Genomic DNA, 120,971 nt, shown 5'->3' with positions numbered 1-120,971 from the left:
GAGAGAAGGGAGAGAGTGAAGGGAGAGAGAGTGAAGGGAGAGAGTGAAGGGACAGAGTGAAGGGACAGAGTGAAGGGACAGAGTGAAGGGAGAGAGTGAAGGGAGAGAGTGAATGGAGAGAGTGAAGGGAGAGAGAGAAGGGAGAGAGTGAAGGGAGAGAGAGAAGGGAGAGAGAGAGAAGGGAGAGAGTGAAGGGAGAGAGTGAAGGGAGAGAGAGAAGGGAGAGAGTGAAGGGACAGAGTGAAGGGACAGAGTGAAGGGAGAGAGTGAAGGGAGAGAGTGAAGGGAGAGAGTGAATGGAGAGAGTGAAGGGAGAGAGAGAGAAGGGAGAGAGTGAAGGGAGAGAGAGAAGGGAGAGAGAGAGAAGGGAGAGAGAGAGAGAGAGTGAAGGGAGAGACAGAAGGGAGAGAGAGAAGGGAGAGAGTGAAGGGACAGAGTGAAGGGAGAGAGTGAAGGGAGAGAGTGAAGGGAGAGAGTGAAGGGAGAGAGTGAATGGAGAGAGTGAAGGGAGAGAGAGAGAAGGGAGAGAGAGAGAAGGGAGAGAGAGAAGGGAGAGAGAGAAGGGAGAGAGTGAAGGGAGAGAGTGAAGGGAGAGAGTGAAGGGAGAGAGAGAGAAGGGAGAGAGTGAAGGGAGAGAGAGAAGGGAGAGAGTGAAGGGACAGAGTGAAGGGACAGAGTGAAGGGACAGAGTGAAGGGACAGAGTGAAGGGAGAGAGTGAAGGGAGAGAGTGAAGGGAGAGAGTGAATGGAGAGAGTGAAGGGAGAGAGAGAGAAGGGAGAGAGTCAAGGGAGAGAGAGAAGGGAGAGAGAGAGAAGGGAGAGAGTGAAGGGAGAGAGTGAAGGGAGAGAGAGAGAGAGAGTGAAGGGAGAGACAGAAGGGAGAGAGAGAGAGGGAGAGAGAGAAGGGAGAGAGTGAAGGGACAGAGTGAAGGGAGAGAGTGAAGGGAGAGAGTGAATGGAGAGAGTGAAGGGAGAGAGAGAGAAGGGAGAGAGAGAGAAGGGAGAGAGTGAAGGGAGAGAGAGAAGGGAGAGAGAGAGAAGGGAGAGAGTGATGGGAGAGAGTGAAGGGAGAGAGAGAGAAGGGAGAGAGTGAAGGGAGAGAGAGTGAAGGGAGAGAGTGAAGGGACAGAGTGAAGGGACAGAGTGAAGGGACAGAGTGAAGGGAGAGAGTGAATGGAGAGAGTGAAGGGAGAGAGAGAAGGGAGAGAGTGAAGGGAGAGAGAGAAGGGAGAGAGAGAGAAGGGAGAGAGTGAAGGGAGAGAGTGAAGGGAGAGAGAGAGAAGGGAGAGAGTGAAGGGAGAGAGAGTGAAGGGAGAGAGTGAAGGGAGAGAGTGAAGGGAGAGAGTGAAGGGAGGAGAGAGTGAAGGGAGAGAGTGAAGGGAGAGAGAGAAGGGAGAGAGTGAAGGGAGAGAGTGAAGGGAGAGAGAGAAGGGAGAGAGAGAAGGGAGAGAGTGAAGGGACAGAGTGAAGGGAGAGAGAGAAGGGAGAGAGTGAAGGGAGAGAGAGAAGGGAGAGAGAGAAGGGAGAGAGTGAAGGGACAGAGTGAAGGGAAAGAGTGAAGGGAGAGAGAGAAGGGAGAGAGAGAAGGGAGAGAGTGAAGGGAGAGAGTGAAGGGAGAGAGAGAAGGGAGAGAGAGAAGGGAGAGAGTGAAGGGAAAGAGTGAAGGGAGAGAGTGAAGGGAGAGAGAGAAGGGAGAGAGAGAAGGGAGAGAGTGAAGGGAGAGAGTGAAGGGAGAGAGTGAAGGGAGAGAGTGAAGGGAGAGAGAGAGTGAAGGGAAATAGTGAAGGGAGAGAGTGAAGGAGAGAGAGAAGGGAGAGAGAGTGAAGGGAGAGAGAGAATGGAGAGAGTGAAGGGAGAGAGTGAAGGGAGAGAGTGAAGGGAGAGAGAGAGAGGGAGAGAGAGAAGGGAAAGAGTGAAGGGAGAGAGAGAAGGGAGAGAGAGAAGGGAGAGAGTGAAGGGAGAGAGTGAAGGGAGAGAGTGAAGGGAGAGAGAGAGTGAAGGGAAATAGTGAAGGGAGAGAGTGAAGGGAGAGAGAGAAGGGAGAGAGAGTGAAGGGAAAGAGTGAAGGGAGAGAGTGAAGGGAGAGAGAGAAGGGAGAGAGAGTGAAGGGAAAGAGAGAGTGAAGGGAAAGAGTGAAGAGACAGAGTGAAGGGACAGAGTGAAGGGAGAGAGTGAAGGGAGAGAGTGAAGGGAGAGAGTGAAGGGAGAGAGTGAAGGGAGAGAGTGAAGGGAAAGAGTGAAGGGAGAGAGTGAAGGGAGAGAGTGAAGGGAGAGAGTGAAGGGAGAGAGTGAAGGGAGAGAGTGAAGGGAGAGAGTGAAGGGAGAGAGAGAGGGAGAGAGAGTGAAGGGAGAGAGTGAAGGGAGAGAGAGAAGGGAGAGAGTGAAGGGAGAGAGTGAAGGGAGAGAGAGAAGGGAGAGAGTGAAGGGAGAGAGAGAAGGGAGAGTGAAGGGAGAGAGAGAAGGGAGAGAGTGAAGGGAGAGAGTGAAGGGAGAAGTGAAAGGAGAGAGTGAAGGGAGAGAGTGAAGGGAGAGAGTGAAGGGAGAGAGAGTGAAGGGAGAGAGAGTGAAGGGAGAGAGTGAAGGGAGAGAGTGAAGGGAGAGAGAGAAGGGAGAGAGAGAAGGGAGAGAGTGAAGGGACAGAGTGAAGGGAGAGAGAGAAGGGAGAGAGTGAAGGGAGAGAGAGAAGGGAGAGAGTGAAGGACAGAGTGAAGGGAAAGAGTGAAGGGAGAGAGAGAAGGGAGAGAGAGAGAAGAGGAGGAGAGTGAAGGGAGAGAGTGAAGGGAGAGAGAGAAGGGAGAGAGTGAAGGGAGAGAGTGAAGGGAAAGAGTGAAGGGAGAGAGTGAAGGGAGAGAGAGAAGGGAGAGAGAGAAGGGAGAGAGTGAAGGGAGAGAGTGAAGGGAGAGAGTGAAGGAGAGAGAGAGTGAAGGGAGAGAGTGAAGGGAGAGAGAGAAGGGAGAGAGAGAGAGGAGAGAGAGAGTGAAGGGAGAGAGAGAAGGGAGAGAGAGAAGGGAGAGAGTGAAGGGAGAGAGTGAAGGGAAATAGTGAAGGAGAGAGTGAAGGGAAAGAGTGAAGGGAGAGAGAGAAGGGAGAGAGAGAAGGGAGAGAGAGAAGGGAGAGAGTTAAGGGAGAGAGTTAAGGGAGAGAGTGAAGGGAGAGAGTGAAGGGAGAGAGTGAAGGGAGAGAGAGAGTGAAGGGAAATAGTGAAGGGAGAGAGTGAAGGGAGAGAGAGAAGGGAGAGAGAGTGAAGGGAGAGGAGAGAGAAGGGAGAGAGAGAAGGGAGAGAGAGAAGGGAGAGAGTGAAGGGAGAGAGTGAAGGGAGAGAGTGAAGGAGAGAGAGAGAGGGAGAGAGAGAAGGGAAAGAGTGAAGGGAGAGAGAGAAGGGAGAGAGAGAGGGAGAAAGTGAAGGGAGAGAGTGAAGGGAGAGAGTGAAGGGAGAGAGAGAGTGAAGGGAAATAGTGAAGGGAGAGAGTGAAGGGAGAGAGAGAAGGGAGAGAGAGTGAAGGGAAAGAGTGAAGGGAGAGAGTGAAGGGAGAGAGAGAAGGGAGAGAGAAAGAGAGAGTGAAGGGGAGAGTGAAGGGACAGAGTGAGGGACAGAGTGAAGGGAGAGAGTGAAGGGAGAGAGAGAAGGGAGAGAGTGGAAGGGAAAGAGTGAAGGGAAGAGTGAAGGGAAGAGAGTGAAGGGAGAGAGTGAAGGGAGAGAGAGAAGGAGAGAGAGGAAGGAAGGAAAGAGAGAGATTGGACGGCAAGTGATTGGGACTGGAGAGTGAATGGAAGAGAGAGTGAATGCCAAGGGGGCCTTCTCAGCGGCACAGCGGGGAGAACGCCCCCCTCGGCGTTGGGGATGACGAGGCCCCTCTCGGTCCCCCTCCACCGGAGCTCTCAGTCGTGCCACTGCATCGCCAATGCCGACAAACGAAGGCGGATCACAACCTATGCCGGCTGGAAGACCTGCCGGAGGTGGCCTTCGCAAATGTAAAGAGGAAGGTGCTCTACTCCTACATGGTCCGGTTCCACCAACAGGACACCCTGAGGAGCCACAAGGACCATGCCTGGAGGACAGCCCTGCCATGCATCTCTCCGGAAGGGCTTCGCTGGAGGCAACTCTACTCCAGCCCGACGTACAACCGCATCGGCGACCTCAGCTGGAGCATCGCCCACGGCACCGTCACCACCAACGCCTCCCTGGCGCGCTTCACCGACACGTCCCCGGGAGTGCCGGTTCTGCGGTAAAGTGGAGACGGTGGCGCACCAATACGTGGAGTGCAAGAGCCTGGACTCGCTGTTCAAGGTCCTGGGAAACATCTTGCTAAGGTTCAGCCTCCACTTCTCCCCGACGGTCCTCATCTTTGGACACCCGAAGGGCGACGGACCTCAACATCTTCAGGGGCCGGTCAACGTGCTCGTCGGCCACGCCAAGCTCGCCGTACACAGGGCGAGGAAGGTGGCCCTGGAGGGGCAACGTCCGGCCGGCAGCCTGGGCATCTTCCGCGCTCTGGTCGGAGCCAGGGTGTGGCTGAAGTTCTGCCATGCGCGGCTGACCCACGCCGTGCCGGCCTTCAAGGTGCAGTGGGCGCTGGAGGAGGCCGTGTGCTCGGTGGCAGATGACGGAGAGCTCTGCATGCAGATATAAGCTACCCGTCGGAGGCCGTTTGACTGTGGGAAGGGCTGCGTGCAGATGCAGCACTTGTCGTAATTTAAAAAAATATATTTTGTTGGGTCTTTCATTTAAAGGGGGGGGGGGGGGGGGTTACATAAAGCAAAGCATTAAAAAACAAAAAAAACTAAATGATGAACGAAGATGATGAACGAAGCAAAAGTGCCAACTACACCGAGCATCTTCTTGTTTCCTCTGATCGGAAAAAAAAGAGAGTGAATGGAGAGAGAGTGAATGGAGAGAGAGTGAATGGAGAGAGAGTGAATGGGAGAGAGAGTGAATGGAGAGAGAGAGTGAATGGAGAGAGAGTGGATGGAGAGAGAGTGAATGGAGAGAGAGAGTGAATGAAGAAGAGAGTGAATGGAGAGAGTGAATGGAGAGAGAGTGAATGGAGAGAGAGTGAATGGAGAGAGAGTGAATGGAGAGGAGAGTGAATGGAGTGAGAATGAATGGAGAGAGTGAATGGAGAGAGAGTGAATGGAGAGAGAGTGAATGGAGAGAGAGTGAATGGAGAGAGAGAGTGAATGGAGAGAGAGTGAATGGAGAGAGAGTGAATGGAGAGAGAGAGAGTGAATGGAGAGAGTGAATGGAGAGAGTGAATGGAGAGAGTGAATGGAGAGAGAGTGAATGGAGAGAGAGTGAATGGAGAGAGAGTGAAAGGAGAGAGAGTGAATGTAGAGAGTGAATGTAGAGAGTGAATGGAGAGAAAGTGAATGGAGAAAGAGTGAATGGAGAGAGAGTGAAGGGAGAGAGAGAGAGTGAATGGAGAGAGAGTGAATGGAGAGAGAGTGAATGGAGAGAGAGTGAAGGGAGAGAGAGATATTGACGGCGAGTGATTGGGACTGGAGAGAGAGGAGCAATGGAGAGAGTGGGCAGGGAGAGATGGAGAGAGATAAGAGAGTGGAGGAGAAAGGGTGATAGAAGTACGGGGGGTAGACTACAGAGAGAGGGGTGATGAAGAGAAGGTAAGAAAGGATATACATTACATGAACGGAGAGATAAGAGAGAGTGGAGGTGAGATGAATTGATGAAATCCTACAGCGAGCTTTTATCTAGGTAATGGTGTTAGAGTAGAGAGGGCCGGGGGCCATAGGACTGCGAGAAGGGCCGGGTGCAGATGCAGCACTTGTCGTAGTTAAAAAATTACAAATATTACATAGAAAACAGGGGGAACATAGACATAGAGTAAACTAAAATAAGAAAATAAAATATAACAAAAAAGAAGAGAAAAAAATAAAAAGAGGGGGGTAGAGAGAGGGGAGAGAGGGGGGTCACACAAAGCAAAGCATTGAAAAAAACGTAATGATGAACGAAGCAAAGTGCCGACTACACCGAGCATCTTCTTGTTTCCTCTGATCGTAAAAAAGAGAGGGAAGGAGAGACAGAGGGAGGGGAAAAAAGCAGAGAGAGGGGGGGGGGGCGTAGTAGAGAGAGGGAGGTGGAATGAGCGATGAAGAGAAGGGAGAGAGGTTGAAGGAGTGAGAGCGAAATTAAAGTAGAACGATAGAGATGGAGGGAGAAGGGTGGAGGGAGGCGCAAGAGGCATAGGGGAGAGAGGGAAGAGAGAGGAATGGCTAGAGACTGGAGGGGACTAAAAGGGATGAAAGGAGAGTTGAGGGAGAGGGGCGATGCGAGGAGAAGAGAGAGAGAGATCGGTACGGATCAATTTGACCTTCACTTTGTCGGTCTCTAAACTCTTTCCCTACTCTGTCGCCATCTCTCCTCATCTCTCCAACTTCCACTCCACTTCTACCTTCCTCGAACGATCGCTTTCTCTTCCACAACTCTCCCAGTCACTCTCCAATGTCTGCTTCCCCCCCCCCCCCGCCTACTCACTCTTAACTCTCTCTCTCTGTCACTCTGCAATTCTCTCCATCATATATTCTCACTCACTCTCTCTCTCTCCTCTCACCCTTGCCCCTCGCAACCCTCTCCAACTCTCCCTCGCTCTCTCGCACTCCCTTGTCTCTCCCCCACCTCGGCTCCGCACTAATTTCATGCTGGATTAGCGACGAAAACGATCCCCGCTTCTCCAGAAGCGATCGGTGCCACCTCCTCGTGAGCAACAAAGACAAAGATCTCCCGGATAGCCTTTCGACAGACCCCTCGTTGGGGGGGGGGGGGGGGGTCAAGTGCTGCTCGCGACGACGACTGAAGGCCGCGACGACACACCAGGAGCTCAAGCCATCAATCGAACTCCGGAGACATCAACGCAGCAGCGGCGGCGGCTTTTGGCTGGCCACAGATACCGCATCGCGCGCTTTCAGGTGCGCTTCTGCGGCCGTCTGGAACGCTCTTCTGATATTCAGGAAGCCCACTGGAGCGTATGCGCTTTTAAATCGTCAATCTAAATTGACGAAGTCATTTCTTTCGTTTGTTTTGTCCTTGCCCCGCACCTCCGATCGGCACGGTTGGCTACGTACGGTGCAAAAGAAGTTGAATGTACATCCACGAGGGTAGGGGGTGGTTGTGACCAAGTAGCTCCACGCTCGGCCTGGCTGCCTTTGTCTCCCCCCAGTGCCGACCTGTTACGCACCCCGCACCATTTCACTCAAGTTCAACAACCCTTCAGCCAGCGGCGGAACTAGCGAAGGGGCTGTGGGTGCCTTGCCCCACACCCTGGTGGCCAAAGCTACGAGTCGGGGGGCCTCTTGACAACCACCACGTGCTTTCAAGTGTCGAAGGACAACATTTTATTTAAAACGGAGCACCCCTACAGCGTCAAATGTTCGAGACCTCGAGCGTGGCGATGTGATGAGGCAAGAGGAGCCGCGATATATAATAGCCGAGGTGCGGCAGTGCGAGGGACATCAAATGTTGTGGCCCCAACCTGGCCAATTGTCGCACCTCCTGAGCTGATAATGGAGCTACTAACGCCATCGCCCACAGCACCTGGGTCTGTCCGGTGACCTCCTCCTTCCTGCCCGCAGCCAGAACCTTTCACAACTGCGCGCGATAGCCTCACAGTAACAAATGCCCATTTAAGGCTGAGTCGATCTAGACGAGGCCCTGATACCCGTGCAGACATTCGTCGCGTGTGTTGGAGCGAGAACCGAAATCGAGTCGCCTGGTTCGTTGCGGAGCGCGCTAACCACTGTGCCACCGCTCCCCCGCATAGATGCATAGACAAATATCTCCCAGTATGGTCACGACAAATTGATGGGGCAAGTGCTGTGAGCGACCAGCACCTATGAAGGCCGGCACGGCACACGAGGGTGTGGGTGGCCAGCACCACGCCCGACCGCCTTTGTCTCCCCAGTGGCGATGTTCACACATCGCACCAGGCACTCATTTGAGGCCGAGTCGACCTACAGGGAAGGCTCCAGGACCGGTTCAGATAATTAATCGGCACCGGTGTTAGTGGCCGTGAGCGGGAATCGAACTCGGGACGCCGCGTTCGCAGCTGGATTGCGCTAACCTCGCGTCGATGCACAAAAACAGCAACACCCCGGTTAACGTCGGCGGATGCGCTCCTGAAAAGGTGCGGCGGCGACGTATATCGAAACGCCGCAGTGGTAGGTGGAGGCGAAGGCTGAGAAGCGACGGATAACGAGGAAGGACGGACGACGCTCTCAGCGACGCACGCGTGGGCTCGAGGCGACGCAAATCGGGTGGCGGTGTAAATGAGGTGACGACGTGCTTGCGAAACGACGTGAAATAGGAATGGGACGTAAATCGATGCACGTCCGTTGAACTTCTTTCGCACCGTACCTAGCCAACCGTGCTAATCGCAGGTGGGGTATTACCGCACGTACAAAGATCCCCCGTATAGCCTTAACGGACTGTAGGGGCAAGTGCTGTTAGCGAGCACCTATGAAGGCCGGTAACGGTACACGAGGGGGTGGGTGGCCAGCACCACGCCCGACCGCCTTTGTCTCCCCAGTGGCGATGGTTAAACACCGCGCACCAGGTACTCATTTGATGCTGAGTCGTCCTAGGGGAGGCCCAGGACCGGTTCAGATAATAATCGTCACTGTTGTTGGTGGCTGATGAGCGGGAATCGAACCCGGGCAACCAGGTTCTTAGCGCAGCGCGCTAACCGCTACACAACCGCGACACTACACACACCTCTCCCCCCCCACTAACATCTCCCCCCCCCCACTAACACCTCCCCCCCCACTAACACCTCCCCCTGCCCCTTAAAATCACCCCCCCCTCCCCTACACGCTCTCCGTGCTCTTATCGCAGCCGCGAGTAACGCCCGCACGCTGCACGTTATTGCTAATGCGGCCAGACAGGCTTCTTTATAAAGACTGGGGGGGGGGGGGGGCTTTGTTGTGCCGGCACGGGGCGGCGGGGGGGGGTGAAGATGGGGGGGGGGCAAGGGGTGGGGGTGGGGGGCTACCCGGAGGGGATGCGGGGTGAGGGGGGGTCAAGGGGAGATGGAGGGTGGAGGAGGTCCTAAGGGAAGGTGGGACGAGATCGGATCAGATCCCCGTCGGTGCACGCCGGGGTTGAGGCGACTCGCCCGCCGCCGCGTGCATACAGATGCAATGTAGATACACACACACTCACACACACGTACACGGTCTCTGTACACACGTAGGTAGTGTACACACACACACACGTCCCGTGGTGACGCATACTCATTGTATAGACACGTGCACATGTACACAATGCACACGCATACACAATGTATAGACACGTGTACATGTACACAATGCACACGCATACACAATGTATAGACACGTGTACATGTACACAATGCACACGCATACACAATGTATAGACACGTGTACATGTACACAATGCACACGCATACAGAATGTATAAACACGTGTACATGTACACAATGCACACGCATACACAATGTATAGACACGTGCACATGTACACAATGCACACGCATACACAATGTATAGACACGTGTACATGTACACAATGCACACGCATACACAATGTATAGACACGTGTACATGTACACAATGCACACGCATACACAATGTATAGACATGTACACAATGCACACGCATACACAATGTATAGACACGTGTACATGTACACAATGCACACGCATACACAATGTATAGACACGTGTACATGTACACAATGCACACGCATACACAATGTATAGACACGTGTACATGTACACAATGCACACGCATACACAATGTATAGACACGTGTACATGTACACAATGCACACGCATACAGAATGTATAAACACGTGTACATGTACACAATGCACACGCATACACAATGTATAGACACGTGCACATGTACACAATGCACACGCATACACAATGTATAGACACGTGTACATGTACACAATGCACACGCATACACAATGTATAGACACGTGTACATGTACACAATGCACACGCATACACAATGTATAGACACGTGTACATGTATACAATGCACACGCATACACAATGTATAGACACGTGTACATGTACACAATGCACACGCATACACAATGTATAGACATGTACACAATGCACACGCATACACAATGTATAGACACGTGTACATGTACACAATGCACACGCATACACAATGTATAGACACGTGTACATGTACACAATGCACACGCATACACAATGTATAGACACGTGTACATATACACAATGCACACGCATACTCATTGTATAGACACGTGTACATGTACACAATGCACACGCATACACAATGTATAGACACGTGTACATATGCACAATGTACACGCATACTCATTGTATAGACACGTGTACATGTACACAATGCACACGCATACTCATTGTATAGACACGTGTACATGTACACAATGCACACGCATACTCATTGTATAGACACGTGTACATGTACACAATGCACACGCATACACAATGTATAGACACGTGTACATGTACACAATGCACACGCATACACAATGTGTAGACACATGCATTGCATGCACACAATGTAGACACACATATACACGGTTGGCTACGTACGGTGCGAAAGAAGTTCAACATACATACAAACCTGCACGTATACAATATATACACATATACAATGTATACACACATCCATGTAGACACATAAAATGTGTTCACACATACACTTCTAACGTATATAGGCACACATACACACAAAGCCAAAGATCTTCCGTATAGCCTTAACAGACTGTAGGGGCAAGTGCTGTTAGCGAGCACCTATGAAGGCCGGCACGCCACACGAGGGGGTGGGTGGCCAGCACCACGCCCGGCCGCCTTTGTCTCCCCAGTGGCGATGTTTACACATCGCACCAGGTACTCATTTGAGGCCGAGTCGACCTAGGGGTGACCCAAAACCGGTTCAGATAATCGGCACCGGTGTTCGTGGCCGTGAGCGGGAATCGAACTAGGTTGGCCAGTTTTCGTTGCTGGAGAGCGCTAACCGCTACACGACCGCTCCCCATACACATACACGAGGCATATACCCCCCCGACACACACACACACACGTAACTATACTTACACAGGAAATCCATATACTATGCTATATATACACACTGATTGAAATAGCACATCCTATAGAAAACTAAAAAAAAAATTCTATTTTAACAATATTAATCGATGCAAAATGAGACGAAAACTGCTATTTCACCCGCAGTCAGCAGAGCTGCATATCAACTTCTGGAATGCATTCACGGCATATTCAAGCCGCTCAATGTTTTTGCCCGAACCGCAGCGAAATCGATCAACTGAACGTCACAGAGCCCCCACCTGGTGAATGATTTCACGACGCCGCCGCCGCTGCTGCTGCGTTGTCAGTGGCGGCACAAGAGGAAATTCACAGCGACGACAACAAAATCACAACCGTGACAGCATTCGTCAATGGTGGCGTATGCACGGTGGACTTCTTTCGCACCGTACGCAGCCGACCGTGCTAATCGGCGGTGCAATAAGGACAATATATATAGATAAGAGGCGACTTTTTGAGGCAATGGCCCTTATTACACATCCTAAAAGCCACCGTAATCGCAACTCCTTTCTGTATCTGTAAATAAATATTAGTTATTCGGCCGAGTTATTGGCATTGTAGGCTGATACTCTTCGCCAGCAAGGTTTAAATCAGTGTCCTTTACTAATTTTCAGAGGGGGGGGGGGTGGAGGGCCCACTTTGGCCGATAAGACATCATCAGTGCGAGGGGTCGCCACACATTTGAACCCATTGTGGGCTTGACAGCAGCATGATGATGATGATGGGGGCGGTGTTTTCACATTCGTTGCGTATTGTCAGGGGCCGCACTAAAGGCCACCAGGAGCCGCCGATGAAGAACACCGGTTTATATCAAGCGGTTTCGACGCTTCTGGGCCTCATCAGGAGAGTCATGACGCTTTTTTATTGGGCAGACACGAGGATATATATAATTGTACTGGACACTCACAATGACAAAGATCACCCGTATAGCCTGAACAGACTCGGGGCAAGTGCTGTTGGCGAGTAGTACCGATGACCGTGGTCACGGCACACGAGGGTGTGCGGGTGGCCAGCACCACGCCCGACCGCCTTTGTCTCCCCTTTGCCGATGCTTACACATCATATCACCAGGACCTATACTCATTTGAGAGGGAGACGCCCAAAGGGGGAGTTCCAGGACTAGTGCAGATAATCGTCATCGGTGTTGGTGGCCGTGAGCGGTAATCTGAATATTAATTTATACTGAAGGAATTCCGATGAGCTATAAAGCTCTTTGTCCCGGATGTCCAGGAGGGGCAGGTCAGAACGTTACAACGAACACAAACGGACGAAAGGAATGCAAATCATAGACGCAAGGTAAACAAAACACTTTAAAATATATACAAATAAAATGTTTTTCAAAATCTCACTCGGTCAGACCCACCGAGCCATTTGCTTATTTTCAGAATGGAACTGGGGGGGGGGTCGCCAGGTTCGTAGCGCAGTACGCTCACCCCCCCTCCCCCCCCCCACTAACATATATACTCACGCACCGTGGGGGGCAGGAGTGTCCCGTGTGGGGGTCGAGCCGGAGGGGGGTCCAGGGGGAGTGGCTGTGTGAATGCGCTCATAATTGCTTTGGCCCCTGGTCACGCGCGATCAATCAGCGCGCGGCGCGTGCGCTACGAGATTAGCGCCGTTATCGCGGGCAGCCTTTATCGACACGTGACAGCCCGTCCACACAGACACATCATATAACCGCCCTTCCACACACATACACACCAAAGACAAAGCTCCCCCCGTATAGCCTGTAAGAATATTAGGGCAAGTTATGTTACCGAGTAGCATCGCGGCCGACCGTTTTTGTCTTCCCATTGTGGATTATTACATACACCGGATCAGGATACTCATTTGAGGCCGAGTTGATCTAGGGGAGGCTCGGGATCGGTTCAGATGATCGTCACTGGTGTTGGCAGCCGTGAGCAGGAATCGAACTCGAGTCGCCTGGTTCCCTACAAACACAATTACAATATATTCAAAACTCAACTGCCCGGATTTTAATGGGACCAGAATCGTGTGACCATACGACTCTTGTTCTTTCCTCCCTGAACTCAGTGCCGGATTAAGATAGTGCGGGGACCTCTAGCATCTGTTATAAAAGGGCCTTAAATAAGCAAAACGCATAAATATTAAAACACAAATTTTGTACTTGCATAGTAATTGCATTTTGTCATTTGCTATACAGCCAGATAATACGACAAACCGCTAACCTTAAACACCCAGTCGTTCATAAAAGTTGAAGGCGGTATAGTACTATAGTAATAGAGCAAGTGCGGAATCACTGAAACGGAATTGATAGCTCGAAAGCATTTAGCGCGGGGCCCTTTTAAGTGCGAGGCCCGTAGCATCATGCAGCTACTTTTGCTAATAGGATAATCCGGTACTGCCTGCACCGACTCCCTTGCAAAAGTACAGAATCGACTTTAAGATTCTTCAACTTATCACGTTTAATGCCTTGAATGAGTTGGCTCCGAAAACAATCACCGATCTCATTAAGTTCTATAGATCTGCCGATTCTGGTCTCTAAAGTCACTCGGATTGCAAAAGACCACACTTTGTTCAATGGCAGAAGACGGGATGCGTTCTTTTTTGCAGCCAGGCTCCACGATTGTGGAGTCTCTCCCCTTCCTTCCCCGGTCCGTTCGTGGATCTTGAGTCCGTGCTACTTTTTAAATCGCGTCTTCAAACTCACCTGCTTCCTCCGTTCCTTAGGCTTCATGTAAAGCGCTTTGATGGCCTTGGGCGAATTACGCTACATTTAGAAATGTATTAACCATTATTATCCCAACTTTTCAACAATTGCTTTCAGATGTGCTTCTGCGGTCGTCTGGAAACCCTCTTACCTCCGATATTAAGACGCCACTGGAGCTATCGCACTTTTAAATCATCTAGATTGATAACGGACCTCCGAGTAGTATTATGGTTAGCTACGTACGGTGCAAAAAGAAGTTCAACATACATACTACATACATGAGCCAGCCGGTCACCTTCGCTACACATTCGTCTATCTCTTAATCGTCTTCTTGTTCTGATACGAGGGCTTGGAATGGTCCCACCACGTGGCCGCATATTCTTGTACCGACCAGGTGTGAGTGTGACAGGGAGCACGTGACCTAATTATCACTCTAATTGGTTGGGGGGCGGGGCGGGGTGATTGTTGGGCGTGGCACTAATTAGAGGAAGGGGGAGGAGGCGGTGGGAGCAGGTTGAGAATTTGAATGAAGGAGAGGTTGGTGGGGAAGGGGGGAGCTGTGATTATATTGACCAAAGCGGTGAAGTATGGTCAAATAATTCTCATGACCGACGCGGCGTGGTTGAGGCCTTCATCCAGCAGTAGAATGACCGTGGCTCATGATGATGATGTCGTCGAGGGGAGGCCTTAAGTCAGCAGTGGATAAACCACGGCTGATAATGAACGTGCTGACCATGGCTGATAATAATGACGATGATGGGAGGGGGTCAGGGGGGGTGTTACGGGGGGGGGGGGGGGGGTGTTACGGGGGGGGGGGTGTTACGGGGAGGGGGGGGCGGGGGATGTGTTGTTTTGGGGGGAGGGGTAGAGGAGGTGGATGGGTGGTGAGGGGAGGGGTAGAGGAGGTGGATGGGTGGCGAGGGGAGGGGTAGAGGAGGTGGATGGGTGGTGAGGGGAGGGGTAGAGGAGGTGGATGGGTGGCGAGGGGAGGGGCAGAGGAGGTGGATGGGTGGTGAGGGGAGGGGCAGAGGAGGTGGATGGGTGGTGAGGGGAGGGGTAGAGGAGGTGGATGGGTGGCGAGGGGTAGAGGAGGTGGATGGGTGGTGAGGGGAGGGGTAGAGGAGGTGGATGGGTGGCGAGGGGAGGGGTAGAGGAAGTGGATGGGTGGCGAGGGGAGGGGTAGAGGAGGTGGATGGGTGGTGAGGGGAGGGGTAGAGGAGGTGGATGGGTGGTGAGGGGAGGGGTAGAGGAGGTGGATGGGTGGTGAGGGGAGGGGTAGAGGAGGTAGATGGGTGGCGAGGGGAGGGGTAGAGGAGGTGGATGAGGGGGCTATTACGGGGGGGGGGGGGTGTAATTAGGGGGTTGGCGTACGGGCCCCGTAGCCTTGGTGACGCGGCGCAGTTCCCGCAATCAGGGCATCGTGGCTGCTGCCTCAAGGAAAAAAAAAATTGGCGGAAAATTGAGCAATTTGGTAAAAGTGGATTCACACAGAGAAAGGGGATAGAGGGTGGGAGGGAGACAAAGAGGGGAGACAGAGGGAGAGACATATTGTAGAGGTCGTAGGCAGAGAGGGGCTGCATGATGGGGGAGGGAGTTGGGTGGTCGATTTGGGGGGGGGGGTCAGAATTGTCCCCCAATTCCACGAAATATTTAAGACGGTCGTTGTATGTTTTAATAACAAAAAACGACTCAACACATTCGCGAATAACACTGTGTGTGGCCTTAAACTGTCAAATATACAACAGGCGACCTTTCGGGCAAATGGCCCTTCTTTATAACGCATTAATTGGACCATATCAAAAGGGCCATCTCCCGAAACGTCGCCTATAATATATTGCTTTTGAGGCCACACAGACACACGTCTTGTTATTGACATGGAACGAGTTGAGTATTTGTTGTTAACTGTGCTTGTGCACAACAGCAGTATAATCACAGATATATATCTCCTTATTTTTAATGTTCACAGGTTAGAAAATGTAAAATCTATGAGTTAACTATTATTATTATTGATGTGAAACGTTTGTGTCATTCCGGACACGGTCTATCCACTGCTGGAAGAACTCCCTTCTCCCTCCGCAAGGCTCCACCATCTCTCACTGCAATGGGATGTAATGATGATAATAATACACTCATAATGATCATCGTCATCATCATCATCCTCATCAGTCATCCACCTGGCCAGGGGAGAGACGAGGAGGTGCGTGGAGCGGTGGTGGCCACTGTGACAGGAGAAATACCGGCGAAGGGCGATGGCCTATGGAAGCGTTGTTCATTGCAAGAGCCCCTGGTGGCTTTTAGTGGCGCATTCGGACAACGCCCAAATAGTGAAAACACCGAACCCTCAAACCATCGTGCTGTCAAACCCCAACGGTCTCAAATGTGTCGCGGCCACTCACACGCTGATGTAATTATCAACGAATATGGGCCCTCTCTGAATATTAGTGAAGAACACTGGCCTATGGCCTGGCGTTGTGACACAGTTCAGGGCCGGATTCACGTTACAAGGGCGGGGGACCTAAGGCTAATAGGAGAGCAGGGTCAGTTTAACAAGTAGGAGGCTTTCACGACCAATATCATCCATAATATCGGTTAAATATAACTGTGTCGTTAAACCCGCCGCCACCCGACACAGCCAATTAGTAAGGTTTGTCACGTAAACAGAACGTGGCCAATTCGTTAATAGTACAGCGCAAAACCGGTGAGTTGGAGGGCAAATTCACAACATTTACACTCTGAGTTCGACGTTCCGCCTGTAATTACTGTGCTGTACTTGTAACGAATTGCCATGTTCTGATTACGTGACAAACCTCACTAATTGGCCGTGTCGGGTGGTGGCGAGTTCTACGACGCATTTATATTTATGCGATCTAACCCAAGAAAAAACCCCTGTATTGTGGAGGAGGGAAGGGCCGAAGTTTTCCCAGTATTACACATGGCAAGAAAAAGGTTATCAAATAGTTATTTATTTAGCTATGTAAAATGTACTAAAAATGTTCGACTCAGGGGTGAATTCATAAAACACGACACTCATTTCCCCAGTCAACTATTTTGTTCCTCCTAGCTTTAGCTGTGTAGCATGAATGGTGCCATCATAATAAAAACTATGGTTCCGATGGCCGCACTACCGTCGCTCAGCTGTTATTTGAACGTGGAATGGATGACCTAAAGGAGGACCTACAACAACATTTAAAATATATGTGTGAGAGCCGAAGCACTTATTCGCCTGTGGGTGAATCCGACCCAGGTCACACGTGTCACTTTTATATTCACCCCCAAAGTCATACGAAGGAGACCAGTGGAGCGGCGTCATTGATGATGATGATCCACTTCTCACGAAGAGCGTAACAGCAGTCAGTCGTCTCGCCGGCCGTCGATCGCCTCCATCCATATCGCTACTACAATGGCGACTGCTTTCCATGAACGAACTCGTCGATCCCCGATCCACCCGTGTTGAGGACTGCGTCTGCCAGACTGACGGTGTCGTCTCATCCATCACACTGTGTTCAACCACCACCACCACCACTAAGACCAACCACGCTGCAGGTCTCAACAACACACTCACACATCCACCCACTCACCACACTGCAGGTCTCAACAACACACTCACACATCCACCCACCCACTCACCACACTGCAGGTCTCAACAACACACTCACACACCCACCCACTCACCACACTGCAGGTCTCAACAACACACTCACACATCCACCCACCCACTCACCACACTGCAGGTCTCAACAACACACTCACACATCCACCCACCCAGTCACCACACTGCAGGTCTCAACAACACACTCACACATCCACCCACCCACTCACCACACTGCAGGTCTCACCAACACACTCACACATCCACCCACCCACTCACCACACTGCAGGTCTCAACAACACACTCACACATCCACCCACCCACTCACCACACAGCAGGTCTCAACAGCACACTCACACATCCACCCACTCACCACACTGCAGGTCTCACCAACACACTCACACATCCACCCACTCACCACACTGCAGGTCTCACCAACACACTCACACATCCACCCACCCACTCACCACACTGCAGGTCTCACCAACACACTCACACATCCACCCACCCACTCACCACACTGCAGGTCTCAACAACACACTCACACATCCACCCACCCACTCACCACACAGCAGGTCTCAACAACACACTCACACATCCACCCACCCACTCACCACACAGCAGGTCTCAACAACACACTCACACATCCACCCACCCAGTCACCACACTGCAGGTCTCACCAACACACTCACACATCCACCCACCCAGTCACCACACTGCAGGTCTCACCAACACACTCACACATCCACCCACTCACCACACTACAGGTCTCACCAACACACTCACACATCCACCCACTCACTCACCACACTGCAGGTCTCACCAACACACTCACACATCCACCCACTCACCACACTGCAGGTCTCAACAACACACTCACACATCCACCCACCCACTCACCACACAGCAGGTCTCAACAACACACTCACACATCCACCCACCCAGTCACCACACTGCAGGTCTCACCAACACACTCACACATCCACCCACTCACCACACTGCAGGTCTCACCAACACACTCACACATCCATCCACCCACTCACCACACTGCAGGTCTCACCAACACACTCACACATCCACCCACTCACCACACTGCAGGTCTCACCAACACACTCACACATCCACCCACCCACTCACCACACTGCAGGTCTCAACAACACACTCACACATCCACCCACTCACCACACTGCAGGTCTCAACAACACACTCACACATCCACCCACTCACTCACCACACTGCAGGTCTCACCAACACACTCACACATCCACCCACTCACCACACTGCAGGTCTCAACAACACACTCACACATCCACCCACCCACTCACCACACAGCAGGTCTCAACAACACACTCACACATCCATCCACCCAGTCACCACACTGCAGGTCTCACCAACACACTCACACATCCACCCACTCACCACACTGCAGGTCTCACCAACACACTCACACATCCATCCACCCACTCACCACACTGCAGGTCTCACCAACACACTCACACATCCACCCACTCACCACACTGCAGGTCTCACCAACACACTCACACATCCACCCACCCACTCACCACACTGCAGGTCTCAACAACACACTCACACATCCACCCACTCACCACACTGCAGGTCTCAACAACACACTCACACATCCACCCACTCACTCACCACACTGCAGGTCTCACCAACACACTCACACATCCACCCACTCACTCACCACACTGCAGGTCTCAACAACACACTCACACATCCACCCACTCACTCACCACACTACAGGTCTCACCAACACACTCACACATCCACCCACTCACTCACCACACTGCAGGTCTCAACAACACACTCACACATCCACCCACTCACCACACTGCAGGTCTCAACAACACACTCACACATCCACCCACCCACTCACCACACTGCAGGTCTCACCAACACACTCACACATCCACCCACCCACTCAACACACTGCAGGTCTCAACAACACACTCACACATCCACCCACCCACTCACCACACTGCAGGTCTCAACAACACACTCACACATCCACCCAGTCACCACACTGCAGGTCTCACCAACACACTCACACACCCACCCACTCACCACACTGCAGGTCTCACCAACACACTCACACACCCACCCACTCACCACACTGCAGGTCTCAACAACACACTCACACATCCACCCACTCACCACACTGTAGGTCTCACCAACACACTCACACATCCACCCACCCACTCACCGCACTGCAGGTCTCAACAACACACTCACACATCCACCCACCCACTCACCACACTGCAGGTCTCAACAACACACTCACACATCCACCCACTCACCACACTGCAGGTCTCACCAACACACTCACACATCCACCCACTCACCACACTGCAGGTCTCAACAACACACTCACACATCCACCCACTCACTCACCACACTGCAGGTCTCAACAACACACTCACACATCCACCCACTCACCACACTGCAGGTCTCACCAACACACTCACACATCCACCCACTCACCACACTGCAGGTCTCAACAACACACTCACACATCCACCCACCCACTCACCACACTGCAGGTCTCACCAACACACTCACACATCTACCCACCCACTCACCACACTGCAGGTCTCACCAACACACTCACACATCCACCCACCCACTCACCACACTGCAGGTCTCACCAACACACTCACACATCCACCCACTCACCACACTGCAGGTCTCACCAACACACTCACACATCCACCCACCCACTCACCACACTGTAGGTCTCAACAACACACTCACACATCCACCCACCCACTCACCACACTGAAGGTCTCACCAACACACTCACACATCCACCCACTCACTCACCACACTGCAGGTCTCAACAACACACTCACACATCCACCCACTCACCACACTGCAGGTCTCACCAACACACTCACACATCCACTCACCCACTCACCACACTGCAGGTCTCACCAACACACTCACACATCCACCCACTCACTCACCACACTGCAGGTCTCAACAACACACTCACACATCCACCCACTCACCACACTGCAAGTCTCAACAACACACTCACACATCCACCCACTCACTCACCACACTGCAGGTCTCACCAACACACTCATACATCCACCCACTCACCACACTGCAGGTCTCACCAACACACTCACACATCCACCCACCCACTCACCACACACCAGGTCTCACCAACACACTCACACATCCACCCACCCAGTCACCACACTGCAGGTCTCACCAACACACTCACACATCCACCCACTCACCACACAGCAGGTCTCACCAACACACTCACACATCCACCCACCCAGTCACCACACTGCAGGTCTCAACAACACACTCACACATCCACCCACTCACCACACTGCAGGTCTCAACAACACACTCACACATCCACCCACTCACCACACTGCAGGTCTCACCAACACACTCACACATCCACCCACTCACCACACTGCAGGTCTCACCAACACACTCACACATCCAACCATCCAGTCACCACACTGCAGGTCTCACCAACACACTCACACATCCACCCACCCACTCACCACACTGCAGGTCTCACCAACACACTCACACATCCACCCACTCACTCACCACACTGCAGGTCTCAACAACACACTCACACATCCACCCACTCACCACACTGCAGGTCTCAACAACACACTCACACATCCACCCACTCACCACACTGCAGGTCTCACCAACACACTCACACATCCACCCACCCACTCACCACACTGCAGGTCTCACCAACACACTCACACATCCACCCACTCACTCACCACACTGCAGGTCTCAACAACACACTCACACATCCACCCACTCACCACACTGCAGGTCTCAACAACACACTCACACATCCACCCACTCACTCACCACACTGCAGGTCTCACCAACACACTCATACATCCACCCACTCACCACACTGCAGGTCTCACCAACACACTCACACATCCACCCACCCACTCACCACACACCAGGTCTCACCAACACACTCACACATCCACCCACCCAGTCACCACACTGCAGGTCTCACCAACACACTCACACATCCACCCACTCACCACACAGCAGGCCTCACCAACACACTCACACATCCACCCACCCAGTCACCACACTGCAGGTCTCAACAACACACTCACACATCCACCCACTCACCACACTGCAGGTCTCAACAACACACTCACACATCCACCCACTCACCACACTGCAGGTCTCACCAACACACTCACACATCCACCCACTCACCACACTGCAGGTCTCACCAACACACTCACACATCCAACCATCCAGTCACCACACTGCAGGTCTCACCAACACACTCACACATCCACCCACCCACTCACCACACTGCAGGTCTCACCAACACACTCACACATCCACCCACTCACTCACCACACTGCAGGTCTCAACAACACACTCACACATCCACCCACTCACCACACTGCAGGTCTCAACAACACACTCACACATCCACCCACTCACCACACTGCAGGTCTCACCAACACACTCACACATCCACCCACCCACTCACCACACTGCAGGTCTCACCAACACACTCACACATCCACCCACCCACTCACCACACTGCAGGTCTCACCAACACACTCACACATCCACCCACTCACCACACTGCAGGTCTCACCAACACACTCACACATCCACCCACCCACTCACCACACTGCAGGTCTCACCAACACACTCACACATCCACCCACCCACTCACCACACTGCAGGTCACATCACTTCTGTCTCTGCTTCTTCCCTCGCACATCTCTCATTTGGAATTCACTCCTCTCATCACCACCATCCCTTTCCCCAAGCTCTTACAACAATAACCTTGCTCAGCTCAATGGATGAACCGTGTTACACTTTTGTCTCATCTAATTTCATATTTATTGAGCCCCTTTCACTATACTGTATTACAACTTTGATCGTTCGGTTTGTTGCTGGCCGCTTGACGTTTTGGGTATTTGGACCTGTGCTCAGCAACTGTTCATAATGTTGATTTTTTTTTTTAATGTAGAAGTGGGAGACGCAGACACACTGACACGGCGAGACACACGGACACAAAGACAATGACGATCGGAGACAGAGTCATGGACACACGGACACAAAGACACCCAGAGACGAAACAATGGAGACACAGAGACACGCAGCGTCTATTTAAGAGACACAGAGACTCACCCAGAGACAAAAGATGTCATGATACATAAGAGACGCAACACGACACTCGTGGGCAGGTCAGAGTGAGATCAAAGAGAGCCCTTGCTCCCCAGCGTCTCGACCAGGGCTCGTCAGCCTGCGGCTCCGGAGCCGCGTGCGGCTCTTTAAGGGACTGCTGCTTCGTGACAAGTCATTCACGAAGCAGCAATCTCTTTAAGGGACTGCTTCGTGAAGGTTGTTTATGAAGGACCGCCGTCTCGAATTCACCGCAGTGCATTGCGGCTCTTTAAGGGACTGCTGCTTCGTGACAAGTCATTCACGAAGCAGCAATCTCTTTAAGGGACTGCTTCGTGAAGGTTATTTATGAAGGACCGCCGTCTCGAATTCACCGCAGTGCATTGCGGCTCCTGACATATGGCGGGGTTTTTTTTTCTGAATTCGAACAAAAATGCCTCTTCTTGTTATTTTGGTTGCCGACCCCTGGTCTAGACAATGCCCCGTGGCTGTCTCCCTCCGTCTCCGCCTCCCCCTGTCTCTCCCCCTGTCTCTCCCCCGTCTCGCCTCCCCGTGCCGGCTATAATCCCCGGCCTGGCAAACTCCGATAAGAACCCTAATCCGGGCTGGGGATAAAACACGAACTGGATTTAAAGCCGAGTTGATCGCCGAGGCAGCACGAGCGGGTGGGTGAGTGTGTGGTTGGGTGAGTGAGTAGGTGAGTGGATGGGTGAGTGTGTGGTTGGGTGAGTGTGTGGATGGATGGGTGAGTGAGTAGGTCGGTGAGCGAGTAGGTGAGTGGATGGGTGAGTGTGTGGTTGGGTGAGTGTGTGGATGGATGGGTGAGTGAGTAGGTCGGTGAGCGAGTAGGTGAGTGGATGAGTGAGTGCGTGGATGGGTGAGTGAGTAGGTGAGTGGATGGGTGAGTGTGTGGTTGGGTGAGTGTGTGGATAGATGGGTGAGTGAGTAGGTCGGTGAGCGAGTAGGTGAGTGGATGGGTGAGTGAGTAGGTGAGTGGATGGGTGAGTGTGTGGTTGGGTGAGTGTGTGGATGGATGGGTGAGTGAGTAGGTCGGTGAGCGAGTAGGTGAGTGGATGGGTGAGTGTGTGGTTGGGTGAGTGTGTGGATGGATGGGTGAGTGAGTAGGTCGGTGAGCGAGTAGGTGAGTGGATGAGTGAGTGCGTGGATGGGTGAGTGAGTAGGTGAGTGGATGGGTGAGTGTGTGGTTGGGTGAGTGTGTGGATAGATGGGTGAGTGAGTAGGTCGGTGAGCGAGTAGGTGAGTGGATGGGTGAGTGAGTAGGTGAGTGGATGGGTGAGTGTGTGGTTGGGTGAGTGTGTGGATGGATGGGTGAGTGAGTCGGTGAGCGAGTAGGTGAGTGGATGGGTGAGTGTGTGGATGGGAGAGTGAGTAGGTGAGTGGATGGGTGAATGGATGGGTATGTGATTGTATGGGTGAATGTGCTTTGGTAAGTGGGTAGGTGAGTGGATGGTTGAGTGGGTGAATGGGTGAGTGGATGGGTGAGTGTGCGCATGGGCATGTGAATGGGTGAGTGGATGGGTGAGTGGGTATGTGATTGGATGTGTGTGTGAATGGGTAGGTGAATGGGTTGATGAGAAGGTAGGTGAGTGGATGGGTGAGTGGACAAGCGGATGGATAAGAGGGTGGGTTACCGTGTGATTAGGTGAGCGGTAAGTGTGTGGATCTGTGAATGGATGGGTGAGTGGGTGGGTGTGTGGTCGGGTGAGTGTGTGGATCGATGAGTGTGTGAATGGGTGAGCTACGGTGTAGATTCTGAGCCAGAGTTAGCACATTCTGGATGGTGAACATATCACTCGTGAATTAAGTTAGCCGCGGTCAAGATTCGAACTCGGGAACCAACTTACACTGATCATCGTAGTGAAGTAAGGTAATATATCTCTATATGAGGCTATGAGCGACGTGGTTTGGGGAGACCTTCATCCAGCAGTGGATTGATCATATGGGGGGTGCAAACGAGCTAACACAAAATCATTATCAGCAACGAAATAATATATTTCCTTATAAATGTTTGATCTTATATTTGCATATCACAATGTTAAATGTTCTATAATTATTTGTTTACAGATCCCATCAGCCGCATGGCATTTTGCTAGTGTGCAAAATGTATTTTAGTTTTTTAGTTTTTGCACAAGCAACACTCTAGATCGGTTTTAGACAGTTTCGACATGCAGTGTCTCATCATCAGCGTCAGTCAACGCTGGTGAACTGCGGGATGGTCATAGGTAGGTGACGCCTGCTGTCTATTTGGCATTTCCGTGCAGGTGTGGATTTTCATCCGGGTCCTTCGAATTCCCCCTCCACATTAATTATAATCAACGTGCGTTTAGAGCATTTGGCTGTAATCAATTTCCACGCGATGATGAGCTACTTCGTTGAGCTATCATTTGTGGCCAGGTCGCTTCTGGAAAAGAGCTATGTAGCTCAGTGGGCCTTACCTGGGAAAATAAAAATATTAATTTAGTTTTTGAGTTACCTTCTGATTCTTCAGGTCGAGGTAGCGGTGCCCCCTAGAGACGAGAACCCGCCAGCCCCGCTGTGCGTGAGCGACACGCGGGGAAGACAGCGCTCCCCCTGCCGACGGAAAGAGGCAAAAGCCGGCAACAAAAGCCTACAACACCTGGTATTCCCAGGCGGTCTCCCATCCAAGTACTAACCAGGCTCGACCCTGCTTAGCTTCCGAGATCGGACGAGATCGGGCGTATTCAGGGTGATATGGTCGTAGGCGAGAACTTTGTGATGATTTAGTAAATTCATTTCTAACGTTCTCAGCTTCCGCTGATGTTTTCACAGCGAATGAGCGTTTCCCGTGAAACTCGTGTTCACCGCCAGCTACAGATCGCGAGCCCAGAGCTCACTTCTGCCACTGTCAAGACCACAGCCCTTAGGGTGCCGTGGCTCTAAGCGTCACGGTGCAGTGAAGCTGCTGAGCTGAGTTAGAATCCCGGGCACGGCTAACATCATCGGTGGTGTCGAGTGATATCCGAACCAGGTCAGCCTCTCTCCACCACTTCACCACCAACCCGCACCGTCGACCAGCGTGGTGAAGTATGCTCAATCAACCCCCAGGACAGGACAGAAATGGCGTGTTGTAGGGCTTCATCCATCAGTGGATAAAAAAAGTGTGTACGTCATGGTTTAAATACACACAAATACTGTACATAAATATGATCACAACTCTTCTTCTGAGATAGATGCTCAACTTGGAGGCTGCTGTTGCTGCTCCAGAGATGAGACCACTTGGCTTTGCACCGAGACGTCTCGAGCTGAACTCCACCGTGAATGCGAGGATGACTGCAGGCGGTGTCTTCACACGATGGGAAAGTTAAATAAGTTCAGGCAAAGGTGAAAGGCAAATACATTAGAGATGAATTTACTAAATCTTCACTGAGCTCTCGCCTACGACCATATCACCCTGAATACGCCCGATCTCGTCCGATCTCGGAAGCTAAGCAGGATCGAGCCTGGTTAGTACTTGGATGGGAGACCGCCTGGGAATACCAGGTGTTGTAGGCTTTTGTTGCCGGCTTTTGCCTCTTTCCGTCGGCAGGGGAAGCGCTGTCTTCCCCGCGTGTCGCTCACGCACAGCGGGGCTGGCGGATTCTCGTCTCTAGGGGGCACCGCTACCTCGACTGAAGAAGCAAAAGGTTAATGCAAAACTACATTGATACTTTTTACCAGGTAAGGTCCACTGAGCTACATTGCTCTTTTTCAGAAGCGACCTGGCCAGAAATTGTAGCTCAACGAAGTGGCTTATTATCATGTGGACATTTCTATCAGCCAAATATTCTAAAGAAGCTCATATCCCATCAAGCCCTTTGACCTACAGTGAGGAAAAAAAAAGTATTTGATCCCCTGCTGATTTTGTACGTTTGCCCACTGACAAAGAAATGATCAGTCTATAATTTTAATGGTAGGTTTATTTGAACAGTGAGAGATAATAACAAGAAAATCCAGAAAAACGCATGTAAAAATGTTATAAATTGATTTGCATTTTAATGAGGGAAATAAGTATTTGAACCCCTCTCAATCAGAAAGATTTCTGGCTCCCAGGTGTCTTTTAAACAGGTAACCAGCTGAGATTAGGAGCACACTCTGAAAGGGAGTGCCCCTAATCTCAGCTTGTTACCTGTATGAAAGACACCTGTCCACAGAAGCAATGAATCAATCAGATTCCAAACTCTCCACCATGGCCAAGACCAAAGAGCTATCCAAGGATAGGGGACAGGACAACTTCACCGCATCAAAGGGACGATGGACGGGGCCATGTACCGTCAAATCTTGGGTGAGAACCTCCTTCCCTCAGCCAGGGCATTGAAAATGGGTCGTGGATGGGTATTCCAGCATGACAATGACCCAAAACACACGGCCAAGACAACAAAGGAGTGGCTCAAGAATAAGCACATTAAGGTCCTCGAGTGGCCTAGCCAGTCTCCAGACCTTAATCCCATAGAAAATCTATGGAGGGAGCTGAAGGTTCTAGTCGCCAAACGTCAGCCTCGAAACCTTAATGACTTGGAGAAGATCTGCAAAGAGGAGTGGGACAAAATCCCTCCTGAGATGTGTGCAAACCTGGTGGCCAACTACAAGAAACGTCTGACCTCTGTGATTGCCAACAAGCGTTTTGCCACCAAGTACTAAGTCATGTTTTGCAGGGGAGTCAAAAACTTATTTGCCTCATTAAAATGCAAATCAATTTATAACATTTTTGACATGCGTTTTTCTGGATTTTTTTGTTGTTATTCTTTCTCTCACTGTTCAAATAAATCTATCATTTAAATTATAGACTGATCATTTCTTTGTCAGTGGGCAAACGTACAAAATCAGCAGGGGATCAAATACTTTTTTCCCTCACTGTAAGTTGCTCTTTTTCAAGGGCGACTAGGCCGGTAGACATCGCAGCAATCCAGAATTAAAAAAATGCAGCAGAAATTACGTAAAATGACATTCACACTTAAACTTTAGTTATTTTATTCGCAGAGTCACTTTTGATGATGACAAAGGTGGCAACATGGAGATATTTTTCTACCTACGCGACTTTACCGAAAGAACCAAAGAGTTTGAAGAAACTCGGTGGTTCCAAACACTTTGCGGCAGCTACCTTAAATGCGTTGATCCAAATTGACACTGACACTGTACGGCAAAAAGGGGGCAAACAAAAAAGATTTAATTCCTAGACTTGGAAATAATTAAGCCACGCCTAAAATATTAAAAGTGTGTGTTTAACTTGTTTTTGGGTATTTGGCTGCTAGAAACTTCCACAACCACTTTGTTGAGCTGTCGTTTGTGGCCAGGACGTTTCTGAAGACGCGCTACATAGCTCAGTGGGCCTTACTTGGTAAAATAGAAATAGTAACGTTCTGCGCAGATTTCACTCTATCTTGACGAGAGAGAATGACTCAGGTTCAGGGTAGATTGTGTGATGGCACCTGAAATGGTGATGTTTAGGGAGGCTTCATCCAGCAGTGGATTGACCATGGCTGATGATAATGACGATTTTTTTTTTATGATGGCTCGTTTTGTGCATTCTTTGGGAGAGAAAGCTGGGACCATCAACCCACTTGCACTGGAGAACACTTTACATTTCTGGGGGATTGAAACCCGCATTCCAACCGTGGGTCTCCGACCGCCATTATGAACCCTCACCCCCTCCCAAGAAATAAACCAGTTCACCAGAGATAAAAAAAAAATGAAGAAACCTCTATTACTAAATTTTACAGCTCCCATTGTTTCCTATTTCATTTGATTAAAACAATGATCAGTAATGAGAAGAATCGGAACCCCAATACCAATGATGAGGTCCTAGTGCCGGATTTAGGAATCCGGGTATTCTACCACAACTAAAGATGAATCTACTAAATCTTCACTAAGCATTCGCCTACGACCATATCACCCTGAATACGCCCGATCTCGTCCGATCTCGGAAGCTAAGCAGGGTCGAGCCTGGTTAGTACTTGGATGGGAGACCGCCTGGGAATACCAGGTGTTGTAGGCTTTTGTTGCCGGCTTTTGCCTCTTTCCGTCGGCAGGGGGAGCGCTGTCTTCCCCGCGTGTCGCTCACGCACAGCGGGGCTGGTGGGTTCTCGTCTCTAGGGGGCACCGCTACCTCGACTGAAAAAGCAAAAGATTAATGCAAAACTACATTGATACTTTTTACCAGGTAAGGTCCACTGAGCTACATTGCTCTTTTTCAGAAGCGACCTGGCCAGAAATTGTAGCTCAACGAAGTGGCTTATTATCATGTGGACATTTCTAGCAGCCAAATATTCTAAAGAAGCTAATTTCCCATCAAGCCCTTTGACCTACAGTGAGGAAAAAAAAAGTATTTGATCCCCTGCTGATTTTGTACGTTTGCCCACTGACAAAGAAATGATCAGTCTATAATTTTAATGGTAGGTTTATTTGAACAGTGAGAGATAATAACAAGAAAATCCAGAAAAACGCATGTAAAAATGTTATAAATTGATTTGCATTTTAATGAGGGAAATAAGTATTTGAACCCCTCTCAATCAGAAAGATTTCTGGCTCCCAGGTGTCTTTTAAACAGGTAACCAGCTGAGATTAGGAGCACACTCTGAAAGGGAGTGCCCCTAATCTCAGCTTGTTACCTGTATGAAAGACACCTGTCCACAGAAGCAATGAATCAATCAGATTCCAAACTCTCCACCGTGGCCAAGACCAAAGAGCTATCCAAGGATAGGGGACAGGACAACTTCACCGCATCAAAGGGACGATGGACGGGGCCATGTACTGTCAAATCTTGGGTGAGAACCTCCTTCCCTCAGCCAGGGCATTGAAAATGGGTCGTGGATGGGTATTCCAGCATGAGAATGACCCAAAACACACGGCCAAGACAACAAAGGAGTGGCTCAAGAATAAGCACATTAAGGTCCTCGAGTGGCCTAGCCAGTCTCCAGACCTTAATCCCATAGAAAATCTATGGAGGGAGCTGAAGGTTCTAGTCGCCAAACGTCAGCCTCGAAACCTTAATGACTTGGAGAAGATCTGCAAAGAGGAGTGGGACAAAATCCCTCCTGAGATGTGTGCAAACCTGGTGGCCAACTACAAGAAACGTCTGACCTCTGTGATTGCCAACAAGCGTTTTGCCACCAAGTACTAAGTCATGTTTTGCAGGGGAGTCAAAAACTTATTTGCCTCATTAAAATGCAAATCAATTTATAACATTTTTGACATGCGTTTTTCTGGATTTTTTTGTTGTTATTCTTTCTCTCACTGTTCAAATAAATCTATCATTTAAATTATAGACTGATCATTTCTTTGTCAGTGGGCAAACGTACAAAATCAGCAGGGGATCAAATACTTTTTTCCCTCACTGTAAGTTGCTCTTTTTCAAGGGCGACTAGGCCGGTAGACATCGCAGCAATCCAGAATTAAAAAAATGCAGCAGAAATTACGTAAAATGACATTCACACTTAAACTTTAGTTATTTTATTCACAGAGTCACTTTTGATGATGACAAAGGTGGCAACATGGAGATATTTTTCTACCTACGCGACTTTACCGAAAGAACCAAAGAGTTTGAAGAAACTCGGTGGTTCCAAACACTTTGCGGCAGCTACCTTAAATGCGTTGATCCAAATTGACACTGACACTGTACGGCAAAAAGGGGGCAAACAAAAAATATTTAATTCCTAGACTTGGAAATAATTAAGCCACGACTAAAATATTAAAAGTGTGTGTTTAACTTGTTTTGGGGTATTTGGCTGCTAGAAACTTCCACAACCACTTTGTTGAGCTGTCGTTTGTGGCCAGGACGTTTCTGAAGACGCGCTACATAGCTCAGTGGGCCTTACTTGGCAAAATAGAAATAGTAACGTTCTGCGCAGATTTCACTCTATCTTGAAGAGAGAGAATGACTCAGGTTCAGGGTAGATTGTGTGATGGCACCTGAAATGGTGATGTTTAGGGAGGCTTCATCCAGCAGTGGATTGACCATGGCTGATGATGATAATGACGATTTTTTTTTACGATGGCTTGTTTTGTGCATTCTTTGGGAAAGAAAGCTGGGACCATCAACCCACTTGCACTGGAGAACACTTTTAATTTCTGGGGGATTGAAACCCGCAATTCAACCGTGGGTCTCCGACCGCCATTATGAACCCTCACCCCCTCCCAAGAAATAAAGCAGTTCACCAGAGATAAAAAAAAGAATTCAAGAAACCTCTATTACTAAATTTTACAGGTCCCATTGTTTCCTATTTCATTTGCTTAAAACAATGATCAGTAATGAGAAGAATCGGAACCCCAATACCAATGATGAGGTCCTAGTGCCGGATTTAGGAATCTGGGTATTCTACCACAACTAAAGATGAATCTACTAAATCTTCACAAAGTTTTCGCCTACGACCATATCACCCTGAATACGCCCGATCTCGTCCGATCTCGGAAGCTAAGCAGGGTCGAGCCTGGTTAGTACTTGGATGGGAGACCGCCTGGGAATACCAGGTGTTGTAGGCTTTTGTTGCCGGCTTTTGCCTCTTTCCGTCGGCAGGGGGAGCGCTGTCTTCCCCGCGTGTCGCTCACGCACAGCGGGGCTAGCGGGTTCTCGTCTATAGGGGGCACCGCTAACTCGGCCTGAACAATCAGAAGGTAACTCAAAAACTAAATTTATATTTTTACCATGTGAGGCCCACTGAGCTATATCGCTCTTTTTCAGAAATAACCTGGCCAGAAATTGTAGCTCAACGAAGTGGCTTATTATCATGTGGACATTTCTAGCAGAAAGAAGTTCATTTCCCATCAAGCCCTTTGAGCCAAGTTGCTCTTTTGCAAGGGCGACTCGTCCGGAAGACATCGCAGTAATCCAGAATAAAAAAAAAATTAAGTTAAAATGATGTAAAATGACATTCACACTTAAACTTTAGTTATTTTATTCACAGAGTCCCTTTTGATGATGACAAAGGTGGCAACATGGAGATATTTTTCTACCTACGTGACTTTACCGAAGGAACCAAAGAGTATGAAGAAACTCGGTGGTTCCAAACACTTTGCGGCAGCTACCTTAAATGCGTTGATCCAAATTGACACTGACACTGTACGGGAAAAAGGGGGCAAAAAAACATATTTAATTCCTAGAATTGGAAATAATTAAAATTAAGCCACGACTAAAATATTAAAAGTGTGTGTTTAACTTGTTTTTGGGTATTTGGCTGCTAGAAACTTCCACAACCACTTTGTTGAGCTGTCGTTTGTGGCCAGGACGTTTCTGAAGACGCGCTACATAGCTCAGTGGGCCTTACTTGGTAAAATAGAAATAGTAACGTTCTGCGCAGATTTCACTCTATCTTGAAGAGAGAGAATGACTCAGGTTCAGGGTAGATTGTGTGATGGCACCTGAAATGGTGATGTTTAGGGAGGCTTCATCCAGCAGTGGATTGACCATGGCTGATGATGATAATGACGATTTTTTTTTACGATGGCTTGTTTTGTGCATTCTTTGGGAGAGAAAGCTGGGACCATCAACCCACTTGCACTGGAGAACACTTTTAATTTCTGGGGGATTGAAACCCGGATTCCAACCGTGGGTCTCCGACCGCCATTATGCACCCTCACCCCCTCCCAAGAAATAAACCATTTCACCAGAGATTAAAAAAAATAATTCAAGAAACCTCTATTACTAAATTTTACAGCTCCCATTGTTTCCTATTTCATTTGATTAAAACAATGATCAGTAATGAGAAGAATCGGAACCCCAATACCAATGATGAGGTCCTAGTGCCGGATTTAGGAATCTGGGTATTCTACCACAACGAAAGATGAATGCACTAAATCTTCCCTAAGCTTTCGCCTACGACCATATCACCCTGAATACGCCCGATCTCGTCCGATCTTGGAAGCTAAGCAGGGTCGAGCCTGGTTAGTACTTGGATGGGAGACCGCCTGGGAAGACCAGGTGTTGTAGACTTTTGTTGCCGGCTTTTGCCTCTTTCCGTCGGCAGGGGGAGCGCTCTCTTCCCCGCGTGTTGCTCACGCACAGCGGGGTTGGCGGGTTCTCGTCTCTAGGGGGCACCGCTAACTCAGCCTGAACAATCAGAGGGTAACTCAAAAACTAAATTTATATTTTTACCATGTAAGGCCCACTGAGCTATATTGCTCTTTTTCCGAAATAACCTGGCCAGAAATTGTAGCTCAAAGAAGTGGCTTATTATCATGTGGACGTTTCTAGCAGAAAGAAGCTCATTTCCCATCAAGCCCTTTGAGCTAAGTTGCTCTTTTGCAAGGGCGACTCGTCCGGAAGACATCGCAGTAATCCAGAATAAAAAAAAAAGATTAAGTAAAAATGATGTGAAATGACATTCACACTTAAACTTTTGTTATTTTATTCACAGAGTCACTTTTGATGATGACAAAGGTGGCAACATGGAGATATTTTTCTACCTACGCGACTTTACCGAAAGAACCAAAGAGTTTGAAGAAACTCGGTGGTTCCAAACACTTTGCGGCAGCTACCTTAAATGCGTTGATCCAAATTGACACTGACACTGTACGGCAAAAAGGGGGCAAACAAAAAATATTTAATTCCTAGACTTGGAAATAATTAGAATTAAGCCACGACTAAAATATTAAAAGTTTGTGTGTTAACTTGTTTTTGGGTATTTGGCTGCTAGAAACTTCCACAACCACTTTGTTGAGCTGTCGTTTGTGGCCAGGACGTTTCTGAAGACGCGCTACATAGCTCAGTGGGCCTTACTTGGCAAAATAGAAATAGTAACGTTCTGCGCAGATTTCACTCTATCTTGAAGAGAGAGAATGACTCAGGTTCAGGGTAGATTGTGTGATGGCACCTGAAATGGTGATGTTTATGGAGGCTTCATCCAGCATTGGATTGACCATGGCTGATGATGATAATGACGATTTTTTTTTTACGATGGCTTGTTTTGTGCATTCTATGGGAAAGAAAGCTGAGACCATCAACCCACTTGCACTGGAGAACACTTTTAATTTCTGGGGGATTGAAACCCGCATTCCAACCGTGGGTCTCCGACCGCCATTATGCACCCTCACCCCCTCCCAAGAAATAAACCAGTTCACCAGAGATTAAAAAAAGAATTCAAGAAACCTCTATTACTAAATTTTACAGGTCCCATCGTTTCCTATTTCATTTGCTTAAAACAATGATCAGTAATGAGAAGAATCGGAACCCCAATACCAATGATGAGGTCCTAGTGCCGGATTTAGGAATCTGGATATTCTACCACAACTAAAGATGAATCTACTAAATCTTCACTGAGCTTACGCCTACGACCATATCACCCTGAATACGCCCGATCTCGTCCGATCTCGGAAGCTAAGCAGGATCGAGCCTGGTTAGTACTTGGATGGGAGACCGCCTGGGAATACCAGGTGTTGTAGGCTTTTGTTGCCGGCTTTTGCCTCTTTCCGTCGGCAGGGGGAGCGCTGTCTTCCCCGCGTGTCGCTCACGCACAGCGGGGCTGGCGGGTTCTCGTCTCTAGGGGGCACCACTAACTCGGCCTGAACAATCAGAAGGTAACTCAAAAACTAAATTTATATTTTTACCATGTGAGGCCCACTGAGCTATATTGCTCTTTTCAGAAAAAACCTGGCCAGAAATTGTAGCTCAAAGAAGTGGCTTATTATCATGTGGACATTTCTAGCAGAAAGAAGCTCATTTCCCATCAAGCCCTTTGAGCTAAGTTGCTCTTTTGCAAGGGCGACTCGTCCGGAAGACATCGCAGTAATCCAGAATAAAAAAAAAGATTAAGTAAAAATGATGTGAAATGACATTCACACTTAAACTTTTGTTATTTTATTCACAGAGTCACTTTTGATGATGACAAAGGTGGCAACATGGAGATATTTTTCTACCTACGCGACTTTACCGAAAGAACCAAAGAGTTTGAAGAAACTCGGTGGTTCCAAACACTTTGCGGCAGCTACCTTAAATGCGTTGATCCAAATTGACACTGACACTGTACGGCAAAAAGGGGGCAAACAAAAAATATTTAATTCCTAGACTTGGAAATAATTAGAATTAAGCCACGACTAAAATATTAAAAGTGTGTGTGTTAACTTGTTTTTGGGTATTTGGCTGCTAGAAACTTCCACAACCACTTTGTTGAGCTGTCGTTTGTGGCCAGGACGTTTCTGAAGACGCGCTACATAGCTCAGTGGGCCTTACTTGGCAAAATAGAAATAGTAACGTTCTGCGCAGATTTCACTCTATCTTGAAGAGAGAGAATGACTCAGGTTCAGGGTAGATTGTGTGATGGCACCTGAAATGGTGATGTTTATGGAGGCTTCATCCAGCATTGGATTGACCATGGCTGATGATGATAATGACGATTTTTTTTTTACGATGGCTTGTTTTGTGCATTCTATGGGAAAGAAAGCTGGGACCATCAACCCACTTGCACTGGAGAACACTTTTAATTTCTGGGGGATTGAAACCCGCATTCCAACCGTGGGTCTCCGACCGCCATTATGCACCCTCACCCCCTCCCAAGAAATAAACCAGTTCACCAGAGATTAAAAAAAGAATTCAAGAAACCTCTATTACTAAATTTTACAGGTCCCATCGTTTCCTATTTCATTTGCTTAAAACAATGATCAGTAATGAGAAGAATCGGAACCCCAATACCAATGATGAGGTCCTAGTGCCGGATTTAGGAATCTGGATATTCTACCACAACTAAAGATGAATCTACTAAATCTTCACTGAGCTTACGCCTACGACCATATCACCCTGAATACGCCCGATCTCGTCCGATCTCGGAAGCTAAGCAGGGTCGAGCCTGGTTAGTACTTGGATGGGAGACCGCCTGGGAATACCAGGTGTTGTAGGCTTTTGTTGCCGGCTTTTGCCTCTTTCCGTCGGCAGGGGGAGCGCTGTCTTCCCCGCGTGTCGCTCACGCACAGCGGGGCTGGCGGGTTCTCGTCTCTAGGGGGCACCGCTAACTCGGCCTGAACAATCAGAAGGTAACTCAAAAACTAAATTTATATTTTTACCATGTGAGGCCCACTGAGCTATATTGCTCTTTTTCAGAAAAAACCTGGCCAGAAATTGTAGCTCAAAGAAGTGGCTTATTATCATGTGGACATTTCTAGCAGAAAGAAGCTCATTTCCCATCAAGCCCTTTGAGCTAAGTTGCTCTTTTGCAAGGGCGACTCGTCCGGAAGACATCGCAGTAATCCAGAATAAAAAAAAAGATTAAGTAAAAATGATGTGAAATGACATTCACACTTAAACTTTTGTTATTTTATTCACAGAGTCACTTTTGATGATGACAAAGGTGGCAACATGGAGATATTTTTCTACCTACGCGACTTTACCGAAAGAACCAAAGAGTTTGAAGAAACTCGGTGGTTCCAAACACTTTGCGGCAGCTACCTTAAATGCGTTGATCCAAATTGACACTGACACTGTACGGCAAAAAGGGGGCAAACAAAAAATATTTAATTCCTAGACTTGGAAATAATTAGAATTAAGCCACAACTAAAATATTAAAAGTGTGTGTGTTAACTTGTTTTTGGGTATTTGGCTGCTAGAAACTTCCACAACCACTTTGTTGAGCTGTCGTTTGTGGCCAGGACGTTTCTGAAGACGCGCTACATAGCTCAGTGGGCCTTACTTGGCAAAATAGAAATAGTAACGTTCTGCGCAGATTTCACTCTATCTTGAAGAGAGAGAATGACTCAGGTTCAGGGTAGATTGTGTGATGGCACCTGAAATGGTGATGTTTATGGAGGCTTCATCCAGCATTGGATTGACCATGGCTGATGATGATAATGACGATTTTTTTTTTACGATGGCTTGTTTTGTGCATTCTATGGGAAAGAAAGCTGGGACCATCAACCCACTTGCACTGGAGAACACTTTTAATTTCTGGGGGATTGAAACCCGCATTCCAACCGTGGGTCTCCGACCGCCATTATGCACCCTCACCCCCTCCCAAGAAATAAACCAGTTCACCAGAGATTAAAAAAAGAATTCAAGAAACCTCTATTACTAAATTTTACAGGTCCCATCGTTTCCTATTTCATTTGCTTAAAACAATGATCAGTAATGAGAAGAATCGGAACCCCAATACCAATGATGAGGTCCTAGTGCCGGATTTAGGAATCTGGATATTCTACCACAACTAAAGATGAATCTACTAAATCTTCACTGAGCTTACGCCTACGACCATATCACCCTGAATACGCCCGATCTCGTCCGATCTCGGAAGCTAAGCAGGGTCGAGCCTGGTTAGTACTTGGATGGGAGACCGCCTGGGAATACCAGGTGTTGTAGGCTTTTGTTGCCGGCTTTTGCCTCTTTCCGTCGGCAGGGGGAGCGCTGTCTTCCCCGCGTGTCGCTCACGCACAGCGGGGCTGGCGGGTTCTCGTCTCTAGGGGGCACCGCTAACTCGGCCTGAACAATCAGAAGGTAACTCAAAAACTAAATTTATATTTTTACCATGTGAGGCCCACTGAGCTATATTGCTCTTTTTCAGAAAAAACCTGGCCAGAAATTGTAGCTCAAAGAAGTGGCTTATTATCATGTGGACATTTCTAGCAGAAAGAAGCTCATTTCCCATCAAGCCCTTTGAGCTAAGTTGCTCTTTTGCAAGGGCGACTCGTCCGGAAGACATCGCAGTAATCCAGAATAAAAAAAAAGATTAAGTAAAAATGATGTGAAATGACATTCACACTTAAACTTTTGTTATTTTATTCACAGAGTCACTTTTGATGATGACAAAGGTGGCAACATGGAGATATTTTTCTACCTACGCGACTTTACCGAAAGAACCAAAGAGTTTGAAGAAACTCGGTGGTTCCAAACACTTTGCGGCAGCTACCTTAAATGCGTTGATCCAAATTGACACTGACACTGTACGGCAAAAAGGGGGCAAACAAAAAATATTTAATTCCTAGACTTGGAAATAATTAGAATTAAGCCACGACTAAAATATTAAAAGTGTGTGTGTTAACTTGTTTTTGGGTATTTGGCTGCTAGAAACTTCCACAACCACTTTGTTGAGCTGTCGTTTGTGGCCAGGACGTTTCTGAAGACGCGCTACATAGCTCAGTGGGCCTTACTTGGCAAAATAGAAATAGTAACGTTCTGCGCAGATTTCACTCTATCTTGAAGAGAGAGAATGACTCAGGTTCAGGGTAGATTGTGTGATGGCACCTGAAATGGTGATGTTTATGGAGGCTTCATCCAGCATTGGATTGACCATGGCTGATGATGATAATGACGATTTTTTTTTTACGATGGCTTGTTTTGTGCATTCTATGGGAAAGAAAGCTGGGACCATCAACCCACTTGCACTGGAGAACACTTTTAATTTCTGGGGGATTGAAACCCGCATTCCAACCGTGGGTCTCCGACCGCCATTATGCACCCTCACCCCCTCCCAAGAAATAAACCAGTTCACCAGAGATTAAAAAAAGAATTCAAGAAACCTCTATTACTAAATTTTACAGGTCCCATCGTTTCCTATTTCATTTGCTTAAAACAATGATCAGTAATGAGAAGAATCGGAACCCCAATACCAATGATGAGGTCCTAGTGCCGGATTTAGGAATCTGGATATTCTACCACAACTAAAGATGAATCTACTAAATCTTCACTGAGCTTACGCCTACGACCATATCACCCTGAATACGCCCGATCTCGTCCGATCTCGGAAGCTAAGCAGGGTCGAGCCTGGTTAGTACTTGGATGGGAGACCGCCTGGGAATACCAGGTGTTGTAGGCTTTTGTTGCCGGCTTTTGCCTCTTTCCGTCGGCAGGGGGAGCGCTGTCTTCCCCGCGTGTCGCTCACGCACAGCGGGGCTGGCGGGTTCTCGTCTCTAGGGGGCACCGCTAACTCGGCCTGAACAATCAGAAGGTAACTCAAAAACTAAATTTATATTTTTACCATGTGAGGCCCACTGAGCTATATTGCTCTTTTTCAGAAAAAACCTGGCCAGAAATTGTAGCTCAAAGAAGTGGCTTATTATCATGTGGACATTTCTAGCAGAAAGAAGCTCATTTCCCATCAAGCCCTTTGAGCTAAGTTGCTCTTTTGCAAGGGCGACTCGTCCGGAAGACATCGCAGTAATCCAGAATAAAAAAAAAGATTAAGTAAAAATGATGTGAAATGACATTCACACTTAAACTTTTGTTATTTTATTCACAGAGTCACTTTTGATGATGACAAAGGTGGCAACATGGAGATATTTTTCTACCTACGCGACTTTACCGAAAGAACCAAAGAGTTTGAAGAAACTCGGTGGTTCCAAACACTTTGCGGCAGCTACCTTAAATGCGTTGATCCAAATTGACACTGACACTGTACGGCAAAAAGGGGGCAAACAAAAAATATTTAATTCCTAGACTTGGAAATAATTAGAATTAAGCCACAACTAAAATATTAAAAGTGTGTGTGTTAACTTGTTTTTGGGTATTTGGCTGCTAGAAACTTCCACAACCACTTTGTTGAGCTGTCGTTTGTGGCCAGGACGTTTCTGAAGACGCGCTACATAGCTCAGTGGGCCTTACTTGGCAAAATAGAAATAGTAACGTTCTGCGCAGATTTCACTCTATCTTGAAGAGAGAGAATGACTCAGGTTCAGGGTAGATTGTGTGATGGCACCTGAAATGGTGATGTTTATGGAGGCTTCATCCAGCATTGGATTGACCATGGCTGATGATGATAATGACGATTTTTTTTTTACGATGGCTTGTTTTGTGCATTCTATGGGAAAGAAAGCTGGGACCATCAACCCACTTGCACTGGAGAACACTTTTAATTTCTGGGGGATTGAAACCCGCATTCCAACCGTGGGTCTCCGACCGCCATTATGCACCCTCACCCCCTCCCAAGAAATAAACCAGTTCACCAGAGATTAAAAAAAGAATTCAAGAAACCTCTATTACTAAATTTTACAGGTCCCATCGTTTCCTATTTCATTTGCTTAAAACAATGATCAGTAATGAGAAGAATCGGAACCCCAATACCAATGATGAGGTCCTAGTGCCGGATTTAGGAATCTGGATATTCTACCACAACTAAAGATGAATCTACTAAATCTTCACTGAGCTTACGCCTACGACCATATCACCCTGAATACGCCCGATCTCGTCCGATCTCGGAAGCTAAGCAGGGTCGAGCCTGGTTAGTACTTGGATGGGAGACCGCCTGGGAATACCAGGTGTTGTAGGCTTTTGTTGCCGGCTTTTGCCTCTTTCCGTCGGCAGGGGGAGCGCTGTCTTCCCCGCGTGTCGCTCACGCACAGCGGGGCTGGCGGGTTCTCGTCTCTAGGGGGCACCGCTAACTCGGCCTGAACAATCAGAAGGTAACTCAAAAACTAAATTTATATTTTTACCATGTGAGGCCCACTGAGCTATATTGCTCTTTTTCAGAAAAAACCTGGCCAGAAATTGTAGCTCAAAGAAGTGGCTTATTATCATGTGGACATTTCTAGCAGAAAGAAGCTCATTTCCCATCAAGCCCTTTGAGCTAAGTTGCTCTTTTGCAAGGGCGACTCGTCCGGAAGACATCGCAGTAATCCAGAATAAAAAAAAAGATTAAGTAAAAATGATGTGAAATGACATTCACACTTAAACTTTTGTTATTTTATTCACAGAGTCACTTTTGATGATGACAAAGGTGGCAACATGGAGATATTTTTCTACCTACGCGACTTTACCGAAAGAACCAAAGAGTTTGAAGAAACTCGGTGGTTCCAAACACTTTGCGGCAGCTACCTTAAATGCGTTGATCCAAATTGACACTGACACTGTACGGCAAAAAGGGGGCAAACAAAAAATATTTAATTCCTAGACTTGGAAATAATTAGAATTAAGCCACGACTAAAATATTAAAAGTGTGTGTGTTAACTTGTTTTTGGGTATTTGGCTGCTAGAAACTTCCACAACCACTTTGTTGAGCTGTCGTTTGTGGCCAGGACGTTTCTGAAGACGCGCTACATAGCTCAGTGGGCCTTACTTGGCAAAATAGAAATAGTAACGTTCTGCGCAGATTTCACTCTATCTTGAAGAGAGAGAATGACTCAGGTTCAGGGTAGATTGTGTGATGGCACCTGAAATGGTGATGTTTATGGAGGCTTCATCCAGCATTGGATTGACCATGGCTGATGATGATAATGACGATTTTTTTTTTACGATGGCTTGTTTTGTGCATTCTATGGGAAAGAAAGCTGGGACCATCAACCCACTTGCACTGGAGAACACTTTTAATTTCTGGGGGATTGAAACCCGCATTCCAACCGTGGGTCTCCGACCGCCATTATGCACCCTCACCCCCTCCCAAGAAATAAACCAGTTCACCAGAGATTAAAAAAAGAATTCAAGAAACCTCTATTACTAAATTTTACAGGTCCCATCGTTTCCTATTTCATTTGCTTAAAACAATGATCAGTAATGAGAAGAATCGGAACCCCAATACCAATGATGAGGTCCTAGTGCCGGATTTAGGAATCTGGATATTCTACCACAACTAAAGATGAATCTACTAAATCTTCACTGAGCTTACACCTATGACCATATCACCCTGAATACGCCCGATCTCGTCCGATCTCGGAAGCTAAGCAGGGTCGAGCCTGGTTAGTACTTGGATGGGAGACCGCCTGGGAATACCAGGTGTTGTAGGCTTTTGTTGCCGGCTTTTGCCTCTTTCCGTCGGCAGGGGGAGCGCTGTCTTCCCCGCGTGTCGCTCACGCACAGCGGGGCTGGCGGGTTCTCGTCTCTAGGGGGCACCGCTAACTCGGCCTGAACAATCAGAAGGTAACTCAAAAACTAAATTTATATTTTTACCATGTGAGGCCCACTGAGCTATATTGCTCTTTTTCAGAAAAAACCTGGCCAGAAATTGTAGCTCAAAGAAGTGGCTTATTATCATGTGGACATTTCTAGCAGAAAGAAGCTCATTTCCCATCAAGCCCTTTGAGCTAAGTTGCTCTTTTGCAAGGGCGACTCGTCCGGAAGACATCGCAGTAATCCAGAATAAAAAAAAAGATTAAGTAAAAATGATGTGAAATGACATTCACACTTAAAATTTTGTTATTTTATTCACAGAGTCACTTTTGATGATGACAAAGGTGGCAACATGGAGATATTTTTCTACCTACGCGACTTTACCGAAAGAACCAAAGAGTTTGAAGAAACTCGGTGGTTCCAAACACTTTGCGGCAGCTACCTTAAATGCGTTGATCCAAATTGACACTGACACTGTATGGCAAAAAGGGGGCAAACAAAAAATATTTAATTCCTAGACTTGGAAATAATTAGAATTAAGCCACGACTAAAATATTAAAAGTGTGTGTGTTAACTTGTTTTTGGGTATTTGGCTGCTAGAAACTTCCACAACCACTTTGTTGAGCTGTCATTTGTGGCCAGGACGTTTCTGAAGACGCGCTACATAGCTCAGTGGGCCTTACTTGGCAAAATAGAAATAGTAACGTTCTGCGCAGATTTCACTCTATCTTGAAGAGAGAGAATGACTCAGGTTCAGGGTAGATTGTGTGATGGCACCTGAAATGGTGATGTTTATGGAGGCTTCATCCAGCATTGGATTGACCATGGCTGATGATGATAATGACGATTTTTTTTTACGATGGCTTGTTTTGTGCATTCTATGGGAAAGAAAGCTGGGACCATCAACCCACTTGCACTGGAGAACACTTTTAATTTCTGGGGGATTGAAACCCGCATTCCAACCGTGGGTCTCCGACCGCCATTATGCACCCTCACCCCCTCCCAAGAAATAAACCAGTTCACCAGAGATTAAAAAAAGAATTCAAGAAACCTCTATTACTAAATTTTACAGGTCCCATCGTTTCCTATTTCATTTGCTTAAAACAATGATCAGTAATGAGAAGAATCGGAACCCCAATACCAATGATGAGGTCCTAGTGCCGGATTTAGGAATCTGGATATTCTACCACAACTAAAGATGAATCTACTAAATCTTCACTGAGCTTACGCCTACGACCATATCACCCTGAATACGCCTGATCTCGTCCGATCTCGGAAGCTAAGCAGGGTCGAGCCTGGTTAGTACTTGGATGGGAGACCGCCTGGGAATACCAGGTGTTGTAGGCTTTTGTTGCCGGCTTTTGCCTCTTTCCGTCGGCAGGGGGAGCGCTGTCTTCCCCGCGTGTCCCTCACGCACAGCGGGGCTGGCGGGTTCTCGTCTCTAGGGGGCACCGCTAACTCGGCCTGAACAATCAGAAGGTAACTCAAAAACTAAATTTATATTTTTACCATGTGAGGCCCACTGAGCTATATTGCTCTTTTTCAGAAAAAACCTGGCCAGAAATTGTAGCTCAAAGAAGTGGCTTATTATCATGTGGACATTTCTAGCAGAAAGAAGCTCATTTCCCATCAAGCCCTTTGAGCTAAGTTGCTCTTTTGCAAGGGCGACTCGTCCGGAAGACATCGCAGTAATCCAGAATAAAAAAAAAGATTAAGTAAAAATGATGTGAAATGACATTCACACTTAAACTTTTGTTATTTTATTCACAGAGTCACTTTTGATGATGACAAAGGTGGCAACATGGAGATATTTTTCTACCTACGCGACTTTACCGAAAGAACCAAAGAGTTTGAAGAAACTCGGTGGTTCCAAACACTTTGCGGCAGCTACCTTAAATGCGTTGATCCAAATTGACACTGACACTGTACGGCAAAAAGGGGGCAAACAAAAAATATTTAATTCCTAGACTTGGAAATAATTAGAATTAAGCCACGACTAAAATATTAAAAGTGTGTGTGTTAACTTGTTTTTGGGTATTTGGCTGCTAGAAACTTCCACAACCACTTTGTTGAGCTGTCGTTTGTGGCCAGGACGTTTCTGAAGACGCGCTACATAGCTCAGTGGGCCTTACTTGGCAAAATAGAAATAGTAACGTTCTGCGCAGATTTCACTCTATCTTGAAGAGAGAGAATGACTCAGGTTCAGGGTAGATTGTGTGATGGCACCTGAAATGGTGATGTTTATGGAGGCTTCATCCAGCATTGGATTGACCATGGCTGATGATGATAATGACGATTTTTTTTTTACGATGGCTTGTTTTGTGCATTCTATGGGAAAGAAAGCTGGGACCATCAACCCACTTGCACTGGAGAACACTTTTAATTTCTGGGGGATTGAAACCCGCATTCCAACCGTGGGTCTCCGACCGCCATTATGCACCCTCACCCCCTCCCAAGAAATAAACCAGTTCACCAGAGATTAAAAAAAGAATTCAAGAAACCTCTATTACTAAATTTTACAGGTCCCATCGTTTCCTATTTCATTTGCTTAAAACAATGATCAGTAATGAGAAGAATCGGAACCCCAATACCAATGATGAGGTCCTAGTGCCGGATTTAGGAATCTGGATATTCTACCACAACTAAAGATGAATCTACTAAATCTTCACTGAGCTTACGCCTACGACCATATCACCCTGAATACGCCCGATCTCGTCCGATCTCGGAAGCTAAGCAGGGTCGAGCCTGGTTAGTACTTGGATGGGAGACCGCCTGGGAATACCAGGTGTTGTAGGCTTTTGTTGCCGGCTTTTGCCTCTTTCCGTCGGCAGGGGGAGCGCTGTCTTCCCCGCGTGTCGCTCACGCACAGCGGGGCTGGCGGGTTCTCGTCTCTAGGGGGCACCGCTAACTCGGCCTGAACAATCAGAAGGTAACTCAAAAACTAAATTTATATTTTTACCATGTGAGGCCCACTGAGCTATATTGCTCTTTTTCAGAAAAAACCTGGCCAGAAATTGTAGCTCAAAGAAGTGGCTTATTATCATGTGGACATTTCTAGCAGAAAGAAGCTCATTTCCCATCAAGCCCTTTGAGCTAAGTTGCTCTTTTGCAAGGGCGACTCGTCCGGAAGACATCGCAGTAATCCAGAATAAAAAAAAAGATTAAGTAAAAATGATGTGAAATGACATTCACACTTAAACTTTTGTTATTTTATTCACAGAGTCACTTTTGATGATGACAAAGGTGGCAACATGGAGATATTTTTCTACCTACGCGACTTTACCGAAAGAACCAAAGAGTTTGAAGAAACTCGGTGGTTCCAAACACTTTGCGGCAGCTACCTTAAATGCGTTGATCCAAATTGACACTGACACTGTACGGCAAAAAGGGGGCAAACAAAAAATATTTAATTCCTAGACTTGGAAATAATTAGAATTAAGCCACGACTAAAATATTAAAAGTGTGTGTGTTAACTTGTTTTTGGGTATTTGGCTGCTAGAAACTTCCACAACCACTTTGTTGAGCTGTCGTTTGTGGCCAGGACGTTTCTGAAGACGCGCTACATAGCTCAGTGGGCCTTACTTGGCAAAATAGAAATAGTAACGTTCTGCGCAGATTTCACTCTATCTTGAAGAGAGAGAATGACTCAGGTTCAGGGTAGATTGTGTGATGGCACCTGAAATGGTGATGTTTATGGAGGCTTCATCCAGCATTGGATTGACCATGGCTGATGATGATAATGACGATTTTTTTTTTACGATGGCTTGTTTTGTGCATTCTATGGGAAAGAAAGCTGGGACCATCAACCCACTTGCACTGGAGAACACTTTTAATTTCTGGGGGATTGAAACCCGCATTCCAACCGTGGGTCTCCGACCGCCATTATGCACCCTCACCCCCTCCCAAGAAATAAACCAGTTCACCAGAGATTAAAAAAAGAATTCAAGAAACCTCTATTACTAAATTTTACAGGTCCCATCGTTTCCTATTTCATTTGCTTAAAACAATGATCAGTAATGAGAAGAATCGGAACCCCAATACCAATGATGAGGTCCTAGTGCCGGATTTAGGAATCTGGATATTCTACCACAACTAAAGATGAATCTACTAAATCTTCACTGAGCTTACGCCTACGACCATATCACCCTGAATACGCCCGATCTCGTCCGATCTCGGAAGCTAAGCAGGGTCGAGCCTGGTTAGTACTTGGATGGGAGACCGCCTGGGAATACCAGGTGTTGTAGGCTTTTGTTGCCGGCTTTTGCCTCTTTCCGTCGGCAGGGGGAGCGCTGTCTTCCCCGCGTGTCGCTCACGCACAGCGGGGCTGGCGGGTTCTCGTCTCTAGGGGGCACCGCTAACTCGGCCTGAACAATCAGAAGGTAACTCAAAAACTAAATTTATATTTTTACCATGTGAGGCCCACTGAGCTATATTGCTCTTTTTCAGAAAAAACCTGGCCAGAAATTGTAGCTCAAAGAAGTGGCTTATTATCATGTGGACATTTCTAGCAGAAAGAAGCTCATTTCCCATCAAGCCCTTTGAGCTAAGTTGCTCTTTTGCAAGGGCGACTCGTCCGGAAGACATCGCAGTAATCCAGAATAAAAAAAAAAGATTAAGTAAAAATGATGTGAAATGACATTCACACTTAAACTTTTGTTATTTTATTCACAGAGTCACTTTTGATGATGACAAAGGTGGCAACATGGAGATATTTTTCTACCTACGCGACTTTACCGAAAGAACCAAAGAGTTTGAAGAAACTCGGTGGTTCCAAACACTTTGCGGCAGCTACCTTAAATGCGTTGATCCAAATTGACACTGACACTGTACGGCAAAAAGGGGGCAAACAAAAAATATTTAATTCCTAGACTTGGAAATAATTAGAATTAAGCCACGACTAAAATATTAAAAGTGTGTGTGTTAACTTGTTTTTGGGTATTTGGCTGCTAGAAACTTCCACAACCACTTTGTTGAGCTGTCGTTTGTGGCCAGGACGTTTCTGAAGACGCGCTACATAGCTCAGTGGGCCTTACTTGGCAAAATAGAAATAGTAACGTTCTGCGCAGATTTCACTCTATCTTGAAGAGAGAGAATGACTCAGGTTCAGGGTAGATTGTGTGATGGCACCTGAAATGGTGATGTTTATGGAGGCTTCATCCAGCATTGGATTGACCATGGCTGATGATGATAATGACGATTTTTTTTTTACGATGGCTTGTTTTGTGCATTCTATGGGAAAGAAAGCTGGGACCATCAACCCACTTGCACTGGAGAACACTTTTAATTTCTGGGGGATTGAAACCCGCATTCCAACCGTGGGTCTCCGACCGCCATTATGCACCCTCACCCCCTCCCAAGAAATAAACCAGTTCACCAGAGATTAAAAAAAGAATTCAAGAAACCTCTATTACTAAATTTTACAGGTCCCATCGTTTCCTATTTCATTTGCTTAAAACAATGATCAGTAATGAGAAGAATCGGAACCCCAATACCAATGATGAGGTCCTAGTGCCGGATTTAGGAATCTGGATATTCTACCACAACTAAAGATGAATCTACTAAATCTTCACTGAGCTTACGCCTACGACCATATCACCCTGAATACGCCCGATCTCGTCCGATCTCGGAAGCTAAGCAGGGTCGAGCCTGGTTAGTACTTGGATGGGAGACCGCCTGGGAATACCAGGTGTTGTAGGCTTTTGTTGCCGGCTTTTGCCTCTTTCCGTCGGCAGGGGGAGCGCTGTCTTCCCCGCGTGTCGCTCACGCACAGCGGGGCTGGCGGGTTCTCGTCTCTAGGGGGCACCGCTAACTCGGCCTGAACAATCAGAAGGTAACTCAAAAACTAAATTTATATTTTTACCATGTGAGGCCCACTGAGCTATATTGCTCTTTTTCAGAAAAAACCTGGCCAGAAATTGTAGCTCAACGAAGTGGCTCATTATCATGTGGACATTTCTAGCAGAAAGAAGCTCATTTCCCATCAAGCCCTTTGAGCCAAGTTGCTCTTTTGCAAGGGCGACTCGTCCGGAAGACATCGCAGTAATCCAGAATAAAAAAAGATTAAGTAAAAATTATGTAAAATGACATTCACACTTAAACTTTAGTTATTTTATTCACAGGGTCACTTTTGATGATGACAAAGGTGCCAACATGGAGATATTTTTCTACCTACGCGACTTTACCGAAGGAACCAAAGAGTATGAAGAAACTCGGTGGTTCCAAACACTTTGCGGCAGCTACCTTAAATGCGTTGATCCAAATTGACACTGACACTGTACGGCAAAAAGGGGGCAAACAAAACATATTTAATTCCTAGAATTGGAAATAATTAAAATTAATCCACGACTAAAATATTAAAAGTGTGTGTTTAACTTGTTTTTGGGTATTTGGCTGCTAGAAACTTCCACAACCACTTTGTTGAGCTGTCGTTTGTGGCCAGGACGTTTCTGAAGACGCGCTACATAGCTCAGTGGTCCTTACTTGGTAAAATAGAAATAGTAACGTTCTGCGCAGATTTCACTCTATCTTGAAGAGAGAGAATGACTCAGGTTCAAGGTAGATTGTGTGATGGCACCTGAAATGGTGATGTTTAGGGAGGCTTCATCCAGCAGTGGATTGACCATGGCTGATGATGATAATGACGATTTTTTTTTTTTACGATGGCTTGTTTTGTGCATTCTTTGGGAAAGAAAGCTGAGACCATCAACCCACTTGCACTGGAGAACACTTTTAATTTCTGGGGGATTGAAACCCGCATTCCAACCGTGGGTCTCCGACCGCCATTATGAACCCTCACCCCCTCCCAAGAAATAAAGCAGTTCACCAGAGATAAAAAAAAAGAATTCAAGAAACCTCTATTACTAAATTTTACAAGTCCCATTGTTTGCTATTTCATTTGCTTAAAACAATGATCAGTAATGAGAAGAATCGGAACCCCAATACCAATGATGAGGTCCTAGTGCCGGATTTAGGAATCTGGGTATTCTACCACAACTAAAGATGAATCTACTAAATCTCCACCAAGCTTTCGCCTACGACCATATCACCCTGAATACGCCCGATCTCGTCCGATCTCGGAAGCTAAGCAGGGTCGAGCCTGGTTAGTACTTGGATGGGAGACCGCCTGGGAATACCAGGTGTTGTAGGCTTTTGTTGCCGGCTTTTGCCTCTTTCCGTCGGCAGGGGGAGCGCTGTCTTCCCCGCGTGTTGCTCACGCACAGCGGGGTTGGCGGGTTCTCGTCTCTAGGGGGCACCGCTAACTCGGCCTGAACAATCAGAGGGTAACTCAAAAACTAAACTTATATTTTTACCATGTAAGGCCCGCTGAGCTATATTGCTCTTTTTCAGAAATAACCTGGCCAGAAATTGTAGCTCAACGAAGTGGCTTATTATCATGTGGACATTTATAGCAGAAAGAAGTTCATTTCCCATCAAGCCCTTTGAGCCAAGTTGCTCTTTTGCAAGGGCGACTCGTCCGGAAGACATCGCAGTAATCCAGAATAAAAAAAAAGATTGAGTGAAAATGATGTAACATGACATTCACACTTAAACTTTAGTTATTTTATTCACAGAGTCACTTTTGATGATGACAAAGGTGGCAACATGGAGATATTTTTCTACCTACGCGACTTTACCGAAAGAACCAAAGAGTATGAAGAAACTCGGTGGTTCCAAACACTTTGCGGCAGCTACCTTAAATGCGTTGATCCAAATTGACACTGACACTGTACGGCAAAAAGGGGGCAAAGAAAAAATATTTAATTCCTAGACTTGGAAATAATTAGAATTAAGCCACGACTAAAACATTAAAAGTGTGTGTTTAACTTGTTTTTGGGTATTTGGCTGCTAGAAACTTCCACAACCACTTTGCTGATCTGTCGTTTGTGGCCAGGACGTTTCTGAAGACGCGCTACATAGCTCAGTGGGCCTTACTTGGTAAAATAGAAATAGTAACGTTCTGCGCAGATTTCACTCTATCTTGAAGAGAGAGAATGACTCAGGTTCAGGGTAGATTGTGTGATGGCACCTGAAATGGTGATGTTTAGGGAGGCTTCATCCAGCAGTGGATTGACCATGGCTGATGATGATAATGACGATTTTTTTTATGATGGCTCGTTTTGTGCATTCTTTGGGAGAGAAAGCTGGGACCATCAACCCACTTGCACTGGAGAACACTTTTAATTTCTGGGGGATTGAAACCCGCATTCCAACCGTGGGTCTCCGACCGCCATTATGAACCCTCACCCCCTCCCAAGAAATAAACCAGTTCACCAGAGATAAAAAAAAAATTCAAGAAACCTCCATTACTAAATTTTAAAGGTCCCATTGTTTCCTATTTCATTTGCTTAAAACAATGATCAGTAATGAGAAGAATCGGAACCCCAATACCAATGATGAGGTCCTAGTGCCGATTTAGGAATCTGGGTATTCTACCACAACTAAAGATGAATCTACTAAATCTTCACTGAGCTTTCGCCTACGACCATATCACCCTGAATACGCCCGATCTCGTCCGATCTCGGAAGCTAAGCAGGGTCGAGCCTGGTTAGTACTTGGATGGGAGACCGCCTGGGAATACCAGGTGTTGTAGGCTTTTGTTGCCGGCTTTTGCCTCTTTCCGTCGGCAGGGGGAGCGCTGTCTTCCCCGCGTGTCGCTCACGCACAGCGGGCTGGCGGGTTCTCGTCTCTAGGGGGCACCGCTAACTCGGCCTGAACAATCAGAAGGTAACTCAAAAACTAAATTTATATTTTTACCATGTAAGGCCCACTGAGCTATATTGCTCTTTTTCCGAAATAACCTGGCCAGAAATTGTAGCTCTACGAAGTGGCTTATTATCACGTGGACATTTCTAGCAGAAAGAAGCTCATTTCCCATCAAGCCCTTTGAGCTAAGTTTCTCTTTTGCAAGGGCGACTCGTCCAGAAGACATCGCAGTAATCCAGAATAAAAAAAAAGATTAAGTAAAAATGATGTGAAATGACATTCACACTTAAACTTTAGTTATTTTATTCACAGAGTCACTTTTGATGATGACAAAGGTGGCAACATGGAGATATTTTTCTACCTACGCGACTTTAACGAAGGAACCAAAGAGTATGAAGAAACTCGGTGGTTCCAAACACTTTGCGGCAGCTACCTTAAATGCGTTGATCCAAATTGACACTGACACTGTACGGCAAAAAGGGGGCAAACAAAAAATATTTAATTCCTAGACTTGGAAATAATTAGAATTAAGCCACGACTAAAATATTAAAAGTGTGTGTTTAACTTGTTTTTGGGTATTTGGCTGCTAGAAACTTCCACAACCACTTTGTTGAGCTGTCGTTTGTGGCCAGGACGTTTCTGAAGACGCGCTACATAGCTCAGTGGGCCTTACTTGGTAAAATAGAAATAGTAACGTTCTGCGCAGATTTCACTCTATCTTGAAGAGAGAGAATGACTCAGGTTCAGGGTAGATTGTGTGATGGCACCTGAAATGGTGATGTTTAGGGGGGCTTCATCCAGCAGTGGATTGACCATGGCTGATGATGATGATGACGATTTTTTTTATGATGGCTCGTTTTGTGCATTCTTTGGGAGAGAAAGCTGGGACCATCAACCCACTTGCACTGGAGAACACTTTTAATTTCTGGGGGATTGAAACCCGGATTCCAACCGTGGGTCTCCGACCGCCATTATGAACCCTCACCCCCTCCCAAGAAATAAACCAGTTCACCAGAGATTTAAAAAAATTAAAGAAACCTCTATTACTAAATTTTACAGCTCCCATTGGTTCCTATTTCATTTGCTTAAAACAATGATCAGTAATGAGAAGAATCGGAACCCCAATACCAATGATGAGGTCCTAGTGCCGGATTTAGGAATCTAGGTATTCTACAACAACTAAAGATGAATGTACTAAATCTTCACTAAGCATTCGCCTACGACCATATCACCCTGAATACGCCCGATCTCGTCCGATCTCGGAAGCTAAGCATGGTCGAGCCTGGTTAATACTTGGATGGGAGACTGCCTGGGAATACCAGGTGTTGTAGGCTTTTGTTGCCGGCTTTTGCCTCTTTCCGTCGGCAGGGGGAGCGCTGTCTTCCCCGCGTGTCGCTCACGCACAGCGGGGCTGGTGGGTTCTCGTCTCTAGGGGGCACCGCTACCTCGACTGAAAAAGCAAAAGATTAATGCAAAACTACATTGATACTTTTTACCAGGTAAGGTCCACTGAGCTACATTGCTCTTTTTCAGAAGCGACCTGGCCAGAAATTGTAGCTCAACGAAGTGGCTCATTATCACGTGGACATTTCCAGCAGAAAGAAGCTCATTTCCCATCAAGCCCTTTGAGCCAAGTTGCTCTTTTGCAAGGGCGACTCGTCCGGAAGACATCGCAGTAATCCAGAATAAAAAAAAAGATTAAGTAAAAATGATGTGAAATGACATTCACACTTAAACTTTAGTTATTTTATTCACAGAGTCACTTTTGATGATGACAAAGGTGGCAACATGGAGATATTTTTCTACCTACGCGACTTTACCGAAGGAACCAAAGAGTTTGAAGAAACTCGGTGGTTCCAAACACTTTCCGGCAGCTACCTTAAATGCGTTGATCCAAATTGACACTGACACTGTACGGCAAAAAGGGGGCAAACAAAAAATATTTAATTCCTAGACTTGGAAATAATTAGAATTAAGCCACGACTAAAATATTAAAAGTGTGTGTTTAACTTGTTTTTGGGTATTTGGCTGCTAGAAACTTCCACAACCACTTTGTTGAGCGGTCGTTTGTGGCCAGGACGTTTCTGAAGACGCGCTACATAGCTCAGTGGGCCTTACTTGGTAAAATAGAAATAGTAACGTTCTGCAGAGATTTCACTCTATCTTGAAGAGAGAGAATGACTCAGGTTCAGGGTAGATTGTGTGATGGCACCTGAAATGGTGATGTTTAGGGAGGCTTCATCCAGCAGTGAATTGACCATGGCTGATGATGATGATAATGACGATTTTTTTTATGATGGCTCGTTTTGTGCATTCTTTGGGAGAGAAAGCTGGGACCATCAACCCACTTGCACTGGAGAACACTTTTAATTTCTGGGGGATTGAAACCCGGATTCCAACCGTGGGTCTCCGACCGCCATTATGAACCCTCACCCCCTCCCAAGAAATAAACCAGTTCACCAGAGATAAAAAAAAATTGAAGAAACCTCTATTACTAAATTTTACAGCTCCCATTGTTTCCTATTTCATTTGATTAAAACAATGATCAGTAATGAGAAGAATCGGAACCCCAATACCAATGATGAGGTCCTAGTGCCGGATTTAGGAATCCGGGTATTCTACCACAACTAAAGATGAATCTACTAAATCTTCACAAAGCATTTGCCTACGACCATATCACCCTGAATACGCCCGATCTCGTCCGATCTCGGAAGCTAAGCAGGGTCGAGCCTGGTTAGTACTTGGATGGGAGACCGCCTGGGAATACCAGGTGTTGTAGGCTTTTGTTGCAGGCTTTTGCCTCTTTCCGTCGGCAGGGGGAGCGCTGTCTTCCCCGCGTGTCGCTCACGCACAGCGGGGCTGGCGGGTTCTCGTCTCTAGGGGGCACCGCTAACTCGGCCTGAACAATCAGAAGGTAACTCAAAAACTAAATTTATATTTTTACCATGTGAGGCCCACTGAGCTATATTGCTCTTTTTCAGAAATAACCTGGCCAGAAATTGTAGCTCAACGAAGTGGCTTATTATCATGTGGACATTTCTAGCAGAAAGAAGCTCATTTCCCATCAAGCCCTTTGAGCTAAGTTGCTCTTTTGCAAGGGCGACTCGTCCGGAAGACATCGCAGTAATCCAGAATAAAAAAAAAGATTAAGTAAAAATGATGTGAAATGACATTCACACTTAAACTTTAGTTATTTTATTCACAGAGTCACTTTTGATGATGACAAAGGTGGCAACATGGAGATATTTTTCTACCTACGCGACTTTACCGAAAGAACCAAAGAGTATGAAGAAACTCGGTGGTTCCAAACGCTTTGCGGCAGCTACCTTAAATGCGTTGATCCAAATTGACACTGACACTGTACGGCAAAAAGGGGGCAAACAAAAAATATTTAATTCCTAGAATTGGAAATAATTAAGCCACGACTAAAATATTAATATTGTGTGTTTGACTTGTTTTGGGGTATTTGGCTGCTAGAAACTTCCACAACCACTTTGTTGAGCTGTCGTTTGTGGCCAGGACGTTTCTGAAGACGCGCTACATAGCTCAGTGGGCCTTACTTGGTAAAATAGAAATAGTAACGTTCTGCACAGATTTCACTTTATCTTGAAGAGAGAGAATGACTCAGGTTCAGGGTAGATTGTGTGATGGCAGGATCACCTGAAATGTGATGTTTACGGGGGCTTCATCCAGCAGTGGATTGACCATGGCTGATGATGATATTGACGATTTTTTTTATGATGGCTTGTTTTGTGCATTCTTTGGGAGTGAAAGCTGGGACCATCAACCCACTTGCACTGGAGAACACTTTACATTTCTAGGGGATTGAAACCCGGATTCCAACCATGGGTCTCCGACCGCCATTATGAACCCTCACCCCCTCCAAGAAATAAACCAGTTCACCAGAGATTAAAAACAAATTCAAGAAACCTCTATTACTAAATTTACAGGTCCCATTGTTTCCTATTTCATTTGATTAAAATAATGATCAGTAATGAGAAGAATCGGAACCCCAATACCAATGATGAGGTCCTAGTGCCGGATTTAGGAATCTGGGTATTCTACAACAACTAAAGATGAATCTACTAAATCTTCACTAAGCATTCGCCTACGACCATATCACCCTGAATACGCCTGATCTCGGAAGCTAAGCAGGTTCGAGCCTGGTTAGTACTTGGATGGGAGACCGCATGGGAATACCAGGTGTTGTAGGCTTTTGTTGCCGGCTTTTGCCTCTTTCCGTCGGCAGGGGGAGCGCTGTCTTCCCCGCGTGTCGCTCACGCACAGCGGGGCTGGCGGGTTCTCGTCTCTAGGGGGCACCGCTAACTCGGCCTGAACAATCAGAAGGTAACTCAAAAACTAAATTGATATTTTTACTATGTGAGGCCCATTGAGCTATATTGCTCTTTTTCAGAAATAACCTGGCCAGAAATTGTAGCTCAACGAAGTGGCTTATTATCATGTGGACATTTCTAGCAGAAAGAAGCTCATTTCCCATCAAGCCCTTTGAGCCAAGTTGCTCTTTTGCAAGGGCGACTCGTCCGGAAGACATCGCAGTAATCCAGAATAAAAAAAAAAGATTACGTAAAAATGATGTGAAATGACATTCACACTTAAACTTTAGTTATTTTATTCACAGAGTCACTTTTGATGATGACAAAGGTGGCAACATGGAGATATTTTTCTACCTACGCGACTTTACCGAAGGAACCAAAGAGTATGAAGAAACTCGGTGGTTCCAAACACTTTGCGGCAGCTACCTTAAATGCGTTGATCCAAATTGACACTGACACTGTACGGCAAAAAGGGGGCAAACAAAAAATATTTAATTCCTAGACTTGGAAATAATTAGAACTAAGCCACGACTAAAATATTAAAAGTGTGTGTTTAACTTGTTTTTGGGTATTTGGCTGCTAGAAACTTCCACAACCACTTTGTTGAGCGGTCGTTTGTGGCCAGGACGTTTCTGAAGACGCGCTACATAGCTCAGTCGGCCTTACTTGGTAAAATAGAAATAGTAATGTACTGCGCAGATTTCACTCTATCTTGAAGAGAGAGAATGACTCAGGTTCAGGGTAGATTGTGTGATGGCAGGATCACCTGAAATGGTGATGTTTAGGGGGGCTTCATCCAGCAGTGGATTGACCATGGCTGATGATGATAATGACGATTTTTTTTACGATGGCTTGTTTTGTGCATTCTTTGGGAGAGAAAGCTGGGACCATCAACCCACTTGCACTGGAGAACACTTTTAATTTCTGGTGGATTGAAGCCCGGATTCCAACCGTGGGTCTCCGACCGCCATTATGAACCCTCACCCCCTCCCAAGAAATAAACCAGTTCACCAGAGATTAAAAAAAAAAATTGAAGAAACCTCTATTACTAAATTTTACATCTCCCATTGTTTCCTATTTCATTTGCTTAAAACAATGATCAGTAATGAGAAGAATCAGAACCCCAATACCAATGATGAGGTCCTAGTGCCGGATTAAGGAATCTGGGTATTCTACCACAACTAAAGATGAATCTACTAAATCGTCACTAAGCTTTCGCCTACGACCATATCACCCTGAATACGCCCGATCTCGTCCGATCTCGGAAGCTAAGCAGGGTCGAGCCTGGTTAGTACTTGGATGGGAGACCGCCTGGGAATACCAGGTGTTGTAGGCTTTTGTTGCCGGCTTTTGCCTCTTTCCGTCGGCAGGGGGAGCGCTGTCTTCCCCGCGTGTCGCTCACGCACAGCGGGGCTGGCGGGTTCTCGTCTCTAGGGGGCACCGCTACCTCGGCCTGAACAATCAGAAGGTAACTCAAAAACTACATTTATATTTTTACCAGGTGAGGCCCACTGAGCTATATTGCTCTTTTTCAGAAATAACCTGGCCAGAAATTGTAGCTCAACGAAGTGGCTTATTATCATGTGGACATTTCTAGCAGAAAGAAGCTCATTTCCCATCAAGCACTTTGAGCTAAGTTGCTCTTTTGCAAGGGCGACTCGTCCGGAAGACATCGCGGTAATCCAGAATAAAAAAAAAAGATTAAGTAAAAATGATGTGAAATGACATTCACACTTAAACTTTAGTTATTTTATTCACAGAGTCACTTTTGATGATGACAAAGGTGGCAACATGGAGATATTTTTCTACCTACGCGACTTTACCGAAAGAACCAAAGAGTATGAAGAAACTCGGTGGTACCAAACACTTTGCGGCAGCTACCTTAAATGCGTTGATCCAAATTGCCACTGACACTGTACGGCAAAAAGGGGGCAAACAAAAAATATTTAATTCCTAGACTTGGAAATAATTAGAATTAAGCCACGACTAAAATATTAAAAGTGTGTGTTTAACTTGTTTTTGGGTATTTGGCTGCTAGAAACTTCCACAACCACTTTGTTGAGCTGTCGTTTGTGGCCAGGACGTTTCTGAAGACGCGCTACATAGCTCAGTGGGCCTTACTTGGTAAAATAGAAATAGTAACGTTCTGCGCAGATTTCACTCTATCTTGAAGAGAGAGAATGACTCAGGTTCAGGGTAGATTGTGTGATGGCACCTGAAATGGTGATGTTTAGGGAGGCTTCATCCAGCAGTGGATTGACCATGGCTGATGATGATAATGACGATTTTTTTTACGATGGCTTGTTTTGTGCATTCTTTGGGAGAGAAAGCTGGGACCATCAACCCACTTGCACTGGAGAACACTTTTAATTTCTGGGGGATTGAAACCCGGATTCCAACCGTGGGTCTCTGACCGCCATTATGAACCCTCACCCCCTCCCAAGAAATAAAGCAGTTCACCAGAGATAAAAAAAAAGAATTCAAGAATCCTCTATTACTAAATTTTACAGCTCCCATTGGTTCCTATTTCATTTGCTTAAAACAATGATCAGTAATGAGAAGAATCGGAACCCCAATACCAATGATGAGGTCCTAGTGCCGGATTTAGGAATCTGGGTATTCTACAACAACTAAAGATTAATCTACTAAATCTTCACTAAGCTTTCGCCTACGACCATATCACCCTGAATACGCCCGATCTCGTCCGATCTCGGAAGCTAAGCAGGGTCGAGCCTGGTTAGTACTTGGATGGGAGACCGCCTGGGAATACCAGGTGTTGTAGGCTTTTGTTGCCGGCTTTTGCCTCTTTCCGTCGGCAGGGGGAGCGCTGTCTTCCCCGCGTGTCGCTCACGCACAGCGGGGCTGGCGGGTTCTCGTCTCTAGGGGGCACCGCTAACTCGGCCTGAACAATCAGAAGGTAACTCAAAAACTAAATTCATATATTTTTACCATAAGAGGCCCACTGAGCTATATTGCTCTTTTTCAGAAATAGCCTGGCCAGAAATTGTAGCTCAACGAAGTGGCTTATTATCACGTGGACATTTCTAGCAGAAAGAAGCTCATTTCCCATCAAGCACTTTGAGCTAAGTTGCTCTTTTGCAAGGGCGACTCGTCCGGAAGACATCGCGGTAATCCAGAATAAAAAAAAAAGATTAAGTAAAAATGATGTGAAATGACATTCACACTTAAACTTTAGTTATTTTATTCACAGAGTCACTTTTGATGATGACAAAGGTGGCAACATGGAGATATTTTTCTACCTACGCGACTTTACCGAAAGAACCAAAGAGTATGAAGAAACTCGGTGGTACCAAACACTTTGCGGCAGCTACCTTAAATGCGTTGATCCAAATTGCCACTGACACTGTACGGCAAAAAGGGGGCAAACAAAAAATATTTAATTCCTAGACTTGGAAATAATTAGAATTAAGCCACGACTAAAATATTAAAAGTGTGTGTTTAACTTGTTTTTGGGTATTTGGCTGCTAGAAACTTCCACAACCACTTTGTTGAGCTGTCGTTTGTGGCCAGGACGTTTCTGAAGACGCGCTACATAGCTCAGTGGGCCTTACTTGGTAAAATAGAAATAGTAACGTTCTGCGCAGATTTCACTCTATCTTGAAGAGAGAGAATGACTCAGGTTCAGGGTAGATTGTGTGATGGCACCTGAAATGGTGATGTTTAGGGAGGCTTCATCCAGCAGTGGATTGACCATGGCTGATGATGATAATGACGATTTTTTTTACGATGGCTTGTTTTGTGCATTCTTTGGGAGAGAAAGCTGGGACCATCAACCCACTTGCACTGGAGAACACTTTTAATTTCTGGGGGATTGAAACCCGGATTCCAACCGTGGGTCTCTGACCGCCATTATGAACCCTCACCCCCTCCCAAGAAATAAAGCAGTTCACCAGAGATAAAAAAAAAGAATTCAAGAATCCTCTATTACTAAATTTTACAGCTCCCATTGGTTCCTATTTCATTTGCTTAAAACAATGATCAGTAATGAGAAGAATCGGAACCCCAATACCAATGATGAGGTCCTAGTGCCGGATTTAGGAATCTGGGTATTCTACAACAACTAAAGATTAATCTACTAAATCTTCACTAAGCTTTCGCCTACGACCATATCACCCTGAATACGCCCGATCTCGTCCGATCTCGGAAGCTAAGCAGGGTCGAGCCTGGTTAGTACTTGGATGGGAGACCGCCTGGGAATACCAGGTGTTGTAGGCTTTTGTTGCCGGCTTTTGCCTCTTTCCGTCGGCAGGGGGAGCGCTGTCTTCCCCGCGTGTCGCTCACGCACAGCGGGGCTGGCGGGTTCTCGTCTCTAGGGGGCACCGCTAACTCGGCCTGAACAATCAGAAGGTAACTCAAAAACTAAATTCATATATTTTTACCATAAGAGGCCCACTGAGCTATATTGCTCTTTTTCAGAAATAGCCTGGCCAGAAATTGTAGCTCAACGAAGTGGCTTATTATCACGTGGACATTTCTAGCAGAAAGAAGCTCATTTCCCATCAAGCCCTTTGAGCCAAGTTGCTCTTTTGCAAGGGCGACTCGTCCGGAAGACATCGCAGTAATCCAGAATAAAAAAAAAGATTAAGTAAAAATGATGTAAAATGACATTCACACTTAAACTTTAGTTATTTTATTCACAGAGTCACTTTTGATGATGGCAAAGGTGGCAACATAGAGATATTTTTCTACCTACGCGACTTTACCGAAAGAACCAAAGAGTATGAAGAAACTCGGTGGTTCCAAACACTTTGCAGCAGCTACCTTAAATGCGTTGATCCAAATTGACACTGACACTGTACGGCAAAAAGGGGGCAAACAAAAAATATTTAATTCCTAGACTTGGAAATAATTAGAATTAAGCCACGACTAAAATATTAAAAGTGTGTGTTTAACTTGTTTTTGGGTATTTGGCTGCTAGAAACTTCCACAACCACATTGTTGAGCTGTCGTTTGTGGCCAGGACGTTTCTGAAGACGCGCTACATAGCTCAGTGGGCCTTACATGCTATAATAGAAATAGTAACGTTCTGCGCAGATTTCACTCTATCTTGAAGAGAGAGAATGACTCAGGATCAGGGTAGATTGTGTGATGGCACCTGAAATGGTGATGTTTAGGGAGGCATCATCCAGCAGTGGATTGACCATGGCTGATGATGATAATGACGATTTTTTTTTACGATGGCTCGTTTTGTGCATTCTTTGGGAGAGAAAGCTGCGACCATCAACCCACTTGCACTGGAGAACACTTTACATTTCTGGGGGATTGAAACCCGGATTCCAACCGTGGGTCTCCGACCGCCATTATGAACCCTTACCCCCTCCCAAGAAATAAACCAGTTCACCAGAGATAAAAAAAACAATTTCAAGAAACCTCTATTACTACATTTTACAGGTCCCATTGTTTCCTATTTCATTTGATTAAAACAATGATCAGTAATGAGAAGAATCGGAACCCCAATACCAATGATGAGGTCCTAGTGCCGGATTTAGGAATCTGGGTATTCTACCACAACGAAAGATGAATGTACTAAATCTTCACTAAGCTTTCGCCTACGACCATATCACCCTGAATACGCCCGATCTCGTCCGATCTCGGACGCTAAGCAGGGTCGAGCCTGGTTAGTACTTGGATGGGAGACCCCCTGGGAATACCAGGTGTTGTAGGCTTTTGTTGCCGGCATTTTGCCTCTTTCCGTCGGCAGGGCGAGCGCTGTCTTCCCCGCGTGTCGCTCACGCACGGCGGGGCTGACGGGTTCTCGTCTCTAGGGGGCACCGCTAACTCGGCCTGAACAATCAGAAGGTAACTCAAAAACTAAATTTATATTTTTACCATGTGAGGTCCACTGAGCTATATTGCTCTTTTTCAGAAATAACCTGGTCAGAAATTGTAGCTCAACGAAGTGGCTTATTATCATGTGGACATTTCTAGCAGAAAGAAGCTCATTTCCCATCAAGCCCTTTGAGCTAAGTTGCTCTTTTGCAAGGGCGACTCGTCCGGAAGACATCGCAGTAATCCAGAATAAAAAAAAAGATTAAGTAAAAATGATGTAAAATGACATTCACACTTAAACTTTAGTTATTTTATTCACAGAGTAACTTTTGATGATGACAAAGGTGGCAACATGGAGATACTTTTCTACCTACGCGACTTTACCGAAGGAACCAAAGAGTATGAAGAAACTCGGTGGTTCCAAACACTTTGCGGCAGCTACCTTAAATGCGTTGATCCAAATTGACACTGACACTGTACGGCAAAAAGGGGGCAAACAAAAAATATTTAATTCCTAGACTTGGAAATAATTAGAATTAAGCCACGACTAAAATATTAAAAGTGTGTGTTTAACTTGTTTTTGGGTATTTGGCTGCTAGAAACTTCCACAACCACTTTGTTGAGCTGTCGTTTGTGGCCAGGACGTTTCTGAAGACGCGCTACATAGCTCAGTGGGCCTTACATGCTATAATAGAAATAGTAACGTTCTGCGCAGATTTCACTCTATCTTGAAGAGAGAGAATGACTCAGGATCAGGGTAGATTGTGTGATGGCACCTGAAATGGTGATGTTTAGGGAGGCATCATCCAGCAGTGGATTGACCATGGCTGATGATGATAATGACGATTTTTTTTTACGATGGCTCGTTTTGTGCATTCTTTGGGAGAGAAAGCTGCGACCATCAACCCACTTGCACTGGAGAACACTTTACATTTCTGGGGGATTGAAACCCGGATTCCAACCGTGGGTCTCCGACCGCCATTATGAACCCTTACCCCCTCCCAAGAAATAAACCAGTTCACCAGAGATAAAAAAAACAATTTCAAGAAACCTCTATTACTACATTTTACAGGTCCCATTGTTTCCTATTTCATTTGATTAAAACAATGATCAGTAATGAGAAGAATCGGAACCCCAATACCAATGATGAGGTCCTAGTGCCGGATTTAGGAATCTGGGTATTCTACCACAACGAAAGATGAATGTACTAAATCTTCACTAAGCTTTCGCCTACGACCATATCACCCTGAATACGTCCGATCTCGTCCGATCTCGGACGCTAAGCAGGGTCGAGCCTGGTTAGTACTTGGATGGGAGACCCCCTGGGAATACCAGGTGTTGTAGGCTTTTGTTGCCGGCATTTTGCCTCTTTCCGTCGGCAGGGGGAGCGCTGTCTTCCCCGCGTGTCGCTCACGCACAGCGGGGCTGACGGGTTCTCGTCTCTAGGGGGCACCGCTAACTCGGCCTGAACAATCAGAAGGTAACTCAAAAACTAAATTTATATTTTTACCATGTGAGGTCCACTGAGCTATATTGCTCTTTTTCAGAAATAACCTGGTCAGAAATTGTAGCTCAACGAAGTGGCTTATTATCATGTGGACATTTCTAGCAGAAAGAAGCTCATTTCCCATCAAGCCCTTTGAGCTAAGTTGCTCTTTTGCAAGGGCGACTCGTCCGGAAGACATCGCAGTAATCCAGAATAAAAAAAAAGATTAAGTAAAAATGATGTAAAATGACATTCACACTTAAACTTTAGTTATTTTATTCACAGAGTCACTTTTGATGATGACAAAGGTGGCAACATGGAGATACTTTTCTACCTACGCGACTTTACCGAAGGAACCAAAGAGTATGAAGAAACTCGGTGGTTCCAAACACTTTGCGGCAGCTACCTTAAATGCGTTGATCCAAATTGACACTGACACTGTACGGCAAAAAGGGGGCAAACAAAAAATATTTAATTCCTAGACTTGGAAATAATTAAGCCACGACTAAAATATTAAAAGTGTGTGTTTAACTTGTTTTTGGGTATTTGGCTGCTAGAAACTTCCACAACCACTTTGTTGAGCTGTCGTTTGTGGCCAGGACGTTTCTGAAGATGCGCTACATAGCTCAGTGGGCCTTACTTGGTAAAATAGAAATAGTAACGTTCTGCAGAGATTTCACTCTATCTTGAAGAGAGAGAATGACTCAGGTTCAGGGTAGATTGTGTGATGGCACCTGAAATGGTGATGTTTAGGGAGGCTTCATCCAGCAGTGAATTGATCATGGCTGATGATGATAATGACGATTTTTTTTTATGATGGCTCGTTTTGTGCATTCTTTGGGAGAGAAAGCTGGGACCATCAACCCACTTGCACTGGAGAACACTTTTAATTTCTGGGGGATTGAAACCCGCATTCCAACCGTGGGTCTCCGACCGCCATTATGAACCCTCACCCCCTCCCAAAAAATAAAGCAGTTCACCAGAGATAAAAAAAAAAGAATTCAAGAAACCTCTATTACCAAATTTTACAGGTCCCATTGTTTCCTATTTCATTTGCTTAAAACAATGATCAGTAATGAGAAGAATCGGAACCCCAATACCAATGATGAGGTCCTAGTGCCGGATTTAGGAATCTGGGTATTCTACCACAACTAAAGATGAATCTACTAAATCTTCCCTAAGCTTTCGCCTACGACCATATCACCCTGAATACGCCCGATCTCGTCCGATCTCGGAAGCTAAGCAGGGTCGAGCCTGGTACTTGGATGGGAGACCGCCTGGGAATACCAGGTGTTGTAGGCTTTTGTTGCCGGCTTTTGCCTCTTTCCGTCGGCAGGGGGAGCGCTGTCTTCCCCGCGTGTCGCTCATGCACAGCGGGGCTGGCGGGTTCTCGTCTCTAGGGGGCACCGCTAACTCGGCCTGAACAATCAGAACGTAACTCAAAAACTAAATTTATATTTTTACCATGTGAGGCCCACTGAGCTATATCGCTCTTTTTCAGAAATAACCTGGCCAGAAATTGTAGCTCAACGAAGTGGCTTATTATCACGTGGACATTTCTAGCAGAAAGAAGCTCTTTTCCCATCAGGCCCTTTGAGCTAAGTTGCTCTTTTGCAAGGGCGACTCGTCCGGAAGACATCGCAGTAATCCAGAATAAAAAAAAAGATTAAGTAAAAATGATGTAAAATGACATTCACACTTAAACTTTAGTTATTTTATTCACAGAGTCACTTTTGATGATGACAAAGGTGGCAACATGGAGATATTTTTCTACCTACGCAACTTTACCGAAAGAACCAAAGAGTATGCAGAAACTGGGTGGTTCCAAACACTTTGCGGCAGCTACCTTAAATGCGTTGATCCAAATTGACACTGACACTGTACGGCAAAAAGGGGGCAAACAAAAAATATTTAATTCCTAGACTTGGAAATAATTAGAATTAAGCCACGACTAAAATATTAAAAGTGTGTGTTTAACTTGTTTTTGGGTATTTGGCTGCTAGAAACTTCCACAACCACTTTGTTGAGCGGTCGTTTGTGGCCAGGACGTTTCTGAAGACGCGCTACATAGCTCAGTGGGCCTTACTTGGTAAAATAGAAATAGTAACGTTCTGCACAGATTTCACTCTATCATGAAGAGAGAGAATGACGCAGGTTCAGGGTAGATTGTGTGATGGCAGGATCACCTGAAATGGTGATGTTTAGGGGGGCTTCATCCAGCAGTGGATTGACCATGGCTGATGATGATGATAATGACGATTTTTTTTATGATGGCTCGTTTTGTGCATTCTTTGGGAGAGAAAGCTGGGACCATCAACCCACTTGCACTGGAGAACACTTTTAATTTCTGGGGGATTGAAACCCGGATTCCAACCGTGGGTCTCCGACCGCCATTATGAACCCTCACCCCCTCCCAAGAAATAAACCAGTTCACCAGAGATAAAAAAAAATTGAAGAAACCTCTATTACTAAATTTTACAGCTCCCATTGTTTCCTATTTCATTTGATTAAAACAATGATCAGTAATGAGAAGAATCGGAACCCCAATACCAATGATGAGGTCCTAGTGCCGGATTTAGGAATCTGGGTATTCTACCACAACGAAAGATGAATGTACTAAATCTTCACTAAGCTTTCGCCTACGACCATATCACCCTGAATACGTCCGATCTCGTCCGATCTCGGACGCTAAGCAGGGTCGAGCCTGGTTAGTACTTGGATGGGAGACCCCCTGGGAATACCAGGTGTTGTAGGCTTTTGTTGCCGGCATTTTGCCTCTTTCCGTCGGCAGGGGGAGCGCTGTCTTCCCCGCGTGTCGCTCACGCACAGCGGGGCTGACGGGTTCTCGTCTCTAGGGGGCACCGCTAACTCGGCCTGAACAATCAGAAGGTAACTCAAAAACTAAATTTATATTTTTACCATGTGAGGTCCACTGAGCTATATTGCTCTTTTTCAGAAATAACCTGGTCAGAAATTGTAGCTCAACGAAGTGGCTTATTATCATGTGGACATTTCTAGCAGAAAGAAGCTCATTTCCCATCAAGCCCTTTGAGCTAAGTTGCTCTTTTGCAAGGGCGACTCGTCCGGAAGACATCGCAGTAATCCAGAATAAAAAAAAAGATTAAGTAAAAATGATGTAAAATGACATTCACACTTAAACTTTAGTTATTTTATTCACAGAGTCACTTTTGATGATGACAAAGGTGGCAACATGGAGATACTTTTCTACCTACGCGACTTTACCGAAGGAACCAAAGAGTATGAAGAAACTCGGTGGTTCCAAACACTTTGCGGCAGCTACCTTAAATGCGTTGATCCAAATTGACACTGACACTGTACGGCAAAAAGGGGGCAAACAAAAAATATTTAATTCCTAGACTTGGAAATAATTAAGCCACGACTAAAATATTAAAAGTGTGTGTTTAACTTGTTTTTGGGTATTTGGCTGCTAGAAACTTCCACAACCACTTTGTTGAGCTGTCGTTTGTGGCCAGGACGTTTCTGAAGATGCGCTACATAGCTCAGTGGGCCTTACTTGGTAAAATAGAAATAGTAACGTTCTGCAGAGATTTCACTCTATCTTGAAGAGAGAGAATGACTCAGGTTCAGGGTAGATTGTGTGATGGCACCTGAAATGGTGATGTTTAGGGAGGCTTCATCCAGCAGTGAATTGATCATGGCTGATGATGATAATGACGATTTTTTTTTATGATGGCTCGTTTTGTGCATTCTTTGGGAGAGAAAGCTGGGACCATCAACCCACTTGCACTGGAGAACACTTTTAATTTCTGGGGGATTGAAACCCGCATTCCAACCGTGGGTCTCCGACCGCCATTATGAACCCTCACCCCCTCCCAAAAAATAAAGCAGTTCACCAGAGATAAAAAAAAAGAATTCAAGAAACCTCTATTACCAAATTTTACAGGTCCCATTGTTTCCTATTTCATTTGCTTAAAACAATGATCAGTAATGAGAAGAATCGGAACCCCAATACCAATGATGAGGTCCTAGTGCCGGATTTAGGAATCTGGGTATTCTACCACAACTAAAGATGAATCTACTAAATCTTCCCTAAGCTTTCGCCTACGACCATATCACCCTGAATACGCCCGATCTCGTCCGATCTCGGAAGCTAAGCAGGGTCGAGCCTGGTACTTGGATGGGAGACCGCCTGGGAATACCAGGTGTTGTAGGCTTTTGTTGCCGGCTTTTGCCTCTTTCCGTCGGCAGGGGGAGCGCTGTCTTCCCCGCGTGTCGCTCATGCACAGCGGGGCTGGCGGGTTCTCGTCTCTAGGGGGCACCGCTAACTCGGCCTGAACAATCAGAACGTAACTCAAAAACTAAATTTATATTTTTACCATGTGAGGCCCACTGAGCTATATCGCTCTTTTTCAGAAATAACCTGGCCAGAAATTGTAGCTCAACGAAGTGGCTTATTATCACGTGGACATTTCTAGCAGAAAGAAGCTCTTTTCCCATCAGGCCCTTTGAGCTAAGTTGCTCTTTTGCAAGGGCGACTCGTCCGGAAGACATCGCAGTAATCCAGAATAAAAAAAAAGATTAAGTAAAAATGATGTAAAATGACATTCACACTTAAACTTTAGTTATTTTATTCACAGAGTCACTTTTGATGATGACAAAGGTGGCAACATGGAGATATTTTTCTACCTACGCAACTTTACCGAAAGAACCAAAGAGTATGCAGAAACTGGGTGGTTCCAAACACTTTGCGGCAGCTACCTTAAATGCGTTGATCCAAATTGACACTGACACTGTACGGCAAAAAGGGGGCAAACAAAAAATATTTAATTCCTAGACTTGGAAATAATTAGAATTAAGCCACGACTAAAATATTAAAAGTGTGTGTTTAACTTGTTTTTGGGTATTTGGCTGCTAGAAACTTCCACAACCACTTTGTTGAGCGGTCGTTTGTGGCCAGGACGTTTCTGAAGACGCGCTACATAGCTCAGTGGGCCTTACTTGGTAAAATAGAAATAGTAACGTTCTGCACAGATTTCACTCTATCATGAAGAGAGAGAATGACGCAGGTTCAGGGTAGATTGTGTGATGGCAGGATCACCTGAAATGGTGATGTTTAGGGGGGCTTCATCCAGCAGTGGATTGACCATGGCTGATGATGATGATAATGACGATTTTTTTTATGATGGCTCGTTTTGTGCATTCTTTGGGAGAGAAAGCTGGGACCATCAACCCACTTGCACTGGAGAACACTTTTAATTTCTGGGGGATTGAAACCCGGATTCCAACCGTGGGTCTCCGACCGCCATTATGAACCCTCACCCCCTCCCAAGAAATAAACCAGTTCACCAGAGATAAAAAAAAATTGAAGAAACCTCTATTACTAAATTTTACAGCTCCCATTGTTTCCTATTTCATTTGATTAAAACAATGATCAGTAATGAGAAGAATCGGAACCCCAATACCAATGATGAGGTCCTAGTGCCGGATTTAGGAATCCGGGTATTCTACCACAACTAAAGATGAATTTACTAAATCTTCACTAAGCATTCGCCTACGACCATATCACCCTGAATACGCCCGATCTCGTCCGATCTCGGAAGCTAAGCAGGGTCGAGCCTGGTTAGTACTTGGATGGGAGACCGCCTGGGAATACCAGGTGTTGTAGGCTTTTGTTGCAGGCTTTTGCCTCTTTCCGTCGGCAGGGGGAGCGCTGTCTTCCCCGCGTGTCGCTCACGCACAGCGGGGCTGGCGGGTTCTCGTCTCTAGGGGGCACCGCTAACTCGGCCTGAACAATCAGAAGGTAACTCAAAAACTAAATTTATATTTTTACCATGTGAGGCCCACTGAGCTATATTGCTCTTTTTCAGAAATAACCTGGCCAGAAATTGTAGCTCAACGAAGTGGCTTATTATCATGTGGACATTTCTAGCAGAAAGAAGCTCATTTCCCATCAAGCCCTTTGAGCTAAGTTGCTCTTTTGCAAGGGCGACTCGTCCGGAAGACATCGCAGTAATCCAGAATAAAAAAAAAGATTAAGTAAAAATGATGTGAAATGACATTCACACTTAAACTTTAGTTATTTTATTCACAGAGTCACTTTTGATGATGACAAAGGTGGCAACATGGAGATATTTTTCTACCTACGCGACTTTACCGAAAGAACCAAAGAGTATGAAGAAACTCGGTGGTTCCAAACACTTTGCGGCAGCTACCTTAAATGCGTTGATCCAAATTGACACTGACACTGTACGGCAAAAAGGGGGCAAACAAAAAATATTTAATTCCTAGAATTGGAAATAATTAAGCCACGACTAAAATATTAATATTGTGTGTTTGACTTGTTTTGGGGTATTTGGCTGCTAGAAACTTCCACAACCACTTTGTTGAGCTGTCGTTTGTGGCCAGGACGTTTCTGAAGACGCGCTACATAGCTCAGTGGGCCTTACTTGGTAAAATAGAAATAGTAACGTTCTGCACAGATTTCACTTTATCTTGAAGAGAGAGAATGACTCAGGTTCAGGGTAGATTGTGTGATGGCAGGATCACCTGAAATGTGATGTTTACGGGGGCTTCATCCAGCAGTGGATTGACCATGGCTGATGATGATATTGACGATTTTTTTTTATGATGGCTTGTTTTGTGCATTCTTTGGGAGTGAAAGCTGGGACCATCAACCCACTTGCACTGGAGAACACTTTACATTTCTAGGGGATTGAAACCCGGATTCCAACCATGGGTCTCCGACCGCCATTATGAACCCTCACCCCCTCCAAGAAATAAACCAGTTCACCAGAGATTAAAAACAAATTCAAGAAACCTCTATTACTAAATTTACAGGTCCCATTGTTTCCTATTTCATTTGATTAAAATAATGATCAGTAATGAGAAGAATCGGAACCCCAATACCAATGATGAGGTCCTAGTGCCGGATTTAGGAATCTGGGTATTCTACAACAACTAAAGATGAATCTACTAAATCTTCACTAAGCATTCGCCTACGACCATATCACCCTGAATACGCCCGATCTCGGAAGCTAAGCAGGTTCGAGCCTGGTTAGTACTTGGATGGGAGACCGCCTGGGAATACCAGGTGTTGTAGGCTTTTGTTGCCGGCTTTTGCCTCTTTCCGTCGGCAGGGGGAGCGCTGTCTTCCCCGCGTGTCGCTCACGCACAGCGGGGCTGGCGGGTTCTCGTCTCTAGGGGGCACCGCTAACTCGGCCTGAACAATCAGAAGGTAACTCAAAAACTAAATTGATATTTTTACCATGTGAGGCCCATTGAGCTATATTGCTCTTTTTCAGAAATAACCTGGCCAGAAATTGTAGCTCAACGAAGTGGCTTATTATCATGTGGACATTTCTAGCAGAAAGAAGCTCATTTCCCATCAAGCCCTTTGAGCCAAGTTGCTCTTTTGCAAGGGCGACTCGTCCGGAAGACATCGCAGTAATCCAGAATAAAAAAAAAAAGATTACGTAAAAATGATGTGAAATGACATTCACACTTAAACTTTAGTTATTTTATTCACAGAGTCACTTTTGATGATGACAAAGGTGGCAACATGGAGATATTTTTCTAACTACGCGACTTTACCGAAGGAACCAAAGAGTATGAAGAAACTCGGTGGTTCCAAACACTTTGCGGCAGCTACCTTAAATGCGTTGATCCAAATTGACACTGACACTGTACGGCAAAAAGGGGGCAAACAAAAAATATTTAATTCCTAGACTTGGAAATAATTAGAACTAAGCCACGACTAAAATATTAAAAGTGTGTGTTTAACTTGTTTTTGGGTATTTGGCTGCTAGAAACTTCCACAACCACTTTGTTGAGCGGTCGTTTGTGGCCAGGACGTTTCTGAAGACGCGCTACATAGCTCAGTCGGCCTTACTTGGTAAAATAGAAATAGTAATGTACTGCGCAGATTTCACTCTATCTTGAAGAGAGAGAATGACTCAGGTTCAGGGTAGATTGTGTGATGGCAGGATCACCTGAAATGGTGATGTTTAGGGGGGCTTCATCCAGCAGTGGATTGACCATGGCTGATGATGATAATGACGATTTTTTTTACGATGGCTTGTTTTGTGCATTCTTTGGGAGAGAAAGCTGGGACCATCAACCCACTTGCACTGGAGCACACTTTTAATTTCTGGTGGATTGAAGTCCGGATTCCAACCGTGGGTCTCCGACCGCCATTATGAACCCTCACCCCCTCCCAAGAAATAAACCAGTTCACCAGAGATTAAAAAAAAAAATTGAAGAAACCTCTATTACTAAATTTTACATCTCCCATTGTTTCCTATTTCATTTGCTTAAAACAATGATCAGTAATGAGAAGAATCGGAACCCCAATACCAATGATGAGGTCCTAGTGCCGGATTAAGGAATCTGGGTATTCTACCACAACTAAAGATGAATCTACTAAATCGTCACTAAGCTTTCGCCTACGACCATATCACCCTGAATACGCCCGATCTCGTCCGATCTCGGAAGCTAAGCAGGGTCGAGCCTGGTTAGTACTTGGATGGGAGACCGCCTGGGAATACCAGGTGTTGTAGGCTTTTGTTGCCGGCTTTTGCCTCTTTCCGTCGGCAGGGGGAGCGCTGTCTTCCCCGCGTGTCGCTCACGCACAGCGGGGCTGGCGGGTTCTCGTCTCTAGGGGGCACCGCTACCTCGGCCTGAACAATCAGAAGGTAACTCAAAAACTACATTTATATTTTTACCAGGTGAGGCCCACTGAGCTATATTGCTCTTTTTCAGAAATAACCTGGCCAGAAATTGTAGCTCAACGAAGTGGCTTATTATCATGTGGACATTTCTAGCAGAAAGAAGCTCATTTCCCATCAAGCACTTTGAGCTAAGTTGCTCTTTTGCAAGGGCGACTCGTCCGGAAGACATCGCGGTAATCCAGAATAAAAAAAAAAGATTAAGTAAAAATGATGTGAAATGACATTCACACTTAAACTTTAGTTATTTTATTCACAGAGTCACTTTTGATGATGACAAAGGTGGCAACATGGAGATATTTTTCTACCTACGCGACTTTACCGAAAGAACCAAAGAGTATGAAGAAACTCGGTGGTTCCAAACACTTTGCGGCAGCTACCTTAAATGCGTTGATCCAAATTGCCACTGACACTGTACGGCAAAAAGGGGGCAAACAAAAAATATTTAATTCCTAGACTTGGAAATAATTAGAATTAAGCCACGACTAAAATATTAAAAGTGTGTGTTTAACTTGTTTTTGGGTATTTGGCTGCTAGAAACTTCCACAACCACTTTGTTGAGCTGTCGTTTGTGGCCAGGACGTTTCTGAAGACGCGCTACATAGCTCAGTGGGCCTTACTTGGTAAAATAGAAATAGTAACGTTCTGCGCAGATTTCACTCTATCTTGAAGAGAGAGAATGACTCAGGTTCAGGGTAGATTGTGTGATGGCACCTGAAATGGTGATGTTTAGGGAGGCTTCATCCAGCAGTGGATTGACCATGGCTGATGATGATAATGACGATTTTTTTTACGATGGCTTGTTTTGTGCATTCTTTGGGAGAGAAAGCTGGGACCATCAACCCACTTGCACTGGAGAACACTTTTAATTTCTGGGGGATTGAAACCCGGATTCCAACCGTGGGTCTCTGACCGCCATTATGAACCCTCACCCCCTCCCAAGAAATAAAGCAGTTCACCAGAGATAAAAAAAAAGAATTCAAGAATCCTCTATTACTAAATTTTACAGCTCCCATTGGTTCCTATTTCATTTGCTTAAAACAATGATCAGTAATGAGAAGAATCGGAACCCCAATACCAATGATGAGGTCCTAGTGCCGGATTTAGGAATCTGGGTATTCTACAACAACTAAAGATTAATCTACTAAATCTTCACTAAGCTTTCGCCTACGACCATATCACCCTGAATACGCCCGATCTCGTCCGATCTCGGAAGCTAAGCAGGGTCGAGCCTGGTTAGTACTTGGATGGGAGACCGCCTGGGAATACCAGGTGTTGTAGGCTTTTGTTGCCGGCTTTTGCCTCTTTCCGTCGGCAGGGGGAGCGCTGTCTTCCCCGCGTGTCGCTCACGCACAGCGGGGCTGGCGGGTTCTCGTCTCTAGGGGGCACCGCTACCTCGGCCTGAACAATCAGAAGGTAACTCAAAAACTACATTTATATTTTTACCAGGTGAGGCCCACTGAGCTATATTGCTCTTTTTCAGAAATAACCTGGCCAGAAATTGTAGCTCAACGAAGTGGCTTATTATCATGTGGACATTTCTAGCAGAAAGAAGCTCATTTCCCATCAAGCACTTTGAGCTAAGTTGCTCTTTTGCAAGGGCGACTCGTCCGGAAGACATCGCGGTAATCCAGAATAAAAAAAAAAGATTAAGTAAAAATGATGTGAAATGACATTCACACTTAAACTTTAGTTATTTTATTCACAGAGTCACTTTTGATGATGACAAAGGTGGCAACATGGAGATATTTTTCTACCTACGCGACTTTACCGAAAGAACCAAAGAGTATGAAGAAACTCGGTGGTTCCAAACACTTTGCGGCAGCTACCTTAAATGCGTTGATCCAAATTGCCACTGACACTGTACGGCAAAAAGGGGGCAAACAAAAAATATTTAATTCCTAGACTTGGAAATAATTAGAATTAAGCCACGACTAAAATATTAAAAGTGTGTGTTTAACTTGTTTTTGGGTATTTGGCTGCTAGAAACTTCCACAACCACTTTGTTGAGCTGTCGTTTGTGGCCAGGACGTTTCTGAAGACGCGCTACATAGCTCAGTGGGCCTTACTTGGTAAAATAGAAATAGTAACGTTCTGCGCAGATTTCACTCTATCTTGAAGAGAGAGAATGACTCAGGTTCAGGGTAGATTGTGTGATGGCACCTGAAATGGTGATGTTTAGGGAGGCTTCATCCAGCAGTGGATTGACCATGGCTGATGATGATAATGACGATTTTTTTTACGATGGCTTGTTTTGTGCATTCTTTGGGAGAGAAAGCTGGGACCATCAACCCACTTGCACTGGAGAACACTTTTAATTTCTGGGGGATTGAAACCCGGATTCCAACCGTGGGTCTCTGACCGCCATTATGAACCCTCACCCCCTCCCAAGAAATAAAGCAGTTCACCAGAGATAAAAAAAAAGAATTCAAGAATCCTCTATTACTAAATTTTACAGCTCCCATTGGTTCCTATTTCATTTGCTTAAAACAATGATCAGTAATGAGAAGAATCGGAACCCCAATACCAATGATGAGGTCCTAGTGCCGGATTTAGGAATCTGGGTATTCTACAACAACTAAAGATTAATCTACTAAATCTTCACTAAGCTTTCGCCTACGACCATATCACCCTGAATACGCCCGATCTCGTCCGATCTCGGAAGCTAAGCAGGGTCGAGCCTGGTTAGTACTTGGATGGGAGACCGCCTGGGAATACCAGGTGTTGTAGGCTTTTGTTGCTTGCTTTTGCCTCTTTCCGTCGGCAGGGGGAGCGCTGTCTTCCCCGCGTGTCGCTCACGCACAGCGGGGCTGGCGGGTTCTCGTCTCTAGGGGGCACCGCTAACTCGGCCTGAACAATCAGAAGGTAACTCAAAAACTAAATTCATATATTTTTACCATAAGAGGCCCACTGAGCTATATTGCTCTTTTTCAGAAATAGCCTGGCCAGAAATTGTAGCTCAACGAAGTGGCTTATTATCACGTGGACATTTCTAGCAGAAAGAAGCTCATTTCCCATCAAGCCCTTTGAGCCAAGTTGCTCTTTTGCAAGGGCGACTCGTCCGGAAGACATCGCAGTAATCCAGAATAAAAAAAAAGATTAAGTAAAAATGATGTAAAATGACATTCACACTTAAACTTTAGTTATTTTATTCACAGAGTCACTTTTGATGATGGCAAAGGTGGCAACATGGAGATATTTTTCTACCTACGCGACTTTACCGAAAGAACCAAAGAGTATGAAGAAACTCGGTGGTTCCAAACACTTTGCGGCAGCTACCTTAAATGCGTTGATCCAAATTGACACTGACACTGTACGGCAAAAAGGGGGCAAACAAAAAATATTTAATTCCTAGACTTGGAAATAATTAGAATTAAGCCACGACTAAAATATTAAAAGTGTGTGTTTAACTTGTTTTTGGGTATTTGGCTGCTAGAAACTTCCACAACCACATTGTTGAGCTGTCGTTTGTGGCCAGGACGTTTCTGAAGACGCGCTACATAGCTCAGTGGGCCTTACATGCTATAATAGAAATAGTAACGTTCTGTGCAGATTTCACTCTATCTTGAAGAGAGAGAATGACTCAGGATCAGGGTAGATTGTGTGATGGCACCTGAAATGGTGATGTTTAGGGAGGCATCATCCAGCAGTGGATTGACCATGGCTGATGATGATAATGACGATTTTTTTTTACGATGGCTCGTTTTGTGCATTCTTTGGGAGAGAAAGCTGCGACCATCAACCCACTTGCACTGGAGAACACTTTACATTTCTGGGGGATTGAAACCCGGATTCCAACCGTGGGTCTCCGACCGCCATTATGAACCCTTACCCCCTCCCAAGAAATAAACCAGTTCACCAGAGATAAAAAAACAATTTCAAGAAACCTCTATTACTACATTTTACAGGTCCCATTGTTTCCTATTTCATTTGATTAAAACAATGATCAGTAATGAGAAGAATCGGAACCCCAATACCAATGATGAGGTCCTAGTGCCGGATTTAGGAATCTGGGTATTCTACCACAACGAAAGATGAATGTACTAAATCTTCACTAAGCTTTCGCCTACGACCATATCACCCTGAATACGCCCGATCTCGTCTGATCTCGGACGCTAAGCAGGGTCGAGCCTGGTTAGTACTTGGATGGGAGACCCCCTGGGAATACCAGGTGTTGTAGGCTTTTGTTGCCGGCATTTTGCCTCTTTCCGTCGGCAGGGGGAGCGCTGTCTTCCCCGCGTGTCGCTCACGCACAGCGGGGCTGACGGGTTCTCGTCTCTAGGGGGCACCGCTAACTCGGCCTGAACAATCAGAAGGTAACTCAAAAACTAAATTTATATTTTTACCATGTGAGGTCCACTGAGCTATATTGCTCTTTTTCAGAAATAACCTGGTCAGAAATTGTAGCTCAACGAAGTGGCTTATTATCATGTGGACATTTCTAGCAGAAAGAAGCTCATTTCCCATCAAGCCCTTTGAGCTAAGTTGCTCTTTTGCAAGGGCGACTCGTCCGGAAGACATCGCAGTAATCCAGAATAAAAAAAAAGATTAAGTAAAAATGATGTAAAATGACATTCACACTTAAACTTTAGTTATTTTATTCACAGAGTCACTTTTGATGATGACAAAGGTGGCAACATGGAGATACTTTTCTACCTACGCGACTTTACCGAAGGAACCAAAGAGTATGAAGAAACTCGGTGGTTCCAAACACTTTGCGGCAGCTACCTTAAATGCGTTGATCCAAATTGACACTGACACTGTACGGCAAAAAGGGGGCAAACAAAAAATATTTAATTCCTAGACTTGGAAATAATTAGAATTAAGCCACGACTAAAATATTAAAAGTGTGTGTTTAACTTGTTTTTGGGTATTTGGCTGCTAGAAACTTCCACAACCACTTTGTTGAGCTGTCGTTTGTGGCCAGGACGTTTCTGAAGATGCGCTACATAGCTCAGTGGGCCTTACTTGGTAAAATAGAAATAGTAACGTTCTGCGCAGATTTCACTCTATCTTGAAGAGAGAGAATGACTCAGGTTCAGGGTAGATTGTGTGATGGCACCTGAAATGGTGATGTTTAGGGAGGCTTCATCCAGCAGTGAATTGACCATGGCTGATGATGATAATGACGATTTTTTTTTATGATGGCTCGTTTTGTGCATTCTTTGGGAGAGAAAGCTGGGACCATCAACCCACTTGCACTGGAGAACACTTTTAATTTCTGGGGGATTGAAACCCGCATTCCAACCGTGGGTCTCCGACCGCCATTATGAACCCTCACCCCCTCCCAAAAAATAAAGCAGTTCACCAGAGATAAAAAAAAAGAATTCAAGAAACCTCTATTACCAAATTTTACAGGTCCCATTGTTTCCTATTTCATTTGCTTAAAACAATGATCAGTAATGAGAAGAATCGGAACCCCAATACCAATGATGAGGTCCTAGTGCCGGATTTAGGAATCTGGGTATTCTACCACAACTAAAGATGAATCTACTAAATCTTCCCTAAGCTTTCGCCTACGACCATATCACCCTGAATACGCCCGATCTCGTCCGATCTCGGAAGCTAAGCAGGGTCGAGCCTGGTTAGTACTTGGATGGGAGACCGCCTGGGAATACCAGGTGTTGTAGGCTTTTGTTGCCGGCTTTTGCCTCTTTCCGTCGGCAGGGGGAGCGCTGTCTTCCCCGCGTGTCGCTCATGCACAGCGGGGCTGGCGGGTTCTCGTCTCTAGGGGGCACCGCTAACTCGGCCTGAACAATCAGAACGTAACTCAAAAACTAAATTTATATTTTTACCATGTGAGGCCCACTGAGCTATATCGCTCTTTTTCAGAAATAACCTGGCCAGAAATTGTAGCTCAACGAAGTGGCTTATTATCACGTGGACATTTCTAGCAGAAAGAAGCTCTTTTCCCATCAGGCCCTTTGAGCTAAGTTGCTCTTTTGCAAGGGCGACTCGTCCGGAAGACATCGCAGTAATCCAGAATAAAAAAAAAGATTAAGTAAAAATGATGTAAAATGACATTCACACTTAAACTTTAGTTATTTTATTCACAGAGTCACTTTTGATGATGACAAAGGTGGCAACATGGAGATATTTTTCTACCTACGCAACTTTACCGAAAGAACCAAAGAGTATGCAGAAACTGGGTGGTTCCAAACACTTTGCGGCAGCTACCTTAAATGCGTTGATCCAAATTGACACTGACACTGTACGGCAAAAAGGGGGCAAACAAAAAATATTTAATTCCTAGACTTGGAAATAATTAGAATTAAGCCACGACTAAAATATTAAAAGTGTGTGTTTAACTTGTTTTTGGGTATTTGGCTGCTAGAAACTTCCACAACCACTTTGTTGAGCTGTCGTTTGTGGCCAGGACGTTTCTGAAGACGCGCTACATAGCTCAGTGGACCTTACTTGGCAAAATAGAAATAGTAACGTTCTGCGCAGATTTCACTCTATCTTGAAGAGACAGAATGACTCAGGTTCAGGGTAGATTGTGTGATGGCACCTGAAATGGTGATGTTTAGGGAGGCTTCATCCAGCAGTGGATTGACCATGGCTGATGATGATAATGACGATTTTTTTTATGATGGCTCGTTTTGTGCATTCTTTGGGAAAGAAAGCTGGGACCATCAACCCACTTGCACTGGAGAACACTTTTAATTTCTGGGGGATTGAAACCCGGATTCCAACCGTGGGTCTCCGACCGCCATTATGACCCTCACCCCCTCCCAAGAAATAAACCAGTTCACCAGAGATAAAAAAAATATCAAGAAACCTCTATTACTACATTTTACAGGTCCCATTGTTTCCTATTTCATTTGATTAAAACAATGATCAGTAATGAGAAGAATCGGAAGCCCAATACCAATGATGAGGTCCTAGTGCCGGATTAAGGAATCTGGGTATTCTACCACAACTAAAGATGAATCTACTAAATCTTCACTAAGCTTTCGCCTACGACCATATCACCCTGAATACGCCCGATCTCGTCCGATCTCGGAAGCTAAGCAGGGTCGAGCCTGGTTAGTACTTGGATGGGAGACCGCCTGGGAATACCAGGTGTTGTAGGCTTTTGTTGCCGGCTCTTGCTGCTTTCCGTCGGCAGGGGGAGCGCTGTCTTCCCCTCGTGTCGCTCACGCACAGCGGGGCTGGCGGGTTCTCGTCTCTAGGGGGCACCGCTAACTCGGCCTGAACGATCAGAAGGTAACTCAAAAACTAAATTTATATTTTTACCATGTGAGGCCCACTGACCTATATTGCTCTTTTTCAGAAATAACCTGGCCAGAAATTGTAGCTCAACGAAGTGGCTTATTATCACGTGGACATTTCTAGCAGAAAGAAGCTCATTTCCCATCAAGCCCTTTGAGCTAAGTTGCTCTTTTGCAAGGGCGACTCGTCCGGAAGACATCGCAGTAATCCAGAATAAAAAAAAAAGATTAAGTAAAAATGATGTAAAATGACATTCACACTTAAACTTTAGTTATTTTATTCACAGAGTCACTTTTGATGATGACAAAGGTGGCAACATGGAGATATTTTTCTACCTACGCAACTTTACCGAAAGAACCAAAGAGTATGCAGAAACTGGGTGGTTCCAAACACTTTGCGGCAGCTACCTTAAATGCGTTGATCCAAATTGACACTGACACTGTACGGCAAAAAGGGGGCAAACAAAAAATATTTAATTCCTAGACTTGGAAATAATTAGAATTAAGCCACGACTAAAATATTAAAAGTGTGTGTTTAACTTGTTTTTGGGTATTTGGCTGCTAGAAACTTCCACAACCACTTTGTTGAGCTGTCGTTTGTGGCCAGGACGTTTCTGAAGACGCGCTACATAGCTCAGTGGACCTTACTTGGCAAAATAGAAATAGTAACGTTCTGCGCAGATTTCACTCTATCTTGAAGAGACAGAATGACTCAGGTTCAGGGTAGATTGTGTGATGGCACCTGAAATGGTGATGTTTAGGGAGGCTTCATCCAGCAGTGGATTGACCATGGCTGATGATGATAATGACGATTTTTTTTATGATGGCTCGTTTTGTGCATTCTTTGGGAGAGAAAGCTGGGACCATCAACCCACTTGCACTGGAGAACACTTTTAATTTCTGGGGGATTGAAACCCGGATTCCAACCGTGGGTCTCCGACCGCCATTATGACCCTCACCCCCTCCCAAGAAATAAACCAGTTCACCAGAGATAAAAAAAATATCAAGAAACCTCTATTACTACATTTTACAGGTCCCATTGTTTCCTATTTCATTTGATTAAAACAATGATCAGTAATGAGAAGAATCGGAAGCCCAATACCAATGATGAGGTCCTAGTGCCGGATTAAGGAATCTGGGTATTCTACCACAACTAAAGATGAATCTACTAAATCTTCACTAAGCTTTCGCCTACGACCATATCACCCTGAATACGCCCGATCTCGTCCGATCTCGGAAGCTAAGCAGGGTCGAGCCTGGTTAGTACTTGGATGGGAGACCGCCTGGGAATACCAGGTGTTGTAGGCTTTTGTTGCCGGCTCTTGCTGCTTTCCGTCGGCAGGGGGAGCGCTGTCTTCCCCTCGTGTCGCTCACGCACAGCGGGGCTGGCGGGTTCTCGTCTCTAGGGGGCACCGCTAACTCGGCCTGAACGATCAGAAGGTAACTCAAAAACTAAATTTATATTTTTACCATGTGAGGCCCACTGACCTATATTGCTCTTTTTCAGAAATAACCTGGCCAGAAATTGTAGCTCAACGAAGTGGCTTATTATCACGTGGACATTTCTAGCAGAAAGAAGCTCATTTCCCATCAAGCCCTTTGAGCTAAGTTGCTCTTTTGCAAGGGCGACTCGTCCGGAAGACATCGCAGTAATCCAGAATAAAAAAAAAAGATTAAGTAAAAATGATGTAAAATGACATTCACACTTAAACTTTAGTTATTTTATTCACAGAGTCACTTTTGATGATGACAAAGGTGGCAACATGGAGATATTTTTTCTACCTACGCGACTTTACCGAAAGAACCAAAGAGTATGAAGAAACTCGGTGGTTCCAAACACTTTGCGGCAGCTACCTTAAATGCGTTGATCCAAATTGACACTGACACTGTACGGCAAAAAGGGGGCAAACAAAACATATTTAATTCCTAGAATTGGAAATAATTAGAATTAAGCCACGACTAAAATATTAAAAGTGTGTGTTTAACTTGTTTTTGGGTATTTGGCTGCTAGAAACTTCCACAACCACTTTGTTGAGCTGTCGTTTGTGGCCAGGACGTTTCTGAAGACGCGCTACATAGCTCAGTGGACCTTACTTGGCAAAATAGAAATAGTAACGTTCTGCGCAGATTTCACTCTATCTTGAAGAGACAGAATGACTCAGGTTCAGGGTAGATTGTGTGATGGCACCTGAAATGGTGATGTTTAGGGAGGCTTCATCCAGCAGTGGATTGACCATGGCTGATGATGATAATGACGATTTTTTTTATGATGGCTCGTTTTGTGCATTCTTTGGGAGAGAAAGCTGGGACCATCAACCCACTTGCACTGGAGAACACTTTTAATTTCTGGGGGATTGAAACCCGGATTCCAACCGTGGGTCTCCGACCGCCATTATGACCCTCACCCCCTCCCAAGAAATAAACCAGTTCACCAGAGATAAAAAAAATATCAAGAAACCTCTATTACTACATTTTACAGGTCCCATTGTTTCCTATTTCATTTGATTAAAACAATGATCAGTAATGAGAAGAATCGGAAGCCCAATACCAATGATGAGGTCCTAGTGCCGGATTAAGGAATCTGGGTATTCTACCACAACTAAAGATGAATCTACTAAATCTTCACTAAGCTTTCGCCTACGACCATATCACCCTGAATACGCCCGATCTCGTCCGATCTCGGAAGCTAAGCAGGGTCGAGCCTGGTTAGTACTTGGATGGGAGACCGCCTGGGAATACCAGGTGTTGTAGGCTTTTGTTGCCGGCTCTTGCTTCTTTCCGTCGGCAGGGGGAGCGCTGTCTTCCCCTCGTGTCGCTCACGCACAGCGGGGCTGGCGGGTTCTCGTCTCTAGGGGGCACCGCTAACTCGGCCTGAACGATCAGAAGGTAACTCAAAAACTAAATTTATATTTTTACCATGTGAGGCCCACTGACCTATATTGCTCTTTTTCAGAAATAACCTGGCCAGAAATTGTAGCTCAACGAAGTGGCTTATTATCACGTGGACATTTCTAGCAGAAAGAAGCTCATTTCCCATCAAGCCCTTTGAGCTAAGTTGCTCTTTTGCAAGGACGACTCGTCCGGAAGACATCGCAGTAATCCAGAATAAAAAAAAAAGATTAAGTAAAAATGATGTAAAATGACATTCACACTTAAACTTTAGTTATTTTATTCACAGAGTCACTTTTGATGATGACAAAGGTGGCAACATGGAGATATTTTTTCTACCTACGCGACTTTACCGAAAGAACCAAAGAGTATGAAGAAACTCGGTGGTTCCAAACACTTTGCGGCAGCTACCTTAAATGCGTTGATCCAAATTGACACTGACACTGTACGGCAAAAAGGGGGCAAACAAAACATATTTAATTCCTAGAATTGGAAATAATTAGAATTAAGCCACGACTAAAATATTAAAAGTGTGTGTTTAACTTGTTTTTGGGTATTTGGCTGCTAGAAACTTCCACAACCACTTTGTTGAGCTGTCGTTTGTGGCCAGGACGTTTCTGAAGACGCGCTACATAGCTCAGTGGGCCATACTTGGTAAAATAGAAATAGTAACGTTCTGCGCAGATTTCACTCTATCTTGAAGAGAGAGAATGACTCAGGTTCAGGGTAGATTGTGTGATGGCAGGATCACCTGAAATGGTGATGTTTAGGGAGGCTTCATCCAGCAGTGGATTGACCATGGCTGATGATGATAATGACGATTTTTTTATGATGGCTTGTTTTGTGCATTCTTTGGGAGAGAAAGCTGGGACCATCAACCCACTTGCACTGGAGAACACTTTTAATTTCTGGGGGACTGAAACCCGGATTCCAACCGTGGGTCTCCAACCGCCATTATGAACCCTCACCCCCTCCCAAGAAATAAACCAGTTCACCAGAGATTAAAAACAAATTCAAGAAACCTCTATTACTAAATTTTACAGGTCCGATTGTTTCCTATTTCATTTGCTTAAAACAATGATCAGTAATGAGAAGAATCGGAACCCCAATACCAATGATGAGGTCCTAGTGCCGGATTTAGGAATCTGGGTATTCTACCACAACTAAAGATGAATCTACTAAATCTCCACCAAGCTTCCGCCTACGACCATATCACCCTGAATACGCCCGATCTCGTCCGATCTTGGACGCTAAGCAGGGTCGAGCCTGGTTAGTACTTGGATGGGAGACCCCCTGGGAATACCAGGTGTTGTAGGCTTTTGTTGCCGGCATTTTGCCTCTTTCCGTCGGCAGGGGGAGCGCTGTCTTCCCCGCGTGTCGCTCACGCACAGCGGGGCTGACGGGTTCTCGTCTCTAGGGGGCACCGCTAACTCGGCCTGAACAATCAGAAGGTAACTCAAAAACTAAATTTATATTTTTACCATGTAAGGTCCACTGAGCTATATTGCTCTTTTTCAGAAATAACCTGGTCAGAAATTGTAGCTCAACGAAGTGGCTTATTATCATGTGGACATTTCTAGCAGAAAGAAGCTCATTTCCCATCAAGCCCTTTGAGCTAAGTTGCTCTTTTGCAAGGGCGACTCGTCCGGAAGACATCGCAGTAATCCAGAATAAAAAAAAAGATTAAGTAAAAATGATGTAAAATGACATTCACACTTAAACTTTAGTTATTTTATTCACAGAGTCACTTTTGATGATGACAAAGGTGGCAACATGGAGATATTTTTCTACCTACGCGACTTTACCGAAGGAACCAAAGAGTATGAAGAAACTCGGTGGTTCCAAACACTTTGCGGCAGCTACCTTAAATGCGTTGATCCAAATTGACACTGACACTGTACGGCAAAAAGGGGGCAAACAAAAAATATTTAATTCCTAGACTTGGAAATAATTAGAATTAAGCCACGACTAAAATATTAAAAGTGTGTGTTTAACTTGTTTTTGGGTATTTGGCTGCTAGAAACTTCCACAACCACTTTGTTGAGCTGTCGTTTGTGGCCAGGACGTTTCTGAAGACGCGCTACATAGCTCAGTAGGCCTTACTTGGTAAAATAGAAATAGTAACGTTCTGCGCAGATTTCACTCTATCTTGAAGAGAGAGAATGACTCAGGTTCAGGGTAGATTGTGTGATGGCACCTGAAATGGTGATGTTTAGGGAGGCTTCATCCAGCAGTGAATTGACCATGGCTGATGATGATAATGACGATTTTTTTTTATGATGGCTCGTTTTGTGCATTCTTTGGGAGAGAAAGCTGGGACCATCAACCCACTTGCACTGGAGAACACTTTTAATTTCTGGGGGATTGAAACCCGCATTCCAACCGTGGGTCTCCGACCGCCATTATGAACCCTCACCCCCTCCCAAGAAATAAAGCAGTTCACCAGAGATAAAAAAAAAGAATTCAAGAAACCTCTATTACTAAATTTTACAGGTCCCATTGTTTCCTATTTCATTTGCTTAAAACAATGATCAGTAATGAGAAGAATCGGAACCCCAATACCAATGATGAGGTCCTAGTGCCGGATTTAGGAATCTGGGTATTCTACAACAACTAAAGATGAATCCACTAAATCTTCACTAAGCTTTCGCCTACGACCATATCACCCTGAATACGCCCGATCTCGTCCGATCTCGGAAGCTAAGCAGGGTCGAGCCTGGTTAGTACTTGGATGGGAGACCGCCTGGGAATACCAGGTGTTGTAGGCTTTTGTTGCCGGCTTTTGCCTCTTTCCGTCGGCAGGGGGAGCGCTGTCTTCCCCGCGTGTCGCTCACGCACAGCGGGGCTGGCGGGTTCTCGTCTCTAGGGGGCACCGCTAACTCGGCCTGCACAATCAGAAGGTAACTCAAAAACTAAATTTATATTTTTACCATGTGAGGCCCACTGAGCTATATTGCTCTTTTTCAGAAATAACCTGGCCAGAAATTGTAGCTCAACGAAGTGGCTTATTATCATGGGGACATTTCTAGCAGAAAGAAGCTCATTTCCCATCAAGCCCTTTGAGCCCAGTTGCTCTTTTGCAAGGGCGACTCGTCCGGAAGACATCGCAGTAATCCAGAATAAAAAAAAAGATTAAGTAAAAATGATGTAAAATGACATTCACACTTAAACTTTAGTCATTTTATTCACAGAGTCACTTTTGATGATGACAAAGGTGGCAACATGGAGATATTTTTCTACCTACGCGACTTTACCGAAATAACCAAAGAGTATGAAGAAACTCGGTGGTTCCAAACACTTTGCGGCAGCTACCTTAAATGCGTTGATCCAAATTGACACTGACACTGTGCGGCAAAAAGGGGGCAAACAAAAAATATTTAATTCCTAGACTTGGAAATAATTAGAATTAAGCCACGACTAAAATATTAAAAGTGTGTGTTTAACTTGTTTTTGGGTATTTGGCTGCTAGAAACTTCCACAACCACTTTGTTGAGCTGTCGTTTGTGGCCAGGACGTTTCTGAAGACGCGCTACATAGCTCAGTGGGACTTACTTGGTAAAATAGAAATAGTAACGTTCTACGCAGATTTCACTCTATCATGAAGAGAGAGAATGACGCAGGTTCAGGGTAGATTGTGTCATGGCAGGATCACCTGAAATGGTGATGTTTAGGGGGGCTTCATCCAGCAGTGGATTGACCATGGCTGATGATGATAATGACGATTTTTTTTATGATGGCTCGTTTTGTGCATTCTTTGGGATAGAAAGCTGGGACAATCAACCCACTTGCACTGGAGAACACTTTACATTTCTGGGGGATTGAAACCCGGATTCCAACCATGGGTCTCCGACCGCCATTATGAACCCTCACCCCCTCCCAAGAAATAAACCAGTTCACCAGAGATTAAAAAAATAATTCAAGAAACCTCCATTACTAAATTTTACAGGTCCCATTGTTTCCTATTTCATTTGCTTAAAACAATGATCAGTAATGAGAAGAATCGGAACCCCAATACCAATGATGAGGTCCTAGTGCCGGATTTAGGAATCTGGGAATTCCACCACAACTACAGGTGAATCTACTAAATCTTCACTAAGCTTTCACCTACGACCATATCACCCTGAATACGCCCGATCTCGTCCAATCTCGGAAGCTAAGCAGGGTCGAGCCTGGTTAGTACTTGGATGGGAGACCGCCTGGGAATACCAGGTGTTGTAGGCTTTAGTTGCCGGCTTTTGCCTCTTTCCGTCGGCAGGGGGAGCGCTGTCTTCCCCGCGTGTCGCTCACGCACAGCGGGGCTGGCGGGTTCTCGTCTCTAGGGGGCACCGCTAACTCGGCCTGAACAATCAGAACTCAAAAACTAAATTTATATTCTTACCATGTGAGGCCCACTGAGCTATATTGCTCTTTTTCAGAAATAACCTGGCCAGAAATTCTAGCTCAACGAAGTGGCTTATTATCATGTGGACATTTCTAGCAGAAAGAAGCTCATTTCCCATCAAGCCCTTTGAGCTAATTTGCTCTTTTGCAAGGGGCGACTCGTCCGGAAGACATCGCAGTAATCCAGAATAAAAAAAAAAGATTAGGTAAAAATGATGTGAAATGACATTCACACTTAAACTTTAGTTATTTTATTCACAGAGTCACTTTTGATGATGACAAAGGTGGCAACATGGAGATATTTTCCTACCTACGCGACTTTACCGAAGGAACCAAAGAGTATGAAGAAACTCGGTGGTTCCAAACACTTTGCGGCAGCTACCTTAAATGCGTTGATCCAAATTGACACTGACACTGTACGGCAAAAAGGGGGCAAACAAAAAATATTTAATTCCTAGACTTGGAAATAATTAGAATTAAGCCACGACTAAAATATTAAAAGTGTGTGTTTAACTTGTTTTTGGGTATTTGGCTGCTAGAAACTTCCACAACCACTTTGTTGAGCTGTCGTTTGTGGCCAGGACGTTTCGGAAGACGCGCTACATAGCTCACTGGGCCTTACTTGGTAAAATAGAAATATTAACGTTCTGCTTAGATTTCACTCTATCTTGAAGAGAGAGAATGACTCAGGTTCAGGGTAGATTGTGTGATGGCACCTGAAATGGTGATGTTTAGGGAGGCTTCATCCAGCAGTGGATTGACCATGGCTGATGATGATAATGACGATTTTTTTTTACGATGGCTCGTTTTGTGCATTCTTTGGGAGAGAAAGCTGGGACCATCAACCCACTTGCACTGGAGAACACTTTTAATTTCTGGGGGATTGAAACCCGGATTCCAAACGTGGGTCTCCGACCGCCATTATGAACCGTCACCCCCTCCCAAGAAATAAACCAGTTCACCAGAGATAAAAAAAAAATTCAAGAAACCTCCATTACTAAATTTTGCAGCTCCCATTGTTTCCTATTTCGTTTGATTAAAACAATGATCAGTAATGAGAAGAATCGGAACCCCAATACCAATGATGAGGTCCTAGTGCCGGATTTAGGAATCTGGGTATTCTACCACAACTAAAGATGAATCTATTAAATCTTCACTAAGCATTTGCCTACGACCATATCACCCTGAATACGCCCGATCTCGTCTGATCTCAGAAGCTAAGCAGGGTCGAGCCTGGTTAGTACTTGGATGGGAGACCACCTGGGAATACCAGGTGTTGTAGGCTTTTGTTGCCGGCTTTTGCCTCTTTCCGTCGGCAGGGGGAGCGCTGTCTTCCCCGCGTGTCACTCACGCACAGCGGGGCTGGCGGGTTCTCATCTCTAGGGGGCACCGCTAACTCGGCCTGAACAATCAGAAGGTAACTCAAAAACTAAATTTATATTTTTACCATGTGAGGCCCACTGAGCTATATTGCTCTTTTTCAGAAATAACCTGGCCAGAAATTGTAGCTCAACGAAGTGGCTTATTATCATGTGGACATTTCTAGCAGAAAGAAGCTCATTTCCCATCAAGCCCTTTGAGCTAAGTTGCTCTTTTGCAAGGGCGACTCGTCCGGAAGACATCGCAGTAATCCAGAATAAAAAAAAAGATTAAGTTAAAATGATGTAAAATGACATTCACACTTAAACTTTAGTTATTTTATTCACAGAGTCACTTTTGATGATGACAAAGGTGGCAACATGGAGATATTTTTCTACCTACGCGACTTTACCGAAGGAACCAAAGAGTATGAAGAAACTCGGTGTTTCCAAACACTTTGCGGCAGCTACCTTAAATGCGTTGATCCAAATTGACACTGACACTGTACGGCAAAAAGGGGGCAAATAAAAAATGTTTAATTCCTAGAATTGGAAATAATTAAGCCACGACTAAAATATTAAAAGTGTGTGTTTAACTTGTTTTTGGGTATTTGGCTGCTAGAAAATTCCACAACCACTTTGTTGAGCTGTCGTTTGTGGCCAGGACGTTTCTGAAGACGCACTACATAGCTCAGTGGGCCTTACTTGGTAAAATAGAAATAGTAACGTTCTGTGCAGATTTCACTCTATCTTGAAGAGAGAGAATGACTCAGGTTCAGTGTAGATTGTGTGATGGCAGGATCACCTGAAATGGTGATGTTTCGGGGGGCTTCATCCAGCAGTGGATTGACCATGGCTGATGATGATAATGACGATTTTTTTCACGATGGCTCGTTTTGTGCATTCTTTGGGAGAGAAAGCTGGGACCATCAACCCACTTGCACTGGAGAACACTTTTAATTTCTGGGGGATTGAAACCCGGATTCCAACCGTGGGTCTCCGACCGCCATTATGAACCCTCACCCCCTCCCAAGAAATAAACCAGTTTACCAGAGATAAAAAAAATTCAAGAAACCTCTATTACTAAATTTTACAGCTCCCATTGTTTCCTATTTCATTTGATTAAAACAATGATCAGTAATGAGAAGAATCGGAACCCCAATACCAATGATGAGGTCCTAGTGCCGGATTAAGGAATCTGGGTATTCCACCACAACTAAAGATGAATCTACTAAATCTTCACTAAGTTCTCGCCTACGACCATATCACCCTGAATACGCCCGATCTCGTCCGATCTCGGACGCTAAGCAGGGTCGAGCCTGGTTAGTACTTGGATGGGAGACCCCCTGGGAATACCAGGTGTTGTAGGCTTTTGTTGCCGGCATTTTGCCTCTTTCCGTCGGCAGGGGGAGCGCTGTCTTCCCCGCGTGTCGCTCACGCACAGCGGGGCTGACGGGTTCTCGTCTCTAGGGGGCACCGCTAACTCGGCCTGAACAATCAGAAGGTAACTCAAAAACTAAATTTATATTTTTACCATGTGAGGTCCACTGAGCTATATTGCTCTTTTTCAGAAATAACCTGGTCAGAAATTGTAGCTCAACGAAGTGGCTTATTATCACGTGGACATTTCTAGCAGAAAGAAGCTCATTTCCCATCAAGCCCTTTGAGCTAAGTTGCTCTTTTGCAAGGGCGACTCGTCCGGAAGACATCGCAGTAATCCAGAATAAAAAAAAAGATTAAGTAAAAATGATGTAAAATGACATTCACACTTAAACTTTAGTTATTTTATTCACAGAGTCACTTTTGATGATGACAAAGGTGGCAACATGGAGATATTTTTCTACCTACGCGACTTTACCGAAGGAACCAAAGAGTATGAAGAAACTCGGTGGTTCCAAACACTTTGCGGCAGCTACCTTAAATGCGTTGATCCAAATTGACACTGACACTGTACGGCAAAAAGGGGGCAAACAAAAAATATTTAATTCCTAGACTTGGAAATAATTAAGCCACGACTAAAATATTAAAAGTGTGTGTTTAACTTGTTTTTGGGTATTTGGCTGCTAGAAACTTCCACAACCACTTTGTTGAGCTGTCGTTTGTGGCCAGGACGTTTCTGAAGACGCGCTACATAGCTCAGTAGGCCTTACTTGGTAAAATAGAAATAGTAACGTTCTGCGCAGATTTCACTCTATCTTGAAGAGAGAGAATGACTCAGGTTCAGGGTAGATTGTGTGATGGCACCTGAAATGGTGATGTTTAGGGAGGCTTCATCCAGCAGTGAATTGACCATGGCTGATGATGATAATGACGATTTTTTTTTATGATGGCTCGTTTTGTGCATTCTTTGGGAGAGAAAGCTGGGACCATCAACCCACTTGCACTGGAGAACAATTTTAATTTCTGGGGGATTGAAACCCGCATTCCAACCGTGGGTCTCCGACCGCCATTATGAACCCTCACCCCCTCCCAAGAAATAAAGCAGTTCACCAGAGATAAAAAAAAAAGAATTCAAGAAACCTCTATTACTAAATTTTACAGGTCCCATTGTTTCCTATTTCATTTGCTTAAAACAATGATCAGTAATGAGAAGAATCGGAACCCCAATACCAATGATGAGGTCCTAGTGCCGGATTTAGGAATCTGGGTATTCTACAACAACTAAAGATGAATCCACTAAATCTTCACTAAGCTTTCGCCTACGACCATATCACCCTGAATACGCCCGATCTCGTCCGATCTCGGAAGCTAAGCAGGGTCGAGCCTGGTTAGTACTTGGATGGGAGACCGCCTGGGAATACCAGGTGTTGTAGGCTTTTGTTGCCGGCTTTTGCCTCTTTCCGTCGGCAGGGGGAGCGCTGTCTTCCCCGCGTGTCGCTCACGCACAGCGGGGCTGGCGGGTTCTCATCTCTAGGGGGCACCGCTAACTCGGCCTGAACAATCAGAAGGTAACTCAAAAACTAAATTTCTATTTTTACCATGTGAGGCCCACTGAGCTATATTGCTCTTTTTCAGAAATAACCTGGCCAGAAATTGTAGCTCAACGAAGTGGCTTATTATCATGTGGACATTTCTACCAGAAAGAAGCTCATTTCCCATCAAACCCTTTTAGCTAAGTTGCTCTTTTGCAAGGGCGACTCGTCCGGAAGACATCGCAGTAATCCAGAATTAAAAAAAAAAGATTAATTAAAATGATGTAAAATGACATTCACACTTAAAGTTTAGTTATTTCATTCACAGAGTCACTTTTGATGATGACAAAGGTGGCAACATGGAGATATTTTTCTACCTACGCGACTTTACCGAAAGAACCAAAGAGTATGAAGAAACTCGGTGGTTCCAAACACTTTGCGGCAGCTACCTTAAATGCGTTGATCCAAATTGACACTGACACTGTACGCCAAAAAGGGGGCAAACAAAAAATGTTTAATTCCTAGACTTGGAAATAATTAGAATTAAGCCACGACTAAAATATTAAAAGTGTGTGTTTAACTTGTTTTTGGGTATTTGGCTGCTAGAAACTTCCACAACCACTTTGTTGAGCTGTCGTTTGTGGCCAGGACGTTTCTGAAGACGCGCTACATAGCTCAGTGGGCCTTACTTGGTAAAATAGAAATAGTAACGTTCTGCGCAGATTTCACTCTATCTTGAAGAGAGAGAATGACTCAGGTTCAGGGTAGATTGTGTGATGGCAGGATCACCTGAAATGGTAATGTTTAGGGGGGCTTCATCCAGCAGTGGATTGACCATGGCTGATGATGATAATGACGATTTTTTTCACGATGGCTTGTTTTGTGCATTCTTTGGGAGAGAAAGCTGGGACCATCAACCCACTTGCACTGGAGAACACTTTTAATTTCTGGGGGGATTGAAACCCGGATTCCAACCGTGGGTCTCCGACCGCCATTATGAACGCTCACCCCCTCCCAAGAAATAAACCAGTTCACCAGAGATAAAAAAAAAAATTCAAGAAACCTCCATTACTAAATTTTGCAGCTCCCATTGTTTCCTATTTCATTTGATTAAAACAATGATCAGTAATGAGAAGAATCGGAACCCCAATACCAATGATGAGGTCCTAGTGCCGGATTTAGGAATCTGGGTATTCTACAACAACTAAAGATGAATGTACTAAATCTTCAATAAGCAGTCGCCTACGACCATATCACCCTGAATACGCCCAATCTCGTCCGATCTCGGAAGCTAAGCAGGGTCGAGCCTGGTTAGTACTTGGATGGGAGACCGCCTGGGAATACCAGGTGTTGTAGGCTTTTGTTGCCGGCTTTTGCCTCTTTCCGTCGGCAGGGGGAGCGCTGTCTTCCCCGCGTGTCGCTCACGCACAGCGGGGCTGGCGGGTTCTCGTCTATAGGGGGCACCGCTAACTCGGCCTGAACAATCAGAAGGTAACTCAAAAACTAAATGAATATTTTTACCATGTGAGGCCCACTGAGCTATATTGCTCTTTTCCAGAAATAACCTGGCCAGAAATTGTAGCTCAACGAAGTGGCTTATTATCATGTGGACATTTATAGCAGAAAGAAGTTCATTTCCCATCAAGCCCTTTGAGCTAAGTTGCTCTTTTGCAAGGGCGACTCGTCCGGAAGACATCGCAGTAATCCAGAATAAAAAAAAAGATTAAGTAAAAATGATGTAACATGACATTCACACTTAAACTTTAGTTATTTTATTCACAGAGTCACTTTTGATGATGACAAAGGTGGCAACATGGAGATATTTTTCTAACTACGCGACTTTACCGAAAGAACCAAAGAGTATGAAGAAACTCAGTGGTTCCAAACACTTTGCGGCAGCTACCTTAAATGCGTTGATCCAAATTAACACTGACACTGTACGGCAAAAAGGGGGCAAACAAAAAATATTTAATTCCTAGACTTGGAAATAATTAGAATTAAGCCACGACTAAAATATAAAAAGTGTGTGTTTAACTTGTTTTGGGTATTTGGCTGCTAGAAACTTCCACAACCACTTTGCTGAGCTGTCGTTTGTGGCCAGGACGTTTCTGAAGACGCGCTACATAGCTCAGTGGGCCTTACTTGGTAAAATAGAAATAGTAACGTTCTGTGCAGATTTCACTCTATCTTGAAGAGAGAGAATGACTCAGGTTCAGGGTAGATTGTGTGATGGCACCTGAAATGGTGATGTTTAGGGGGGCTTCATCCAGCAGTGGATTGACCATGGCTGATGATGATAATGACGATTTTTTTTTTATGATGGCTCGTTTTGTGCATTCTTTGGGAGAGAAAGCTGGGACCATCAACCCACTTGCACTGGAGAACACTTTTAATTTCTGGGGGATTGAAACCCGGATTCCAACCGTGGGTCTCCGACCGCCATTATGAACCCTCACCCCCTCCCAAGAAATAAAGCAGTTCACCAGAGATTAAAAAAATTCAAGAAACCTCCATTACTAAATTTTACAGGTCCCATTGGTTCCTATTTCATTTGCTTAAAACAATGATCAGTAATGAGAAGAATCGGAACCCCAATACCAATGATGAGGTCCTAGTGTCGGATTTAGGAATCTGGGTATTCTATAACAACTACAGGTGAATCTACTAAATCTTCACTAAGCTTTCGCCTACGACCATATCACCCTGAATACGCCCGATCTCGTCCGATCTCGGACGCTAAGCAGGGTCGAGCCTGGTTAGTACTTGGATGGGAGACCCCCTGGGAATACCAGGTGTTGTAGGCTTTTGTTGCCGGCTTTTGCCTCTTTCCGTCGGCAGGGGGAGCGCTGTCTTCCCCGCGTGTCGCTCACGCACAGCGGGGCTGACGGGTTCTCGTCTCTAGGGGGCACCGCTAACTCGGCCTGAACAATCAGAAGGTAACTCAAAAACTAAATTTATATTTTTACCATGTGAGGTCCACTGAGCTATATTGCTCTTTTTCAGAAATAACCTGGTCAGAAATTGTAGCTCAACGAAGTGGCTTATTATCATGTGGACATTTCTAGCAGAAAGAAGCTCATTTCCCATCAAGCCCTTTGAGCTAAGTTGCTCTTTTGCAAGGGCGACTCGTCCGGAAGACATCACAGTAATCCAGAATAAAAAAAAAGATTAAGTAAAAATGATGTAAAATGACATTCACACTTAAACTTTAGTTATTTTATTCACAGAGTCACTTTTGATGATGACAAAGGTGGCAACATGGAGATATTTTTCTACCTACGCGACTTTACCGAAGGAACCAAAGAGTATGAAGAAACTCGGTGGTTCCAAACACTTTGCGGCAGCTACCTTAAATGCGTTGATCCAAATTGACACTGACACTGTACGGCAAAAAGGGGGCAAACAAAAAATATTTAATTCCTAGACTTGGAAATAATTAGAATTAAGCCACGACAAAAATATTAAAAGTGTGTGTTTAACTTGTTTTTGGGTATTTGGCTGCTAGAAACTTCCACAACCACTTTGTTGAGCTGTCGTTTGTGGCCAGGACGTTTCGGAAGATGCGCTACATAGCTCACTGGGCCTTACTTGGTAAAATAGAAATAGTAACGTTCTGCTTAGATTTCACTATATCTTGAAGAGAGAGAATGACTCAGGTTCAGGGTAGATTGTGTGATGGCACCTGAAATGGTGATGTTTAGGGAGGCTTCATCCAGCAGTGGATTGACCATGGCTGATGATGATAATGACGATTTTTTTTTACGATGGCTCGTTTTGTGCATTCTTTGGGAGAGAAAGCTGGGACCATCAACCCACTTGCACTGGAGAACACTTTTAATTTCTGGGGGATTGAAACCCGGATTCCAACCGTGGGTCTCCGACCGCCATTATGAACCGTCACCCCCTCCCAAGAAATAAACCAGTTCACCAGAGATAAAAAAAAAATTCAAGAAACCTCCATTACTAAATTTTGCAGCTCCCATTGTTTCCTATTTCATTTGATTAAAACAATGATCAGTAATGAGAAGAATCGGAACCCCAATACCAATGATGAGGTCCTAGTGCCGGATTTAGGAATCTGGGTATTCTACCACAACTAAAGATGAATCTACTAAATCTTCACTAAGCATTTGCCTACGACCATATCACCCTGAATACGCCCGATCTCGTCCGATCTCGGAAGCTAAGCAGGGTCGAGCCTGGTTAGTACTTGGATGGGAGACCGCCTGGGAATACCAGGTGTTGTAGGCTTTTGTTGCCGGCTTTTGCCTCTTTCCGTCGGCAGGGGGAGCGCTGTCTTCCCCGCGTGTCGCTCACGCACAGCGTTGCTGGCGGGTTCTCATCTCTAGGGGGCACCGCTAACTCGGCCTGAACAATCAGAAGGTAACTCAAAAACTAAATTTCTATTTTTACCATGTGAGGCCCACTGAGCTATATTGCTCTTTTTCAGAAATAACCTGGCCAGAAATTGTAGCTCAACGAAGTGGCTTATTATCATGTGGACATTTCTAGCAGAAAGAAGCTCATTTCCCATCAAGCCCTTTGAGCTAAGTTGCTCTTTTGCAAGGGCGACTCGTCCGGAAGACATCGCAGTAATCCAGAATAAAAAAAAAGATTAAGTTAAAATGATGTAAAATGACATTCACACTTAAACTTTAGTTATTTTATTCACAGAGTCACTTTTGATGATGACAAAGGTGGCAACATGGAGATATTTTCCTACCTACGCGACTTTACCGAAGGAACCAAAGAGTATGAAGAAACTCGGTGGTTCCAAACACTTTGCGGCAGCTACCTTAAATGCGTTGATCCAAATTGACACTGACACTGTACGGCAAAAAGGGGGCAAACAAAAAATGTTTAATTCCTAGAATTGGAAATAATTAAGCCACGACTAAAATATTAAAAGTGTGTGTTTAACTTGTTTTTGGGTATTTGGCTGCTAGAAAATTCCACAACCACTTTGTTGAGCTGTCGTTTGTGGCCAGGACGTTTCTGAAGACGCGCTACATAGCTCAGTGGGCCTTACTTGGTAAAATAGAAATAGTAACGTTCAGTGTAGATTGTGTGATGGCAGGATCACCTGAAATGGTGATGTTTCGGGGGGCTTCATCCAGCAGTGGATTGACCATGGCTGATGATGATAATGACGATTTTTTTCACGATGGCTCGTTTTGTGCATTCTTTGGGAGAGAAAGCTGGGACCATCAACCCACTTGCACTGGAGAACACTTTTAATTTCTGGGGGATTGAAACCCGGATTCCAACCGTGGGTCTCCGACCGCCATTATGAACCCTCACCCCCTCCCAAGAAATAAACCAGTTTACCAGAGATAAAAAAAAATTCAAGAAACCTCTATTACTAAATTTTACAGCTCCCATTGTTTCCTATTTCATTTGATTAAAACAATGATCAGTAATGAGAAGAATCGGAACCCCAATACCAATGATGAGGTCCTAGTGCCGGATTAAGGAATCTGGGTATTCCACCACAACTAAAGATGAATCTACTAAATCTTCACTAAGTTCTCGCCTACGACCATATCACCCTGAATACGCCCGATCTCGTCCGATCTCGGAAGCTAAGCAGAGTCGAGCCTGGTTAGTACTTGGATGGGAGACCGCCTGGGAATACCAGGTGTTGTAGGCTTTTTGTTGCCGGCTTTTGCCTCTTTCCGTCGGCAGGGGGAGCGCTGTCTTCCCCGCGTGTCGCTCACGCACAGCGGGGCTGGCGGGTTCTCGTCTCTAGGGGGCACCGCTAACTCGGCCTGAACAATCAGAAGGTAACTCAAAAACTAAATTTATATTTTTACCATGTGAGGCCCACTGAGCTATATTGCTCTTTTTCAGAAATAACCTGGCCAGAAATTGTAGCTCAACGAAGTGGCTTATTATCATGTGGACATTTCTAGCAGAAAGAAGTTAATTTCCCATCAAGCCCTTTGAGCCAAGTTGCTCTTTTGCAAGGGCGACTCGTCCGGAAGACATCGCAGTAATCCAGAATAAAAAAAAAATTAAGTTAAAATGATGTAAAATGACATTCACACTTAAACTTTAGTTATTTTATTCACAGAGTCACTTTTGATGATGACAAAGGTGGCAACATGGAGATATTTTTCTACCTACGCGACTTTACCGAAGGAACCAAAGAGTATGAAGAAACTCGGTGGTTCCAAACACTTTGCGGCAGCTACCTTAAATGCATTGATCCAAATTGACACTGACACTGTACGGCAAAAAGGGGGCAAACAAAAAATATTTAATTCCTAGACTTGGAAATAATTAGAATTAAGCCACGACTAAAATATTAAAAGTGTGTGTTTAACTTGTTTTGGGTATTTGGCTGCTAGAAACTTCCACAACCACTTTGTTGAGCTGTCGTTTGTGGCCAGGACGTTTCTGAAGACGCGCTACATAGCTCAGTGGGCCTTACTTGGTAAAATAGAAATAGTAACGTTCTGCGCAGATTTCACTCTATCTTGAAGAGAGAGAATGACTCAGGTTCAGGGTAGATTGTGTGATGGGACCTGAAATGGTGATGTTTAGGGAGGCTTCATCCCGCAGTGGATTGACCATGGCTGATGATGATAATGACGTTTTTTTTTACGATGGCTTGTTTTGTGCATTCTTTAGGAGAGAAAGCTGGGACCATCAACCCACTTGCACTGGAGAACACTTTTAATTTCTGGGGGATTGAAACCCGGATTCCAACCGTGGGTCTCCGACCGCCATTATGAACCCTCACCCCCTCCCAAGAAATAAAGCAGTTCACCAGAGATTAAAAAAAGAATTCAAGAAACCTCCATTACTAAATTTTACAGGTCCCATTGTTTCCTATTTCATTTGCTTAAAACAATTATCAGTAATGAGAAGAATCGGAACCCCAATACCAATGATGAGGTCCTAGTGCCGGATTTAGGAATCTGGGTATTCTACCACAACGAAAGATGAATCCACTAAATCTTCACTAAGCTTTCGCCTACGACCATATCACCCTGAATACGCCCGATCTCGTCTGATCTCGGAAGCTAAGCAGGGTCGAGCCTGGTTAGTACTTGGATGGGAGACCGCCTGGGAATACCAGGTGTTGTAGGCTTTTGTTGCCGGCTTTTGCCTCTTTCCGTCGGCAGGGGGAGCGCTGTCTTCCCCGCGTGTCGCTCACGCACAGCGGGGCTAGCGGGTTCTCGTCTATAGGGGGCACCGCTAACTCGGCCTGAACAATCAGAAGGTAACTCAAAAACTAAATTTATATTTTTACCATGTGAAGCCCACTGAGCTATATCGCTCTTTTTCAGAAATAACCTGGCCAGAAATTGTAGCTCAACGAAGTGGCTTATTATCACGTGGACATTTCTAGCAGAAAGAAGCTCTTTTCCCATCAGGCCCTTTGAGCTAAGTTGCTCTTTTGCAAGGGCGACTCGTCCGGAAGACATCGCAGTAATCCAGAATAAAAAAAAAGATTAAGTAAAAATGATGTAAAATGACATTCACACTTAAACTTTAGTTATTTTATTCACAGAGTCACTTTTGATGATGACAAAGGTGGCAACATGGAGATATTTTTCTACCTACGCAACTTTACCGAAAGAACCAAAGCGTATGCAGAAACTGGGTGGTTCCAAACACTTTGCGGCAGCTACCTTAAATGCGTTGATCCAAATTGACACTGACACTGTACGGCAAAAAGGGGGCAAACAAAAAATATTTAATTCCTAGACTTGGAAATAATTAGAATTAAGCCACGACTAAAATATTAAAAGTGTGTGTTTAACTTGTTTTTGGGTATTTGGCTGCTAGAAACTTCCACAACCACTTTGTTGAGCTGTCGTTTGTGGCCAGGACGTTTCTGAAGACGCGCTACATAGCTCAGTGGGCCTTACTTGGTAAAATAGAAATAGTAAACTCCTGCGCAGATTTCACTCTATCTTGAAGAGAGAGAATGACTCAGGTTCAGGGTAGATTGTGTGATGGCACCTGAAATGGTGATGTTTAGGGAGGCATCATCCAGCAGTGGATTGACCATGGCTGATGATGATAATGACGATTTTTTTTTCACGATGGCTCGTTTTGTGCATTCTTTGGGAGAGAAAGCTGCGACCATCAACCCACTTGCACTGGAGAACACTTTACATTTCTGGGGGATTGAAACCCGGATTCCAACCGTGGGTCTCTGACCGCCATTATGAACCCTTACCCCCTCCCAAGAAATAAACCAGTTCACCAGAGATAAAAAAACTATTTCAAGAAACCTCTATTACTACATTTTACAGGTCCCATTGTTTCCTATTTCATTTGATTAAAACAATGATCAGTAATGAGAAGAATCGGAACCCCAATACCAATGATGAGGTCCTAGTGCCGGATTTAGGAATCTGGGTATTCTACCACAACGAAAGATGAACGTACTAAATCTTCACTAAGCTTTCGCCTATGACCATATCACCCTGAATACGCCCGATCTCGTCCGATCTCGGACGCTAAGCAGGGTCGAGCCTGGTTAGTACTTGGATGGGAGACCCCCTGGGAATACCAGGTGTTGTAGGCTTTTGTTGCCGGCATTTTGCCTCTTTCCGTCGGCAGGGGGAGCGCTGTCTTCCCCGCGTGTCGCTCACGCACAGCGGGGCTGGCGGGTTCTCGTCTCTAGGGGGCACCGCTACCTCGGCCTGAACAATCAGAAGGTAACTCAAAAACTAAATTTATATTTTTACCATGTGAGGCCCACTGAGCTATATTGCTCTTTTTCAGAAATAACCTGGCCAGAAATTGTAGCTCAACGAAGTGGCTCATTATCATGTGGACATTTTTAGCAGAAAGAAGCTCATTTCCCATCAAGCCCTTTGAGCTAAGTTGCTCTTTTGCAAGGGCGACTCGTCCGGAAGACATCGCAGCAATCCAGAATAAAAAAAAAAGATTAAGTAAAAATTATGTAAAATGACATTCACACTTAAACTTTAGTTATTTTATTCACAGAGTCACTTTTGATGATGACAAAGGTGGCAACATGGAGATATTTTTCTACCTACGCGACTTTACCGAAGGAACCAAAGAGTATGAAGAAACTCGGTGGTTCCAAACACTTTGCGGCAGCTACCTTAAATGCATTGATCCAAATTGACACTGACACTGTACGGCAAAAAGGGGGCAAACAAAAAATATTTAATTCCTAGACTTGGAAATAATTAGAATTAAGCCACGACTAAAATATTAAAAGTGTGTGTTTAACTTGTTTTGGGTATTTGGCTGCTAGAAACTTCCACAACCACTTTGTTGAGCTGTCGTTTGTGGCCAGGACGTTTCTGAAGACGCGCTACATAGCTCAGTGGGCCTTACTTGGTAAAATAGAAATAGTAACGTTCTGCGCAGATTTCACTCTATCTTGAAGAGAGAGAATGACTCAGGTTCAGGGTAGATTGTGTGATGGGACCTGAAATGGTGATGTTTAGGGAGGCTTCATCCCGCAGTGGATTGACCATGGCTGATGATGATAATGACGATTTTTTTTACGATGGCTTGTTTTGTGCATTCTTTAGGAGAGAAAGCTGGGACCATCAACCCACTTGCACTGGAGAACACTTTTAATTTCTGGGGGATTGAAACCCGGATTCCAACCGTGGGTCTCCGACCGCCATTATGAACCCTCACCCCCTCCCAAGAAATAAAGCAGTTCACCAGAGATTAAAAAAAGAATTCAAGAAACCTCCATTACTAAATTTTACAGGTCCCATTGTTTCCTATTTCATTTGCTTAAAACAATTATCAGTAATGAGAAGAATCGGAACCCCAATACCAATGATGAGGTCCTAGTGCCGGATTTAGGAATCTGGGTATTCTACCATAACGAAAGATGAATCCACTAAATCTTCACTAAGCTTTCGCCTACGACCATATCACCCTGAATACGCCCGATCTCGTCCGATCTCGGAAGCTAAGCAGGGTCGAGCCTGGTTAGTACTTGGATGGGAGACCGCCTGGGAATACCAGGTGTTGTAGGCTTTTGTTGCCGGCTTTTGCCTCTTTCCGTCGGCAGGGGGAGCGCTGTCTTCCCCGCGTGTCGCTCACGCACAGCGGGGCTAGCGGGTTCTCGTCTCTAGGGGGCACCGCTAACTCGGCCTGAACAATCAGAAGGTAACTCAAAAACTAAATTTATATTTTTACCATGTGAGGCCCACTGAGCTATATCGCTCTTTTTCAGAAATAACCTGGCCAGAAATTGTAGCTCAACGAAGTGGCTTATTATCACGTGGACATTTCTAGCAGAAAGAAGCTCTTTTCCCATCAGGCCCTTTGAGCTAAGTTGCTCTTTTGCAAGGGCGACTCGTCCGGAAGACATCGCAGTAATCCAGAATAAAAAAAAGATTAAGTAAAAATGATGTAAAATGACATTCACACTTAAACTTTAGTTATTTTATTCACAGAGTCACTTTTGATGATGACAAAGGTGGCAACATGGAGATATTTTTCTACCTACGCAACTTTACCGAAAGAACCAAAGAGTATGCAGAAACTGGGTGGTTCCAAACACTTTGCGGCAGCTACCTTAAATGCGTTGATCCAAATTGACACTGACACTGTACGGCAAAAAGGGGGCAAACAAAAAATATTTAATTCCTAGACTTGGAAATAATTAGAATTAAGCCACGACTAAAATATTAAAAGTGTGTGTTTAACTTGTTTTTGGGTATTTGGCTGCTAGAAACTTCCACAACCACTTTGTTGAGCTGTCGTTTGTGGCCAGGACGTGTCTGAAGACGCGCTACATAGCTCAGTGGGCCTTACTTGGTAAAATAGAAATAGTAAACTCCTGCGCAGATTTCACTCTATCTTGAAGAGAGAGAATGACTCAGGTTCAGGGTAGATTGTGTGATCGCAGGATCACCTGAAATGGTGATGTTTAGGGGGGCTTCATCCAGCAGTGGATTGACCATGGCTGATGATGATAATGACGATTTTTTTTACGATGGCTTGTTTTGTGCATTCTTTGGGAGAGAAAGCTGGGACCATCAACCCACTTGCACTGGAGAACACTTTACATTTCTGGGGGATTGAAACCCGGATTCCAACCGTGGGTCTCCGACCGCCATTATGAACCCTCACCCCCTCCCAAGAAATAAACCAGTTCACCAGAGATAAAAAAAAGAATTCAAGAAACCTCCATTACTAAATTTTACAGGTCCCATTGTTTCCTATTTGATTTGCTTAAAACAATGATCAGTAATGAGAAGAATCGGAACCCCAATACCAATGATGAGGTCCTAGTGCCGGATTTAGGAATCTGGGTATTCTACCACAACTAAAGACGAATCTACTAAATCTTCACTAAGCTTTCGCCTACGACCATATCACCCTGAATACGCCCGATCTCGTCCGATCTCGGAAGCTAAGCAGGGTCGAGCCTGGTTAGTACTTGGATGGGAGACCGCCTGGGAATACCAGGTGTTGTAGGCTTTTGTTGCCGGCTTTTGCCTCTTTCCGTCGGCAGGGGGAGCGCTGTCTTCCCCGCGTGTCGCTCACGCACAGCGGGGCTGGCGGGTTCTCGTCTCTAGGGGGCACCGCTGCCTCGACTGAAGAATCTGAAAGGTAACTCGAAAACTATTTTTATTTTACCAGGAAAGGTCCACTGAGCTACATAGCTCTTTTTCAGAAGCGACATGGCCACAAATGATAGCTCAACGAAGTAGCTTATTATCATGTGGACATTTCTAGCAGCCATTTATTATTCTTGTGTCTTTTGGTAAAGTCACGTAGATAGGTTCAAAGAAAATAAAAAAAAAATTACATTATTTGATCCTATCTACGTGACTTTACCAAAAGACCCAAGAATATGAATTCCTGCAGTCACGAAAGCTCTAAGTCCAGATTCAGCCAATTATTCAAAAGAAGCTCATTTCCCATCGTGTAAAGCCCCTTGAGCTAAGTTGCTCTTTTGCAAGGGCGACTCAGCCGGCAGACATCGCAGCATTCCAGAATTTAAAAAAAAAAACTTTAAGTAGAAATTATGTTCAAAATGACATTCACACTTAAACTTTCGTGATTGTATTCACAGAGTCCGTTTTAACGAGGAAAGAGGTGGCAGCATGGAGATGCCGAGACATGAATAAACTAGTTGGTTCCACAAACAATTTGCGGCAGCTACCTTAAATGTTCTGATCCAAATTGACACCGACACTGTACGGCAAAAAATGGGGCAAAACAAAAAATCTTTAATCCCTAGACTTGGAAATAATTAGAATGAAGCCACGACTAAAATATTAAAAGTGTGTGTTTAACTTGTTTTCGAGTATTTGGCTGCCAGAAACTTCCACAGCCACTTTGTTGAGCTATCATTGGTGACCAGGATGATTCTCAAGAAGCGCTATACAGCTTCGTGGGTCTTACTTGGTAAAATAGAAATAGTAACGTTCTGCGCAGAATTCACTCTTTCTTGAAGAGAGCAAATGATCATTTGATGGCAGGATCACCTGAAATGGTAATGGTTTAGGGGTGGGCTTCATCCAGCAGTGGATTGATCATGACTGATGATAATGAAGTCACGAGAAGAGTTTGATGATGGCTTGTTTTGTGCATTCCTTTGAAGAGCAAGTTGGGACCATCAACTAACACTGGAGAGCACTTGTAATTTATGGGCGCTTGAAACCCGGATTCCAACCGTGGGTCACCGACAGCCAATATAAACCCTCACCCCCTCCCACGAACTCAACCAGTTCACCATAAATATTTCAATAATCTTTTATTTCAAAATTTGTAAATGTCCCATGATTTCCTATTTCATTTGTATAAAACAATGATCAGCAATGAGAACAAAAGGAACCCCAATACCAATGACGAGGTTCCAGGGACGGATTTAGGAACCTTGCTCCCAAGGGTCACCAGAGGTGGAAGGATCCATTCCCTTTATCGCTCTTTCCAGCAATACCCCGACTTCCACCCCCCCCCCCTCTACAGTCTTCAGGGGCCGTCCATAAATGACGTCACGTGATTTTGGACGATTTTTTGACCCCCCCCTTCGTCACAAGTCAGACCCCCCCCCCCCCGCAGAAAAAAACACGCTTCAAATAGCTTTAAACTATTGTGCTCCGTATTTAATGTGGCGCTGCACTCTGATGTTGTTGGAGAAAACATTTATTAAAAAGTCTATTTAATTAAATAGAACGTCTTCTTGGTTCTATCGGTAAAGTCACGTAGAATGGAAATAATAAAACACATCTAAGACATGTTTTAATTTTTATTATTTTACCGAAAGAACCAAGAAGATGAATCCCTGCAGTCACGAAAGCTTCAAATCGAAATTTAAATAGAACGCGTTGCCTATATTTATCAAGTTGCGAACTTTGACGTGACGTCACATTTCTCAAACCCCCCCCTCCCCCTCCAGCCTAGGTGCGTGACGTCATTTATGGACGGCCCCATAACAGATTGTTGGGGCGAGTGCTGCTAAGCTCGCACCCTATGAAGTCCGGGACAGCACACAAGGGGGTTGGTGGCCAACACCACGCCCTTAAGTCTCCGCAGTGCTGATGTTGTACACGGCGCACCAGGTAACAACTTACGCCCGAGCCGACCTAGGAGAGGCCCAACACCGGTTCAGATATTCTCGACCGATATTTGTCTGCAAGCGAGAATCTAACTTGGGTCCGCGGGTTTGTCACGCAGCGCGCCAACCACCGCACGTGCACAGCGGACACACGCGGTCCATACGGGCATGTTGGTCTTAGGTCAGATGCGGGGGAGATTGGAGAATGCAATTAAAACGGATAAGAGACACCTGACGCGAACTCGTTACTTCTCACCGTACAGCGATATGGGTGGGAGCACGGTCTGGTGCTGCTGATGCTGCGTTGGCGGTGGTGCACATGCGCAATTAACAAAAATCACACCACTTGCCATTAAACACTGCATTATCTTAGAAGAAGAAGAAAATATATAGATAGGAGACGTTTCGGGCAATGGCCCTTCTTCAAAGCACTACTCGGTTCTGTCCGCACACACGAATAAAACACGTGTGTTTCCATTCATGGGCTGGCCTACTGGCTCTTCAGACCAGCATCATCTTAAGCAGCATTTGATTAAGCAAAGGCAAAACATCTGAACCGGATTCGTCCTTCTTGGTTTCATCAGTAGGCAGGCAGGTTCACTTGTTTAAACAAATGCTGCTGGGCTGCCGCCAGATGTTATTGGCAAGGGAACTCCGTCATAAATCACGGGTGAAGGGGGTGCTCTGTTCAACGCAAAAAGGCAATACGGTACACAAACTCATTACGCGTCGCCGAGGAGGGTTATGGGTGAGCGGAACGAAAGCAGAGGTTGGGCAGTTAACAAACAATAAAAAAGTAGTGAAAATTTAAATAATACAAATACAGTCCTTACTTTTCTTTATATAAAAAAACACTTAAAACGGTTTAAGTTTTTGGTGTCTGGACAAATATGCTGTGTTGGCTCATTACCCCCTCCACCCGACCTCCCAACTAAATCCTAAATCCAGCCCTGGGTGGGAGGGGTTCATCTCACACCGAGTACAGAACACATTCACAAAGCCATGCAGGTAAAAAAATAATATACAATTACACCAATTAATTCATCACTTAAAACATATCATTAATTACTCAACACGTTGGTTTAAGAACACAATGTTAGATTCACAGTTATTTTCTGTGTTAGGGCACCTCGCTACGATCCGGCCAAACATGTGTCGTCAAGACCCTCCACCACCCGACAGTCAAACAAAATATCAATTTTCACGCGTACGAGGGTTTAGCGGGTCATTCCAACTTCGTGGGTTGTCCTGAAGATGTTTCGGAGCAATTTTCAAGTGAAACATCGTATCCTCAACCACGTCGTCATTGCTTCGTGTGGTTGTGAAGATTATTCCCCAATGTGCCGGCGGTGAGTGAGCTCAAGCGATATTTGGCACGTTGCAATGCTCGTACACCATGTGACAATGTTCAGCTGCGCCTGGTTTTTGATGGGAAAATTCCAAGATGGAAATGCTAAATATCTTCTTCTTTCATATGGGCCCTATGGTGGGATCCCGGGGTCCCGAATAAACAAAAGTCAAAATCGTAATTAGTTTCTTTTTGGCGACTCCGTCCCACCGCACACATCAACGCCGCGACCCACCTGGTACAGACAATTCTGTTGTCGTACCGTCCAAGCGGGGCAGGCGGGGACGAATGCGCAGAAGAAACAAAACTTTGAAATTTTGATTAGCACATCGTGTAGAGCTCGTCGAGAGAAACAGATTGCCGCATCGTTCGCCTTCAACAGACATAAAATGACGTCGCAACGCAGTTGATGCGAGAGCAGGGGGCTTAGGGGACTCCGGGGTCCCGCCACGAGGTTCATATGGCAGATGTAGATGCAGAGCAACAACTACAAAATCACCTTCAGGTGGTCACGCCAGACATACCGCGCCAGGCGTTAGCGGAGTGTATCGCTGCGACGTCTCCTTCATATTTGTGGACCGGGCGTTGCGTTGTTATTCGTTGTGCGTTCTGGTCTGGATGACCAGTGTCGCACACTGCCGGAGAGATTGGGATTGTGGATGAGCCGAAGGAAGGGATCCATTTGTGGAAATGAAGAGGGCGGCAGAGAACAGAGAAGGACAGAGAAGATGCCAGCCAAGGAGCCGCCGTCAGGGCCGAGCGAAGGGTCTTGACGACACAGATTTGGCCAGATCATCAAGTGGCCGAATTCTCCAAAAAAATAATTCTACAATCATCGTAAATCACTCGCATTGGCACAAGTGCGAAAGATTCACCAGCTGTGCACGGCAATTGTGATCATTTTGTAAAAAAAAAAAACGCGGCGCCCCCGTTAAAGCGCCGCTTCGCTCGGCCGTGTCTTGCCCGGCCGATGCCCGACGAGCCGCTCAGAATGCGCTGGCCCCCCCCCCCCCACCAAGTCCCCCGATCTCGTCAGATCTGAGCCGGGGTCGCGCTTGGAAGGGGCGGCCGCCACCCGTCACGAGCCGGTGCCAAGTAGTCCGGAATGATTATCGACCAAGTGGCCAAATGAAGTCGTGTTGAATGTTTGTGTGTTGTTGCGGATTTTGGAATATAAAAAAAATATATATAAAATAAAAAGAAAAGGAGAGGTTGGGCCTTTTTGTGTCGGCGCTCTACGGCCGCGGAAGCCTCTCCTGCCCAATCGCGTCACAGCAGCACTTCGCCCACATTGGCTATTTTGACGTTGAAGGCTTGAGGCCCATTTCTATATTAACAGGTCACTGCAGGGTGGGCTGGTAGGAACGTCGGAATTTTGCGCAATTCAATTTTTACACCCCAACAGCACGAGATTTCACTTCGTTAAAGTATTGAAAGGGGACGGACGGATGGACGGACACATTAATCTATTGCAGGCTGGTACACTCAGTTTACAACTTCGTTCCTACCAGTATAATAATAACAACGTATCCTTTCGATTCAATCCCGCCATTGCGCGATGATTACAGGTACTTTATGTACACTTCCTGTCTCTCTCCGTACGTCCGTTGATTTTCTAAGCGTTTTTAAGTCTGTTTGCGCAAAACGTTTCGTTTCACGTCAACTCTGTGTGAAGTGGCCTTGGGCCTTGGTGACGTGACAGGCGCACCTCCGATTGAGCGCGGTTGGGTACGTCTGGTTTAGCTCTGAACTCTTGGACCGATGTGTTAAGACCGCAAGTCTCAGATCCGGGACACAGATCCTCTTTGCAGTTCCTCGGTTTAGGGGTTACTTTCGGGAGGGCTCATTCCATTGTTCGGCTCCCAGGTTGCGGAATGGCCTCCCAATTGACATCAGAGAGGCTGGTAGTTTATGCAGATTTAAAAGGTTGCCGAAGACCCATCTATTCGGTGGGACGCAACTCCTTCGTCGTCGGTTTGTGGGCCCTGCTTCCGCGTTTGGGAGTGGGCACATAGTCCAGGTTCGTTAATCTGGATTCAGCGAGGTCCTAGTCTGGGTTTGCGAGTTTCTAGTCCGGGTTTGTCGAGTTCCTAGTCCGGGTTTGTCGAGTTTCTAGTCCGGGTTTGTCGAGTTCCTAGTCCGGGATCGTTGAGTTCCTAGTCCGGGTTCGTTAAGTTCCGAGTCTGGGTTTTTTGGTTGGCAGTGAGCTTATTGGGTTGTTAATTGAGGTTTATGGGTTCGTAGTCCAAGTCCAGTTTTGTGGTCACGAGTCTCTGCGTGTAGGGCGTTTAAGGTGCAGTGTGTAGGGTTGTTCATGATGCAGCGTGTAAGGTGTTCAATATTGCAGCATGCTGGTCGGAATTCTGTTCACGTGGAGTGCACCATGAATCTGGATCAGGAATGCGTTGCAGTTTTTAAAATCGGGCTAAAGACGTATTTATAATCTCTTTTATATTTTGAACTAATATGTGTACTACTTATTGTTTTGCATAACTAAAATTGTATCGATGTAATGTTGTTAAATTAGATGTGAATCGATCTGTGACAATTTCATTGAGAAGGGTGCAATGTTAAATACGTAAAGTTTGATCAACCGACTCAATCTCTCTTCTCTCTCGGCTTCTCCTCCTCCTCCCCTTCTCTCTCCCAATACTGTGAACAACGGGGAGGTGTGGCCAGAACCACAACCACCAGGTAAGGCGCACTGCAGTTTGTCAGAAGCAGCCTGGTAACAAATGATCGTTCAACCAAGTGGCTTATCGCGTGGAAATGTATAGGAACCGAATACTCTAAATGCACATTAATTCTAAATGTGGAGGGGGAAAAAAACGGATAGACCCAGAGCAAAATCCATGCGGCCACGGGGAGAGGGAGAGACACCGCAAACTATAAATATACAGGCATCATCGGGGTCAACATCAAACTCGCGTCCTCCTGCATACCAGGCGAGGGAGTTAACAACGCACCACCGTGGCACCCTTGCTTCCACCGCTCTTTCCCCTCCTCCTTCCTCTCGCCCTCTCGCCCTCTCCTCCACCCTGTCCCCTACCCCCTCTCTCTCTCTAGAGGCGCCCGCCCAGGCCGCCGAGGCACACGTACTTGACGTGCATGTACTCCAGCATGCCCTGCTGGGCACCCTCGCGGCCCAGGCCCGACTGCTTGATGCCGCCAAACGGGGCCTCGACGGCTGACAGGAGGCCCTCATTGGCGCCCACCATGCCCACTTCGAGGGCCTCGCTCACGCGCCACACCTGTGCCACGTCCCGCGAGAAGAAGTAGCCTGCCGACGTGGGGGGGGGGGGGGGTTACAAAGACAAAGACCCCCCCCGTATCGCGTTAACAGACTGTTGGAGTGGTGTTAGCGAGTAGCACCTAAGCCAGCAGCTGGCATGCCTCATGATTGCGTGAGTGGCTAACACAACGCCCGGCTGCCTTTGTCTCCCCAGTGCTGATATTTACAGATCACACTACGTCAGCCAACCAATTAGTACCTGGATCTGTCCCATATCTTCCTGCAAGAAGCGGAGGCTTCCACACTTCAAATTATAGCCTCAAGGTGCATCTAGCACGGCACAAGCGCAGCGGTGACATCATCGCCACTCGGTGGTCAATGGCGACTGTTATTGTTGGTGCTGTTGTGTGCTCATGGAGAATGGTGGCGCAGTAGTTAGCGCGCTGCGCTACGAACCCGGTGACCCAAATGATTCCTGCTTCTGGTTAACATCAATGTTGAATATCTTAACCGATCCTAGGCCTACCTTAGGTCGCCTTCAATGAGTACTTGGTGCAATGCGTAAACTTCAGCGCTGGGGCGTAAAAGGTGGCGGGCGTGCTTCCAGCCACACCTCCCACTCGTGTGCAGCGTTGGTCTTCATCGCTGCTTGTTAACAGCACTTGGCCCAACAGCCTGTCGGATACTACACGGGGGATCTTTGTGCGTGTGTCTGTACGTGCATGCGTGTCCTTTCCTCACCAGCCAGCCCCATGGCTGTGGAATTTGCAAGAGCAATCGCCTCCTCTTCAGTCTTGAACCTGGCAACGACACAAACGTCGAGGTTCATAGTGGCCAGGCCCGAGAGCCGCCGAGCACTTAGTCGTCCTGTGCCGGCAGAGCAAGAGTGACCTGGGTCATCACCTCTGATTAGCACGGTTGGCTGTGTATGGTGCGAAAGATGTTCAACATACATACATACATATGTAATGACAGAAGAGTCAACCTTCGGTGTGAGTAGACTAGTGGCCACGGGCGGTAATGAGCGGGGAGTCGGCTTGCAGTGCGAGCGGACTGGTGGCTACGGGAATGACCGAGAACAGGAGCGTGGCCAGAGGACGGAAGAGGACAGTAGTCTGCCGGTAGAGCGAGCGGTCTGGAACCAGCGAGAAGGTTCGGGAATGGGGGCGTGGCCTCGGACCGTATACAAGGGAGATGCACGTGAGGCTTGAGGCTGTTGCAGTGGAGGGTCTCCGCATGTCCGAGTGCGAGCACGTGGCTCCTTAATAAAGAAACCATCTCAAGACAAGTGCGTCGAAGTCGTATTTACACACATATATACACAAAAATCGCCACCTGAACCACGCATCAATTAGGTATAATAATACTTGGGAGTTAAGGTCAGAGTGAAGGTTTCATTCGGAGGTATCTGTTCATTATCAGGGGTTGAGATCAAGGGCGAGGTCAAGTGGAGGGGGGGGCGGCTTTACTTGATGATGGGAGCCAGGGGCCCGAAGGTCTCCTCGCGAGCGCACAGCATGTTGGGAGTAACGTCGGCGAGCACCGTCGGCTGGAAGAAGCTTCCCCCGAGCGCGTGGCGCGCACCGCCCACGACGACACGCGCGCCCTGCGACACAGCATCCACCACATGCCGCTCCACCTGCGGCGCACACACACACACACAGGCTAGAACACGCACACACAGGCTGCGTACACACACACACACACAGGCTGCGTACACACACACACACAGGCTAGAACACGCACACACATGTCGCGTGCACACGCACACACACAGGCTGCGTGCACACGCACACACACAGGCTGCGTACACACACACACACACAGGCTAGAACACGCACACACAGGTTGCGTACACACACACAGGCTGCGTACACACACACACACAGGTTGCGTACACACACACACAGGTTGCGTACACACACACACAGGTTGCGCACACACACACACAGGCTGCGTACACACACACACAGGTTGCGTACACACACACACAGGTTGCGTACACACACACACACAGGCTGCGTACACACACACACAGGTTGCGTACACACACACACAGGTTGCGTACACACACACACACAGGTTGCGTACACACACACAGGTTGCGTACACACACACAGGTTGCGTACACACACACACAGGTTGCGAACACACACACAGGTTGCGTACACACAAAACAAAGATCCCCCATATAGCCTGTAACAGACTGTAGGGGCAAGTGCTGTTAGCGAGCACCTATGCGTACACACACACAGGCTAGAACACGCACACACACAGGTCGAGCACCTATGAAGGCCGGTACGGCAAACGAGGGGGGCGGGTGCCCACCACCACGCCCAGTCGCCTTTGTTTTTCCGAGTGGCGATCTTTACGCATCGCACCAGGTACTCATTTGAGGCCGAGTCGACCAAAGGAGAGGCCCAGGCCTGGTTCAGATAATCGTCACCGGTGCTGGTGGCCATGAGTGGGAATCAAACTCGGGTCGCTGGGCTCCCCACACACTCACAAACACAAAGACAAAGACACACGCTCGTGGGCGGGTGGGGACGAAGGAGGCACCACCTTCTCGAGGGCGTGCTCGTTGATGAGTGGCCCCAGCGTGTTCCCCGTGTCCGCGCCGGGCCCCACGCGGAGCTGCGTCGACACAGCATGGGCGAGGCGCGACACAAACGCGTCGTGCACGCTCTCCTGCACCAGCATGCGATTAGGGCACACGCACGTCTGCACGCACGCACAAAAATGGGCACGCACACGGATTACAGCGTGAACGTGCGAAGATGTGTACGAATTAACAAGTGATCAAGGGAGTGAGTGTGGGGGGGGGGCGAGTGAATGAACAAGTGGGCGAGAGAGCGGGAGTGTGAGCGAGTGGGTGCATGATTTTTGAGCGAATGTATGAGAGTAGGGTTATGAGAGTGGGTAGGTGAGCGAGCGAGTGAGTGTGAACCGTCTCCCTTTATCCCCTCCTCGTATCTCCCCCCCCCGGTGGCCCCACCCCACCTGTCCGGAGAAGCGGAACTTGGAGGAGAGGAGGCCGCGCACGGCTGCGTCCAGATCGGCGCTCTCAAAGACAATGAACGGTGCGTGTCCGCCCAGCTCCATGGACACGCGCTTCACCGTGCCCACGGCATGCGCCATCAGCACCTGGCGCGGGTACGACGGATGGCGCGACGCTCTGGGTGCGACGCGCGAGACAGCGTAACACAGCACGAGGCCTGCCCAACCGCCCGCACGATGCGTTCACGACGCAGGCTACGACGCTCGTCGACGGAACACCCGACTGTTCGTACGCACGTTGAACTTCTTTCGAAACCGTGCGTAGCCCAAAGTGCCAAGCAAACTAAACGCAGAGAGCGTGGCGTATCGTGGTTAGTTCGTGGCGAGCGCCGTGCGTGCGATGGGCGCGCGGCGCATTGCACGCGGTGGCGGTCGTGGCGGTGGCACCTTGCCGGTGGCGGTGGAGCCCGTGAAGGAGATCTTGGAGACGGAGGGGTGGGTGCACAGGAGCTCGCCCACGGCCGCCACGTTGGCCCGCGAGCAAGGCACCACGTTGAGCACGCCCGGGGGCAACCCGGCCTCCACGGCTAGCTGGGTGACCCAAACACGCAGCCGCAGCAAACAACAAGCAAATAAACAACAGCCAGACACCCGCCACCGAGTGGCAGTGACGTCGCTACGCTTGCTTGTGCCACAGGCGCACACTTTGAGAGGCGTCATGCGGAGGTGGGCAAGGCTCGCTGCCGGTGGGAGGTCACGGGATAGACGCAGGTGCCATGGGTCGACTGACGGCACGACAACAACAACACCACCCGCCATTCGCCGCTAAGCGGCCTGTGCCAGGCCAGGTGCACCGAGGTCACGCGAAGTGTCGAAGGCTCGCTGCTGGCAAGAGGTCAAGCGACAGACCCAGGTGCCATGGGTTGACTGACTGATATGACTGCCAGATGCACCACCTGTGCCCCCTACTGTGCCAAATGACACACACACACGCACACATATATATGTACAAAGATATAAAGATCTCCCGTGGAGCCCACACTGGCGGTTTAGGCAAGTGCTGTTAATTGTGATGGCTGCCACGATGCACGAGGCGGTGATGTAGCCAGCATTCACGCCCGGCCACCTTTGTCTCTCATTTAAGGCCGAGTCGACCTCGGGGAAGCCCAGGACTGGTTGAGGTATTCGTCGCCGACGTTGGCTGCGAGAGTGACTCGAACTCGGTCGCTAGGTTCATAGTGTGGTGCACTCACCACTCCGCTCGAGCCGTTCTCAATCCACTGCCGGACGAAGGACTCCCAATGCCTTCACGGAAATCATGACGGCTGTCTTAAGCCGTCACTACTCCGGTCAGTGCGGGTTGCAGGAATATTAATAATGTGGATGTCGCGGCCTGTGGCTTCAAATGGCCTGCCCTGATTTATTCCATATATACCATGATGTGGACAACGCTCTTAGACGCAGGCTGACCTGATTTTCTTGACCCATCCTGACTGGACATTTGTGAAAAAGAGCTTCATAGCTCATTAGATTCCTCCAGTATAAAGATTCGGAATCTCCATTACAAAGCGCTCAAACGCGCTGGATCGATCCCCCTCCCCCGCCTCCTCCAACAGAAACCCAGAATCACACAGTGATGCAGACTCACACAGAGAACCCCCGTCATTGCTCCGGTCGTCGGGAGCTCAACTGCCTCATCTCTCATCGCGCCAGACACATCGGCGTCGTCACTTCCGCCTCTTCTCTCAAAGTTATTCTCCCGCGTGCGTCCCCGTGCATTTCCTTTTCGTCAACTCATCTCGCGGCGCGTCACAAAACGGTTCGGAAAGGACGCGGCGGGTCAGGGGTGGACGCGCGGCACCTGTGCGAGCGCGAGGGCGCTGAGCGGCGTGTCCTCCGCTGGCTTCACCACGGCCGTGCAGCCCGCGGCGAGCGCAGCTCCCACCTTCCGTGTGATCATCGCCACGGGAAAGTTCCACTGCACGGACGCAAGGGCACAAGCAGACACGCGCACAAAGATCGAGGCGAACACGCACATGCAGATACACGCGCGCAGGCATGCACACACAGATGAACAAGCAGAAACGAACCCACGCGCAGGCAAAGAGACACAAAGATAGGCGCAGGCACACTCGTGCACACACACGAAGACACGCGAACAAAGACAAAGATCCCCTATATAGCCCTGAACAGACTTTTGGGACAAGTGCTTTTTAGCCAATGCCTATGAAGGCTGGAACGGTACATAAGGGTGGGTGGCCAGCACCACGCCTGATCGGCTTCGTCTGCCTAGTGGTGATGTTTACACGCCGTACCAGGTACTCATTTGAGGCCGAGTCGACCTCGGGAAGGCCCAGGACCGATTCAGAAAATCATCACTGGTGTTGGCCCGCGAGCAGGAATTTAACACATGCAGACACACGGGGGGCAGACACACGTGAACACGCATGCAGACACATGAAACGATGCACACCAGATGCACGCAATAATGCTGAGCGCTATTGCGCAATCTCACTCGGTGTTTACCCCAGAAGGCTGCCGTGTCAAGCACAGGCCAATTCACCACCATCCCAGCGCTGGTCAGTGCTGGGATGAAGGCGGGCAGCATCTATATAGCAGCAGGGATATACAGTGCATTCCTTCCACGATGCGAATAACATGGTTACGCACAAACCTACCTGCACACACACATGTAAACTCGCATGAAAAAATTACTACACACACGCATAATTAAACACTCATGCAACTCACTAAGTGGCGGTGACGTCCCCACGGCGCTTGCGCCATGCTAGGTGCACTCAGGAGCCACGTGAAGTGTCGAAGGCTCGCTGACATGAGGTCACGAGACAGACCCAGGTGCCATGCGTTGACCGACTGAGATGGCTGGCAGATGCACCACCTATGCTCCCTACTGTGCCAACTTTATGCATTGTAGCCTCCCGGCGCTCGGCTCGTTGCGAGCATCAGTCCTATGCCCTCCGTTGTTATTGGAAGATGACTGCCTCCAAAAAACGTCCCCACACACCCATTCACATGTACTCGCATACAAAGATCGCCCCCCACCACCAACCGTAACAGACTGTTGGGGAGAGTGCTGCTGGCGAGTATGAAGGCCGGAATGGCACATGAGGGGGCGGTTTTCCAGGCCATTTGACTCCCCAGCGCCGATGTACTTGTACACCACCCTTATACCCGGTGCGGTGTACGAGTAGGCCCTAGGGCCTCTGGGTTGAGTAAAAATACTCTTTTTGATGTAGAGAGGCAGCGCCGTCAAGGAGATGTATTGTCTGCTAAGCTATTTTATCACTTGGGTTAGCAGCCTGTGCTAGGTGATGAGTCATAGCAGCCCAGGCCAGCTGTGAGAGCTAGAGGCCAGGGCGAGCTATGAGGACTAGCAAACCGCGCTAGCTGTGAGGAGTAGCAGCCCAGACTAGCTGTGAGGAGTAGCAGCTCAGGCTAGCTGTGAGGCATAGCAGCCCAGGCTAGCTGTGAGAGCTAGAGGCCCGGGCTGGCTGTGAGGCATAGCAGCCCAGGCTAGCTGTGAGGAGTAGCAGCCCAGGCTGGCTGTGAGGAGTAGCAGCCCAGGCTAGCTGTGAGGCATAGCAGCCAAGGCTAGCTGTGAGGAATAGCAGTCCAGGCTGGCTGTGAGAAGTAGCAGCCCAGGCTAGCTGTGAGGAGTAGCAGCCCAGGCTAGCTGTGAGGCATAGCAGCCCAAGTTGGCTGTGAGGAATAGCAGCCCAGGCTAGCTGTGAGGCATAGCAGCCCAGGCTAGCTGTGAGAGCTCGAGGCCCAGGTTGGCTGTGAGGAGTAGTAGCCCAGGCTAGCTGTGAGGAGTAGCAGCCCAGGCGAGCTGTGAGAGCTAGAGGCCTGGGCTAGCTGTGAGGTGTAGCAGCCTGTGGCTAGCTGTGAGAATAAAAATCCCAGGCTAGCGGCCCGTGGTGGCGGTCTGCAACGCGGGCTCACTGGAGTGATCATGGCGGCGACACCGACGGGCTGGTACATGGAGAACATGCGGCGGTCGGGAGCAGCCGAGGGGATGATCTGTCCGTAGGCGCGTCGCGCCTCCTCGCCGAACCACTCGAGGAATGCCGCGCCATACGACACCTCCCCCAGAGACTCCTGCTGTGGCTTGCCCTGACGCACGCGCAGGAAAGAAGCGCGCGGAGGCACAGGGAGGTGAGAGGAGATGCGGAGAGGCACGGGGAGATGGAGAGGAGACACGGGGAGCCCCAGGGAGCCACGGGGAGGTGAGAGGAGACATGAGGAGGACCCCGACTCACGCTCTCAGCTGTGATGAGCTGGGCCAGCTCTTGGCGGTTCTGCAGGATGACCTCGTACCATCTCTTGAGCAGAGCCCCTCGCTCCTGTGTGAGGGACGGGGTGACAATGATAGCATGTGTTACACGCATTGTGTGTGGGCACAGGGTGTGGGCTCTGCGTGGCCACCATGCAGAAGAGATGGTCCTGATGCTGTTCGGGAGGATGTGGCGCCAAGTTGACTTGCCAAAGACTGGTACCAAAGGTGTGTCAAGTCCTCAAAGTGCACATGGCTTTGTACAAGCACCGTGTGGTCATCACCGCCACTCCGTGGCAAATGGGGGCTTGCTGCTGCTGTTCTGCACTGTGCGTGTTACATGTGTTGTCAAATATGTGATTTGTTTGAGCACTACAATAATAATTATTATTGTAGGCTCATCTTGCAGTGCCAGGCGACAGGAGCTTCATCAGCAACAGCGTGGAGGGAGGGCCCAGAGTCCACCATTGAGTCCGGTCAGGGGGGGCAATATGTGACAGGAGTCTGCAGCTGACCCCATTCACTACCGAGGAGGGAACACGCCGAGATGGAGAAGCCAACCGCTGCAGAGATGGAACGATGACATCGTGGAGTCGCAGGGCAGTGAGACATGGCATTAGTGTTGTGGAGGCTTTCATTTAGTAGTGAATAGATCAGGACGAATGACGACAATGATTTGCAATTAACCAATCACGTGACAGCGAACGTCTCCATTTTGGAACAGACTCCACACTTTAAAACACAACCTCACAAACCCAGCTTCCAGCATTTGCCAATTACAAATCTGTGCACGCAGCCACAAAAAACACCCATGCCACCCACAACATTAGCACTTGAATGGAGTGCACCGGCATAGCTAACAAGGCAAAATGAATGTTAGTCAAAGCAATATATTTGCATACACGTGATGCCAGCTGGATTGTTACATCACAGGATCATGAGAGGTGATGGAGGCTTGGTAAGGCCTTCATTCAGCAGTAGATTACCCAGGGATGATGATGATGATGATTTTCTTACAACCAAATTCTTCCGGAATGCACTAGATCTAGCTGGAGCTCAGACGCCAAGCAGGGTTTAGCCTGGTTAGTAGAGTACTTGGATGAGGACTACAAGATAGTATATTTTGCCTGTGATGTGGTCAGGACAGCAATACAGGAATGGATTTTTGTTTCCATCTGTGTAGAGCTTTGAGTTTTGCCCCATGTATTATTGGTTGATTTTCCCTAGTAACTTCAGTTTCCTCATCACACAAGGCCACACTCTCCATGGCTGTGTCAGAAACGCTGAGCTAGCTGCACTGGGGCTAAATCTTTCTGGGTCTGGGTCTGTGTTGCTCCCCCTGATGGGGTCGGTCCATAATGGCTGCGTCAGAGAGCCTACGGATGGATGCGTCATTCGTTTGGCACGCAGACATTTCTCCCACATTCGGCACCACATCGGGTGGCCGGCCCGTGGAATTGGAGATAAATACTGGGTTAAGAATTAACAGCGCAAGCTAGCTATGGGGGAGAAAACCTGCTGAGCTGGCAACACATAAAACCCAGGCTGACCATGCAGAGAAGTTATAAAATGAACCAGAGCATCATTGCCTAACGCAGTAAGGGCGACACCACCCACAAGAGACGGTCATTCGACGAACATTACTCTTGGCAGCAGAATGGTTGGAAAAGTGATGCCCCCCCCCCCCTTCCCTATAAACCAGAGGTCAACTTAAAGGGATCTGAGACGTAGGTCTGTGAAATCTACTTCCGTGGTCCGTTCTCTAACAATGAAGGTGTTGTACCTCTCTGAGATTTCCGCACGTGGGTTCTACAACTCGTAACGTGACGCCCATAAAAACAATCGGGATATAATTTGGGGAAAAGATAGCGTGGGAGGAAAGGCTTGTTTATGACATACCCATGAGGCTACGAACAAAGATCACCCGTATAGCCTTCGAAGACTGTTGGGGCAAGGGCTATTAACGAGCACCCTATGTATGTTGAACTTCTTTCACACCGCACGTATGAAGTCCAGCAAGGCACACGAGGTGGGTGGAAAATACCACACCTATGTCTTCTAGTAGCAATGTTTTACACGTCGCACCAGGTACTCATTTGAGGATGCATTGATCTAGGGCAGGGGTGGGGATCGTCTGGTCCGCGGGCCGTATAAGGCCCGCGAAGGCAACCGCAGGCGGGACTCGAAATTCAATAAATCTAGGAGCAAACCTGGAAAAGCAGTTGCACGTAGCAACATCATCAATACCAGCTAACATCATCACACGCCTCGCCAAAGAGAAGCAATTCCAGCCATCATATTAGGGGCGAGTGAATGAAATGTTTGACCAAATATAACAGGCTAATTTTTAAGTTTATCATTTTGTATGGGCCGCGAATGATGTTATAAATATCCAAATGGCCCTTGGCAGAAAAAAGGTTCCTCCACCGCTGATCTCGGGGGTGCCTAGGACCGATTCAGATAATCGTCCCTAGTGTTGACCATCGTCAGGAATTTAATTCTGGTCGCCGGGTTCATGGGGCAAGATCATCTACCATACACGTACATTTTACTGGCAGGAACCTCCTGATTACACCAGCCCACAGGGGATTATTGTGTCCGTCCGTCCGTCGTGCATCCAAAAAATGGGAGGGGTGGAGCTGGGTGGAGAGGGGAGGGTGGGTTGGGGCTGGGTGGGGAGGGGAGGGGCTGGGTGGGGAGTGGGAGGAGTGGGGCTGGGTAGGGAGGGGCTGGTCACCCCGTGGTGCCCTTATAAAACTCAACATTTAACCTACTCACGCCGGCTTGTGCCCGCCCTCACAGTCGGGCATATTTACGGAATGCACCACGTGGTGCCGCCCTTGACCCTGGCCATCGACCGAGCAACCCAACGTTCCTACCAGCTCCCTCCACAAGAATGTGTTGAATTGAACATGCACATGTACTTAACCTTTGCTCAAAACAAAACTCTGAACCCAAACTGAAACGCTAACCAGGCGAGCAGACCACTGGCACACCAAACCAACAAGAACGCTCTCGGGTTTCGCTTGGTACGAGAGGCATGTGGAGCACATGTACCGCTTGTTGTCCTTCCAACGCACTGCATATGCTACTGTGCCTTCTCTCCCTGCTTCCATGTATACATGGAGTGCATACATGTTTATCAACCATTTGAACGATTGTGCACAGGAATGTGTATGCATATCGCCTGACACGCATGCTCCCCTACACCTAATCATCACGTCGCACACATGTAAACACATGCATACAGTACTCACAAAGACAAAGTTCCCCCGTACAGCCTTAACAGACTGTAGGGGCAAGTGCTGTTAGCGAGTAGCACCTATTAAGGCCGGAACGGTACACGAGGGGGTGGGTGGCCAGCACCACGCCCGACCGCCTTTGTCTCCCCAGTGGCGATGTTTACACACCGCACCAGGTACTCATTTGAGGCCGAGTCGACCTAGGGGAGGCCCGGGACCGGTTCAGAAAATAGTCTCTGGTGTTGGCCGGGAGCGGGACTCGATCCCGGGTCGCCGGGTTCATAGCGCAGCGCAGCGCTAACCACTGCACCACCGCTCCCCACAATACAGTACTCACAAGTACATGTACACACACACACACGCGCCGCACAACCCAGTAAACATGCAACGTTGCGTTAACGTTGCATATTAACTGGGAAGCTCACATGAACTCACGCACACCACACGCCTGCGCACTCCACGCAACCATCGCGCGCTCACCACATGAATACAAACCTCAATACACAAACACACATATCAGTCCCACACCCATCAACATGCACAACGCATCACCTACCCTACTCATCACGCACGCGCGCGCACACCACACACACCACTCACCACCACCACACACACACAACATCACCCGACCTTGGCCGTGGTTTTCTTCCACGTGTGGAACGCCGTGTGCGCCGCCTCCACGGCCCGCGTCGCCTCCACGACTCCGCAGTCCGCCACCCGCGCCACGCGTCGCCCCGTGGCCGGGTCGTCCACCTCGAACGAGGCGCCGCCGTCGGATGGAACCCACTGCCCGCCGACGTGCGCCTCTTCCCGCAGGAGCCGCGCGTAGCACCGTAGGCCCGACCCGGGGTCCCGGGCAAGATAGATTTTTGCTACGGCCGGTCGCTTCGCCGTCCAGAGACCGAGCCTAACGCCCGATTTGAGCATTGCAAGCGGCTGAATCGGTTTTAATTTTCAATTGCGAGGAGCGACGTTTTAGCCGCTGCCGAAACTCGACAAAAAAATCCCGCGTCCTCAGTTGCCTTCTGCCGTGTGGGACGGAAGAGGGGGGTAGGGGGGGGGTCCTTATATATGCGCTGCTTGCACGCAATTGGTTGGGAGTGAGGCACGTGGTGCGTGTGGAGGGGGCTGAGTGGACTCGTGAAGGACGCTGCTGCAGCTGCTGGGGCAGCTGCTGCAGCTGCTGGGGCAGCTGCTGCAGCTGCTGGGGCAGCTGCTGCAGCTGCTGGGGCAGCTGCTGCAGCTGCTGGGGCAGCTGCTGCGGCAGCTGCTGGGGCAGCTGCTGCTGGGGCAGCTGCTGCAGCTGCCCCACTGCTGCAGCTGCTGGGGCAGCTGCTGCGGCAGCTGCTGGGGCAGCTGCTGCGGCAGCTGCTGGGGCAGCTGCTGCGGCAGCTGCTGGGGCAGCTGCTGCTGGGGCAGCTGCTGCAGCTGCCCCACTGCTGCAGCTGCTGGGGCAGCTGCTGCTGGGGCAGCTGGGGCAGCTGCTGCTGCTGGGGCAGCTGCTGCTGCTGCTGGGGCAGCTGCTGCTGCTGCTGCTGGGGCAGCTGCTGCTGCTGCTGCTGGGGCAGCTGCTGCTGCTGCTGCTGCTGGGGCAGCTGCTGCTGCTGGGGCAGCTGCTGCTGCTGCTGGGGCAGCTGCTGCTGCTGCTGCTGGGGCAGCTGCTGCTGGGGCAGCTGCTGCTGCTGCTGCTGGGGCAGCTGCTGCTGGGGCAGCTGCTGCTGCTGCTGCTGGGGCAGCTGCTGCTGGGGCAGCTGCTGCTGCTGCTGGGGCAGCTGCTGCTGCTGCTGCTGGGGCAGCTGCTGCTGGGGCAGCTGCTGCTGCTGCTGGGGCAGCTGCTGCTGGGGCAGCTGCTGCTGCTGCTGCTGCTGGGGCAGCTGCTGCTGCTGCTGGGGCAGCTGCTGCTGGGGCAGCCCTCCGGAAACGACGGAGGGCAGAGGGGCGACGCTGCTCACAACAACGAGCGGAGAGCAGGGCGGATAAAATGAAGCAAAGTTTGTACAGCTGGTGGTGCATCCGCCGGTCATTTCAGTCAGCCAACCCATGGCACCTGCTGGGTCTGTCCCGAGACCTCCTCCTGTCAGCAGCGAGCCTTCGACACTTCACGTGGCAGCCTCAAAGTGCACCTAGCCTGGCACAGGCGCCGTTGTGACATCACCGTCACTTAGTGGCGAATGGCGGGGGTATTGGTGTTGATGTCGGTCCTGGGTCTCCCCTGGGTCGACTCAGTCTCAAATGGGTCGTGCGGTGTGTGAAAATCGCCACTTGGGGAGACAAAGGCGGTCTGGCGTGATGCTGGCCACCCACCCGCACGCGTACTGTCCTCGCTTACAGCACTTGCCCCAACAGTCTGTTCAGGCTATACGGGTGATCTTTGTCTTTTTGGCGGTGATGCACGTACTCGAGTCTAAGTCGAACAGAAGTTGGTCCAAGACTACAAACATCTGGGTAGTTCACCAGCATCGATTGGAGCGAGCCTGACTGTGCTGATGAGTTCCTGAAGGTTTAAAACCGGTCTAAGAGTGTTGCTTGTGTTGAACCAATGGTGCAAGCAAGACTGGCGTCTGCCGACGAGACACTCAATGTTGAACCCGGTCCAGAGTTGTGGTTGCAATTGAAGCAATGCTACTAAAATGATGCACTCCCAGAAGGCCTAGTGGCGAATAGAATGTGTTTTTTTTTTAAACCTCCACTTTTTTACGTGCAGGTACAGACATGTGAATGATAACAGATGGAGATGAGTCCACACTGGCTTGTACCGCCTTCTGGCAGACAGATGTAGCGTGGGTGGGTCGCGAGGACCGGAATTCGAGTGGCCACGTGCAGTTGTAACTCTCTGCACGCACCAGGGGGCATGGGAGAGCTGTAACCACGTCGACTCGACAAGAGCGAGCGTGGTCGCGAACCAAACGAAACTTTGAACATTTTTTTATTTCACCAGGTAAGGCCCACTGAGCTATTATAGCTCTTTTTCATAAGCGACCTGGCCACAAATGATAGCCCAATGCAGTAGCTTCTGTGGCAATGTATAGCAGCCAAATACTCCAATGGCATGTTTGTAAATGTCGAGGGAAAAACCGGAGGACCCGGAGAAAAAAATGCAAGCAAGCACGGGGAGAGAGAGAACATGCGAACTACAAATATAGTACAGGCGTCAGGGTCGGGATCGGGATCGAACCCACGACTTCCTGTATACCAGGCGAGGTAGTTAACATCTCCTAGCCACCGTGATGATGATGATGATGAGAGAGAGACATGCGAACTACAAATATACAGCAGCAGGCGTCAGGGTC

The 120,971-nt window shown here is 46.9% G+C and overlaps 1 protein-coding gene, 50 non-coding genes and 2 pseudogenes across 51 annotated transcripts; 51 read left to right on the top strand and 2 right to left on the bottom strand.

Moving 5' to 3' along the window:
* Positions 1–25,147: 25,147 nt before the first annotated feature.
* LOC116951754 (5S ribosomal RNA) lies at positions 25,148–25,266 on the bottom strand. Its single transcript, XR_004404323.1, has one exon. It is a non-coding gene; the product is annotated as a 5S ribosomal RNA (ribosomal RNA).
* A 670-nt stretch (positions 25,267–25,936) lies between these two features.
* Positions 25,937–26,055, top strand: LOC116951755 (5S ribosomal RNA). The gene has a single exon (XR_004404324.2). It is a non-coding gene; the product is annotated as a 5S ribosomal RNA (ribosomal RNA).
* Positions 26,056–28,415: 2,360 nt separating this feature from the next.
* LOC142930865 (5S ribosomal RNA) lies at positions 28,416–28,534 on the top strand. Its single transcript, XR_012946838.1, has one exon. It is a non-coding gene; the product is annotated as a 5S ribosomal RNA (ribosomal RNA).
* Positions 28,535–30,898: 2,364 nt separating this feature from the next.
* LOC142930864 (5S ribosomal RNA) lies at positions 30,899–31,017 on the top strand. The gene has a single exon (XR_012946837.1). It is a non-coding gene; the product is annotated as a 5S ribosomal RNA (ribosomal RNA).
* Positions 31,018–32,345: 1,328 nt separating this feature from the next.
* LOC116951773 (5S ribosomal RNA) lies at positions 32,346–32,464 on the top strand. Its single transcript, XR_004404342.2, has one exon. It is a non-coding gene; the product is annotated as a 5S ribosomal RNA (ribosomal RNA).
* A 1,332-nt stretch (positions 32,465–33,796) lies between these two features.
* On the top strand, positions 33,797–33,915 carry LOC142930834 (5S ribosomal RNA). Its single transcript, XR_012946807.1, has one exon. It is a non-coding gene; the product is annotated as a 5S ribosomal RNA (ribosomal RNA).
* Positions 33,916–35,245: 1,330 nt separating this feature from the next.
* On the top strand, positions 35,246–35,364 carry LOC142930863 (5S ribosomal RNA). Its single transcript, XR_012946836.1, has one exon. It is a non-coding gene; the product is annotated as a 5S ribosomal RNA (ribosomal RNA).
* Positions 35,365–36,695: 1,331 nt separating this feature from the next.
* LOC142930862 (5S ribosomal RNA) lies at positions 36,696–36,814 on the top strand. Its single transcript, XR_012946835.1, has one exon. It is a non-coding gene; the product is annotated as a 5S ribosomal RNA (ribosomal RNA).
* Positions 36,815–38,145: 1,331 nt separating this feature from the next.
* LOC142930861 (5S ribosomal RNA) lies at positions 38,146–38,264 on the top strand. The gene has a single exon (XR_012946834.1). It is a non-coding gene; the product is annotated as a 5S ribosomal RNA (ribosomal RNA).
* Positions 38,265–39,595: 1,331 nt separating this feature from the next.
* Positions 39,596–39,714, top strand: LOC142930860 (5S ribosomal RNA). The gene has a single exon (XR_012946833.1). It is a non-coding gene; the product is annotated as a 5S ribosomal RNA (ribosomal RNA).
* A 1,331-nt stretch (positions 39,715–41,045) lies between these two features.
* Positions 41,046–41,164, top strand: LOC142930835 (5S ribosomal RNA). The gene has a single exon (XR_012946808.1). It is a non-coding gene; the product is annotated as a 5S ribosomal RNA (ribosomal RNA).
* Positions 41,165–42,494: 1,330 nt separating this feature from the next.
* On the top strand, positions 42,495–42,613 carry LOC142930830 (5S ribosomal RNA). The gene has a single exon (XR_012946803.1). It is a non-coding gene; the product is annotated as a 5S ribosomal RNA (ribosomal RNA).
* Positions 42,614–43,944: 1,331 nt separating this feature from the next.
* Positions 43,945–44,063, top strand: LOC142930859 (5S ribosomal RNA). The gene has a single exon (XR_012946832.1). It is a non-coding gene; the product is annotated as a 5S ribosomal RNA (ribosomal RNA).
* Positions 44,064–45,394: 1,331 nt separating this feature from the next.
* Positions 45,395–45,513, top strand: LOC142930858 (5S ribosomal RNA). The gene has a single exon (XR_012946831.1). It is a non-coding gene; the product is annotated as a 5S ribosomal RNA (ribosomal RNA).
* A 1,332-nt stretch (positions 45,514–46,845) lies between these two features.
* On the top strand, positions 46,846–46,964 carry LOC142930857 (5S ribosomal RNA). The gene has a single exon (XR_012946830.1). It is a non-coding gene; the product is annotated as a 5S ribosomal RNA (ribosomal RNA).
* A 1,331-nt stretch (positions 46,965–48,295) lies between these two features.
* Positions 48,296–48,414, top strand: LOC116951711 (5S ribosomal RNA). The gene has a single exon (XR_004404284.2). It is a non-coding gene; the product is annotated as a 5S ribosomal RNA (ribosomal RNA).
* Positions 48,415–49,740: 1,326 nt separating this feature from the next.
* Positions 49,741–49,859, top strand: LOC142930856 (5S ribosomal RNA). Its single transcript, XR_012946829.1, has one exon. It is a non-coding gene; the product is annotated as a 5S ribosomal RNA (ribosomal RNA).
* A 1,325-nt stretch (positions 49,860–51,184) lies between these two features.
* On the top strand, positions 51,185–51,303 carry LOC142930841 (5S ribosomal RNA). The gene has a single exon (XR_012946814.1). It is a non-coding gene; the product is annotated as a 5S ribosomal RNA (ribosomal RNA).
* A 1,329-nt stretch (positions 51,304–52,632) lies between these two features.
* LOC142930855 (5S ribosomal RNA) lies at positions 52,633–52,751 on the top strand. The gene has a single exon (XR_012946828.1). It is a non-coding gene; the product is annotated as a 5S ribosomal RNA (ribosomal RNA).
* Positions 52,752–54,075: 1,324 nt separating this feature from the next.
* Positions 54,076–54,184, top strand: LOC142930845 (5S ribosomal RNA; annotated as a pseudogene).
* Positions 54,185–55,520: 1,336 nt separating this feature from the next.
* Positions 55,521–55,639, top strand: LOC142930854 (5S ribosomal RNA). The gene has a single exon (XR_012946827.1). It is a non-coding gene; the product is annotated as a 5S ribosomal RNA (ribosomal RNA).
* Positions 55,640–56,969: 1,330 nt separating this feature from the next.
* Positions 56,970–57,088, top strand: LOC142930853 (5S ribosomal RNA). The gene has a single exon (XR_012946826.1). It is a non-coding gene; the product is annotated as a 5S ribosomal RNA (ribosomal RNA).
* A 1,332-nt stretch (positions 57,089–58,420) lies between these two features.
* LOC142930852 (5S ribosomal RNA) lies at positions 58,421–58,539 on the top strand. Its single transcript, XR_012946825.1, has one exon. It is a non-coding gene; the product is annotated as a 5S ribosomal RNA (ribosomal RNA).
* Positions 58,540–59,871: 1,332 nt separating this feature from the next.
* LOC142930832 (5S ribosomal RNA) lies at positions 59,872–59,990 on the top strand. Its single transcript, XR_012946805.1, has one exon. It is a non-coding gene; the product is annotated as a 5S ribosomal RNA (ribosomal RNA).
* Positions 59,991–61,321: 1,331 nt separating this feature from the next.
* Positions 61,322–61,440, top strand: LOC142930838 (5S ribosomal RNA). The gene has a single exon (XR_012946811.1). It is a non-coding gene; the product is annotated as a 5S ribosomal RNA (ribosomal RNA).
* A 1,326-nt stretch (positions 61,441–62,766) lies between these two features.
* LOC142930843 (5S ribosomal RNA) lies at positions 62,767–62,881 on the top strand. Its single transcript, XR_012946816.1, has one exon. It is a non-coding gene; the product is annotated as a 5S ribosomal RNA (ribosomal RNA).
* Positions 62,882–64,216: 1,335 nt separating this feature from the next.
* LOC116951753 (5S ribosomal RNA) lies at positions 64,217–64,335 on the top strand. Its single transcript, XR_004404322.2, has one exon. It is a non-coding gene; the product is annotated as a 5S ribosomal RNA (ribosomal RNA).
* A 1,325-nt stretch (positions 64,336–65,660) lies between these two features.
* On the top strand, positions 65,661–65,775 carry LOC142930842 (5S ribosomal RNA). The gene has a single exon (XR_012946815.1). It is a non-coding gene; the product is annotated as a 5S ribosomal RNA (ribosomal RNA).
* A 1,335-nt stretch (positions 65,776–67,110) lies between these two features.
* LOC142930851 (5S ribosomal RNA) lies at positions 67,111–67,229 on the top strand. Its single transcript, XR_012946824.1, has one exon. It is a non-coding gene; the product is annotated as a 5S ribosomal RNA (ribosomal RNA).
* A 1,325-nt stretch (positions 67,230–68,554) lies between these two features.
* LOC142930844 (5S ribosomal RNA) lies at positions 68,555–68,663 on the top strand (annotated as a pseudogene).
* Positions 68,664–70,000: 1,337 nt separating this feature from the next.
* On the top strand, positions 70,001–70,119 carry LOC142930850 (5S ribosomal RNA). The gene has a single exon (XR_012946823.1). It is a non-coding gene; the product is annotated as a 5S ribosomal RNA (ribosomal RNA).
* Positions 70,120–71,449: 1,330 nt separating this feature from the next.
* On the top strand, positions 71,450–71,568 carry LOC116951709 (5S ribosomal RNA). Its single transcript, XR_004404282.2, has one exon. It is a non-coding gene; the product is annotated as a 5S ribosomal RNA (ribosomal RNA).
* Positions 71,569–72,898: 1,330 nt separating this feature from the next.
* On the top strand, positions 72,899–73,017 carry LOC142930849 (5S ribosomal RNA). Its single transcript, XR_012946822.1, has one exon. It is a non-coding gene; the product is annotated as a 5S ribosomal RNA (ribosomal RNA).
* A 1,331-nt stretch (positions 73,018–74,348) lies between these two features.
* On the top strand, positions 74,349–74,467 carry LOC142930833 (5S ribosomal RNA). The gene has a single exon (XR_012946806.1). It is a non-coding gene; the product is annotated as a 5S ribosomal RNA (ribosomal RNA).
* Positions 74,468–75,798: 1,331 nt separating this feature from the next.
* Positions 75,799–75,917, top strand: LOC116951747 (5S ribosomal RNA). Its single transcript, XR_004404316.1, has one exon. It is a non-coding gene; the product is annotated as a 5S ribosomal RNA (ribosomal RNA).
* A 1,325-nt stretch (positions 75,918–77,242) lies between these two features.
* On the top strand, positions 77,243–77,361 carry LOC142930848 (5S ribosomal RNA). The gene has a single exon (XR_012946821.1). It is a non-coding gene; the product is annotated as a 5S ribosomal RNA (ribosomal RNA).
* A 1,326-nt stretch (positions 77,362–78,687) lies between these two features.
* On the top strand, positions 78,688–78,806 carry LOC142930847 (5S ribosomal RNA). The gene has a single exon (XR_012946820.1). It is a non-coding gene; the product is annotated as a 5S ribosomal RNA (ribosomal RNA).
* Positions 78,807–80,133: 1,327 nt separating this feature from the next.
* LOC142930846 (5S ribosomal RNA) lies at positions 80,134–80,252 on the top strand. Its single transcript, XR_012946819.1, has one exon. It is a non-coding gene; the product is annotated as a 5S ribosomal RNA (ribosomal RNA).
* Positions 80,253–81,586: 1,334 nt separating this feature from the next.
* On the top strand, positions 81,587–81,705 carry LOC142930839 (5S ribosomal RNA). The gene has a single exon (XR_012946812.1). It is a non-coding gene; the product is annotated as a 5S ribosomal RNA (ribosomal RNA).
* Positions 81,706–83,036: 1,331 nt separating this feature from the next.
* On the top strand, positions 83,037–83,155 carry LOC116951768 (5S ribosomal RNA). The gene has a single exon (XR_004404337.2). It is a non-coding gene; the product is annotated as a 5S ribosomal RNA (ribosomal RNA).
* Positions 83,156–84,489: 1,334 nt separating this feature from the next.
* Positions 84,490–84,608, top strand: LOC142930840 (5S ribosomal RNA). The gene has a single exon (XR_012946813.1). It is a non-coding gene; the product is annotated as a 5S ribosomal RNA (ribosomal RNA).
* Positions 84,609–85,933: 1,325 nt separating this feature from the next.
* Positions 85,934–86,052, top strand: LOC142930836 (5S ribosomal RNA). The gene has a single exon (XR_012946809.1). It is a non-coding gene; the product is annotated as a 5S ribosomal RNA (ribosomal RNA).
* Positions 86,053–87,377: 1,325 nt separating this feature from the next.
* On the top strand, positions 87,378–87,496 carry LOC142930831 (5S ribosomal RNA). The gene has a single exon (XR_012946804.1). It is a non-coding gene; the product is annotated as a 5S ribosomal RNA (ribosomal RNA).
* A 1,326-nt stretch (positions 87,497–88,822) lies between these two features.
* On the top strand, positions 88,823–88,941 carry LOC116951751 (5S ribosomal RNA). The gene has a single exon (XR_004404320.1). It is a non-coding gene; the product is annotated as a 5S ribosomal RNA (ribosomal RNA).
* Positions 88,942–90,277: 1,336 nt separating this feature from the next.
* Positions 90,278–90,396, top strand: LOC142930837 (5S ribosomal RNA). The gene has a single exon (XR_012946810.1). It is a non-coding gene; the product is annotated as a 5S ribosomal RNA (ribosomal RNA).
* A 1,326-nt stretch (positions 90,397–91,722) lies between these two features.
* LOC116951775 (5S ribosomal RNA) lies at positions 91,723–91,841 on the top strand. Its single transcript, XR_004404344.1, has one exon. It is a non-coding gene; the product is annotated as a 5S ribosomal RNA (ribosomal RNA).
* Positions 91,842–93,169: 1,328 nt separating this feature from the next.
* Positions 93,170–93,288, top strand: LOC116951748 (5S ribosomal RNA). Its single transcript, XR_004404317.1, has one exon. It is a non-coding gene; the product is annotated as a 5S ribosomal RNA (ribosomal RNA).
* A 1,280-nt stretch (positions 93,289–94,568) lies between these two features.
* LOC116951713 (5S ribosomal RNA) lies at positions 94,569–94,687 on the top strand. The gene has a single exon (XR_004404286.2). It is a non-coding gene; the product is annotated as a 5S ribosomal RNA (ribosomal RNA).
* Positions 94,688–96,014: 1,327 nt separating this feature from the next.
* LOC116951746 (5S ribosomal RNA) lies at positions 96,015–96,133 on the top strand. Its single transcript, XR_004404315.2, has one exon. It is a non-coding gene; the product is annotated as a 5S ribosomal RNA (ribosomal RNA).
* Positions 96,134–97,463: 1,330 nt separating this feature from the next.
* On the top strand, positions 97,464–97,582 carry LOC116951774 (5S ribosomal RNA). Its single transcript, XR_004404343.2, has one exon. It is a non-coding gene; the product is annotated as a 5S ribosomal RNA (ribosomal RNA).
* A 1,329-nt stretch (positions 97,583–98,911) lies between these two features.
* On the top strand, positions 98,912–99,030 carry LOC116951745 (5S ribosomal RNA). Its single transcript, XR_004404314.1, has one exon. It is a non-coding gene; the product is annotated as a 5S ribosomal RNA (ribosomal RNA).
* Positions 99,031–100,363: 1,333 nt separating this feature from the next.
* LOC116951721 (5S ribosomal RNA) lies at positions 100,364–100,482 on the top strand. Its single transcript, XR_012946818.1, has one exon. It is a non-coding gene; the product is annotated as a 5S ribosomal RNA (ribosomal RNA).
* A 1,265-nt stretch (positions 100,483–101,747) lies between these two features.
* On the bottom strand, positions 101,748–118,746 carry ALDH5A1 (aldehyde dehydrogenase 5 family member A1). Its single transcript, XM_032970373.2, has 10 exons — positions 118,312–118,746; positions 114,426–114,509; positions 114,109–114,279; positions 112,007–112,123; positions 110,593–110,736; positions 110,149–110,292; positions 109,711–109,869; positions 108,618–108,787; positions 107,890–107,948; positions 101,748–107,196 (listed from the first exon to the last, which is right to left on the bottom strand). The coding sequence occupies exons 1-10, from the start codon at positions 118,606–118,608 to the stop codon at positions 106,979–106,981; spliced, it is 1,563 nt and encodes a 520-aa protein (XP_032826264.2). The 5' UTR covers positions 118,609–118,746; the 3' UTR covers positions 101,748–106,978.
* Positions 118,747–120,971: the final 2,225 nt, after the last annotated feature.

This window comes from Petromyzon marinus, chromosome 43, assembly GCF_048934315.1.
Source record: "Petromyzon marinus isolate PM22_M1 ecotype Great Lakes invasive population chromosome 43, UKy_Petmar_22M1.pri1.0, whole genome shotgun sequence".
Classification (NCBI taxonomy): domain Eukaryota; kingdom Metazoa; phylum Chordata; class Hyperoartia; order Petromyzontiformes; family Petromyzontidae; genus Petromyzon; species Petromyzon marinus.
The sequence above is the reverse complement of the archived record's forward strand: the minus strand, read 5'-3'. Positions and strand labels throughout refer to the sequence as shown.

What these genes read in the sequence shown, in the direction of transcription:
- ALDH5A1 (XM_032970373.2), bottom strand. Translation starts at nt 118,608, where the DNA reads ATGCTCAAATCGGGCGTTAGGCTCGGTCTCTGGACGGCGAAGCGACCG. An exon ending in GCGCCCTCGCGCTCGCACAG is followed by an intron (nt 110,737 to 112,006) that starts GTGCCGCGCGTC and finishes TGGGTCACCCAG; the next exon opens with CTAGCCGTGGAGGCCGGGTT. An exon ending in ACGAGCACGCCCTCGAGAAG is followed by an intron (nt 108,788 to 109,710) that starts GTGGTGCCTCCT and finishes TGTGCGCCGCAG; the next exon opens with GTGGAGCGGCATGTGGTGGA.